The following is a 110,859-nucleotide window of genomic DNA, read 5'->3' on the forward strand; positions in this document are numbered from 1 at the left end:
ATTGAATAGCTTCTCTTGGTACCTTGTCATGCCTTTTCCAGATCGACAAAACTTAAATAGAGATCTTTGTTATATTCCCATGCTTTCAACTGTTTGTTGTAAAGTGAAGATCTGATCCTAACAACCTCTATTTGACCTGAATCCAGCATGTTCTTCACCAAGCTTTTCTTCTATACTTCAACTGTTTCTCAAGTCTACTTGACTAAATCTTGCCAGGAACACTCTGTAAAGAAATACCTCTAATTCTCAGATTCAGTTTTATTTCCTTTTTTATATATGGGTACTATGAGAGCTCTACTCCAATTATCAGAAATTAATCCTCTGTCCAGGCCTTTTGAACTATGCAGTGCAGCCACTGCAAGACTTATACCATACTTCAGCATTTCTCATCAAATATCATTTACTCCTGTTGCCTTTCCACATTTCAAGCATTTGATGGCTTTTTCTACTTTAAGTATGGATATGTATTCTTGACTATATGCCTGTTGAGTGTTTTTTTTTACTGCTGTGCTATCACTGCTTGTTTCATTTCATTTAGCAATTTTCCAAAGTAATTACTTTATACTTCCAGGATAAATCTTTTTCTCCCATTTTCATGTCTCTATCATCTCTAACTCCTTTTACAGCACTTTCCTCCATTTTTAAGCTTTAACAACCTCCAGAATATTTTCCCACCTTGCCAAAGTCCTCCCATGACTTTAGCTACTTTTCCATGGTGTTTAGCATTCTTCCATTTGTCTCTGTATTATCTAAGATCACAAGCTGACTTATTTGCCAGGAACTTTGGATATGCTTTTTCCTTAACTGCTGTTAACTTCCTGTGTCCAGCATGGAGTTCTGATTTTTCTATCCTTGCAGACAACCTTGCCACATTCCTCTCTGGCTGAATCAGGGTTTTCTTCAAGGCTTATGACTGAATTTCCAAGGTATGGTTCCTGTTCTCAAACTCATTTTTTCAATAATCTTTGTATTTTCGTCAACAGTTTATATCTGAGAGCTGCTCAACTTTTATTTGCTTTAAAAGTTTTTTTTTAAATGTTATTCTTTAATATGAAATTGAATTTTATTTTACTCAAGACTAAATAATGATCACTTGCAATTTCAAATCCTCTGTACACTCTGGTGTCCTGCACCAGGGTAAAAACATCACTATCAACAATAACATAGTTGAGACTTTTATTCCACACCTTCTCTCCATGTGAATTTGTGCACATTTTTATGTTGAAACATGGTTAGTAATAACCAGGTCTTGAGCAGAAATCCAAAAGGTATTTGCCATTATTAGAAATAAAAATATTTGTCTCACACAATCATTTCTTACTCTGCTATTTAGATCCCCAACAAGGGCCAACTTTTCCTTTTTTATTGTATCAGTTGCTTTTTCTAAAAAAGCAAAAAATTCCTCTTCTACCTTAGAACCTTCTGTGGGACCATAGGCAAATAAGTCTCATTGTCCAGTTCCCCATTCTAATATCTGCTTACCCTCTACTTGATATGGCCTGCTATTCAAGAAGATGAGCCTTGTTTTGAATATTATGGCTACTCCTTTTCCTTGATTATCATTTCCTGAATATAGCATTGTACTCATTGCTCAGAAAGATCTTGCCAGTTTGTCTTTTGTTTCAGTCATCCCTATTAGGTTGATCTGGTACTTATCTAATTCCTCCACTAGCTCCATTTCTTTGCCATTCAGGCTTATGTTGATAATGCCAATCTTTAACTCTGGTGATGTTGAGTTAGAGATATGCTTTCATATTTGTTCTAGTAGCCAAATTTTTGCTACTAGAACATGACAATGGAATTGTCATGTTATACTATCATTTTATATATTGGTTTAGGCTAATAATAAAATTTGATCAGCTAAATCCCAAATTGCCAGCCCATCCTTGTTCATTTAGTATCCAGGTTAGATACCCAACAGGGTGCACCATAAGGTGAGGATTGGACATTAGGTCAGAAGCCCTGGTTGGTTCTCTGCATTCCTTTGAAGGCTATGTGGAGGTCTCTTAGTTATATAGCTTTGACCCCTTAAGCAGCCCAGGATATAAGATTGATATAAAATAGAAGAGTAGAAAAAATGCATCACCCATGGTAGTTAAACAGTAAAGATGTATATACTTTGCAATGATTAGAATGGATTGCCAGAGGTAAATGGCAGTTTAAGGAGGTACAATAGGTATTTATGAATAAGTAATCTATAGTGTCTTGATTTTGACTATTCTCTAATGAGAATTTCACTGGAGATCTGACTTGTTTACAGCAGATCTTGATCCTTATGCTGTTGAGATACCTCTTTGTAGTCTTGTTTGGATCTAGTATGTCATTCTTTTAGTGTTTGGCTTAATCTTCAATTTTAAGAATGGTTGTTACATTCTAAGTTGTCTTAGCCAGTTGTTTAATTTTTCATTTATACAGCCTTGGTACATCTTTTGGAGAAGCAGGGTTTAGTTAAGGAACAGCAGTTGAGAGAAGTGGGGAATGTATGTTTCCATGCTAGTGGGGATTAATTTGGTGATAAAGCAATAGTCCAACCATGGGAATGAGGCATATGGAAGTCAAAGGCTATCCCACTTGGTACTGTTATAATGCCAAACTACTCTAGTAAGGCAGTGGCTGGGTAAGGAGATTAGCACTGATTGTGCTCAGAATCACCTAGAGAGCCTATTATATTCACTGTATTTGGAAGGGGTTATTTAGGAATGGTTCAGGTTATCTGGTTGGCATGTGAACAAGTATAATAAATTTAGTTTAGTCCTTTATCCAAGTGAGAGCAAATAAAGTTTGCACCTAAAAATCATCAGGACTGAGGTAAGGTAATGCAACTCTAAGCAAAGGTGGACCAAGCTAACATCCCTATCTCAGGATCTCTCATGAGAAATATCTCCTTGCAGATATATAATGTTATGCATTAAGGGAAGGGCCACTACCCAGACCAGTTTCAACCTATGAGGTCTTGTCAGTGGGAACTCTGGGCCTGGCTCCCACTGATGAGACCTCAATAATTACTCAAACCAGTCTGAGTAATGGTCCTTCCTTTAATGCATAACATACATATCTGCAAGGAGATGTATTGCATTATGGAGGATACTGAGATAGGAGGGATGTCAGCTTGGTCCACCTTTGCTTAGAGTTGTACTACCTCACCTCAGTCCTGAAGATTTTCAGGTGCAAGCTTTGTTTGCTCATACTTGGATAAAGGATTAAACTAAAATTATAGTCTAACCAAGTGAAAAATAAGTTTAAGTTGTATGAAGTTGTTTGTTGGTAATAAGCAAATGTTTCTCCATCTCTGCCTGCAAGATCTGTACAATTGGAGGAAGAAAGCCCTTTGGTATTGTGGACATTAAAATCTAGATTTTTATCTAGATCAATATTTTTGAAGTTTAAAAACAACCAACATCAGAAGATTAAAAATGTTTAATTTAAAGTTATAAGGTAAAATTTAGTACAGGATGTGAAAGTTAATATACATTAACTAAGTATTAAAAACTTCATATAGAACATTTAAATAGACTTGTACCAGAAGATTAAGTGAGCATTATTTTGTGGAAACAGGTCTTTAACATCTGGAAAAAAGAAATAAGATAAATGACTGAACTTCATATCAAAACAAATTTAACTAAATGAACTTAAGTTTTAAATCTTAACTCTAATGCAATTTTTATAGTTACTGGATCATTTGCAAGTACTGATGAGTTTTATTTTAGAAGAAAGCTAAGATAAAGACTACATCTTAGTTGTCAGTGTGACATGCTATTCAAACTAGCAATGGAGTTAAAGAAATTCCAAGTAGTATGATCTCAAATTCAATTCTGCCAACTTCATTCCTTGGTATTATGGAATTCATTTAAGCTGAATTAAATCTTTGGTAGAGAAGTGGTTTAATCAAGAATCTTAAGTCTCTACCAGGCTACTTTTAAGTTAGGATTAGATCAGACTGCAGAAGATTATCTATTGGACAATTTAGACACTCTGAAGCATTACTCTTCATTATAAACTTTAAATCTATAAAAATTAGATTACTAATCAAGTATCTAAGGCAAATAATGCCTACCTTATTTAAAATTTGAATAAATTAGACAATTGTTTAGATTAATTGAAAGTGTTCATATTAAAGTTTGTATTATCACTAATTAAAAAACAATTCTTGCAGTAATTTATATTTTAACCAAGTCTTTAAAAAAGACTTGTGGGCCTCATTAAACCATAATAGTTTAAAGCCCTTGAACAAAACTGAATATTTAAAAATACAGTTTAATGATTCATTTTATCATAATTATTAGCTTAGGAACAGTTATAAGGGCATACAAATATGCTGCATTCTTTGGTGAGACCAACACTCCTCATGGTACCATTTAAGAACCATGTGCATTGCCTCATATCAGCAACCTTTTCTTCTCTGCATCCATGGCAATACTACCCCTCTTTTGACATGGTTTGTTCCTTTATTTTTTTTGGTTCTTCCTGTTTTTTTTAGTGGCAGCCTTCTTTTATTATCCTCTTTTGAAAAGATCTTTGGTCACTTTCAAAAGTTGGCATTAACTTCTGAAAGTGACTTCAAAAGAGTTTAGATTTGCAAATGGAATCTGAGTTCTGAATCACAAGATTGAGGATTAAGACATGTTCTTATAGCTTGAGAAAGATTCAAAAATTGAGCTTTAAAGAGAAACCCAACAATTTCTAAGTGTAAAAATAACTTCAACCAATCTTTTCCTGCAAGGCCACTATTTTGTTTGCAAAAACAAAATTTGCTTACATATAGCTTTTGGAGTTAAAGGGATACCAATTGAAGCAAACTTGACTATTCTTTCTACTAAGTTCTTCTCTTGGTAGAAGAGAATTTCTTCCTAATCTTTGTTATCTTGTCTTTAAATGGTTCCTCAATGTTCATCTAGGTACTCTATAGCATTCTGATGCTGCCACGTTGTGATAGTTGTCCTCTTTGCACAGCTTTCATAGCTGCTTCGTCTTTCATCAGTCCAAAGACGATTTCTTCTTAACTTCTGACATTTTCAGAGGCCTTTAGCAATAAACTATTACAAGCAATCACCAAAAAATAAAATCTTAAATTATAGCAGTTTAAGTCCCATCAATAAATTTACTGGGCCTTATTAACTGCTGCGAACTAGATTAGTTCACATCTATTTTCATGTAAAATATGAAATCACTTAAACATTTATCATAAAACTGAATGTTGAAAGAATAATTTAAATATAAAAATGTGAAAAGAACAATTTTTAATTAAAACTTGTAAACTATTGCACTGCAATATTAAACAGGAAGACCAACCACCTCCCACAAAGGTCTAGGTCAAACTGACACAATAAAGTTTGTAGACAATATGACACCACTGATTTGCCATTGTATTGAGTCCTGTGTGCACAAGAAACCAAACTGGCCAACTTACTGTAAATGTGATTTTTTTTAAATGGGCCTTATTTACCTTAGGTACCTTTTTAGTATTATATAATACTGCCAGGGAGACCAATGACTCATTGAGGGAGGGCACCTACTCAAACTCACCTACACCAATCCAACCAGAACTACCTTCATCTACACCATCATTAGTATTTTCACTAAAAATATTAACATCCATGCTCATGGCAGGTTTCTAACCCTTAGCCTTTTTGGCTGCAGAGCAAATATACTAACCATTTGCCCAACCAGACTCAGTCTGGTTGATTGAGTGGTCATGTTGGAAGGTTTAATTTAAAATCTTTAAAATTTGATTTATTGTTTACAATTCAATTTGAATGAATGTCTAAACAAGGTTCTAAAATCAGGTTACTGATTAGCCATGAGGTTGAAGAGATTATCTTATCCACTATCATCAACAGCCAAGGATATTTATGAAAATATGGAGTATAAGCAAGTTGTCAGAAATCAGGCTTATCAAGACTAGAAATGTATATCATAATAGGAAGGTTGATAGATTTAATAATGAGCAAACAAATTCCTAACATATCCTATAAGGGTATATAGGATATGATAACACTAAATGAAAAATTAAGATCATTACTACTTCCTATCTACAATTTTCCTCCAAATCAATCTGTTAAGACTCCAACATTATCAGATCCTATATTTCTATCTAAAAAGGTACTTTTTACTATCACCCCATCTATATTTTGGTCTCCCTCAGTCTTTTTCCTGCCTGCCTGGCTGAGAACATTTGTTTTGCTAATCTTTCCTCTCCCATTCTATTTAAGTGACCATACCACCTGAGATTAGTTCTGTTAACACATTTCTGGATGCTAACAATATCAAGTTTTCCTAATATCCTCATTTAAGATGGTAGCAATGATGCCATCTGTTCATTCCCCTAATCTTTCTCAGGACTCATATCTGAAGGTTAGTCTTTGGAGAAGTGTTTTACTTCTAACCCAGCTCTCAGATCCATAAGTTGGAATTGGTTTGAACACCATCTTGTATACAGCTAATTTAGTGTTGACTCATTTCTCTTATTCCATATAAATTTATTTAGTTAACTTCCTACCATACCAGTTTGGTTGATTATTTCTATATTTAACTTACCATCTTCACTAAAAATCATGCATAAGTAGCCAAAATATTTCACTTGTTCTATAGGTTCTCCATTTATAGTGGAGTTGATATTTTCAATGCTTCTGCCTATTTTTTTTTATTGTCTTTGTCTTGTTGCTGATCTTCATACCATCAGTTATTCAATCTAGTTGAGGATTCTTGTAGCAGATTTATTTAGAAGTATAACATCTGCATAAAGCAAAGAGGCTCACATCAACAGCAAATTTGATATCAGGTTTAATACCACTTTCCTTTATAATGAAATCCATAAAAGAATAACAGGAGATAATGTACAGCTGTTTACTACACCAGATTTAACATTAAACCATCTTCATGTACTTCTTTCAATTTTAACTGCTGACTTAGAACTCAAAGATTAAGTATTGCTTGATATAATTCCCACTGACACCCTATAACAGCATTTTGAATAGAATCTCTTGGCACCATGTCATATGCCTTTTACAGATCTACAAAACTTAAATACAGATTTTTGTTAATAGCAAGCTATTTTAAACTTGGTTTTTTACTCCCTTTTCCAATTAAGCAAACAGACAAATAAGTCAAGTTTGCACCTGCACAATTTCTAGAATTCTTGAGGGACAAATGTCTTAGGCAACATGTAACAGAGGGAACAAGAGGTTCAAAAATTTTGGATTTGGTTATAGCATCAGAAGAGTTGATAATAACTGAGTTGACGTCTCTCCCACCAGTTGGAGAGAGTGACCATATGGTTTTGACTTGGAAAATGAATAGACATGCAGGAGTATCAAAGAGACGGGAACTTATGTGGAATTATAAGGCAGGTGATTATAATAGTCTTAGACGTCAACTTCGGGAAGTTTCATGGAGGGAGGAATTGGAAGGCCGGGATATCACCAGTGCGTGGGAAATTGTGAAAGAATATTTGTTATCAGCAATGGTAAGTTGTATACCACGAGCGAAGAAGAGGGAGCAATTTGGAGTAAAGTGGATGACAAACAATATTAAACAGGAATTGCATGCGAAAAAGAGGCTATGGAAGAGATATAAGGAGACAGGTGAAGAGATGCATGAGGAATATAAGACACAGGCCAGAAGAGTGACTCTTGTGGTAAGGAAAGCGAAACTGGAATATGAGAGGAGATTGGCCCTAAGATCCAAAGAAAATCCTAGGGAATTTTTTTAGCTATGTGGCCAGTAGGAGGAGAAATGACTGTGGAAGAATGATATTGTGGGATAAAAATGGGAATAGAGTGACTGATGCAGAGGACCTAGTGGAATTGTTCAATGAACACTTTATTGGAGTATTTCATCCTAGAGGAGTCAGTTTTAATGCTAGAGGGATAGGACTGGTACGAGGTCTGGAGGTACAGGAGGAGAGTGTGTTTCAGATACTGAGTACTCTGGATGTCAGTAAAGCTGTGGGACTGGATGGTATTTCGCCACGAGTTTTGAGAGAATGTGCTAGGGAATTGACAATACCTTTAACGTGGCTTTTCAATGAAAGTCTGGCTTTGGCAAAGGTGCCCAGGGAATGGAAGGAAGGTAAGATAGTGCCATTGCATAAGGGTGGTAACAGACTGGAAGTGTCTAATTATAGGCCAGTCTGTGTGTCATCAGTAGTTAAGATCTTGGAGAAAGTAGTGAGGGACCATGTACAGCATTGGGCAGATGAGGGTAATGTTATCTGTGAGAATCAACATGGATTTGTGAAAGGATGCTCTTGTTTTAGCAATATGCTAGCCTTTTATAATAAAGTTACAAGAGCATTAGATGAGGGAAAGGCATATACTGCAATTTTCTTAGACTTGGCGAAGGCATTTGACAGGGTGCCACATGATAAGCTGATATTTAAGTTGCAGCACATGGGTCTGGATGTCAGATTGGTCAACTGGATTCAGGATTGGCTGTCTGATAGGTTTCAGAGAGTTGTGTATGGTGGAGCAGTTTCCAGGAGGCAGAGGGTTACAAGTGGGGTCCCACAGGGCTCAGTACTAGGACCTATATTGTTTAACCTTTATATCAATGACATAGCCAGTGGATTGCAGGGGGATATTCAGTTGTTTGCAGATGATGCGAAGCTTGGAAGGATTATTAGTAATAGTGCAGATGTGGTAGCCCTGCAAGAGGATTTAAATAAGCTAGATAGATGGGCAAATGAATGGGTGTCAGTTTAATGCAGCAAAATGTAAGGTCTTGAGGTTTGGGAAACATTGATGGGATGCTGCATACTCTATGGGAGGAGTTATACTGGAGGAAGTAGGGGAGACAAGAGATCTGGGGTTGATGATTGATAGAAAACTGAAGTTTAGAGGACATATTGCAAAGGTGGTGAAGGTAACACAGAGGATTGCTGCTATTATGAGAAGGACACTGACCTGCAGAGATAAGAGGGTTATCATTCTGTTGTATAAGTCTCTGATCAGACCACACTTGGACTATTGTTCTTAGATTTGGTCCCCAGGATTTGAAGGGGATAAATTAACCGTGGAAAGGATACAAAGACGGATGACAAAGATGGTTTCAGGACTGTACAAGGATAGTTATGAGGATCGGCTGAGAGAATGTGGACTGCAGAGTTTGGTGGATAGAAGAAGGAGAGGTGATATGATTGAGACTTTTAAACTGTTGAGAGGTGGTTACAGGGTTGACACTGGGGAGTTCTTTCGCTTGGTTGATCAGCGGGAAGGAGTGATGACAAGAGGCCATCCCTGGAAGTTACGAAAGGAAACTGTGAGCAAGAGGGTAAGGAGTGGTTTCTTTGTGTGGAGGGTGGTTGAGCTGTGGAATGCATTGCCTGATGGAGTGGTGGGAGCGAGAACGGTCAGTGGGTTTAAGGAGTGGTATGATAAACTTTGTTTCTCAGGGGGGGGACTTCCCCTCGATGAGTCTTGACAGACTATGTCTTAGAAAGGACCTCCCTCGATGAGTCTTTTGACTCCTTGGAGGCCTGAATAATAATAATAATAATGCAAGTCAAAGTTACCTGTAAAGTAGTACAGGTCGAGGCAACTCTGGTAGTCAGAATAAGCTCTGATCACTATTCTTAATATTTACCCTTAATGCAAAGGGCATCTCCTTGAGATGGGTGATGCTATGCATTAAAGGCAAGGGGCCACTACCCAGACCAGTTTTGACCTTTGAGGTATCAGTGGGAGACTGGCTTAGAAATACCAAGATTAAATAATATAGAGCTTAAGTATTTTATCAAAATAAGTTACCAAAGGTGCTTTGACCTTATTAAATAAAAATTTCAGGATGAGAGAGATGTAGAAAGCCTTTAATGCATAGCATAAATCTCCTCAAGATGGGCTTGCATTAAGGGTAAATATTAAGAATAGTGAGCAGAGCTTATTCCAACTTTACCATGAGTTGCCTCAACTTTTACTTTATAGGTCACATTGCATTATGTGCATGCACAAACTACTTATTTGTCTGCTTACTTGGGAAATGGAGTAAAAACCAGGTTTAAAATAGCTTGGTATTGTTAACATATTATACCAAAGTTAAACTTTCTACAGCTCTATTATATTTATGATTTCTCAACTGTCAAAGTGAAAATCTGATCCTGATCTGTCTCAACCATTTCTTATGTAAAGGAGAAGCAAGATGCTTTAAATGTTTGATATTGATAGTTTGGTAACTAAATTTGGACTGAATCAAGGTATAGAATATTTCAGCAGGGCAAACAGGGTTGCAAAGCATTGCATAAGTGATAATTTTCAGGAGAATTTTGAAGTGGCATTAATGGTTTTAAACCAAAAGGATATTTAGTGAGATGCTATTAGGACAAACAGCATGAATAAGAAATGTTTAGGCAGATAAGCTTTGCAAGCAACATATGAAAGATTTTAACTTTAGCAGAGGACAATTTTTGGAATTGAGGGATAGGTCTGGTAATAGCATCAGAGCATCTTGCTAGTAACTGCACTCATCCTTGTCTTAGATGAGTGACAATGTATATATAGGCCTAAATGTCTTTAGGTCAAGACATGGAATTTCTGGCACTAGGCAAGTGACCAATCTTAAATTGGCTGAAGACAGTTTAATAGATAAGCTAAAAAGGTAAGATCAATGCATAGAAGCTAGTTAAGAAATTAGTTGCAATGGCAGCCCACAGTTAGCTGAGTGGCTGTTTGCAACCACATGCCTAGGAAAGGTGTCCTGGTTTGATTCCTGTCACTGATGTGAGGAGCTTAGGATCTCTCAGACATAGCCAAGTTAGCCTGTCTTGGGCATGGACTGCAGGTTTTTCTCCCCAGTTTATTTGGAGTTTTTCATCCTACAAGGAAGCAAACTGGCTTTGAGAATGAAACTTCTACAACAGGACTAACTACTTTATCCTTGTGTACAGATGCAGTTGATTGAATAGAAAACCCTCAACACTGCAAGGTAAAAGGAAGTTGCAATGCATAAGGAAAAAATACTAGACTTAAGTAGATTAATGATCAGATAATTGCAAAAAGTTTTGCAAGAGTGGGTGGAGAGCAGTTGGATAAATATCCAACTAGCTAAGAAAGTAACTAGTATAGAGAAATGGAATAAAATACTAGAAAACTGCAATCAGAAAATAAGGAATTTCTGTGGCCAGTAGGAGGAGAAAGTTTTAGATATTGAATAGTCTATAGGTGGTATGTATTTGAATGGGAATTGGAATGCATGGGAATATTATTATTATTATGGTAATGTGGATGGTGGTGATAGTGAAATGTATAGTCAAATAAGCCAAGCAAATAAGAAAAGGGTGATCATTATGGGTGATTTTAATTATGGCAATATAGACTGGAATGAAGAGATGGCAACTGGAAGTAAAGAAAATGAGTTTCTTGAGTTTTTGAGGGATAACTACCTCAGACAGTATGTAACAGAGGGCACAAGAGGATTAAGGGTCTTGGATTTGGTCATCTCATCAGAGGATGTAAATATCAATGAGGTATCAAATCATCCACCAATTGGTGAAAGTGACCATGAGGTGATTACTTGGGTGGTTGCTAGCAGTGCAAGGACCCCTGTGAAAAAAGGGTATATGTGGAACTACAAGGGGGTGATTATGAAGAGCTCAGGAGACAGCTTGCAGGTGTAGCATGGAATGAGGAGTTAGCTGGAAAAGAGGTCAATGCAGCTTGGGGGATTTTCAAAAAATATTTAGTGGATGCAATGTCTAAATGTATACCATGGGTGAGAAGGTTAAATAAGTTAGGTGTGAGATGGATGAATAAAGAGATTAAGCATGCAATACAGAGAAAAAGGGCATTGTGGAGGCAGCATAAGAGAAGTGGAAGTAACCAATTTCAAGAGTTCTACAAAGACCAGGCAAGGAGAGTGACTTGGTTGGTGAGAGTAGCTAAAGAGAGGTATGAACAGCAGTTAGCTAATGAAGCTAAAAAGAATCCTAGGGAGTTCTTTCGATATGTAGCCAGCAAAAGACAGAATGATTATGGAAGGTTGACATTGATTGGAGGAAATGGTATAAAGACAGCTGTTGCAGAATGTGTGGTGGAGATACTTAATGAGCAGTTCATAAAGATCTTTCAATCTTGTGAATGTGACTTCATGGAGAGATTAAGAGCAGTTGATGATGGGGAGGAGAGACTGACTGTAAGTGAGCAAGAGGTGTTTGGGGAGTTGAGTAAACTAGATGTAAATAAGGCTGTGGGACTTGATAATATATCACCGTGTATTCTGAAGGAATGTGCCAGAGAGTTGACACCTGCCTTGACATATTTTTTTAATACAAGTCTTGCACTTGGTCAAGTCCCTAAAGAGTGGAAGGAGGGCAAGATTGTGCCACTTCATAAAGGAGGTGATCGAACTCAAGCATCAAACTATAGGCCTATCTGTGTGTCGGGTGTTGTGGTTAAGTTGTTGGAGAAGCTTGTGAGAACTAGAATCCAGAGTTGGGTTGACAACAATGGTATAATCTTTGATGGACAGCATGGATTTGCTAAAGGGAGGTCGTGTTTTAGTAATCTACTTATTACAATAAAGTGACTGCTTCCTTGGACAGAGGAGAAGGATACATAGTAATATACTTGGATTTCACAAAAGCTTTTGATAGAGTGCCTCATGATAAGTTGACAGTCAAACTAGAGCAGATGGGGTTGGATATTAGATTAGTGCATTGGATTGGAGACTGGCTATCTGATAGGTATCAAGTTGTGTATGGGGGTGCAATATCCAGGAAAAGGAAAGTCACTAGTGGAGTGCCTCAGGGATCTGTTTTAGGGCCATTACTATTTAACTTGTATATTAATGATATTGGCGAAGATTTGGATGGAGATATTCAGTTGTTTGCAGATGATGCAAAGTTGGGACGAACCATAAAGAGTAGTGAAGATGTTGTGGCCTTGCAAGAAGACTTGAATAAATTGAGTGATTGGGCAAGCAAATGGGGATGTGAGTTCAATGTTGCAAAATGTAAGGTTTTAAAATTTGGAAAACAAAGATGGGATGCAGAATTTATGCTTGGTAAGAATATATTGTTGGAAGTAGAGGAAATAAGAGATCTGGGAGTGATAGTGGATAAGGATCTAAAATTTAGGGGTCACATCGCCAAAATTGTGAAGACAACACAAAGACTTCTGGGAATGATGAGGAGGACACTGACGTGTAGAAGTAGGGAGATTCTTGTTCCATTGTATAAGGCTTTGATTAGGCCACACATGGACTATTGTGCCCAGATTTGGTCACCTGGTTTTCAGAAGGATGAAGAGATGTTGGAAAGGGTCCAAAGGCGACTGACTAAGGTAGTTTCTGACCTTTGGAATGTGGAGTATGAGGAAAGATTGAAAAGATGTAATTTGCAGAGACTAGTGGAGAGAAGGAAGAGGGGAGATATGATAGAGACCTACAAGTTGGTAAGGGGTTGCTATAGGATCAATGGTGGAGAAGTTCTACAGCGAATAGTGGGAGATCAGGGGAGAACCAGAGGTCATCCCTGGAAACTGTATAAAGAGGGTGTGAGTAGGGGAGTGAGAGGCAGGTTTTTTTCGTTCAGAGTTGTGAATGATTGGAATGCCTTGCCTGAGAGTGTGGTGTCTGCAAGGAGTTTGAATGTGTTTAAGACCTGGTATGATGAGATGTGTGAGATAAAAGGACCTCCTAGATGAGTCTTTGACTCCATGAGGTCTTGTTTAATAATAATAATAATAATAATAATAATAATAATAATAATTTCATTAAGAAAGGGAGGATTTTATTCCTAGAGCTGAATTGTTAAAAATGCATAAATATTAGAATAGAAAGCACTAGAAGATAAGGTAGAGACTACACATGAGAACCATCTAGTAATGGTTCTATTCTACCAATCAGGTAAAGGCAGTAGTAAAATAGACAAATAAAATAGACCAGTTTTTTTTTTTTTTAAGAAACTAGAGATAAAACCAAGAAGGAAGATCTTTTAGTAATGTGTACCTTTACTAAAGGACATGGCATACTGTTCTTGGCAAAGTCACTTGATTGGATTGGAAACTTGCTGTGAGCTAGATATGGAGCTATTTGAGGAAGTAAGGCTATGAATGGTTTCATTGGGTTTAGTACCAGGACCATTACTGTTTATTTTATCAGTGTCACTGGATTATAGGAATTGTTTGCAGATGAAAGGATTATGGTGCTGAAGAAGCAACAGGGCTTCTAAAGTCCTGTTGCTTTGAGGATCTGGAAAGATGGGCATACATGCAGCTCAGTTTAATACAGCTAAAGCTGATGCTTTCAAGATCTAGGATCCATAGAAGGAAACATGAACACTTGAAGTTATTGGAAGTGGAGGTAGCATAAGGTTTTTGGGTGACTGGGGATTATAGTATGTCCTCTGAACTTGAGATTCTGATCAAAACAACCCAGGTTTGCTATAATTGAGTATTGACCAACAAGGCTGACAATTTTTCATATAAAGCCCTGATCAGACCATAACTGGATAGTGCTTTAATCTGTTCACCAGCATTGAAGGGAATGTAATAATCTTGAAAAGAGTATAGGCAGATAGCACTTACCAGGTTATGGTAGAAGACCTGAAGTAATGGAAGAGAAAGCAGAACAAGAGTAAGGAGTCAGTAACAAAATTGTTACTATTTCAAAGGTTGAAAGAAATTTCTTGGCAAGTTTAATTTGTAAAAAAGCTTGCACATGACATCTTCCCAACTAGGCATTTATATAAGGCCAACTTCACAATTACCTTAGTATCCTATAATGCAAATAACACTTGGATATGTATCATGGGAAAGGTTTAACAGATTGCTATGAGCAAGTTCTTAGGACATTTAAATGATTAAACAAGAATCATTTCTTGGAAGTTTAATGCAAAAAAGACATTCAAATGCAAAGAGGAAAATAATTTTTTTGCAAGTATAAATGATCTGACAGTAGTAATATTTGTGATGCCTCCAAGGAGTGAAGACTCATTGCAGGAGGACACCTATACAACTGTTTCCATTACTAACAGAACCTCTACTACCAATATGGTATGTAAGAAATTTGCACAAACTAAGATTTCTACCATAGCAGAGGTAATAAGGATTATGATTACAAGTTCAGAGGATGATAGAGAAGTTTGGATCAAAAGATTGTTTGCATTTTGTATTTGTAGCTAGATATCTTGAAGTGCAGTTTCTAGAGAAAGAAAATGTTGGCATGTTCAATATAGGCATTAAAGTAAAGGATGTAGGCTTAAAAGGGATTTTAAGCCCTTTGGTTTGTACTAATGCCAGAAACATTCAAAATAAAGAGTTTTGGCATTTGTTAGTTCAACTTAGCTGAAAGCATTATTGTTAAGTGACAAAGCAATAAGTATTAGCAAATACTTATCATTTTCTTTAATAATAAAACTGAAGCCAAAGAGTTCAGAGACAGCAGTATAAAGGATACTATTTCTATAAGGATTAGAAGGAAGAGTTAAAAGAAAAATCAAATATACAGCAGCTAAGAATTAGAAAATTCTAAATTAAGCTTGGCAATAGAAGCAATGTTATTACCATGAGTGGGATGCAGTCTTGACATGAGATCAACCTAGATCTTTAAATTAAGGTATGCAGAATTAAAACGAGTGATGATAGCAATTTGGAGCAAGGATAAAATCTGGAGAAGAGAATGTTAGTGCATGGGAAAAGTCAAGATGTGAGAAGAATATACCTGTTAGGATATCAGAAGTTGGATGAGTAGGATGAAGTGGCAATTATAGAAAATGCTGAGGGTATAAGGAGAAAGGTGATAAGTCAAACAAGGGTAGATAAAGATATAGCAAGAAAGGCAGAAGCAGATTAGGCTTTTAAGCTGCTAAAGAAGTGAAAGGAGGGCAATAGCTCTGGGAAAAACTTGTAGAAAATTAGGCTATCAATTTTAGAAATGGTTAAGGTACTAAGTTGATAAAATGCAGAATCATTCAGGATAGAACTCCTGAATGATTTCTATCCTGAATAGAAATACTTCATGGAAACATGGTTTATAGAATAGTAGGTACTGAGTCACATATCAAGCAGAAAAAGAAATTCCTACACAATACTGGACTTTACAAAGCTATTCAAAATAAGATAAGTTCTATGTTAACTAGAGCAAATGGAGATGCATGAAGCTAAGGTGTGACAAACAGTGATATACTAGTATATAGGAAATCAATTCTGGAGGAGAAGACAAGCAACTAATGTATTAACAAGTCTATTTTGCTGTATATAAAGTAGATCAAACGATATTTTAAGGAGTAATCCATTGAAGGAGAATAGTAGTGATGAACAAGATAAGGATCATTCAAATACTGGTAGAATGAGAAAAGAACAATTACTAGTTCATCAAATTCCTGCCATGCACCCTCAAGGGGTGTACAGGATATGACAGTACTACATGAAAAAATTACATCATTACTAACTTCCTATCTACAATTTTCCTCCAAATCAGTCTGTTACTTGTCAAGACTCCAACATTATCAGATCTTATATTTCTATCGTCTAAGGCACTTTGTACCGTATCAATCCACCTATATCTTGGTCTTCCTCTGGGTCGTTTTCCTGCCAACCTGGCAGAGAACACTTGTTTTACTAACCTTTCCTCTCCCATTCTATTTAAGTGACCATACCATCTGAGATTAGCTCTGCTAATGCATTCCTGGATGCTGACAATGTCAAGTTCTTTCCTAATATCCTCATTTTTAATATGATATTGCCATTGATGCCATCTGTTCACACCTCTAATCTTTCTCAGGACTCTCATATCTGCAGTCTCTAGTCTTTGGTCAAGTGTTTTACTTCTGACCCAGCTCTCAGATCCATAAGTTAAAATTTGTTTGAGCACAGTCTTGTATACAGCTAATTTAGTGTTCCGACTAATTTCTTTCTTATTCCATATGAATTTATTCAATTGACTTCCCACAATACCAGCTTTGCTGATTCTGTTGTCTATTTCTATATTTAGTTTACCATCTTCAGTAAAAATTGTGCCTAAGTAGCTGAAATGTTTTACTTGTTCCACAGGTTCTCCATTCACACAGTTGACATTTTCAATGATTCTGCCTATTTTCATTGTCTTTGTCTTTTTATTGCTGACCTTCATACCATATCTATTACAACAGCTATTCAATTTAGTCGGAGAATCTTGCAGACTTGTAGCGGATTTATTTAGAAGTATAACATCATCCGCATAAAGCAAAGAGCTGACATTAACATCTCCAATTTTGATATCAGGTTTAATACCACATTCCTTCATAATGTGATCCATATAGATAATGAATAACAGAGGGGATAATGTACATCCTTGTCTCACACCAGATTTAACATTAAACCATCTTCCTGCACTTCCTTCAATTCTAACTGCTGACTCAACTCAAATAAAGACTAAGTATTGCTTGATATAATGCCCATTGACACCATATAACTGCAGCATATTGAATAGCTTCTCTCTTGGCACTTTGTCATATGCCTTTTCCAAATCGACAAAACTTAAATACAGATCTTTGTTATATTCCCATGCTTTCTTGACTATGTCGTAAAGTGAAGATCTGATCCTGACAGCCTCTATTTGGCCTGAATCCAGCTTGTTCTTCACCAAGCTTTTCTTCCACAATTCTTCTCAACCGTTTCTCAAGTATACTTGCATAGATCTTGCCAGGAACACTCAGTAGGGAAATACCTCTGTAATTCTCACATTCAGTTTTATTTCCCTTTTTATATATGGGTACTATGAGAGCTCTACTCCAATCATCGGGAATTCGTCCCTCTGTCCAGGCTTTCTGAACTATGCAGTGCAGCCACTGTAAGACTTTATACCACCATACTTCAGCATTTCTGGTCGAATATCATCTACTCCTGATGCCTTTCCACATTTCAAGCCTTTGATGGCTTTTTCTACTTCAAGTATGGATATGTATTCCTGACTGCATGCCTGGTCAGTGTTTTTTTTTATCACTGTGCTGTCATCACTGCTTGTTTCATTTAGCAGTTTTTCAAAGTAATTACTCCATACTTCAAGGATATTTTTCTCCTGTTTTCATTTCACCTTTATCATCTCTAATTCCTTTTACAGCACTCTTTCCTCCATTCCTAAGCTTCTTCAACAATCTCCAGAATATTTTGCTACCTTCTTGATATTTATTTTCTATATTCTTGCCAAAGTCCTCCCATGACTTTTGTTTAGCTAGTTTTACACACTGTTTAGCTTTCTTACATTTGTCTCTATTCTGTAAGAGACAAAGCTGACTTATTTGCCAGGAACTTTTGATATGCTTTCTTTTCCTTCACTGCCTCTTTAACTTCCTGTGTCCACCAGGGAGTTCTGATTTTTTTTATCCTTGCACACAACCTCACCACATGCCTCTCTGGCAGAATCAATCAATGTTTCCTTCAGAGTTTGCCACTGAATCTCCAAGGTTTGATTCCTGTTCTCAAACTTTCATTTTCTTTTCAATAATATTTCTGTATTTTAGTCTACAGTTCACATCTGAGAGCTGCTCAACTTTTATTTGCTTTAAAACTTTCTTACATGTTATTCTTTTCATTATGAAATTCAATTTTATCCTGCTCAAGACTAAATAGTGATCACTTCCAATTTCAAATCCTCTGTACACTCTGGTGTCCTGCAACAGGGAGAAAACATCACTATCAACAATAACATTGTCAATGAGACTTTTCTTATTCCTAGCCTCTTCTCTCCATGTGAATTTGTGCACATTTTTATGTTGGAACATGGTGTTAGTAATAACCAGGTCCATGTCCTGAGCAGAAATCCAACAGATATTTGCCATTATTATTAGCTTTGCTCTTTTCTCCAAATTTTCCCAAAATATTTTTTTATGTCTCACAATCATTTCCTACTCTACTATTTACATCCCCAACAAGGACCAACTTTTCCTTTTTCATTGTGTCAGTTGCTTTTTCTAAAGCCTCAAAATATTCCTCCACTTCTACCTTAGTAGAACCTTCTGTGGGACAATAGGCACAAATAAGTCTCATTGTCCAGTTCCCCATTCTCATATTTGCCCACATTACTCTACTTGAGACTGACTGCCAGTCAAGATTAGCCTCTTATTTTGTGTTGAATACTATGGCTACTCCTTTTCCTTGTCATTGCCTGAATATAACATTTTGTATTTATTGCTCAGAAAGATCACCAGTTTTGGTCTTTTTTGTTTCAGTCACCCATATTATGTCGATCTGGTACTTATCTAATTCCTCAGCTAGCTCAATTTCTGCTCTTCACCCTCTATGCTGCCTGGCTTATAGCAACACCCATAGCATATCCTGTCTTGCCTACCACCTACTTCACCATATGCTTTCAAAAGCATTACTATTACTCTTAATCCTCTACTAACTAACCTCTATGAGAACTCAGATGTGGCCTTAAGAATTCAATTAATTTAGTGATTGGGCATAAGAATGCAAGTTCAATGTTACAAAATTTAAGGTTTTAAAATTTGGGAAACAAAGATGGGATGTAGAATTTATGCTCAGTGGGATATTGTCAGAGGTGGAGAAAAGATCATGTGGTGATAGTGGACAAGGGTCTGAAATTTAAGGTGCACTGCCAAAATTGAAGACAGACTATTTGGGAATGATGTGGAGGACACTGACTTATACAATAGAACAATCTAAGTTATATAAGGAATTGATTAGGGCCACATGGCCTACTGTGCCCCAGATTTGGTCACCTGATTTTCAGGAGGATGGAGATGGTAGATAGGGTCCAGAGGCAACTAAGTAGTTTCTAACTTCTGAAATGTTAGATATGAGCAAAGACTGAGAAGATGCAATTTAGAGTAATGGGTAGGAAGAAGAGGAGATATAGAGACCTACAAATAAGTAAGGGGTTGTTATAGGATAAATGTTAGAGGTTCTATAGAAAAGTGGGAGATCAAGGGAGAACCAGAGTTCATAATCCCTGGAAACTATAAAGAGAGTGAGAAGGTTTTTTGCATGCAGACAGTTGTGAATAATTAAAATGCCTTGTCTGAGAATGCATAGTATGATGAATTGTGTATGATAAAAGGAGCTAGATGAATCTGATTCCATGGGGTCTTGGGTAATAATTCTGGTAAGTATAAAACTGTTATGTCTCATTCTTTGGGCAGGCTAATGGTGCTATCAGTGCCACTATTCACCTTTTATTCTAGATACTCTTGGCAGAAAGAATAAAAGGGATTGTCTGTTTCTATGCTTAGCCCTTCCAGACTCAATTGGATTCATTACATTCTTTTCCTAAGGAAGTCCCACAAGTCCACTCTTGCTATCATCTTTCATATTTAAGTTTCCCCTGCATTGATATTGCTTGTTGAGAGAACAAGCTCTCTAGATACCTAGATCCTTTATTTAAAGGAAAGCCAACTCTTATACATAGTTTTGTCCTTACATGCCCTCTAAGCATTGACACATTCATTCTGGCTATGATATTATTCATTATAGATATCCTTCTCTTAAGCTTTTATACCTAGGGAACACCACTATTGACATTACTACCTACAACCCTCTCCTCTAACACTTTCCTTGTTTCTCCCACACTTATCTGCCATCCTATCCCATCCCTGCTTTCTCTTACTGGTTCTATTTTCTATAATTCTTAATCTAATCCTATTGGATTGTTTTTTTTATCCTTTGTTTCCAGTCCATTTAACTTGTTCCTGATACATTCCACTTTCAGTACATGCCTGAAAGCTATTTATGCTTGCTTGATATTCATCCTCCCAATCAAGTATGAAAACTAGTCTCGAACTTAATTTTTTACATTCTGCTCTTTATCATGCTATTTGTGTTCACCTGCTTGACACTTTTGTAACACTAAGCATTATATTTTTATTATGAATGTTTGTAGACAAGTATTTAGGCTGATTAGTTTTTTCTTAAGTCCAAAGTCATAACATTGGATCAAACTGGGAAAGCTGATTATCAAGTTAACAGATTTGAATGAGTTCAGAGGAAGGATTGTTGCAGCTTCCAATATTGTATAATTTTTAGACAAATAAAGAGAAAATCAAGTCTTACATGGCATGAAGTGAAGTATAACATTTAGAGATGCTCTGAATGTCTTCAGTTTGAGCTGTCATTTGTTTTAAGCTGGATGCATTTTTTTTTTAAAAACTTTAGTATACTTACCAGTATGTATTCTTCTCTGCTGATTTGTTCTGTCTACAAGATAAAGGAGCCAATAGTTCCTTGTTTCAGGATCATTTGCTTTATCCATTATGGAATAAATGAATTTTCCATTTTTTCCTTCTTTATACTGAAAGCTATAAAGATCAGCTTATTAAAATCACTCTGGAGTAACATTTTTATGAAAGATAGAAAAACTAACCCAATTTAGTATTAGGTTTAAATTGGTATAATTCAAGTTGTTCACACCTGACAGTTAAAGTAGGTTTCAAGCATCTTACCTATATCTAGAATCATGGCATTCTGCTATTTTCATGATCTCAAAGAAAGAGAGATTGGGTGGAACTCTTAGTGAGATTGCATAAGAAAGATCTTTTTTAACACCAAGCCATAATGAATATTGCAGGAACATTTTTTGTCCAGGTTTTGTTAGCAGTTGGTCAGTAGCTGCTTGGCAACCTGAAATAAAGTTAACATGTAATAGCCAAGTTTATCCAGGACTAAGTGAAAATTGTATTAACATTTAGCCATAAGTTAAAGCATTAGTATTTGGAAGTTGATTTCTGAATCAGTTTATAATAAAAGCTTGAGTGACTAAATAAATGAGTAATTTGTTGGTTCCTAGAAATATTTTAACTGAATTCAGTTTATATGAAGTATAAATTGAAAAGGCCAAATAAAACAAAGTGGAGTTAGGCTGAAACAAGTTGTGTAACAAGGAGCATTATTTTTTTTATAAGAGGATTCAATTAAAAGGACAATCAAGTTTGTAGGTTAGAAAGTAAATCATGCTTGGGTAAGATTATCTGCAACCTTAAGTATTTTCACAACCAGGCTAGACTATTTGGGTAGTAAACTTCAAGTTGTCTTAATATCCCATAATGACATCTGGTCATTTTAATATGGCAATACATGATCCTACTTTATAGATCAACTTTCTATTCAGTTCACATGCAGTTTAAAAGCATACTAAGATATAAACTTAGTAAACAAGTCTGAAAAGAAGTGAATTATATTGGGAGTTCAATTAAAAGGATTAAAAATGCTTAGTGAATTCCAATAGCATCAGGAAAATGGAGGTTTAGTATTAACTATTTAAAATAGCTAGGCCTCCATGCAGATAGGTAATATTAGGTCTAGACAATGCATAGCATATTGCATAAAAGGAAACTAACATGGATGTGATCTGAATTATTAACATTTGACCTCCATGGAGTCACTCATTGTGGGAGTGAGTCACTATTGCATACAATGCTTCTTGTGTAGAGGCTTAAGTGTTGTGAAGACATTATGTTGGAGGTTTAATGGATTTTTTACAACACTCAAAAAGAATTAAAATAGAATTTAATACTTCCTATATTTCGTCCTAGTCACTAGGACATCTACGGAGATTGCAAAGACAATTAATGTAACATGCACACAAAAACTTACAATACTAAGCCCAACCACGTGGGTGACACTAAAGTCCTATCTAGGTGGAGCACCCTCTAAGGGCAGTAGTAGGTGGCCTGGAATGTAAGGTGGGACCTCTGGTGATGACTGTTTCCCAAATCTTCAGAAGCTTAATGCAACCATATTTGTTAAGATTTGGTTGGTTTCTGAGAGCTGCTGCTGCTTCTAAGAAAAGTCTTTCTTGAATTTGCTGTGGTAGAGCATGGTGGTTTTCTTCATGATACTGTGGGTGGTGTCCAAAACATGGTTGGCCAAGCCTGAATGGCCATAGTTGTGTTTAACTATGTACGACTTGTGTTCCTCCAGGCAGATGGATGCTGATCTGCCTGTCTGTCCAAAAACACAAGTTAAGAAATTAAAAATCTTACTTAAAAAGTAACCTCCTGGCCCCCTGACGTCATGAAAAAACTTTAACCTTTCTGCTCCCATACCCCAAATATATGGTTTACCAAAAATCCATAAACCTAATTCCCCACTCAGGCCTATAGTAGATGCCACCAATGCACCTTGTTACAGACTGTCTAAACAGTTGGCTAACTGTCCCCCCCTCACTGGAAATTCAGCTTCCTATATAAAAAACTACCCACTTTAAAGCCCTCACAGAAAATTTAACCTTGAATAATACAGACATTAGTAAGCTTTGATATCTCCTCCTTGTTTACCAATATTCCCTTAACTGACACTATCTCTTAGAAAACGATTTTCCCTCTGACATCTTAGATCTCTTTTCCTTCGCCATTAACTCTGGATATTTCTCTTGGAATAACAAAATCTACAAGCAGATAGAGGGAACTGCCATGGTTTCCCCCTCCCCCCCCCCCTTGCCAATTTCTATATGGAAGATTTCAAAAAACGAGCCATAGAATCAGCCCCACTCAAACCTTCTATCTGGCTAAGATATGTAGATGTGTTCTCTATTTGGCCTCGTGGCCCAGACACGTTAGACTCCTTCCTCGGTCATCTCAATAGCCTACATCCAAGAATCCAGTTTACCATGGAAAAGGAAAAGAACAATTGTTTACCCTTTCTAGACACCTTAGTCATGCGCCTGCCTAATGATACACTTGCCTTCACTGTATACAGAAAACCCACACACAGGCAGATACATTTACAAACTCTCTCACCACCACCCCTCATAACAATATGGCATCATTAAAACCCTTACCAAGAGAGCTCACAATCTTTGTTCCAGTGGAACTGCCCTCACTACTGAGCTTAACCACATACACAGAACTTTCCTCTCCAATGGCTACAGTGAACACAGCATCAAAAAAATAATCAATTCCTCCATTCCCTGTCCCTCTCGTCAACAAGATTTTAAAAATGCCATCACCATACCCTACATCCGTGGCACTTTGGAAAAAATAGCCAAGATACTAAAAAAGTATAACCTACACACAGCATATAAGCCCTACTGCAAACTGGCTACCCTTATCTGTTCTACAAAAAATCAGCTCCCTCCTCTCTCTCTGCCTGGAGTTTACAAAGTACCCTGTTCCTGTAAGCTTGCATACTTTGGACAGACAGATCAGCATCCATCCGCCTGGAGGAACACAAGTTGTACATCGTTAAACAACTATGGCCATTCAGACTTGGCTGACCATGTTTTGGACACCACCCATAGTATCATGGAAGAAAACCACCATGCTCTACCAAAGCAAATTCAAGAAAGACTTTTCTTAGAAGCAGCAGCTCTCAGAAACCAACCAAATCTTAACAAATATGGTTGTATTAAGCTTCCAAAGATTTGGGAAACAGTCATCACCAGAGGTCCCACCTTACATTCCAGGCCACCTACTACTGCCCTTAGAGGGCGCTCCACCTAGATAGGACTTTTAGTGTCACCCATGTGGTTGGGCTTAGTATTGTAAGTTTTTGTGTGCATGTTATATTGTCTTTGTAATCCTATAGATTACAAAGGAATAGGAAGTATTAAATATAGGAAGTATTAAATTCTATTTTAATTCTTTTTGAGTGTTGTAAAAAATCCATTAAACCTCCAACATAATTGCATACAATGCTCATCCAACCAAGTCTTAAACTGATTCAATATATCAGTATCTCAGCCAATGTATTCCACTCACCAACCACCCTCCATGCAAAGAACCTGCTTCACTCCTTTGCTTATGCCCTCCTTACAGTTTCCAGCAATGGCTGCTTGTTCTTCTCCCTCTTCCATTCTATGAAAAATCTCTTTTATATCTACCTGATAACCCCTGACCACCTTATATCTCAATCTATCCTCTTACTCCATTCCAAAGACCACCGACTACTTTGTCAATCTTCTGTACCCTTTCCAACATATCCTCATCACCATGAAAACCTGGCAACCGAATCTGTGCAAGGCCTGATCAATGCCTTATACAATGGAATCATAAGGCCTATTTCTGCATGTCACTGTTCTCTGCATCATTGTTATTATTTGATGTGGTGTCTTCAGCTTGTGAAATGTGGCTCCCCTGAATTTCAGGTTGTTGTCCACCATCACCCCTAGATCTCATCTCGCATTAAAGTTTCCTCACTAAGTGGGTACTTTGTATCTACTCATTGCTTACAAAATTGCATACCTTGCACTTGGCAACATTGAACTGACAGTTCCACTTACTGCCCATTCATACAATCTTATTCAAGTCCTTTTATAAGGACTTGAAATCAGCCTGACTGCATTGCTCTCCCCAGTTTTGCATCTGCAAACAGCTGGATATTATTAGTTAAACCTGACCCAATATCATTAACATAAAGTGAACAACAATGGCCTCAAAACTGACCCCTGCAACATACCACTGCTGAGGTTTCTTTCAAAATACTGCACCTCTGATTAGAAAGCAATTACTACCCCAAGACCTCATGGAGTCACTCATCTAGAAGGTCCTTTTATCACACACAGCTCATCATACCATGTCTTAAACACTCCAACTCCTTATAGACACCACACTCAGGCAAGGCATTCCAATCATTTACAACTACACAAAAAACCTGCCTCACTCCCCTACTCACACCCTCTTTATAGTTTCCAGGGATGACACCTTTGGTTCTCCCTTGATCTCCAATTTTCTGCAGAATCTCTTTAGCATTGATCCTATAACAACCCCCTTACCAATTTGTAGGTCTATCATATCTCTTCTTCCTCCTGTCCAGATGCTGCAAATTACATCTTCTCAATCTTTTCTCATACTAGAGATTCCAAAGGTTAAACTACCTTAGTTACCTTTGGATCCTCTATATTTCTTCATCCTTCTGAAAACCAGGTGACCCAATCTGGGCACAATAGTCATGTGTAGCCTAATCAAAGCCTTATATAACAGAACAAGAACTCTACTTCTACATTTTAGTGTTCTCCCCTCATTCCCAGAAGCCTTTGTGTTGTCTTCACAATTCTATGGTTTATCCCAACTTTGAATCATCTGCAAACTGAATATCTCCATCAAATCTTCACCAATATCATTAATATACAAGTTAAACAGCAATGGCCCTAAAACAGACCCTTAAGGCACTCCATTAGTGCCTTTCCTTTTCCTGGATATTGCTCCCATATACAATTTGATACCTATCAGATTGTCTCCAATCCTATCACTAATGTAATAGGTAACCCCATTAGCTCTAATTTCACTGTCAACTTATAAGGTACTCTATCAAAAGCCCTTGTGAAATCCAAATATTACTCTATCTTTCTCTGTCCAAGGAAGCAGTCACTTTATTATAATAAGTAGATTACAAAAATCTACTCCCTCTAGCAAATCCATGATGTCCAAAGATACTATTGTTATCAACCCAACTCTGGATCCTAGTTCTCATAAGCTTCCCCAACAACTTAACCACAACCTGACAATATTGAGCACTGTTATAGATAGAACATTTGAAGAATGTTACTAGAGGTTAATTAGCATATAGAGAAGCCTTGGAAATAAAGTGTTCGCTTTACAGTATGCCTAGATATATTTCTTGCATTATTTTTGTGCTTAAGATGCCTTGGTGACTAAGGCAAAAAATGTGGAATTTAGCTAAATAAATTCAGCTAATGATTGTTCTAGGTATTTTCTTTAAACTTCAGCATGAGTGATAAACATTGTATCATTATCAGGAAAGTGATGAGATTGCAGTTTAATTCAACTAAATAGCAAGGTCTGGAAATTTGGGGTGAGACTTATTGAAATATATTTCAGTGGAAGAAAACTGAAATTGTGAACTGAAATTTTAAGTTCAAAAGGGACATCAAGGTGACCCCAGGATGTTTGTAATACAGAGGACTAAAAGCAGAATGGCAACTATTGCCAAAAATATCTGGTCTATGTTTAGATCTAGATGATATTTAGATCTAAGTCAACCTTGGAAGTGCAGAGACAAGTTTTGAAAATAGACTGAAGGTGTGGAACTGTGGTTTGGACAGATAAGTGATACTTTTGAATAGTTATAGGATTGACATGAAGATCATTCATATGGTAGAAATGAAAGGAGCAGAGATAAGTGCCATCCTTGGAAGTTGAATGGAAACAAAAAGGAGTGGCTTTTTGCATAAGTGGCTGGAACATGATGCATTACCCCAGAGGATGACAAGGGCTTGAACATTGAAGTTCACGTGAAATACTTCACTGCTGTAGACCAGACACATCCAAAATTTAATTTGAAGTAAATTAAATCAACAGTAAAGAGAATGAGGAAAAATCATTATGGAAGGATATTTAAAACACATGGTATGCCAACAGTATTATTCAGGTCTCCTGTCAAAAGACTCATCTTTGGTCCCTTTGTCATATACCATGCCCCAAACATTCAAATTCTCTGTAGACCACTCAGGCAAGTTATTACCATCATTTGCAACTCTGCAAACAAAAACCTGCCTCACTTCTTGCTCAAACTTTCTAGAGATGACCTTTTATTCTCCTAATTTTATTAAAAATTGTTTCAACATTGATCCTATAACAACCATTTACCACTTAAGTATCACATTATCCCTCCTTCCATCCACTAGACTAAACTGCATCTTCCCAATATTCAACTCTTGCTCAGAACTTCCTTTTCTAAGTTCAAGGAATGGCCCTTTGTTCTCACTCCTTTCCTCTATTCCAGTATCAACCATGTAAGTACTTCAACAATTAAAGTCTCAATCTCATTTCTATCTACCAAACATTGCAGTCTAAATTAAATTTAGAGTCTAGCTAATTTAAAGTATAGGTAGTTATTGATAATTTTTCTTATCTATCCCAATGGCTTTAACAGGCCTTTAAGGCCCACAACCTTCCAAGCATGCTTGGATTTCGTAACCAAAATACGAGGATAGAATGGTCACTCCTATGCCTCAAGGTATTCTTGGCTGTATCCCTGTGTGTTCACGGGGACGGTTTGCCTGCTTGCAGGATGAAAAACAGCCAGATAAACTGGCGGCAAAACCCTACTGCCCATGCCCAAGACCAGCTAACTTGGCTATGGCTGAGGAAGATCCTTCAGCTCCTCACGTCTCTGACGGGAATCGAACCTAGGACACTCCTTCCCCAGGCATATGGTTGCGAAGCACAAAGCCACTAGGCTAACTGCGCGGACTATAATTGATAATTTTTCTTAGCAGGAACTTTTAAAGTAGGAAGTAAGTTCTATAAATTTATTTAGAGAACTTTCATTCCAATAAAATTTGACCATGTCAATATAAAAATAATTTATTAAAATCCAACCTCCATGGAGTCACTCATGGGAAGCTGTATAATCATATCAGGCCTTATACAAGGGTATACTATTAGTACTAAAAAGGTAACTTTGCCCTGATTAGGGTGAAACAGAAGACAGTTATACTTAACTGTCTTCTGCAGAAGTTACCATCCTAATATTTTTATTTGTTATTTTGCCATAAATCATTCTTTTATTTTCTACATTTGAGAAATGTTTCTTGGCTTGATTTGCTAATTTCCATTCATACTGGAAGGAGAGTGTTTTTATCAAGAGTTTCCTTCCTGGCCTGCTTTTTATACTCATTCAACTGATTGCTATCATTAGTCACCTTATGCTGTCTGTAGCATCTTCCAAGTTGTTTAATCTCTTCATTTGAGTCTTTATTAGAAGACCTTCATGAAGTTTATTCATTGCAGGAAATTCTGTTTATACATAGCTCCTTATATTTTGATTTAAATGCATTCACTGCTTTTTTTAGGCAATGCATTCTAGTCAGCTACTTTCAATGCAAAAAAATTAGTCTTTGCTCAAATTGCCTTACATAGCTCCCAGGGATGGCCTTTTGTTCTTGTCTCTAGATATGAAATCATTCACATTAATCTGGTAATTACCCTTTCCAAAACATACAATCATCTCTTCGTTTTATCCACTAGGCCCTAGTTTGTATTCTCTTAATCTGTCTTTATATTCTAGACAGATGAGTTAGTCAGGTCTTTTACCTAACTCATAAGATTGACAACTCATCTTTTCAAGGAGCACCTGCTCCTTGAAAAGATGAGTTAGGTGAATCTCTGAATCTAATCTAAATCTAATTCTAATCTAAATCTAATCTGAATCTAATTCTGTACATAGTAATCCATATGCAACCTTATTCAGTTTTGACATTATATGCTCCTATATAATATAGTATATATCTAGCTTAAAGAGATTATCTGAGCAAATTAAACAGCCTTAAAAATTAAAGTTTGTCATACTTATGACAATATTCAAAACTCCTTTGTTTTTCACTGTTGAAGTGATCTGTAATATTGTGCTATAAAGATAAATGAAATAAGACAAGATAGCAAAAAGATGCACCTGGGGATTCAAATAGATTTATTGGTCTAGAAAAAAAGATACAAGATATAGAAACCAAATAAAAAATTGCAAAAGCTATCCAGGTGATGACAGTAGTGACTAACCTTGTCTTAATGAAAAGACAAGGGAAATGCAAAACATAGGAAACAAATCCAAAGATAAACCAATAAGATGGAACCTTGAAAAACTGAAGAGTAAAAAGATACCAAGAGGCAACTGATCATAATATTCCAGAAAACAGAATATTGAAAACCAATGGAATATGATTAAAGAGTTAATTACAAATTTAAATTATAAAAACTTGGATAACATGAAATACTTGGCCTTATGGATGAAAGAAGTATATAAAGATGGCATTAAAGAGGGGGAGTACTGTTGATGATAGCTGATGTGCTGCAGCCAAAGAAAGTATATCAAGATGATAGACATGTGAATGAGTTCATTGGAGGCAGTCTGATATGAAATAGTGACCAATGCAACCAAACAGTTGGATGCTGCTATAGGGCAGAGAGTAGTGTAGTGCAGGTTTAGTGATTATATTATGGGGATTTTAATTATGGTGATATCAATTGGAAGGAGGAAATATGTAGGAAAAAAGTAATTCATACATCTTCTACAAGATAATTACTTGAAACAGCACATAACTGAAGGGACATGTGGTGCAAGAATGTTGGACCTGTTTATTGGTTCAGAGGATATATGCATAAATAAGGTGTCCTTGTTACCTCCAATTGGTGGAAGCAATCATGTGGTATAGACTTGGGAGGTTGCAAAATCTATATTTTTTTCTTTTAAGGGGTATATACAGAACTATAGGTTAGGCAATTATAACAAACTTTGGAGTGAACTTATAGCCATCCCATGGCAGAACATATTGCACATGAAAGATGTTAGCAGGGCATGGGATAAAATCCGTGGGTATCTAAGGAAAGATATGTCAGATTGTGTCCCCATAGTCAGGAAGACAAATAAGGTAGGCATCAGATGGATGAGCAGTAGTATCAAGCTTGATCTGCAAAAAAAGAAAATGTACAAGGAGAAATGAGATCAGTATAAGGCTTAAGCTAGGAAGGTTACCAGCATAATAAAAACTAAAGCAGATTATGAGAAGACCTTAGCTAATGAGATCAAGGGTAATCCCAAAGAGTTCTATGTGGGAAGTAAAAGGAAGAACGACTTCAAAAGGATAACTTTAGTGGGTGCTAATGGTATTGAGGTGACAAAATCAGATGTAATAGTTACTGAGTGATCAGTTTTCAGAATTATCACCCAAGTGAGGATCTATACCTGTAGCAATAACTAATGTGAGAATTGAAGCTAAGAAATCAGAGGTATTTAATATATTGCAAAATTTAAATGCAAACACTGCTGTAGGCTTAGATGGAATCAGCTTGGGTGTTGTGTGAATGTGCAAATGAATTGTCAATCCCTCTTACTTGGATATTTAATTTATATTTGAATTCTGGTATGGTCCCTAGGGATTGGAAGTTAGGCAAAGTGGTTCCTTTGCATAAGAGTGGCTCTGAAACTGGTAGTTAATTTTACACCAATCACCATCTCAGGCATAGTGGTAAGAGTGTTGGAAAAGTTGGTTAAAGACAAAATTCAAGAATGGGTGGATCAGGATATGATACTCTATAGAGGCCAACATGGTTTTGTTAAAGGTAGATACTGCCTTAGCAATCTATCAACTTTTCATAATAGAATGAAATCTGAGTTGGACAAAGGAACTGGCTACACAGTGGTACTTCTGGATTTTGCTAAGACCTTTTGACAGGATACCCTATGGAATACTGTTATGCAAATTGGAACAGATGGAATGGATACTAAATGGGTGATATGGATAGGAGATTGGTCAGGGAGAGATACCAGAAGGTGGTGTATGGAGGAGCCAAGTCCAGGATGAGGCAGGTGACCACTGGTATGCCTTAGGGCAGTGCTTGGGCCATTGTTTAATTTGTATATAAATGATATAGGAAATGGCTTAAAGAGATTGTTTGCTGATGATACAAAGTTGAGTAGTGCAATAAAAAATCAAGCTGATGTTGAAAGTTTGCAGGATTTAAATAAGCTGGTAGAATAGGTAAAAAGGTAATGGATGTGTTTAATGTGGAAAAGTGTAAAATTATGCATTCTGGATTACAAGATTATCAGCTGTGTACTACATTGATGGAACATTACTCCAAGAAATTGATAAAGCTAGGGACTTAGAGGTGTTGGTAGATAGGGAGATAAAGTTCAGGGGACACATTGCTAAGTGCTAAGGTGTCCAAGATTGCATCTAGGATTACTTGGTTATTGAGGAACAGACATCCAGAGGTTATTTGCTTTATAAAGCATTGATACTTCCACATTTGGATTACTGTGCTCAGGTCTGGTCACCTGGATTCCTTGAAGAGGGTTCAGAGAAGAGTGACTAAGTTGGTGAGCAATGTAAAAATGCTCCCTACATTGATAGATTAAGAGCTTATGGATTATAGAGGTTGGTTGATAGGTGGAGAAGAGAGATATGATAGAAGCATTTAAATTACTGAAAGGTTTTTATAGGATTAATGCAGGAGAAATGTTTTAGCTATGTGATAAGATTGGAAGAACAAGAGGTTATCCCTGGAAATTAAAGAAGTGTGTTTAACAAGGGTGAGAATAAGGTTTTTGCCTGGAGAGTGATGAATGAGTGGAATTCACCTGACTTAGTTGCGAACTCTTTGTAAATGAATTCAAGAAGAGATGACATACTGTTTTACTAGTTCGGGTCTCTTGCAATGAGTGACTCCATGGAGATACCTGATAATGTGGCCAAATACCAATATCTTAAAAATCGAAAATGCAGACAAGCCAAAAAAAGAATACCTAAAAGAACAATGTAATAACAGATTATTTTGGGCTACTCTGGAGAGTCCTTACTCATTGAGGGAGGCCCAAATATCATGTCCACACAACTTCAATATTCTCACAGTATCTAAACCTAAAAGTAAAGAACCTAAAAGTAAAGAACCTAAAAGTAAAGAACCTAAAAGTAAAGAACCTAAAAGTAAAGAACCTAAAAGTAAAGAACCTAAAAGTAAAGAACCTAAAAGTAAAGAACCTAAAAGTAAAGAACCTAAAAGTAAAGAACCTAAAAGTAAAGAACCTAAAAGTAAAGAACCTAAAAGTAAAGAACCTAGCTCTAACACTCCTGCTAACCACTCTTGCCCAGCTTCTATTGGTGTCACGTAGTTCTCCCACCAGTCCTGATCTCAAAAATATCCTCTGAATTAATCCTATAGAATCCTTTCAGCAATTTGAATGTCTCAATCATATCTCCCCTTTTCTGCCTATCAACTAGTTTCTGCAACCCACAAATCTTCAACCTGTTCTCATATGGTTCATTCCATTGACCTACTATCATCTTAGTCACTTGCCTCTGGATCTTCTCCCATCAAGGAACTGAGGTGACCAAATCTGTGCACAGTAGTCAAGATAGTCTTATTAGGGCTCAGTACAGATACAATAACTTGCTTGTCTCTGCTCATCAAGGTATTTTTCAACAACCAAGTGAGTTGATGAGCTGATTTAGCTACTTTTGCTATGTGCCCCTAAACTTCATCTCCCTATCCACCAACACTCCCAAGTCATTGGCCTCAATCTCTTGGAGTACAGTTCCACTAATGTGGTATACTGCTGCTAATCTTTTCACCCCAAAATACATAGCCTTACATTTTGTCACATTAAATTTACTCCTTAGCCCAGAACTCCAATCTAAGTCATCCTTCAAGACTTAGACATCTTCTGCATTCACTATTGCCCTACCCAACTTTACATCATCAGCAAACAAATGAACTGTTCCACTTAGATCCTTCCCTATATTGTTAATGAACAGCTTAAACAGCAGTGGTCCAAGAACAGAACCCTATGGCACACTACTAGTCACAGGCCATCTTTTGGACTACTGCTGAATAAACTACTTCATATCTCTCCATCAACCACCCACCTATCCATCTCACCAAACCTATATCCATTCCCATGTTGTAGTTTATGGATTAGAATTACATGTGGTATCCTGTCAAAGACTTTTGCCAGGTCTAGCAGTATCACTGTAAACCCATTTCCTTTATCCAGTTCTGCCATCACCTTGTTATAAGAGGTAAGCAAGTTACTGAGGCATGATCTACCCTTCACAAAGCCATGCTGTCCCTATAGTCTCATTTTCATCTATCCATTCCTATATTTTTCCCTCTACTACTTTCTCCAAGACCTTAACAATTACTGATATGCTGATTGGTTGGCAATTCACCAGTCTTGAATTCTCCTTTATGCAGTGAAACTATTTTCCCTTCTTTCCATGCCTTCAGGACTAAACCAGACCCAAGACTCAGATTAAATAACATGGTCAAGGGCACTGATAATTCCTTAGCTGCTTCATGCAAGCATGCCAGTATACCATCCAATCTCAGATGTATTCACATTAAGGTTCTGTAATAGACTATTCACCTCCACTTCATCACAATTCCCATATAAATGGTTCCTTCATTTTTTCAATGTCACCACCTGGATGATATACTTTTGCAAAGTGCATGCTCTAACTCCATTATAGACTAGTTCAGCAACCTCCTTACCATTGTCATTCCTTAAAATCCTTTTGCCATAGTTTTTTCTTGCTTATAGCATATTGAAAGAGCTGTTTGGGATTCTCTTTAGCTTGCATAGCTAGTTTCCTTTTATAATTGGCTTTTGCTGTTTTTACCACTCTTTACCCTTCTGGCCTGCACTTTATACTGTTTGTGTGCTTGCAGGTCATCCCTTTCTTTAAATTCCCTCTATAGTTGTTTCTTTGTGGTTCAGGCTTAATGGTGTTATTCATCCATTTAACCCTTATTTGTTTTATTATTTAGACCTTGACCACTTCCCATGCTCTATTGATGTCCAGCCCTTGCAGTTGTATATGCAATGGCACTGATCCAAGCAATCTCCTAAGTTTGTCAAACTTGCCAGCATGGTAATTCCATATATACCTTGTCTTAATCAAAAATTCTACATTTTTAGCCACCTCCCATGTCAAGACCTTATGTTCACTCACCAATAGGTGGCAACATGGTCATTCATTAGTCAAATTCTCAGATGCTATTACCAGGTCAAGCACTCACCCCCTAGTATTTTCAATTACATGCTGTCTCAGATAGTTATCCCTTAATTGAATAAAATCCATTTCCTTCCTCACATGTGTCCTCTCCTCCTAATAAATGTTACCCTAGTTGAAATCCCCATAATAATTACCCTCCTTGCACTCATTTTATCAATTTGAGTATGTCTACTATCTTCATCTATTCAATCACCTGGTCTACAGCAGCACCCAACTGTAGATTTTATTCTGCCAGTCTCAATCTCACACCAAATAGCCTGAAATGAGCTTCTTTCACTATCCTGCAATACAACTTCAATTCTCCTTGGCTGTAGTTCATTAGCTATCATCAGTAACATCCCTCCCCAATTGTATTCTGTCCCTCCTAAACACTAACCTACACATTCTGTCTCACTAACTATATCATCTTCTGTCAGCCATGTTTCACCAATGCCAATAACTTGTGGCCAGGAAGAGCCAATCAAGGCCAAAAATTGTTCCTAATACTCCTGGCATTAGTATATATGAAATGCAGTGATCCTTTGTCCCACCCCTATCTTGATGTGTTATTCTAAACATCCCATTCCCATTTTTTGTTCTTAGTGCTGGCTCAGGTACATTATATACATTTTTACACTCAACTGTCTCACTGAAGTTTGCATATCCACTCCCTTTCATGGTAGTTCTAGTTTCCCTGGTTCTGCACATCCATTTTCACTTCATTCAGCAACACTTTCCAGTCTCCACACACCAAGACCATTCAAATGCAGGCAATCCATCTTGTATAGGTCCTTTTGCCCATTAAACTCATTCCACCTGTACATGAATTCCACACCACACCGTCTGTATAACCTGTGCATAATGTCATTTGCGATTATGGCCCTCCTAAACTCCTGTCATACTGTAGCAACAGACTTGCCATTTTAACTGTCACTCTTTTCTTTTGCTATCTTTAATAATACTTAAGTCCTCTCATGAATTATTTAAAAAGAAAAACAGCTTAAAGAAATTAACTTTCAAATTTAATAAGATCAAAAACAATGCCAAAGACAAGAATGGAAAGTTACTCAGAATCTGAGGATATTAATGGAATGGAAGAATTATCTTGATAATCTATAATGGTAATAAACTTTGTTGATATCAGCATAGAAAATCAAAATGAAGATAATCTAGGACCCAATAATGCAAGAATTTGATAAAGCACTATCCAAAATGATTAAGGGAAAAAGTATAGGTGTAGCTACTCTTATAGGAGTACTATAAAATCTAGGTGATGCAACAAAAATCTTACTATCAATTAATAGCCCAAATCTATGATGGAGAAATACCAAAGGTGTTTATGAAATCAACTATATCAAAATATGTGAATAAATGCAGCCAATATAGAATAGCTTTAATCCCATGTTACAAAAACATGGGAAAATTATTCAAAATAGAATTTATTCTAAAATAGATCTATTGGATGAAGATCCATTTGGATTCAGAAAGAATAAAGGAAAAGGCAATACTGTTTAAGAAAAATAGAAGATTAGACCTTAGTAAAAATACTTACATTTGCTTCCTTGATTTAGAGAAAATGTTTGATAGAGTAAACCAGCATATACTCCTAAATTGTCTAACTAATATCAGCATAGAATTGAGGGATAGATGAATAATTTAAAGTTTACAAAAATCAAAATGGACTGATTAAAATCTATAATAAGGAGAAAATAAATAAGGAGTGGAGTAAGATAAGGATGTATACTTTCACTTTATATATTGAAAAAGGCCATTCAAGAAACTAAAGGTAAAATAAATAGTGGCATAAGATGGTGAGCAAGTTGTATGAGATTTGCTAATGATAGCCCTTAATAGCAGAAACAGGACATTAAAAACAATGCTAGAAGCACTAAATAATCTTGAATATAGAATGAAAATCACAGATAAGATTAATCTTTGTTACAGGCAAAATCCTTATCAAAATAGGCATATAGACATCAGTAGGAAACAAATAAAACAAGTGAAAAGCTTTAAATATTTAGGAAGCCTACTAACAGTAGAGAAGACATGAGATCAAGAATAAACAATGCAAAAAGCCCAATTCTCTAAAATTTGAAGCATTTTTAACAGGAAACCTCAAATACAATTGAAAAAATAGTAAAGACATTGATATGGAGCCTTACACTGTATGGACATGAAACCTGGATTCTAGGCAGAGAAGATGCAAGATTGGAGGCTTTTGAAATTAGTGCTGGTGCTACATGAATGAAATAAAATGGATAGAAAAACCAAACGAGCAAGTCCTGAGATAATGAAAGAGCTAATTAAATTGATCAAAATTAGAAGGGATAGGTGGTATGGATATACTTCATGAACTTGTGAAATGAAAAAGAATAACTAAAGGCAAAATAGAGGGGGAAAGAGGTAGACTAAGGAAAAGCTTTCTTGACTAAGTCAAAGTCACAGGCTTAAGGAGTTATAAGGAGATTAAGAAGAAAGCCAATGACAGCAGAATAGAGGAAATTGCTACTGAGCTACCAATCCCAAGAGTGGTAAAACTGATGAGCAAATACTGTATTGTTAGCATGGAAACTGTTTTGTTATGTAAGTTAAATGTTATTTGCCTGAACATATTAGTACTGTATTATGTATCTATAATGAATGGCTTTAAATGCTGAATTTATTGCAATTGTTCATATTTCACTTTGAAACTTAAACCTAGGAACTGCTTTTATGTAAGTGGATAGTTGATAAGAATGTGGAAGAATTTCCTTTGCATTCAAGATGAAAAGAAATTCTTATTTTCCAAATTTAAAGGCAGGTTGTTATAAATGCTATAAAGTGGAAGCTATATTTAATCATCTCCAGATGAGAACTTAATAACTGAAATAAGGGCATGGGATGATCTTTTTAGGATGGATAGCTATCAGCTAGAGAACACTTGATATAGTATCTTGTCACCTTGAATCATTATTCATAACTGCTTTTGCAACCTATTCGCCTAAGTAATCTTTGCTAACCACTTAATTCTTTACCATTTATTATATTATCCCATAGACCTTATGGAGTCTAAGAATGATCTGGAAGGTCTTTTTATCACATCATACCATGTCTTAAACACTCAATCCTTGCAGACACCACACTCAGGAAAGGCATTGCAATCATTTAAAATTCTGGATGAAAAACCTACCTCAGTCCCTACTCACACCCTCTTTCTTTATACAGTTTTTAGGGATGACCTCTGATTCTATTTTCTGCAGAAAATCTTTAGCATTGATCCTATAACAACCCCTTGCCAACTTTTAGGTCTATCATATCTCCCCTCTTCCTGTCCAGACTGGAAATTACATCTTAATCTTTCCTTATACTCTACATTCCAGAGGTCAGACCTTAGTCACCTTTGGATCCTTCATAACATTTCATCCTTCTGAAAACCAGGTGAAGAAATCTGGGCATAATAGTCTATATGTGGCCTAATCAAAACCTTATACAACTGATGTATTTAAGTTATGACTGGTTTAGTCTTATTTTTCTATTTACCTTTGAAATAAACCTTTAAATCATAGAGTATTATATATTCCTCACCCTATACCAAGCTTCTAAAATCATTTCATACCCAAGGAGTCCAAGCAGTTTATAGTTGTGTAGCCTTATAAGAAATCAGGAATGACAAGGAAGCTGGTATATGTTAAGGGTTTGATATTGAATTTTTATTTTAGTCATCAAGGGCTAAAAATTCATAGGGCCTGAATCTCTGGGAGTAACCTCTGCTTATTAGAACTTAAGTTGGACATCCCTATTGTAGTCTAGCTCTATCAATAGATAAGATTGTGATCTAGGCATGAAATGTTCACATTAAACTGGTTGCTATTACCTATACTGCATTATTAACATTATTAAGTTAGCTGGCAGATCATTTACTTGCTCTTTATTTTCTCTCAAGTCTTTTCTTATACTGAAAAGTAAGACCAAATAGCCATGAAATGTAAATACTAGTTTTATGGCTTCCACCCACAAAGGTTGGTGTGAACTTAATACATTTATACCATTTGCAGGTTAAAGAATATATTTTGATGTTTTGCTACTGATCTAGGAACTATTTTAGAGATCAAACATGGAACTTAAGCAATTTGTCTTATAAACAAGATAATCATGTACCTGTCAGATGTACAAGTATGAAGTGCAGGCTAAGACAACAAGAATGATAAGGGGTATTGAGTGACATTAGGGTAAGGTAGTTCCTTTTAGTTGGTTTGCTATAGATTAGAAGCATAGTAGCAAGGCAACACTGGCTAGTCATGGTAGTAGACTGATCATTGCAGAGGATAGTGCAATTGTTGCATGAGCATTTCAGTGCATTATACTGGCATCAATGTTATGTAACATGTAGAAAGGATTCTAGTATTAGAATTAAAAGGTGAAAGAATGAAGTTAATTAGGTTAGATGTTAAGGTTATAGGAATGGACAATATTCTCAAGGAATGTACAGAATTGTTAGCTGTGCCCCTTGACCTGGTTATGTAAGTCCTGCAGCAGCCAAGGTTGAATATGAAAAAGACAATCTTATATCAAAAGCATGGTTCTAGGACAGATATTTTTCATTATAGAGCCATCTATATCTATAGTTTTAATCAAGGAGAGATTGGTTAGGAGTTGTTAGTCCTAACAAATCTGAGTTGGACATAGGACTATGAAAGCAAACATGGATTTGTAAGTCAAGTTTAAATTTATTTAGATAAATGTTAGATGAGAGAAATTACTAGGTACCTCCAGGGAGTCCAATGACTCATCAAGGGAGGGCACCTGTGCTACAACTGTCTCCACTCAATACACCAACTGACTGCAACTATACCACTGCCATCTACTGCTGACCACTACCATTTCTAAAGAATCATAAACATCCATACCCACAGTAGGATTCAAACCTGCAGCCTTTTGGCTACAGAGCAGATATGCCAACTACTTAGCCAGCAATATTTTTGGACTATGCCAAAGAATGAGGTTATATACTAGCCTATCATGAAGTAATCTGCAGGTGGGAATAGATAACATGCTAAGATAAATCTAAGGTTGACTAAATTCCAGCCAGAAAGTGAAAGATGGATCAGGCAACTCAAGAGGATAAACTATTGGTTTACTGTAGGGTTTTTTGGAACTCCTGTTTAATTTGTTCATGTGGATTGGAAAGGGATCTTTAATTTGATGTTAAAAAGTTAGAGAATTAAGGAGTAGAGTACTGCTGATAATTTTTTTTTAGCAAGATTTGAATACAGATTGAATAAATGAGTGGGGTTGTTTTACTATAAAGTAAAATGTTGCTGCATTTTGTAGTATAGAATAAGACTGTAAGTAGATGAGATTAAAGATCTGGGAGTGATAGACTAAAGAGAAACATGTTGCAAAGAAATAAACTGACATAAGGGATAAGGTGGCTGTGTCACTAAAGCTCTGGTGAGACCAAACTGTTCATATTTAGTTTTAGTGGGAGGTTAGAATATTTCTGATCTAAAACTACATTAACATTAGAATGTTAATGTAGGGAGTGTTAAGGATTATGGTTCAATAATAACTTTAAAGTTAATGAACTTCCCATGAGCAACTCATGGAGGATGTGATTAGGATCATCAAATGCTTAAGGGAGTTATGGAATTAGTGACAGTTGAATAATGGCTCAATCCAGAAGTTGTCCAAGAATATCATGTGTTAGCTTAGTGACAAAGCTATTGGACAAGACATCTGTGGTATGTTTTAAACATGGCCTTTAAGTCAAGCCATTTGAATTAGGACATTTGGTTAAATTAACAATTTAAAACAAGTTAAGGCATCTTAGAAAGAACTGATAAGGTGTTTTAGCTTTTATCATTCATTATGCTAATTGTATTAGCATAGCTTTAAATATTTATATATGTAAAGTTTATTCACTTCTGAGTGAAATTGGTAAAGCTTCAAAAGATTTGAATATATTAAACAATTGAGATGAGGTTACTAATTGCTATGAATTGTTAACATTCAGATTTGTAAGGCTAGGATTAGATGCATTTACATGCAAGTTAGAGATGAAGGATCTATCTAGTATGATGGATAATTGTGGCATAATTGCCACCTGTAAGGCATGACCTAGGTCATCAGGTTTGAAGTATTAGGCTGTAGATGGTATTTCCTTAATCAGCATAACTAATCAAATATTAGGGCTTGAAAGGTTTATATATATCTTATTAATGGGCAATGTCATCTTAATCAGATTATGGTGCACTATTTTGCACAAACTGCATTTGTCAACTATTGCTACTTCAATAGCAATAGTTGAGTTGAAATTTCTACAATGTGGAAATTCTAGCAAATGAACCCCACTTAAGATGTATTAAGTAGGGATGTTATTTGCCTATAGTGAGAAATAAAGTCAAGCCTGAGGGTGGTGAAAGTATGAAATGGATGAATTTGTGGTACTTATTCTAAAGACCACATGGAGTCTATTTAGGAAGTCTTTCATAACTCACTCATACTGCACCTTAAAAACATTCACATTTTATACAGATGCCCTGCTCTCAGGTAATGCATTTTAATCACTTGCAACTATTCAAAAAATCTGTACCACTCCTCATAAGGCCTTGTTTTTACCAATCAAAGATTTTATGAAAAACTTCTTCAATGTTAAATCCTATTACAACCCCTTACCTTGTAAGGGGTATCAATATTGCCTTTCTTCCTATCCATTAGACTGGAAGTTGCCTTATTCAAGATTCCAGAGAGACTATTTTCATCTTTTATCCTAACCTTCTAACATCTTTTCATCCTTTTGATAACCAGATGAGCAAATATGATATGTATAGTCCTTATGTGGCCTAATCAGAACCCTATATAATGCAACTGGAATTTCATGCATGTTCTATAAGATTGTAGAATTTGTGTTGTCCTCAATTTTGAACATGTCCTAAATTTCAGATCCTTCATCAACTCCTAATGTTATTTTGTACACCTCCAACAATCCCAGCAAGAGCAAGTTCTACATCCCATCTGTTTCCCAAATTTTAAACCTTGCATTTTGATATGAACTGGCATCCTACTCCCATGTCCATTCAAGTCTTGTAAAGATTTATGCCTACTCAGTTTGTCCCAACTTTGCATCTGCAAATCAATTGCAATGGAATCAGAAAAATGAATTCAGTTTAAGATTGATTTTTGAAAGTCAAGGTTACTTATAAGTTAATTGCTTTTCCCCAATTCAAAAGGTTTCATTATAACCTAACAGTAAATCAAATTTCAAAGTTTAGATAATACCATCTATAAATTTAATTCTTTCTTAGAATTAAAATTTTCACTAGGTGCTAGGTCAAATGTTAGGTTTCATGTACTTTATTTTAACCAAATTTTCCATAGCACTTTTGGAGAAGATTGATGAATTCACACAAAACTGAATAGCCTTTTCAGAGAATTGTTAAGTGAAATTTGCTGAGATTGTTATTGCTTATGGTAAGTGGACCAATTTAAAGGAATAGTAAGATAACTATTAATTTTCCCATGAAGCTTATTGAATAAGCACCTTTAATAGAAATAACTAAAATTTCTAGTGTTGAGGTAGGTCTTCATAGTTTTTATCAAGACTAAAACTAGATAGAGCTTTAGTTATAAGTTGAAATAATGGAATTACCAAGCAAGCACTTTGCTAGAGTATCATCCAGGTGGTGACATTGCAGGAATGGAAGAACCAATAGCTTATATTGGAATTGTGATGAATGAAGTAGAGGTAAATAGTCTATTACAAAACCTCAATGTCAATATATCTGTGGGATTGGATGGTATACCAGCTTGTGTCATACATGAAGCTAGCTAAAGAATTGTCAATACCCTTGACCATTGTTTAATTTGAGCCTCAGGTCTAGGTCAGTCCTGAGAGGGGTGGAAAGAGGGAAAAATAGTTCTGCATAAAGGTGGTTCCAATATTGGAAATTACTGGCCAATCAGCATAAGAGGAATCTTTAAAGGTCTTGGAGAAAATAGTCGAGGAAAATACAAGATTGGATAGATGAAAATGGGATACTGTAACAGGGATAGCATGGTTTTGTGAAGGGTAGGTCATGCCTCAGTAACTTGCTCATGTATTATAACACAGTGACAGCTGAACTGGATAAGGGTAATGGGTTTATAGTGATTCTACTGAACCTTGTTAAGGCCTTTGACAGGATACCACATGGATTTTTAATCATTAAAATGCAGCATATGGGGATATATAGGGTTGGTGAGATGGATAGGAGGGTGGTTGACAGATATTAGAGTAGTTTATTTAGGAGTAGAGTTGAAAAGATGGCCTGTGACTAGTGGTATGCCATAAGGATCTGTTCTTGGACAACTGCTGTTTAATTTGTTCATTAATGATACAGGAAAGGATCAGAGAGGAACAGTTCATTTGCTTGCAGATGATACAAAGTTGGGTAGGGCAATAATGAATGCAGATGACAAAATTTTGCAGGATGATTTGGACAGATTGGAGGTCTGGGCTAATGAGAATGTGGCACATTTTGCCATAATTTAAGGTGGCAAAATTGTAAGGTTATACATTTTGGGGTGAAAAGATTAGCAGCCGTTTACTACATTGGTGGAACTGTACTCCAGGAAATTGATGAGGCAAGAGATTTAGGAGTGTTGGTGGATAAGTTGAAGTTTAGAGAGCACATTGCAAAAGTGGCCAAATCAGCTCAAATCACTTGGTTGCTGAAGAATGTTGAGAAGCAGAGACAAGCATGTTATTGTTCCCCTGTATTAAGCCTTGATAAGACCCCATCAACTACTGTGCCTAGATTTGGTCACCTAGCTTTCTTGATGGGGAGGAGGTTGAGAGGATCCAGAGGTGAGTGACGAAGATGATAGGTCTGTGGAATGAACCTTATGAGAAGGGGTTGAGGATTTGGGTTGCAGAAATTGGTTGATAGGTGGAGGAGGGGAGATATGATTGAGACACTCAAATTACTGAAGGGTTTTTATAAAATTAAACCAGAAGATATTTTTGAGAACAGGGCTGGCTGTGGGAGGACTAGAGGATATTCATGGAAGCTAAGCAAGCGTGTGCTTAGTAAGGGTGTTAGAGCTGGGTTCTTTACTTTTAGAGTGGTGAATGAGTGGAATGGGCTACCAGAGTGATGGGTGCTGTGACAATGAATGAGTAAGGCAGGGCATGATACTGTGTGAATGTCAAATAGTTGTGATAAACATGATTTGGGGCCTCCCTTGATGAGTCCAAGGACTCCCTGGAGTTGCCTGTAATAATAATGAGAGCTTGAGTGAATAGATTGGAGTTGTGTTTTTAGGAAAGTTGAATTTCATTGTCTATTGGAAGACAAATAACAGCTTGAAAAGTTGCATCTGTTGTAGAGCAGGGTTTCTGGATTATATAAGATATAAATCTAGTGAAATAAGCAAGTTTTTATGACTCATTGGTAGTTTGCACATTGATTTATAAGATTTAACATCTAACCTCCATGGAATCAAAGGATGTACTGCAAGAGGACCATATTTATTACCCAAGACCCCTATGTAGTCAAATACTTATTTAGGAGATCCATTCATATATAGCACCTTAAACAAGTTCTCTATACTCAGGCAAGCTATTCTAATCATAATTCTGCATGCAAAAATCCTGCTTTTCACTCTTGTTTGTACTCCTTATATTGCTTCTAGGGAAGACCTTTTGTTCACTGTTTTACAGAGAAAACTGATATTGATCCTATAACAACCCTTTACCAACTTGTAAGTCATCACCCCCTCTTTCTCCTATCCAACTTTAAATTGGATCTTTAACTTTTATATTTAATATTCCAGAAATCACCTTAGTCACCTCTTGACCATTTTATTTTGAAAAATGAAGTGACCAAATCTGTGCATGGTAGTCCATGTGGCCTAATCAGAGCAGAGCTCTTATATAAGTCTGTCTTCTGTATCACTTAGATATTTGTGTTATCCTCACAATTTTGGCAATGTATCCTATACATTTCAGATCCTTATCAACCATTAGCTAGAGGTGGTATTTCTTCTACCTCAAATAATATCCAACAAGTGTAAATTCTACAATTTTTTCCCAAATTTTAAATCATAAATTTTGCAACATTGAACTGGTATCCCTACTCCTATGTCTCCATTCCATCTGTTCAAGTCTTGTAAAGACTCATCTGCTTTATTCTTGGATGAGAATATCCAATTTGCATCATCTGAAAACTGAATATTCTATTAAATATCTTTTGTAATATCATTAATATTACAAATAGCAATGGCTCTAAAACAGACCCCTGAAGCACATTCAGGGGTTTCTTCTTCTAGAGGATTTTGTTCTATATATACTTGTTTATATCAGACAGCCAATCTCTAGTCCCATCTGCTCTAGTTTGAACTATGTAATCTATCAAGTCTTTGCAAAAATCTAAGTAAACTACTGTATACTGAGCTCTTGTCCAATGAAGCCATCACTTGTAATAAATAGATTAAGGAGTAAACTTTGTAGCAAATCCATGCTGTCTAAAGATAGAATTGTCAACCCAATTCTGGGGGTTCTGGTTTCCAGCTTCTCTAATGCTAACCACAACTGACAGAGGCCTATAATTTGATGCTCAAGTTATGTGAATTCCCTTAAGTCAGATAATCTTTGCCTTCCTTCACTCCTTTGGAAGTTGACCTAGTGCAAAACTTATTAAACATGTCAAAGCAGATGCCAACTCCATGGCACATTCCTTTAAAACATGGTGATAAAGTCCCACAACCTTATCAAGTTTGCTCATTACCAATAAACCTTTTGCTCACTTAATCATTTAAATACTCTCAAACTATCATAATGAGAAAGATCTTTATGAACTGCTTGTTTTCTCCAATCAATATCCTTCAGAATTTTTTTGGTTGCTATATATTGAAAGAACTTCCTAGGATTCTTTTTGGCTTCATTAGCCAACTGCTGCTCATATTTCACTTTTACTGCCCTTACCAAGTCAATGCTCTGTATTGACTGCTTAATCTCTCCATCCATTTCATATCTACCTTATTCAGCCTTCTGATCCTTTGAATACATTCAGACATTGTTTCTATTAGATATTCAAAGGAGTATCACCCAAGCAGCATTGATCTCTTTTCAACCTAACTCATTCCATGCTACATCTACAAGCTGTCTAAGCTCTAAGCTCTCTCATAATCACCACCTAGAGCGATTTGAGACCTCATTTATAACATCCTTGATATGATCAAATCAAAGATGCTCAAATCTTCATGTGCCCCATTACATATTGCATGAGGTATGTTGTCCCTCAAAAATTCTTTTGGGGACTCTTAAGATTAAATATTACCCCAAGACCTCATGGAGTCTTAGACTTATCTGGGAGGTGCTTTTATCACATAGCTCATCATACCATGCCTTAAACACATTTGAACTCCTTGCAGACACCACTCAGGCAAGGCATTCCAATCATTTATAATTCTACACAAAAAACCTGCTTCACTCCCTACTCATCCTCTTTATACAGTTTCCAGCATACTACCTATAATGATCACCTTTATTTGCTTGGCTAATTTGAATAGCCATTTTATGGTCATTACTCTCCACATTACCAGGTGTAATGTAAGTTATTCATGTTCCTATCAACACCATACTGTCTCAAAACCATTAGCTCTATTTCCCTCTTACATGAGGATAATTCCAAGGGTGAGAAGGTTAAATAAGGTAGGTGTGAGATGGATGAATAAAGAGATTAAATATAATACAGAGAAAAAGGGCATTGTGGAGGCAGCATAAGTGGAAATAACCAATTTCATGAGGTCTACAAAGACCAGGCAAGGAGGGCAATGTGGTTGGTGAGAGTAGCTAAAGAGCTATGAACAGCAGTTAGCTAATGAAGCTAAAAAGAATCCTAGGGAGTTTGATATTTAGCCAGCAAAAGAATGATTATGGAAGAATAACAGCAATTGGAGAAAATGGTATAAAGATGGCTGTTGCAGAATGTGCAATGGAGATATTTAATGAGCAGTTCATAAAGATCATTCAATTTTGTGAATGTGACTTCATGGAGAGATTGAGAGCAGTTGATGAGGAGAGTGACTAAGTGAGCAAGGTGTTTGAGGAGTTGAGTCAACTAGATGTAAATAAGGCTGTGGGACCTAATATATCACTGCATATTCTGAAGGAATATGCCAGAGTTGACACCTTGCTTTGACTTTTTAATAAAAGTCTTGCACTTGGTCAAGTTCCTAATGAGTGAAAGGTGGCAAGATTGTGCCACTTTATAAAGGAGGTGATAGAACTCAAGCATCAAACTATAATCCTATCTGTGTGTCAGGTGTTGTGGTTAAGTTGGAGAAGCTTATGAGAACTAGGATCCAGAGTTGGGTTGACAACAATGGCATTATCTTTGGACAGCATGCATGGATTTGCTAAAGAGAGGTCATGTTTTAGTAATCTATTTATTACAATAAAGTGACTGCTTCCTTGGACAGCAGAAGGATACACAGTAATACTTGGATTTTGATAGAGTACTTGATAAGTTGACAGTCAAACTAGAGCAAATGATATTAGATTAGTACATTGGATTGGAGACTGGCTATCTGATAGATAGCCAAGTTGTGTATGGGGCATGTTATCCAGGAAAAGAAGTCACTAGTGGAGTGCCTCAGGGGTCTGTTTTTTAGGGCCATTACTGTTTAACTTATATTAATGATATTGGCAAAGATTTGGATGGAGATGTTCAGTTGTTTACAGATGCAAAGTTGGAACAAACCAGAAAGAGTAGTGAAAATGTGGCCTTACAAGACATGAATAAATTGAGTGATTGGGTACAGAAATAGGGATAGGAGTTCAATGTTATAAAATTGAAGAAAATTGAAGGTTTTAAAATTTGGAAAACAAAGATGGGATGCAGAATTTATGCTTGGTGAGAATATTGTTAGAGGTAGAGGAAATAAGATCTGGTGTAATAGTGGATAAGGATCCAAAATTTAGGGGACACATTGCCAAAATTGTGAAGACAACACAAAGGCTTCTGGGAATGGAGGACACTGATATGTAGAAGTAGAGATTCTTGTTCCATTGCATAAGGCCACACATTGTGCCCAGATTTGGTCACCAGGTTTTTGGAAGGATGAAGAGATGTTGGAAAGGGTCCAAAGGTGACTGAGTAAGGTAGTTTGACCTCTGGAATGTTGAGTATGAGGAAAGATTGAGATGTAATTTGCAGTCTGGTGGACAGGAGGAAGAGGGGAGATATGAGACCTACAAATTGGTAAGGGGTTGTTATAGGATCAATGAGTGGAGAAGTTCTACAGAGAATAGTGGGAGAACCAGAGTCATCCCTGGAAACTAAAGAGGGTGCAAGTAGGGGAGTGAGAGGCAGGTTTTTTGTGCAGAGTTGTGAATGATTGGAATGCCTTACCTGAGAGTGATGTCTACAAGTTTAAGACACTGTATGATGAGATGTGATAGGACCTCCAGATGACTCTTTGAGGTAATAAGAATTTGTTCCATCAATAGCACTTCCCTCCCTTTCATCTTCAAAGATGAACCTAACTATTCCTGTCAGGATATCATCCTATCATGTCTCATTTATTCTAATTAGGTGAATACTCAATACAACCATTTCATTTGTCTTGTTACACTAAGATTTATATATAAATCATTCCTGGATCTATAGCAAATTTCATTGATACTGTTCTCTTCATACTTGAAGTATTTCTTTCTCATCTTAAAACCATTCAAATGCATCAACTCTTATATAGCTCAATTCATCTTTCAAAAACTTATTCTATACATTAACTGCCTTCTCACATTTCCACTAACATTCAGTGTTGCCTACCTGGGCAACACTGACTACTTTTTATTTCATCCTTCAACCTCTTCATGTCCAAATCTTATGTTCCTTGTTGCCAGTCAAGTTATGTCCCCATTATTGCTACCAAGTTTTAGTTCTTACTCCTCATATCTAACACCTTAACTTTATTTTTTTCTCTACAAAAAATCTTGTGCAACTTGTTTACCACACCTAATTGAAACTCCATATAATACCACTTGCAGATCTTTTGTTACCTCTTTCAAAGAAAGAGGTATCAGCTATCTGATGATAGCTTGATGCTTCCACATCTAATTCTTAATTTTTACTCTGCATCTGTTGCTTTAGCTTTCAAAATCTCAAGTCATTTTTGCTTGCATTTGAATTTTTTAGCTATAAATGTTTGCTGTCAATGCTACACACCACCTTATCTTTAATTGCACTGTTTTTCAATTTCTGCATATTTACCATCAATTGTTAAGCTTATAACATCACTCATTCACTTTTTCCTGCTCTTTTACACTGTCCTTCATCAGAAAAAAGCCATACAATCATGGCATTGAACTACTAATACTGTTATCAATATTACCACTCATGTTCTCATTCAGATCACTTCTCAACATTCTTCCATCTGCCTTAAATATCCATGATTTACATATGGCACCTCATTTTATGAAATGAGATTTGGCATAGATAAAGCCACCTTTTTTTTGCCAGTTATAGTACCAAGCTTCAAGTTTAACGATTTTGTAAATTTAAACACCAACTTTCATAGCAATTCTTGTTTTACAATATACTGTTAAATGTTTTGCCTTTTTACTGTACTGACTTAAAGCATGAAGGATAAGTAAAGATTAAATTCAATATTTTGTTACTAAAAATACTGAATGCATGTTTAGAATGTAATTTTCTAATTTGAGTAGAATATAATAGTAAGAGCTAGAAGAGGCGATCCAAAATCTTAAGTTAGTGAAAGGATATAAACCAGTATAGAAAGACTTTAGATTGTGCTTGAAGTTATCTATGGCAGAGCAGCTCATTACAGCTTGTTCTACTGTATATTCCTAGTCTAAAAACAACATTTTAGATAGACAACTTAATCTTTAGTTAAGCATAAGATCTCTTATGTTTCATAACTGAAAAGTAAAGATTGGCTGTATGTTAAATTTTGGCTTGAATTCCTGAAATCATTTCTAGTTTCACTTTGAAACATTGAAAGTTTATGCCAATCTCCATTAGAGAAAAGGAAACACCTTGTGTAAGGATTTGATTAGTTCTGATACACTTGTAAAAATTTAGTTATGTAAGATAACTTGCAAAAAGACTTTCTTTAGAAAGTTTTTAGCAATCAATTATTTGCTAAGTTATACTAACTGGCTTAAATCTCTGAAGTGTTTAAGTGTTGTAGTTGAATATATGGACATAGAAGCTAAGAATATTCTTTGAGTAGTTTATTAGTTCAGATGGTTTTTTTTTAACAACCATCTACAATGTAGTTTGCACATCTGTTCTGGCAAGATTGTTTATTAATAGGCAAAATTAAAATTTAGAATTATGGGAAAGAAACAAGAATCAAATCTTTCCAAAATTAGGAACTGATAACTGAATTCCCATAATTACAAACTAAATTCTGCTAGAAAGAAACATTCTAGTTACTTACGGCTTTTGTTGTATGAACAAGGAATTTCATGTATATCTGCTAGAGACTTCCGTGTCAATACTGGCAAGATAAAGTATGTAGCTAGAATGTCAAATCCATTAAGCTTATGATTTTTCATCATGAAGTCAACTGCAGCTGATTCATTCCATTCTTCTATTCCTATTGCTCTTAATGCCTAAGAAAATGATAGATTTAACAGTATATTCACAATTCCAATTGTGAGACTTAAATATATAGCCAAGTAGTAAAAAACTTGCCTTTGAAGCATTATTATAAACTATGAAGTTATTGGTATATGGATAATTGTAGTTACTGAAGTTGAAGCTTAACTTTTAAATTAGTTCTTAAAAGGCAAAACATCTATAGTGGGAATATCATTCATTTACAATGATATTCCCATATAAAAGCAATTCATGAAAATCTGATTTGTATGTCAGTTTAAGGAAATGTATAAGCTTTGGGTGCCATATATTCAAATCCATAATGGATGAATTATGTTGAAATTTTATTACCTCGACTCATGAAAAGCTATACTAACCATTGCTCACATTTAGTTTTGTAATTATATATACTGGCATATAAGGTGCTTAGTCAGCCTGGTTGGCCAGCATATCTGCTCTCCAGCAGCAAGGCTGGAGGTTTGGATATCATTGTGGACATTGATGTTTGCAATTATCTGAAAATACTAGGTGGTAGATGGCATTTGTGTGTTGCTGGATTGAGTGGTGGAGACAACCAAGGAGTAGTGTAATTTGATATTTGCTCAAAATTTTAGAAGTATTTTATGCTATATAAGAACAATTTTATATACTACTGATAGTTTTGTTTGACATGTTAATATAAATATAACTGTAGTTGGTATATTGTCATTTATGAGTGATGTTATAATATAAGACAACTGGTAAAATTATGCTTATACTAATCTAGTTTTATGTATTGAAATTTGTGACAGTAAGGTTTCATTAGGATTAAATGAAAAATCCACATGCTATCCTACTGAACATCAATACAAATGTTTAAAATTACTTGGAGGCACTGTTACAAAACCATACTACGAACTATGTATTCACTCACTATCTGCTAATACATTTCATTTACTAACCACTTCATACTGCCTTAGTTTTCAGGAGGGCTATTAGTTCTATGCAGTAATAGGTTGTTCAAATTCTCAACTCATTACCTATTCATAAGGACTTGCAAACCATACTCCAATTTGTCTTTATATTCTACACTTAAATTTTCTGTATTTTCTAATGTATCTATTATTACTTAAGACCTCATGGAGTCAGACTCATCTAGGAGGTGCTTTTGTCATCATACACAGCTCATCATACTATGCTTTAAACACTCAAATTCTCTGCATACACCATACTCAGGCACATTCCAATCATTTACAACTTGGTATGAAAAACTTGCTTCACTCCCTTACCCTCTATAGTTTCTAGGGGTGACTTCTGGTTCTCTGCTGGTCTTACTATTTTCTGTAGAACCTCTCCATTGATCCTATAACAACCACTTAATAAGTTGTAGTGGTATCATATCTCCCTCCTGTCCACCAGACTAGAAGTTTCATCTTCTCAATCTTTTTATACTTGACATTCCAGAAGTTAGAAACTACTTTAGTTTCCTCTGGACCCTTTTCAATACATCATCCTTTTGAAAACCAGGTGACCAAATCTAGGCATAGTAGCCTATGCCTGGCCTAATTGCAGCCCTATATAATGGAACAAGAATCTTGCCACTTCTATAAGTCATTGTCCTCTGAATCATTCCTAGAAGCCTTTGTGTTGTCTTCACAATTTTGGCTATGTGTACCTTACATTTAAGATCCTTATCCACTATCACCAGAGATAGTATTTCCTCCATCTCTAACAATATATTCTTAAACAAATTCTGCATTCCATTTGTTTTCCAAATTTTAAAACCTTACATCCTGCAACATTGAACTCTCATCTCCATTCCTGTTCCCAATCACTCAATTTATTCAATTATTGAAAGTTCACAAGATCTCTACTCTTCATGGTTCATTCCAACTTTGCATCTGCAAAGAACTAAATATCTCCATCCAAATCTTCAATATCATTGATATAAGTTAAACAGCAATGGCCCTAAAACAGACTAAGGAACACCACTAGTAATTTTTCTTGGATATCACTCCTATACACAACTTGTTGATACCTATCAGATAGCCAGTCTCCAATCTAATATCCAACCCCATCCACTCTAGTTTGACTATCAACTTATCATGTCATCTATCAAAAGCTTTGCAAAATCTAAGTATATTACTGTGCATCCTTCTATCCATGGAAGCAGTCACCTTATTGTAATAAGGTGATTACAAAAACATGACTCCCTTTAGCAAATCCATGAAAGATACCATTGTTGTCAATCTGATTCTGAATCCTGGTTCAAGCTTCTCCAAACAACTTAACTACACCTGACAGATAGGTCTATAGTTTGATGTTTGAGTTCAATCACCTCCTTTATGAAATGGCACAATCTTACCCTCCTTAGGAACTTGACTGAGTGCAAGACTTATTAAAAAGAAGTCAAGGCTGGCATCAACTCCTTGGCACATTCCTTCAGAATATGTAGTGATATATTATGAAGTTCTACAGCCTTATATCTAGTTTGCTCAATTCCCTCTCCATGGAGAGATTAAGAGCAGTTGATGGGGAAGAGATACTGAGTGAGCAAGAGGTGTATAGGGAGTTGAGCAAACTAGATAAGGCTGCAGAACTTAATATCTGCCATATATTCTGAAAGAATGTGCCAAGGAGTTGATGCCAGCCTCTATTTTTTTTAATAGAGTGCTGCTGCATAGTTGCATTCACAAGATTAAAAGACCTTTATGAATTACTTATCAAGTATCTCTACCACACCTTCTGCAACAGCAGTCTTGCTACCATTTTCTCCAATGAATGTCATCCTTCACCATAAAATCTAAAGACCAAATCTATGAGGCCTAATCAAGGCTTCAATACAATGGAATCTATTTCTGCACATAGATAATCTGACTTGAATTTCAGATTCTTTTCCACTCAAGTGTCTAAACTTGATTTCCCTATTAAGTGGACCAAGTTTCAAAAGCTCACTTAAAGGAACATTGAAGTAACTGAGTTTCTATATCTACCCTTTCAATCTATTTAAGTCCTTCCTATAAAGACTTGACATTAATTTCTAATCCTTAGTTTAGAACTGTTTAGAGATGCAAAACTTGCTTATCCCAATCAGTGATAAGCAAGTTAATGTTCTCAACTCCTGTAGCACCTAATAGCAACTTCAAGGATACACCTAGACATTACTTAGACAGTTCTCTGTCCAACTCTAATTTAGTTAAATTTATGGTATGGAAATATTAAGCATTTGAAAAATCAAAGTATACATTAGGTATATATACACCTTGTTCAATATATAACTTTATAGTACATAAGCTGATGAAACAACCTTAAACCCATGTTAACAGAATGTGTTTAAACTCATTTCTGTATCCTAGCTCTCACCAACACCAGATATACAGATTAAGCCTATAAGTTTATAGGCTTATCACATTTAAGTATGACACTCCATTAGGATTGGATTTTTCTTGGCCTTATCTAATTTGTTTGTACTGCACTTCTGTAGTCTTTACAGAAAGAGCTTCCTTCTTGGCCTGCTCCATTTTGCAGCTGATTATCATCAACAGTCATGTGCTGCCTTCTTTCAGATTTCACTTAATCCCTTTATCCATTTGACAACTTTAGCATTTTTGACCTTGGAAATACATTTACAGTAATGCTATTAGGATATCTGTTAATTCCATTCAATGCTATTTTCTTGCTTAATTCCATTCAATGCTATAGCTCCAAAGCTTCTCTTAATCACTAGATTTTTAAGATATATTTTCTTCATGGAAATCTATTGCTAGCCACAACCTAGGTGATCTCTTGGTCACTCAACTAAGTGGAAACATCCACTCAATTGTATCTTAATTGAATGCAGGACTCTAAAACTAGATTCTCATGCCTCTTTACATACTGCTTAAGTTCTCAAAAATATTTTTCCCTTATTCATATAAGTCAATTGCTATAATATAGCAAATTAAATTAGTATCAGCTTCCAACTTATTCTCCTCTTACAAAGACCAAAAACTCCCATGATATCAGCAGGACTTTCTCTCCCTTGTTTCCCTTTTATAAATATGAAGGGCAATGTCAATTGTGAAAGCAAAAGCTTATTAGAATAGTACATGCCTCTAATTACTGCTATAGTATGAGATTTCTATTGCTAAATCAAGTTCATATTTTATACCTTGAGGATGACTATTTCAGTTACTTTTTTGATTTTATATGCTACATGTAGCATTTGTTAAATGTTTTCACACCTTAAAATCGATAACTAGTGGATGGTGAAGAAAGTTCTTAAACTTAAGTTTTAAAATAAAGCTTAAATCAACTCTTGCAACTATACTTTTAGATCACCTGGAATATTTCTGTATCCTAGGTAACTAATTTAGGTATGTCAAATTCAGAACAATCTTTAGGAGAGATGAATTAAGTAAACTAGAGAATTTGCTTGATTCATGTTAAAATTTCAGCAAGTTAGGCTAGTTATATATGGCAAAATATAAGGTTATGCATTTTGGGTTGAAGATTATTAACTATTATATTAAGAATAAAAGTAACTAAAGAAGTTTATTAGGCCAGAAGTCCAAAATAGTGGATAAGGAGCAAGTTAAGTGTATTTATAGTAGGCAATAAGGATACTAGAGCTGAAAGCTTTGATATGTGATCATTGATAGGATTACCTAAGTCAGTGGAATAGCCCTGACTGGGCTAATTCTTATCACTAAGCTAAGATAGTGATAAGAAATAAAAGTTAGATGAAATTTCAATAGATAAAGGATATGAGGGAAAATTCTCTTGAAGTTATAATTGTTAAAGGATAACATAATTTGCTTGGTGATGAATGGATTACTTTTACCTTAGTGAGATGAGGTTCTATAGGTTTATCAGGATCATAAAATCCTGCTTCACTAAGCATTTGAAGCAGGATTTTATGATCAAGTGAAATCAAAGGGAAGCAGAAGTGAATTTAAGTCTAGTTTTTTTGACCTAGCACCAACAACAAAGGTCGGATCTGTCATGTTTTTAACAAGAAAAAGCATGATTTAATCTAATGTAAATATTAGACAAGCTTATTTATTAGTATAAAGGCAAACTGTTCTTTAATGTATGAAAGAAATGTTAAAAGATTTCTAGTAGGGTTAAGTATTTTCATACTTAATGCTACACTAACTAGCAATTGAGACAAGTATATTTGAATTCTTTAGTGCTTTAAGAACTGCATCTGAAGTAGTTCAATTTTAGAACTATGGAAGCAATGTCACTTACTTGAATTACTAGTGCAGTAGTATGCAAAGTGCCAAAACTGCCATCAGGAAGTTGGTCAGCTACAAGAGCTTTTCCAGCATCTTTCAGTAGGTTCTCTGTGCCTTCTGTTTTATCACAAGAAATTGCCATCAGGGTCATAGAATATGCATCTGAAAATAAGTTCAGCTTGAGTAGAAGAAATTAGTCAGTTTATAGTATAAAAATGAATGAAAATAGTATTTCTAGTAGAAAGGCTTATATATTGGTCATATATAACTGGTAATTAATTTACAGAATTACCAAATTGGGGCTATAACCCTAAAAAATCCAAAAAATATTAAAACCAGTAAATCACACCCCTTCACAATAAAGATTACACCAAATCTATCACCATCCCCTATATCCAGGGCACCTCTGAGAAAATTATCAATATCCTCAAAAAATGACCTTACTTCTTGTTATAGACCATAACAAGAGTTGGCATCCTTTATCTGCTCTACCAAAGAGCAACCACTTCCCCTAGACCTACCTGGTGTATACCAGGTCCCTTGCAGCTGCAAATTGTCCTACTTTGGCCAAACAGGCAGAACAAATATCAGGATTTCAGAACAGACTATATCTGGTTTCACCAGGAAATGCTGCTCTGGACTGGCAGACCATGCCTTAGATACCCACCATAGAATTTGTTGGAAGAAAACAAAAATACTGTAGCAAGTTTAAATACAAGAGATTATTCAAGGAATCATCAGCAGCTCTAAAAATGTTCCTAACCTCAGCAAATTTGGGTGCATGAAACTACCCAAAATTTGGGACTTATATTATGAGAACTTCAGCCCAACTGCCAAGACAACCAAATTAGCCTGTCAGAGAGCACCATTAGGAACAATAGTTTCTTGCTTTCTTCCTCATTTGCTTTTGTTAGTGCCTGCATGCACATAACATATCTTTATGTTCTTGAAGATGGCAACATGATGTTGCTGAAATATAGAAGTTATTCATTAAAAGTTACTTTTAGCTGAAAATAGTATGAAACTGAAAATGGGATTAGTATATTTTGATTGACCAGGAAAGCTACAAGAAAGATGGCATGTTGCTCTAGTATTATTATACTGAGCAGAGAAGAGCAGTAATGAGATGATAGTGAGAATGTATAGGAAGTCTGGAATATGTAGATGTATATAACTATCCTTAAACATGTTCCATTCAAGAAATGGATTATTTGAATTCAGAAGGGTGCAAGCATTTGCAGGCTTTCGAGGCAAGTTAGTGTATCAGTAGAGAAAGAATTAACATGTAGAATCTCATGAGATGAGTGGCTTAAAAAATGAGGGTACATTATGTTAGAGGCAGGTGAAGTAATGACTAATACTGGCTTCTATATTGAAGATGCTAGGAGGAATATAAAATGGAGAATGACTGTAGCATCAACTCTGCTTCTCTAGCAGTTATTGGTATCATTGAAACTTGGTTAACTGAAGAGGGGTTCTAACAAAGAACAAAATTGAGGCATGCATATTTTGGCAGGATAAATGGAGTGTAACATGAAATGAGTTGTGCCCTGTTAGGGTGGAGAAAGCACTAAAGGCTTTGAGTATTTAGTGCAAGAGATGTTTATGACAAGATATTTGATAGGATGCTGCTATAGACCAGCAAATGTTGCTTAGCTTGACAAATGCAAAGCAAGTGATTACGGGGAGACCAGCTATAGCAACATAAATTAAGCAAAGATAGCATGTGACAATAAAGGAAGTGAATTTTTGGATTTGAGGGAAAACTTCTAGCAGCATATGCTAGAAGGAACATTAAAATCAAGGGTTTTGGATTTGATCAGAGGATCAAGTTGTGAGTGAGAATGTTCTAGGATTAGAAAAGAGAGATGGATTGAGGAAAATAGAGAAATCTTATCTAAGTGATAAGCAAAAGTTGATACAGATCTAGGAATGAGTTTATATATGAATGCTATAAATATCAAACAAGGGGAGAGAAAATGGTTGCATTGATAGTTTGTTCACCCAAAAATCAATTGGATATATGGCATGGTTGGATGATGACATCCAGACAGGAATAGAGATGGAAGGGTATGAATTATTATTTATGACATCTCCATGGAGTCTGAACTCTCTGGACACCTACTATACAACTGTCTCCACACTACACCAAACCTCTACTACCAATCATCTCCAACCACAACTAGTATTGTCTGTAAATTTCATGTGTTCTGAAAGGCCAATTTGTATGTTGGATGAAAATCTGAGTTTCTGGGAGAAAAACTCAGCTACCTCTGTATGAGGTCAGCTAACTTGCCTTCAATTGAAAAGTCCATAAAGATTCCTCCTGTCCTGACAAGAATCCAATTTGGGCCTATTCTAATATAAGGGTGAAATGTACTGTTCTTCCAGTTGTGCTACAGAGGCACTTGCATTGGTCTCCTCGCATTGTTTGAAAATGTAACTTTTGACTGAACTTAATAGCCTATTTATTTCATAAATAAAATGGGTAAGAGATGGAAATGCTATTGATAGCAAGTTGTCTATATAAGGGAAAAAAGTGGTAGTGGCTTTAAGATAGTATGGTGTGAGGTGAATAGAATGAAGTAGTTAGATGTTGCTATAGGCCTGGTAATGAGGGTGGTAACAATTAAATGTTAAAGCAAATAGAAAAGGGCAATGTGATTTTAATTATAATATAGATAGCCAGATTAAGAAAATGAGCAAGGGACAACTACCTCACTAGGATTAAGGGTCTTTGATTTGATCAGAGGATGTTATGAGATGTCAAATCTAGTTGGCAAGATTGACCATAAAGTGATTACTCTGGGTGGTTGCCAGCCATGTGATAAGTAGAATTAGAAGGCTGGTGATTGAGAAGTTCAGGAAGCTTGAGGCTATAGCATGGAATGAGGAGTTAAGTGAAAAGGAGATCAATGCTACTTGGATGATATTCAAGAATTCTGGTATGAGCAATATCAATTTATTCGAAGGAATCAGAAGGTTAAAAGAGGTAGATATAAAATGGATGAAGAGATTTAGCATATAATACAGAAAGGCATTACAGAGGCATGGAGGATGTTAATTCCATTGATAGTACAAACAGGCAAGGAGGGAGACTTGGTAAGGGTAGCAAAAGTATAAGCAGCAGTTAGGTAGTGGATCTAAATAAATCCTGGGAGTTTGATATAAAGCCAGCAAAAAAGATTGGTAGGATGATTGGAGAAAATGGTGTAAAGACAACTACTATGGATGATATAGCCAAGATATTTAATGAGTAGTTTATAAAGGTCTTTCATCCTTGAATGAAAGGTGGAGTTTGAGAGCAATGGACAAGACTGAACAAACAAGGAGATATGGGGAAATGAAGCAAACTTTAATAAGGCTATTTGACTTTATATCAAATTTTGGATGTGTACCAAGGAGTTGACTTCTGCCTTGAGATTTAATGGGTTGCATTGGATCAAGTTCCAAATGAGTAGAAAGGCAAGATTGTACATTAGGTGATAGAACAAGCATCAAATTATAGATGAATCTATATCAGGTGTAGTGGTTAGTGTTGAAGTTGGTGAACCAGGATCCAGAAATGAGTTGATAGTGGCATTTTGATGGACAGCATGGATTTGTTAAAAATAGGTCATGTTTTAACATTTATAAAAGATGACACTACACTGGGATAAGAGGTGGACATAGTATAGTTAACCCTTGAAAAATGCTGGGATCAGAGTCCCCAATCTTCTCATTGTTTGAAAATGAGAAACTCAAGAACTTAATAGCTATTGTTGGCCAGAAGCTTTACCAATAAAAGTTAAACACTGTTATGTATGCCATTTTTTAGAATGAAATAAGCTAGAAAAATGTTAAAGTAACAAGTGATTTATAGTATGGTACTATATTTAATAGTATGCAGGCCTCCATGGGGTCTAGACTCATTGCAGGAGGTCCCTCCTAGGAAACAGTATCATACCACTCCTTAAACTGACTGTTTTTATTACTTTATAAGAGAATGCATTCTCTGATTCAACCATTCCTCACCCTCTTGCAACTTCCAGGAATGGCCCCTTATCACTCCTTCCTTCTGTTCAACCAAGGAGAACTCTTTAGTGTCAACCCTGTAACCACCTCAGCAGTTGAAGTCAATCATATCACTTCTCCTATTCAAACTCTGCAGTCAACATTCCCTCAGTTGATCCTCATAACTAACATTGCACAGTTCTAAAACTTGTCTGCCTTTGTACCCTTCCCACAGTTAATTTCTCTTTAAATCCTAAGGACCAAATTTGAGAATAGTCCAAGTGTAGTCTGATCAGGGTCTTATACAACAGAATGACAACTGTTTTATCTTTGCAGGTCAGTGTCCTTTTTATTATTGCAGCAATCCTATGTTAACTTCACCACCTTTATAATGTCCCCTAAATTTCAGGTTTCTATCAATCATCAACCCCAGATCTCATCTCCCTAGACTTGAATGGGATATTCAGTTTGCAGATGCAAAGTTGGGATAATTTGAGTAGAGCAGATGTGGCCTTACAAGATGACTCAAATTTGTATGAGAATAGGGATGCTAGTTTGATGTTGCAAGATTGAAAATTTTTTTGCAATTTGGTAAAACTGATGGAATATAGAATTTTACTCTTGGTGGAAATATTGAATGTGAAATGGAGGAAATAAGATCTTGGAGCAATGGTAGACAAGAATCCAAAATTTAGATCATTGCTAAAATTGTAAGATTAATTCTGGCAATGAGGCAGACACTTAGATTCTGGTTCTATGTATAAAGCTGATGATATACCTGGTGGTAAGGCTATTGACTGAGCAGATGTAGTCACCTGGTATTCAGGAGGATTAAATGTTAGAGGGTCCAGAGGTGACAGTTTGATCTCTGGAATGTTGAATATGAAGGTTGAGATTTATAGTCTAGTAGATAGGAGGAAAATGGACAATAGAGATGTACAAGTTGGTAAAAGGTTATAGGAAAATATTGAGGTTTCAAAAAATGGGAGAACAAGGTCATTCTATAAGCAGGTTTTTGGCATGGATGGAGTTGAATAATTTGAGCACTGCTGGAGAATGCTATTTAGAGAATTGGGATGTGTTGAAGGTATAGTATGATCTGTGACAAGATCTAGAGAAGTCCTTGACTCCATGAGGAGTTAATCATTTGTCCTAAGTTGGGAAGCAGGACTATATTCCTTTACAATTCCAAGTTTCTAGAATTAAAGCAGGCAACTATCATACTTAGGAAGTAGCTTGAAACAGTACAATATACCATTGCTGTTGACTTAAGTCAACAGCAAATTATATACTTCAAGTGAAGATAAAGCAATTTAGAATCAAATTGCTGACAAGAAAAATAAAAGGGGAATTGCAGAATAGATTGAGAAAACAAAAAGGTAGAGTACAGTTGCATGAAGAATATAAAGCTCAAGCTAGGAAACTGACTAGTATTATAAAGAAAAATTATGAGAAGATGGCACTATAATCTAAGGAATTCTTGCTATATAAGTAGGAGGAAAAATTATAGTGGACAGAGTAGGAATTTGACAACCCAAGCAGATGACAGTTGAACTATTTAATAGTTTTAATTAGCATTTCATCCTGGTATAGCAGGCTATATTCCTAGAAAGAATAAGTGAAGTATTAGAAGAATTCCAAATGCTAAGCATGCTGGATGTTAAGGCAGGGAGCCTAGATAGAATTTCATAGAAATATCATTAGCTTGGCTGTTTGAGTAGAAGAGCACTATTGAAGGGTGGCAGTAGAATAGAGATAACTAGGAATACAAACAGGTCTAAAATTTCAGAAAAACTGGCAAGAGATATAGAATTAGGGCAAATTTCATTTATGCAGCATAGTATGGATTTGAATGGATCTTGTTTTAGAAATTAATTGCTAAACACTGCTTGTTTTAGCCATTGCTCTTACAAGAGAAGAATGGATGAGGAGGATAAGGCACATTCACTTTTGGATTTTTCAGAAAAGGTATTGACAGGATACCACAAGTTAATTTTAACAGGAAAATTTTAGTACTGAGATCATTGCTGTTCATTTTTGTCAGTTATTGAACTATATAGGGAGATGTTCAGTTGCAGGATTTGAATAGCTGGAAATGAATGGGATGTCAGTTTAATAAAACTGAACTAAAGGTTTAAAAATTTGGGATCTATAGATGGGATATCCAATATTCACCTGGGGTTATACTGGAAGTGAAAGAAGGATCTTGGGGTGATTATGGGTACAGATTTAAAATTCTGTAGAGCATTATAGGCAGCATAAGAGAAATGGAAATAATTCCATGACCACAAAGACCAGGCAAGGCAGGCAACTTGGTTGGTGAGGGTAGCTAAAGAAATATGAATAGCAATTAGCTAATTAAGCCAAAGAGAATTCTAAAGGAGTTTAATATGTAGCTAACAAAAGAATGACATTAAAGAAAACTGTATAAAGACAACTGTTGTAGAAGGTGTGATGGAGATATTTAATGAGCAGTTTATAAAGGTCTCAATCTTTTGAATGCAACTTCATGGAGAAGAGAGACTATGTGAGCAAGGTGTACAGGGAGGTGAGCAAACTAGAGGTAAGGCTGTGGGGATTTGATAATATATCACCACATTCCTTCAGAATGTGCCAGGGAGTTGTCAGCCTTAATATTTTTAATAAAAGTCTTGCACTTGGTCAAGTTCTTAAGGAGGGCAAGATTTATTTTGCCACTTCATAAAGGAGGTGATAGAACTCAAGCATCAAACTATAGACATGTGTTGTAGTTGACTACAACACCTGAGATGTAGTTAAGTTGTTGGAGAAGCTTGAGAACTAGGATCCAGAATTGGGTATGAAAACATGACCTCTCTAGCATAGATTTGCTAGAGGTAATGTTTTAGTAATCTTATATTAAGTAGACTGCTTTCATGGATAAAGGAGGATAAACAGTAATATACTTGCATTTTGCAAAGGCTTTTGATAGATTATCAAATAGGTTGACAGTCAAAAATATCTGATAGGTATCAATTCAGGAAAAGGAAAGTTATTAGTGGTGTGCTCTGGGGGTCTGTTTTAGGGATATTGCTGTTTAACTTTTATATTAATGATATTTGTGAAGATATTCAGTTGTTTGCAGATGATGCAAAATTGGGATGAATGAAGAGCAGGGAGGATGTGGCCTTATAAGACTTGAATAAGTTGAGTGATTAGCATGGGAATGCAAGTTCAATGTTGAAAAATGTAAGGTTTTAAAATTTGGAAAACAAAAATGGGATGCAGAATTTATGCTTGTCAGAGGTAGAGGAAATAAGATCTGGGGTGATAGTGGATAAGGATCTGAAATGTAGGGGACACATAGCCAAAATTGCAAAGACAGCACAAAGGTTTCTACGAATGATGTAGAGGACACTGACTTGTAGAAGTAGGAAGATTCTTGTTCTATTGTATATGGCTTTGATTATGCCACACATGGCATATTGTGCTCAGATTTGGTCACCTGATTTTTAGAAGAGATGTTGGAGAGGGTCTAGAAGTGACTAAAGGTAGTTTTGACCTCTGGAATGTCAGTATGAGGAAAGATTAAGATGCAATTTGTAGAGTAAACAGGACAAGGGGAGATATGATAGACCTATAAGTTATAAAGGGTTGTTATAGAAAATATGCTGAGAGGTTCTATAGAAAATAGTGGGAGATCAAGGGAGAACCAGGTCATTCCTGGAAGCTGTATAAGGAGGGTATGAGTAGCAGTTTTTTCATGTAGTTATGAATGACTGAGTGGTGTCTAGAGAATTTGAGTTTTTGAAGCAAGGTATGAGCTACATGTTTGATAAAAGGGCCTTCTAGATAAGTCTGACTTTATGAGGTCTTAGGTAATATTGCAAACATTGAGGATCTTGGATATCTTATGATTAAGATCTGACCTCAGATGCTCATCTTAGAATTACTACAATGTTGATGACAAATCAAGTGTGGTGGTCCCATTGAATAAAGCTTTAATCTGGCCACATCCAGATTTCTGTGCTAAGATCTAGCAATTGGGATTTTAAGTAACCTTGGAGAAGGTGCTGAGATTGATGATGAAAGTGATCAGGACTGTATAATGTTGATTATGAGGATAGACTAAGGGCATTTAGAGTGCATATTCTGGTGGATAGAAGATAAAGGTGAAAGGGATATGATCCTGACATTCAGCTATTGAAGCATTAGTGTTAACAGGACATTTTTCATATGGTGGAACCAGAGGGAGAAAGACGAGAGTTCTCCCTGGAAGTTGCAAGAGTGATGAGTAAAAGGGACAAGAAATCTTTTACATGGAGTGATAAGAGCATACAATGCATTGCCTAAGAGGATGAACATGTGGATAAGGATTGGTATGATACTTAACCTCTTATGAGTTGTGACTCCATGAAGGTCAGGAAGTTACATTTTCTATATTTAATTTCTTTGATTTTGCTCACTAAATCTGCTTCTGCATCAGTTAATCTTTTACTCTCATCTACTAAGATCTTATAATTTTTTCTTTATTTCAAAGAACTTTAGGGTTTTTGGCCTGATTTGCTAGTTTTTATTCATATTGCACTTTGTCCTTGTCAACTGCATCTGCTCTAACTATGCAACTGCTTATTCATCTTGTGCTATCCCAAAATTTCTATTTTATGCTTAATCCTCTCATCTAAGCATTTTACACCTAGCCTTGACCTTTGGAATACATTCATTAAATGTTATTTATTTCAGTGTGCAAGGAGCATTTATTTCCTTACTGCTCACCTCTTCATCCCATGCTATAACTCCAAAGTACATGGGTGATTTTGCATAAATCACCACCTATCAAAAAAAAAAAATCAGCTAACGCCTTTTTATTCCCGTATATACGGGAGTAGGCGAGGCCATTTAGCCCTATCTAACTTTTGGAGACTGAGTGGGCAGTTCAATCTCCACTGGTACCCAATCAGAGACAGATGGCCCAAGCCTATCACTAATTAAGCGGTAGGCAGTGAAGAGAGACGGCTCAAATGTGCCGCCATCTCGTGGTGACTAACCCTAACACAATATATTTAATGTCTGAAATAATGTGGGTTCTACGGTCGATTTTCTTGAGTTTACAGGACGAAAAACCCGAGTTTCCGGGAGGAAAAACCTGCTTTGCCCGTGCCAGAGATCGACTAACTCGGGAACCGGTCGAAAAAAGGCTTAGAAAAATTTCCTCTAGTCGCCGACTAGACTCGAAACCAAGACTTCCTTCGTGCGGCCTAGCGCGATGGTGTGCAAACGCCACATCCACTGAGCTACACAGGCTCTAAAAATTTCTTGTCACCACCTATGTATTTCTATATATCCTTTCCTCACAGAAGTCTTTATATGGCTAGCTACAACCTAGGTGATCATTTCATTATCATTCAACTAGAAATTGAAAGCTTCCTTTATAATTAAATCCTCTGATGCAATTAATCAGATCTAAGCTTAACTTCTAATACCTTAGCTTAATTTTGCATATGGATCAAAGGATTCTTGAATTTTTAGACTAAGATCAAGTCTGGTCTAGTTTAAAGCTATATTTAAAATAAAAAAAATTTACATTTTTGACCAGTATTGAAAATTCTTTGGATCTTACTACTTGATGTTATTCAATGCTTAAACTGGGAAGCAGTTAGTCAACATCTTTAGATTTTAAATATTAAAGTCAAGTCAAGATTAGCTACTTACCAATCCAAAATGAATTTGCATGTCTAGGGTATTCATGCAATAGTCTGACATTATTTGCATCCTTATGTCCTGCATTACAGGCAGCAAGTGCTGTTAATGGAGTCCTGCCATATTGAAGAAGTTTGGTTACTAGATCTATTCCATGGAAGTCTCTTGGATTATGACATATAGCAACCAATGCATTGATATAGAGAGCTAGCTGACTGGATGGCATTGTGTTAGTGTTATTCCTGTAGAATTAGAATAACTTAGGATTAAGAAAGATAAATAAATTTAGGATTTAATATAAATAGTTCTGGTTAATCAGAAGGCATGGTTAGAGAATATTCTTTTAAAATGAAAGGAAATACTGATCTTAATAGAAAGATCATGGTAAGCACTGATTTTATTACACCTGAAGATGCTTATCTAATTGAAAGATTTGTTTTTATAGCAATACTTAGATGGTTATAAACCAGGCTGAGAAACAGTATTACTTCCAACATCCAGTTTGAAGACAGTTTCTTAACTAGGTTAAGTCAGATAACCTTTAATATATTCAAGGTTAAATCATTTAACATGTATTCCACTCAATCACCTGCCAGACTAGCCTTTTTACATGAAGTTTCTAATGATAGCCTTTTAAAAGGATGTAGATAGATGCAAGTCCAAATTACAAAGACATTTATATGCCACAGCAAGATAAATGGAATTGGATGGAAAGATTTGTTTAAGATGGGTTTAAGTTGTAATAAGATAACAAACCACTGCTGCTTTTTCTATTTATATACTTCATCCTCACATGAACCAGATGTGACTGAAAGTAGATTTTGATGGAGTCTGAAGACACCACAGAAGGCAAACTTGCCTAGCCCATCAAATTTATTTTAATTCTGTCTGCATTCCCCACAATATCAGACAAAGCATCCAACCAACCATTATACAAAAGAACCTACTCTTTATAGTCTTGTTCACACCCTTTATACAACTTCTAGTTATGTCCACTTGTTCTCCATTCTATCAAATGTTTCTACATTGAAGACTATTTGATAAGTCTATGCAAAGTTTAAACAATGGTGCCACCAGTACATGGAGGATCACACTAAGTTTGTCAGATAACTCTATTACTGTTTGGTGTTTTTGAAATAAAGTACCATGATTTGTGAAAAATAGATTAGAAAGAGTTGTGTAGTGATTAAACATTACTTTTTGAAAGGCAAAACAGCTCAGGAAACTGAAGCTAAGCTTGATAAACATTATGATAAGGTCAGTCTGCACCTTTGATTAGAAGTGGTTTAGTAACTTTTGAAGCAGCCATGAGCACAAGTGACAATGTTCTGACACCCTGTTGAGGTCACTACTCCAGAAATGATTGGGAAAAAATCCCAAGATATGGTGATAGATAATAGAAGAGTGAAAGTGCATGAAATTGCTAAGGGCATCTCAGATGACCACAGCCTTAGCAACTAACTTGGTGCTGTGTTTGCTCACACTGGATCAACATGATCTGCTGCAAGGATGCTTACAGCAGATCACATCTTGAAGCGGTTTCAACAAAATCCAGGAATTTTTGCATGGATTCATCATTACCAGCCTGAGACCAAAAGGAATAGTCAAAACAATGGGTTGCAAGCAGGGAATCTGCAAAGAAATTGAAAACTGTTCCTTCAGTAGGTAAGGTAATGGCCACCTAGAATGCTCTTAGCATAATCTTTATAACTTCTTGGAAAAAGGCAAAATAATTACCAGATTGTTTAAATATTGAAATAAAGGAAAAATGACCACACTTAGCAAGAGATTTTCACCATGAAACTCACCTGCTCACTCTTCAATTGTGACTGCAAAATTGTTCAATTTACATTATGAAGTCTTTGCATCTCTCCTACTCTCCAGATTAGGGTCCCTCTGACTGTTTCCAAACATGAAAATGGCTGGCAGGAAAGATTTTCAGATGAGAATTTGAACTGCCTATTTTGAAGAGTTGGACAAATACTATATGGATGGGATCAAAAAACCAGCATTGTTGGATTAAGTGTATACACCTCAAAGGAGACCATGTTGAATAATAAAAAACTTCAAAAATGTTTTCTTTTTTGTACAGACTTATTGAACAACCCTTATATCATGGTAACAACCCTTTACCAACTTGAAAGGGTAAATTATTTCCTTTCTTCCTCCTATTTCATGGCTTTGCAAACTACCTTCTATACTGTCATGAAAAGGCAGGACCAAATCTGTGAATAAGCCATACAAGGCCTAGAAATGTTCTGGTTCTATATAGAACCAGAACATTTCTAGCAGTGGATGACCTTAACTAAGGTTTTCAATTTCTTCCAAGATTTTCCTGTCAAGTGTACTTTGACTCCCATTGTTGCCTACAAAATTTTAACTTTACATTTGGCAAAATTGAATTGAGTTTTATACTGTTGCCTACTTAAACTATGCCAGTCCTGTAAGGCCATAATGTTGATTCCTTACTTCAGTTATGGATCATCTGTAAACAGTTGTATATTACCATATCCAAATATACACTGTTATTTAATCAGTTTATATCATTAATATACTGATTAAATAACAATGGTCCCACAACTGATCCCTGGCAGCACACTGCAAGGTCTCTTGATAAGCCAAGAATTACAAAAATTAAGGATAGTACAGGAAGACACAGGTATACATGATTGCTTATCTCCAAATTGAAGCTACTTTAAGATGCAGAAATGGTCATAAAACAGGACTTATGTCAAGTCATTTGATTTAGTAGTGTAGTTAACAGATGAATAAATTAAGGTTATTTCAATGATTTGATGATCACTTACCTAAGGAGAGCAAGTAATAATTCAATTTCTAATTGTTTTGCCATAAGTTCAGCTTCTTTATCTTGGAATTTGTGATCAGCAAGTGAAAGTGCTATTAAGGCCCTTGCTGTATCATCTCCCCAACTCCAGTCTGCCTGGCGTTTACTTAGAAGCCAATCTATAAGTGCTGTTGGATCTGTTTTGTCAGTTTTCTTGAATGCTAATTAAAAGAAACAGAAAACAATTTAAATGTCTAAAGTTAAATTAAACTTTAAGTAGTCTGAACTGAAACACTCAATCCAAGATGAGAAATATTGGCTTCAGGCACAAGCTTCATTAAACATGACATGCAATTTTGGTTTAAAGATTCAAGTTTACTTTAAATTAGATTAGTCTTAATTTATGATAAATTTTATTCCATTAGTTAAATTTAGCAATCAAGAATAGTTAATAAATTGAAAAGAAAAACTGCCATCAAGTGGCTAATCTATTTTCCCCTATACTATAAGCATAGTACTGAAGTGGAATCTTGTCATGGATGTTTATAGCTGTCTAGGTGGGAGAGATCAGAATATTGCTAGTTTGGGATATATTGATAGGAGGCTGTATACTTTGGAAGTAGAGGAGTCAAGAGATCTGGAGTGATAATTGATAAAAATCTGATTTTTCAGATTTTTATTGGTTAATATATTGCAAAAGGTGGTGAAGGAGGTAAGTAAGAGGATTGCTGCAATATTGAGGAGGATGCTGACCTGTAGAGAAGAGTTGCCATTCCATTTTATAAAGCCCTGATCAGATCATACTTTGACTATAATTGAAATCTGGTCCTTAGGATCTATCTGAAGAGGATAAATTGTGGAAAGGGTATAGAGATGGATAAAGATGGTTTTAGGACTACAATGTTATGAGGACAGGCTGAGGGAATGCAGATTGCAGTTTGGTAGAGAAGTGATATGATTGAGACTAACTGTTGAGAGGTAGTTATAGGATTGATGCTGGGAAGTTCTTTTGCTTAGAAGAGGGGAAGGAGTGAGGATAATAGGCCAATCCCTGAAAGTTGCCAAAAGGAAGCAGTGCATAGGAGAGTGAGGAGTGGTTTCTTTGCATGAAGGATTGTTGAAGCATGGAATGTACTGCCTAATAGTTATGAGTATGAATGGTCAGTGATTGGTATGATACCATTTTCTAGGAGGGATCCTCCCATGATGAATCTCAACTCCATGGAGTCTTGGATCATAGCTCCAAGCTATCTCTTAAGCTTGTTAGTCACTAGCCTTAATTCCATATATCCTTTCCTCACAAAAGGTCTGTATATGGCTAGCCACAACCCAGGTGATAACCTTCACTAATTGGAGGGAAGTGAAACCCTCCAATAATTAGATCCCATGATGAAATGGTCAGATCTAGAACTCAATCCTCCTATACTGCCTGAGATGGTTTAATTCAAAATTCATTTATTCCAAAAGGCTACTTTTCATTCTAATCTATGCCACCATAATTAAAATTATCCGTAATAGTTCTTTCCTTTGTTCACTAATTGTTTATATATTTCTTCACCACCCTCTTTATTCCTGGGCCTATAGCACCATCCAACTAAATATCTTCCTGTCAGCCTCTAACCTTATACCACATTGCCACTATTTCCCTCTTTCATGTCTACCTTATGTGGACATAAGGTAGATGTATAGAAAGGTATTTCAAGGTGGAAAGAAGGCCAAGCTAGTAAGAGACCAGAAAAATGAAGTCAGGATTAACAAGCCTAGAAGAAATAGTTCCAAGTGGATTCCAAGTTGGAGTAAAAAATTGAGCTGGGATAAGTAATGAAAACAGAATAGTAACTGGCAATAGATGTACTGTGTTAATAGAAATTCTGTTCTGAGACAGTACATTACTTGTTTAACCACAAATGTCAAAAACAATTTTTAAAGTGATGTTAAAATTTGCACAAGATTGATTTCATTGTCCATGTGTTAATGCATCAAATTACATATTTCAATAAGTAGTTGCATTAAAGCAACTACTTATGTAAATCATTATCAATTTAGTGCTACAGAATTAATTCTAAAAAGCTATTCAAGCTTTAAACTCAGTTCATTGCCCAAGTTCAATCAGAACTAATTTCTTACTGAGGCCTATTGTTAACTAAACTAAGAATATGCTCTAGCAATGCTAGTACAGCTGTAAAGTACATCCTAAAATTTAGTCTCATTTCTCTGCTTAAATAAGCAATCCTTTTATTACAAATAAGAGATTTCTTTTAAACTCCACTTACTGTGAGAAAGCAAGTCTTCCACCTAAACAATGGGTCCCAACAATGTGTTAATACATGTGGGTGTTTGGCAATCTGATGCTCAAATTAAGTTTAATTTTATTTCCTGTCCTCTGCAAATATTTCATTATAGAAGATTAAATATTTACCAATGACAACTAAGGGCCACACCCCCAAGAAGAATATACTGACTAAATTGTTGCTTAATGGTAAGTAAGCAGAATGGACTGCCAGGAGATAATCACAAATGCCTTAGCAGTGGAGCTCTAAGGAGAAATGCAAGGTATTGCATATAGGTTAGCATGATATGGGTCTAATGAGCAATTTCATACAGTTAACTATGATTCAAAAACAAGTTGCTAATGCCTTCTAGGCAAGTTGAACCAATGATGCCAAAAACCTCATTCTGAATATTTAAGTCAGAAACATAGTATTACTATCTTTCCTCCTTTACCTTTATGTTGATTATTCAAAAAGAACCCAAAGGAGTTCTATTTATCATTATGTAGTCTCATCTAAAGATGAAGGCATACTCAATTATCTTTATTCCCCTAAAGTTTCCTGAATCTGCATAATATCTTCAACTTTGAATCTAAATAAAGACTTTCCAGCCAAGTCCTTCCATCCAAACTCATTCCTCTTGAGTAATAAACTCCCTTGGGTTAAATTTATTCAACAGACTGATTTTGATGCCATTACCTTTCTTCTCATTGGTGCCATGTGCTATACTACATATGTATCTTATCAAAATACTAATTTAACTTTTATTCTAAACAGATTATTATTATTATTACGGGTATCTCCATGGAGTCAGTAGACTCATCGCGGGAGACCCAAGCTAGCAAAACAATATCTGTCATATCTCTTCTTGAATTCATTTACAGATGAAGAGCTCACAACAAAGTCAGGCAATGAATTCCACTCATTCACCACCCTCCAGGCAAAAAACCTTGTTCTGACACCTTTGTTAACCACACTCTTCTTTAATTTCCAGAGATGACCTCTTGTTCTTCCATCACTATCACACAGCTGAAACATTTCCCCTGCATCAATCCTATAAAAACCTTTTAGTAATTTGAATGTTTCTATCATATCCCCTCTTCTTCGCCTATCAACCAATCTCTGCAATCCACAAGCTCTCAATCTATCAATGTAGGGAGCATTTTTTATATCACTCACCAACTTGGTCACTCTTCTCTGAACCCTCTCCACAGCCTCCTCATCTCCAAGGAATCCAGGTGACCAGACCTGAGCACAGTAATCCAAATGTGGAAGTATCGATGCTTTATAAAGGGGAATAATAACCTCTTTATCTCTGGATGTCAGTGTGTTCCTCAACAACCAAGTAATCCTATGTGCAATCTTGGACACCTTAGCAATGTGTCCTCTGAACTTCATCTCCTTATCTACCAATACCCCTAAGTCCCTAGCCTCATCAATCTCTTGGAGTACCTTTCCATCGATGTAGTACACAGCTGGTAATCTTTTAATCCCAAAATGCAAGACTTTACACTTTTCAACATTGAACTGACATCCATTTTCTTTTGCCCATTTTACCAGCTTATTTAAATCCTCCTGCAAACTTTCAACATCAGCTTGATTTTTTATTGCACTACACAACTTTGCATCATCAGCAAACAACTGAATATCTCCCTTTAAGCCATTTCCTATATCATTTATATACAAATTAAACAACATTGGCCCAAGCACAGAGCCCTGAGGCACACCACTGGTCACCTGCCTCATTCTGGACTCTGCTCCTCCATACACCACCTTATGGTATCTCTCCCTGAGCCATTCTCCTATCCATATCACCAATTTAATATCCATTCCCATCTGCTCCAATTTGCAGAACAGTGTTCTATGGGGTATCCTGTCAAAAGCCTTAGCAAAATCCAGAAGTACCACTGTGTAGCCAGTTCCTTTGTCCAACTCTGATGTTATTCTATTATGGATAGTTAATAGATTGCTTAGGCAGGATCTACCTTTAACAAAACCATGTTGGCCTCTATAGAGTATCATATCCTGATCCACCCATTCTTGAATTTGGTCTTTAACCAACTTTTCCAATACTTTTACCACTACTCCTGAGATGGTGATTGGTCTGTAATTCAATACTGCAGTTTTAGAGCCACCCTTATGCAAAGGAACCACTTTGCCTAACTTCCACTCCCTAGGGACCATACCAGAGTTCAAGCTTAAATTAAATATCCAGGTAAGAGGGGTTGACAATTCATTTGCACATTCACGCAACACCCGAGCTGATATTCCATCTAAGCCTACCACAGTGTTTGCATTTAAGTTTCGCAATATATTTAATACCTCTGATTCTTTAGCTTCAATTCTCACATTAGGTATTGCTATAGGTATAGAGATATCCTCACTTGGGTGATAGACTTTTGAGAAGTGATCACTCAGTAACTCTACTATTACATCTGATTTTGTCACCTCAATACCATCAGCACCCGCTAAGGTTATCCTTCCGAAGTCATTCTTCCTCTTACTTGCCACATAGCGGAAGAACTCTTTGGGATTACCCTTGATCTCTTTGGCTAAGGTCTTCTCATAATCTGATTTAGCTTTTCTTACTATGCTGGTAACCTTCCTATCTTGAGCCTTGTACTGCTCATGGGTGTCCTGATCACCCTTCTCCTTGTAAATTCTCCATAACATTTTCTTTTTTTGTAGTTCAAGCTTGATACTACTGCTCATCCATCTAATGCCTGCCTTGTTTGACCTCCTGACCATGGGGACACAATCTGATATTGCTTTCCTCAGATACCTGCTGATTTTATCCCAAGCACTGCTAACATCTTTCCCTTGCAATATGTTCTGCCATGGGATGGCTGCAAACTCACTCCGAAGCTTGTTATAATTGCCTAACCTGTAGTTTCGTACATACCCCTTAATAGAAAAATCCACAGATTTTGCAACCTCCCAAGTCAATACCACATGATCGCTTTCACCAACTGGAGGTAACGAGGTCACCTTACTTATGCATATAACCTCTGAACCAATAACCAGGTCCAACACTCTCACACCACGTGTCCCTTCAGTTACGTGCTGTTTCAAGTAATTATCTCGTAGCAGATGTATGAACTCCATTTCCTTTTTGCTACGTGATATTTCCTCCTTCCAATTGATATCACCATAATTAAAATCCCCATAATAATCACTAAGCCTTCACTCATTGCACTAAGTTGCTGATGCATGAATTCAATATCTCCCCCTGTACTCCCTGGCCTATAGCAGCATCCAACTGTATATTTGGTTGCGTTGGTCACTATTTTGCACCAGACTGCCTCAAATGAACTCTCATTCACATGTCTATCATCATGATATACTACTTTCTTTGGCTGCAACACATCAGCTATCATCAACAGTACTCCTCCTCCTGTTCTATCTTCTCTATCCTCCCTGAAAATACTGTACCCATCACATTCAATTCCAGTGACCACATCTTCTGCTGACAGCCAAGTTTCACTAATGCCTACAACTTTTGGTGAGATTTCACTGACTAATGCCAAAAATTCTTCTCTTATTTCTAATGCTTCTAGCATTAGTATACAAAAATTGCAGATTCCCTCTAGATCTTGTACTGGCTTTAGAACTGATATATAAGTCACTAACTACCGTAGTCCTATGCCGATTTTTTCCCCTCTTCTGCAATTTATTCTGCCTATAAGGATCAATAAATACACAATCAGTGCTAAAGTTTCTCTCTCTTACACTCAACCTTTTCAATATTAGTTTCCCTGCCCAATAACTTCAACCTGTTCAGAAAACAATAACTTCTTCAATCTCTTATGTCCTTCCATGTTAAGATGCAGTCCATCTCTAGCATACAACTGCCTTTTTCCTTCAAACACACTCCAAACATCAACAAACTCCAGACCTCTTTTTCTGCACATTCTTGCAATCATATCATTCATTATCATTGCTCGTCTACTTAAACTCCATAATGAGTTAATTCTAGCATAATTAACTATATTTTTAACTAAATCACTTGTTTTGCAGCTCTTCAAACATAGTCCTACTATCAATGTGCCTCTAATAACTTATGTTGTTACTTATTGAGTGATTAGTCTCCACCTGGGAGGTGGCTAAATATATGGGATTTCAATTGTGATGGGGATAATAAGCAACTAAAAGGCTGATAAGAATGACAAAGCAGCTCTGAGTACTTGATTACTGAAGAATACTTTGACAAGCATGTTATTGTTCCTCTTAAGCCTTTACTACTGCATATAATAGTAAATATAGACTTATTTATTCTGTATGGGTACCCTTGCATAAAAATGTTCAGAACTAAACAAAAATGGCTGGAATAGCCTTGTAAGTATTATAGGAGAGTGGAGATTATCTTTGTCCAAGGAAGGTGTAATGATATTGTGAAGAGGCAGGAGAGCAAAATGTTGGCAGGTGCTAACTCTAGCAGATAAGTTCAGTGCAATGGCTACAGTATATATGCTTTTTGAAAAGCAGCTGGAGTTTGGTTTGATAATGATAGTGGTGGGAAAGTGCTGAAAGTGTCAGGAATGCAAGGATTTAAAGTGTCTCAGGTTGCAAGATTGATATAATAGATGAAAGCCATGCGATTGAAAATAGTGATATGAATTTGCAATGTAGTGCCAGATAGCATTAAGAGCAGTGTTGAGGGCTAAAGTACAGAGCATGAGAATGGTTTGAATGATAAAAAAATAGATTTAGTGTTGCAATGAGAAAGATCACATTTGTATGGAGTGATACATAAGGCAAAGCAGCAGCTGGAGCAATTACGAATTTGTTTACCAAATGCATCAGCTAACAGAAAGCGAATGTGTGATAAAAATGAGAGCATGATCAGGAGTGAAAGGAAAATGAAGCAAGTGTTATATAGCAATTCACTAGTAAAAGTGAATGGATGAGAGTTCAATAAAATTGTACTTACTAGGTGCAAAAATTGAGTATGTAAATAAGGCTATTAGAATACAAAAGCAGAGGGTGAAAGAAATGATAGTGGCAGGAATAAATGATTTAAAAAGGTGATAAATTTGCTATGAGAGGACCTGAAGGAATTAGAGATAGCAAAAGAAAAGTTAAGATAGTGAGTGTTGCCACAGTATGACAAGAGTTGAGGAGGGCCATAATAGCATATTACCTTATGCAGAAGGAATGGTATGGAGCAAGTTTGATGGACAAAAAGTCCTTATTATTCAGGCCTCCAAGGAGTCAAAAGACTCATCGAGGGAGGTCCTTTCTAAGACAAAGTCTTAGAAGACTTATCGAGGGGAGGTCCCCTTGAGAAACACAAAGTTTATCATACCACTCCTTAAACCCACTGACCGTTCTCGCTCCCACCACTCCATCAGGCAATGCATTCCATGGCTCAACCACCCTCCACACAAAGAAACCACTCCTTACCCTCTTGCTCACAGTTTCCTTTCGTAACTTCCAGGGATGGCCTCTTGTCATCACTCCTTCCCGCTGATCAACCAAGCGAAAGAACTCCCCAGTGTCAACCCTGTAACCACCTCTCAACAGTTTAAGTCTCAATCATATCACCTCTCCTATCCACCAAACTCTGCAGTCCACATTCTCTCAGCCGATCCTCATAATTATCCTTGTACAGTCCTGAAACCGTCTTTGTATCCTTTCCACAGTTAATTTATCCCCTTCAAAATAATCCTGGGGACTTATACATGTATGGGTGGCATCTGAATGGATTTGGTGTGCAGAGACTGGAAAAAGTATTGCTGAATGAAGTGAAGCAGATGTGCAGAATCAGGGAAACTAGAGCTATTAGGAAGAGGAAGTGGATATGCAGATATCAATAAGGCAGTTGAGTGTAAGAAAGTATAATATGCCTGAGGTAGTACAAAGGACAATAAATCAGAATGGGATAGTATAAGGCATCAAGATAGGGGTGGGGTAGAACTAACAGGCATCTGCATTTCATGTATACTAATGCCAGGAGTATTAGGAATAAGGAAGAAATTTTAGCTGTGGCTCTTCTTGGCCACAGGTTATTAGCAATAGTGAGATGGCTGATAGATGATATAGCTAGTGGGATACAATGAGAAGGGTACAGTGTGTTTAGGAGGGACAGAAAAGACTAGGGAAGGAGTGTTATTGATAGCTGATAGACTGCAGCCAAGAAGAATTGAAGTTGAACTGTAGGATAGTGAAGAGAGTACATTTGAGGTTATTTGGTGTGAGATTGAGACTAGTGGAACAAGATATATAGTTGTGCTACTATAGACCAGGTGATGGAATAGATAGTATGCATAAACAAATTGATGAAATGAGTGGAAGGAAGGTAATTATCATGGGTGATTTCAACTATGAAAACATTGATTGGAAGGAGGAGAGGACACATGGAAGGAATTAGATTTTATGCAGTTAAGGCAGCAATTTTCAACTTGTGTTCTATGGGATTTATGAAAATAAAATTAATTGAAAGAAATTTTATAATTTGTGCATTTATTTATTATGTATCTTGTGTGTAAAATCAAAAATTAAAATATTTTAGTGTTGCAGAATTTTAATAATTACTCTAGATGTGCCATGTTATGAAACAGATTGAAAATCACTGTATTAAGGGATAATAACTACCTAAGGCAGCATGTATATACTAGGGGTTTGAGAGTGCTTGACCTAGTAATTGCATCTGAGAATTTGACTAATGAATGACCACATTATCACTAATTGGTAAGATCTTAACCTGAGAGGTGGCTAAATGTATGGAATTTTCAATTAAGAAAGGGTTCATGTGGAATTATCAGGCTGGTAAGTATGGCAAGCTTAGTAGATTGCTTGGTATATTAGTATAGTGCTATGGCATGGGAAACTGCAAGGGCTGGCTAGCTGGAGGTTGATGGTGCATGGGAAGCAGTAAAGGAGTGTTTGAAGGAGGTAATAAATCTAGTAGAAGTTAAATGGATGAATAACATCATTAAGCTTGAGCTGCAAAAAAGAAACTAGAAGGAATTTTAGGAGAAAGGCAACCTGCAGGTCCATGAACAGTATAAAGCACAGGCCAGAAGGGTAACAGTGTGGTAAAAATACAAAAGCTGATTATGAAAGAAAATTAGCCATGCAAGATATGCGAGAGTGAAAGTGAGAAGAATGACAGTGAAAGTTGGACGTATGTTGGACCGAAAGTACGGAAACAAAGAAGGATGAATGAGAGGGAAAGTGAGAAGAGAGGGTCGAGAGTTAGAAAGTTAGAAAGATTTAATGATAGAGTGAATGTGTCGCGAGGTTCAGAAGGTGAATTGGATTGGATGAAGCAAGAAATGAAATGGATGCGGAATGAAATTAAGAGAATGCAGGTCAAAACTATTAAAATAAATCATGATGGCATGAAAGAGTTAACAAAAGATGAGCGAGTGGCATTGTATGGTGACTCCATTATTAAAGGTGTGCTAGAGGATAAAATGCACAAGGTATGTTTTCCAGGCGGTAAAATGAGTAGTGATTGAGGCATTGAATATGAGGCGGGAACGAGCAAAAGAGTTAATTGTATTAATTGGTACGAATGATTTGAGAGAGAACAAGGAGCATGTCAGAATGAATGTCAGGAGACTGCTTGGAAAGATAAAGGAGAATAGTGTGACAGGAAGGGTGGTCAGTGTGTTGCCTAGGTATGATTGTGGTGAAATGAGGCGGAGAGCAAGGATTATGAATGATATTCTGGCTGAAATGTGTGAGGAGATGGGAGTACAGTTTGTTAATGTGTGGAATGAGTTTGAGGGACGAAGTGAGCTGTATGGGAGCGATGGACTGCATTTGAGTGGTTATGGTGTGAGTCGCTTGGAGAGACTGCTGCTGGAAGGTAGAGAAGTGAATAGAGAGAATGAATCAGATCGAGAGGGGAGTGATGTGGAAGAGCAGGAGAGTAAGACAGGAGAGATTGAAGGAGTGGAAATGAATGTGGAAGTGAGTGGTATGAGTATAGATAATGAGAGAATGGGTGTGCAAGAGGAACAGGGAAACGGGGAGGCTCAGGGTGGACAGGGATACACAGCGTGAGAAAGGTGGATGCTCCAAGAGGAGGTGAGAGAATGTGTAGGCAGGAAAGTAATGGGATGATCAGGGATCAAAAGGAAACAGATGGAATTGCAAAGGGTTCTAAAATGAAGAAGCAGAAAGGGAAATGGCCCCAGTCCAGCATGGAGAGATCACATCGAGTGAGTGGTATCAGTGGAACTAGCTGTAGATCCAGAAATGAGTTGTTGTGTTTGTATACCAATGCTAGAAGTATAAGAAACAAGGCGGATGAAATGGTTGCACTAATTGCGTCTGTGCACCCAGAGATTGTTGGAATAAGTGAGACATGGTTAGATGAGGATGACATCCTGACAGGAATAGAGATGGAAAGGTATGATGTGTTTCGTGAGGATAGAAGGGGTAAAAAGGGAGGGGGAGTGCTATTGATGATAGAGAAAGAGTTATGTCCATACAAGGTAGAGATGCAAGGGGGAAATGAGGCCAGTGGTTTTGAGGCAGTATGGTGCGAGATAGAGGTGAATAGATTCAAATACTTGGTGGGATGTTGTTATAGACCTGGTAATGTGGATGGTGGTGATAGTGAAATGTATAGTCAAATAAGCCAAGCAAATAAGAAAAGGATGATCATTATGGGTGATTTTAATTATGGCAATATAGATTGGAATGAAGAGATAGCAACTGGAAGTAAAGAAAATGAGTTTCTTGAGTTTTTGAGGGATAACTACCTCAGACAGTATGTAACAGAGGGCACAAGAGGATTAAGGGTCTTGGATTTGGTCATCTCATCGGAGGATGTAATTATCAATGAGGTATCAAATCATCCACCAATTGGCGAAAGTGACCATGAGGTGATTACTTGGGTGGTTGCCAGCAGTGCAAGGACCCCTGTGAAAAAAGGGTATATGTGGAACTACAAGGGGGGTGATTATGAAGAGCTCAGGAGACAGCTTGCAGGTGTAGCATGGAATGAGGAGTTAGCTGGAAAAGAGATCAATGCAGCTTGGGGGATTTTCAAAAAATATTTAGTGGATGCAATGTCTAAATGTATACCACGGGTGAGAAGGTTAAATAAGTTAGGTGTGAGATGGATGGATAAAGAGATTAAGCATGCAATACAGAGAAAAAGGGCATTGTGGAGGCAGCATAAGAGAAGTGGAAGTAACCAATTTCATGAGTTCTACAAAGACCAGGCAAGGAGAGTGACTTGGTTGGTGAGAGTAGCTAAAGAGAGGTATGAACAGCAGTTAGCTAATGAAGCTAAAAAGAATCCTAGGGAGTTCTTTCGATATGTAGCCAGCAAAAGAAAGAATGATTATGGAAGGATGACATTGATTGGAGGAAATGGTATAAAGACAGCTGTTGCAGAATGTGTGGTGGAGATACTTAATGAGCAGTTCATAAAGATCTTTCAATCTTGTGAATGTGACTTCATGGAGAGATTAAGAGCAGTTGATGATGGGGAGGAGAGACTGACTGTAAGTGAGCAAGAGGTGTTTGGGGAGTTGAGTAAACTAGATGTAAATAAGGCTGTGGGACTTGATAATATATCACCGCGTATTCTGAAGGAATGTGCCAGAGAGTTGACACCTGCCTTGACATATTTTTTTAATACGAGTCTTGCACTTGGTCAAGTCCCTAAAGAGTGGAAGGAGGGCAAGATTGTGCCACTTCATAAAGGAGGTGATCGAACTCAAGCATCAAACTATAGGCCTATCTGTGTGTCAGGTGTTGTGGTTAAGTTGTTGGAGAAGCTTGTGAGAACTAGGATCCAGAGTTGGGTTGACAACAATGGTATAATCTTTGATGGACAGCATGGATTTGCTAAAGGGAGGTCGTGTTTTAGTAATCTACTTACTACAATAAAGTGACTGCTTCCTTGGACAGAGGAGAAGGATACACAGTAATATACTTGGATTTCGCAAAAGCTTTTGATAGAGTGCCTCATGATAAGTTGACAGTCAAACTAGAGCAGATGGGGTTGGATATTAGATTAGTGCATTGGATTGGAGACTGGCTATCTGATAGGTATCAACAAGTTGTGTATGGGGGTGCAATATCCAGGAAAAGGAAAGTCACTAGTGGAGTGCCTCAGGGATCTGTTTTAGGGCCATTACTATTTAACTTGTATATTAATGATATTGGCGAAGATTTGGATGGAGATATTCAGTTGTTTGCAGATGATGCAAAGTTGGGACGAACCATAAAGAGTAGTGAAGATGTTGTGGCCTTGCAAGAAGACTTGAATAAATTGAGTGATTGGGCAAGCAAATGGGGATGTGAGTTCAATGTTGCAAAATGTAAGGTTTTAAAATTTGGAAAACAAAGATGGGATGCAGAATTTATGCTTGGTGAAAATATATTGTTGGAAGTAGAGGAAATAAGAGATCTGGGAGTGATAGTGGATAAGGATCTAAAATTTAGGGGTCACATCGCCAAAATTGTGAAGACAACACAAAGACTTCTGGGAATGATGAGGAGGACACTGACATGTAGAAGTAGGGAGATTCTTGTTCCATTGTATAAGGCTTTGATTAGGCCACACATGGACTATTGTGCCCAGATTTGGTCACCTGGTTTTCAGAAGGATGAAGAGATGTTGGAAAGGGTCCAAAGGCGACTGACTAAGGTAGTTTCTGACCTCTGGAATGTCGAGTATGAGGAAAGATTGAAAAGATGTAATTTGCAGAGACTAGTGGAGAGAAGGAAGAGGGGAGATATGATAGAGACCTACAAGTTGGTAAGGGGTTGCTATAGGATCAATGGTGGAGAAGTTCTACAGCGAATAGTGGGAGATCAGGGGAGAACCAGAGGTCATCCCTGGAAACTGTATAAAGAGGGTGTGAGTAGGGGAGTGAGAGGCAGGTTTTTTTCGTGCAGAGTTGTGAATGATTGGAATGCCTTGCCTGAGAGTGTGGTGTCTGCAGGGAGTTTGAATGTGTTTAAGACCCGGTATGATGAGATGTGTGTGAGATAAAAGGACCTCCTAGATGAGTCTTTGACTCCATGAGGTCTTGTTTAATAATAATAAATAATAATAATAATAATAATAAAGAATCCTAATCAGTTTTGACATGCTGCAAGTCAAAGAAAAGCGTATATGGCAGAATGAGTTTAAGAAATGCTCATAGTAGAGAGGTAACTGAATCAGCTGATAGTGGAATTACTACTGAGCAAGCATTTTGCTAGAATATATCATCCAGGTGGTGATATTGCAGGAGTGAAGTAACCAATAGCTTATATGGGAATTGAGATTAATGAAATGGAGGTGGATAGTATATTACAAATATATCTGTGGGATTGGATGGTATAACAGCTAAGGTCTCACATGAAGTGGCTAAAGAATTCAGTGCCCTTGACCACTGTTTAATTCTAGTCTTTGGTCTAGATTGGAAAGGGGAAAATAGTTCCACTGTATAAAGGAGGTTCCAAGATTGCTGTTGCAAATTGCTGACCAATCAGCATATTGGGAGTTGTTAAGGTTTTAAGAAAGTAGTTGAGAAAAATACAGGAATGTATAGATGAAAATGGGATACTGTATGGGAAAAAGCATGGTTTTGTGAAGGTAGATCATGCCTCACTAACATGCTCATGTTTTATAATAAAAGTTATAGCAGAACTGGATAAGGGTAATGGGTATAGTGATACTGCTGGACCTTTCTAAGACCTTTGATAGGACACCACATGAAATTCTGATCACTAAACTACAGCATGTGGGGATAGATATAGGGTTGGTGAGATGGATAGAAGGGTGGTTGCTGGAGATAGAGTAGTGTATTCAGGGGTAGAGTCTGAAAGACTACCTGTGACTAGTGGTGTGCAGCAGGGCTCTGTTCTTTAACCACTACTATTTAATTTGTTCATTGATATAGGAAAGGATCTGAGAACTGTTCATTTCTTTGCTGATGCAAAGTTAGAGCAATAGTAAATGGGCATGTCAAGATTTTGCAGGATGATATGGATAGATTGACTGGGCTAAGGAGAATGGATGTCAATTTAATGTGGAAAAGTGCATGGTTATGCATTTTGAGATGAAAAGATTAGCAGTAGTATACCACATTGGTAGAACTGTACCCCAAGAGATTGATGAAGCCAGGGATTTGGGAGTGTTGGCGGATAAGGAGTTTAAGTTTAGGGGCACATTGCAAAAGTAGCTAAATCAGCTTATCAAATCATGTGGTTACTGAAGAATACTTTGATAAGAAGAGACAAGTTATTGTTCCTTTATATTGAGCCTTGATAAGACCCATCTTCATTACTCTGTGCCCAGATCTGGGCAGCAGGGTTTCTTGATGGGAGGAGGTGGAGAGGATGCAGAGGCAAGTGACCAAGATGATAGCAGGTCTATAGAATGAACCTTATGAGAACAGGTTGAAGATTTGTGGATTGCAGAAATTGGTCGATAGGCAGTAAAGGGGCAATATGATCAAGACATTCAAATTACTGAAGGGTTTCTATAAGATTAATTCAGAGGATAGTTTTTCAGAACAGGTGCTAGGAGGACTAAGGGCCATCCATGAAACTGGGCAAGAGTGGTTAACAAGGGTGTAGAACTAGGTTTTTTACTTGGAGTGGTGAATGAGTGGAATAAGTTTCTAGTCTATTGTGGGTGCCATGACTGATTCAAGGAAAGTATGATGGATACTATATGGATGTTGAATAGTTGACATGTTTAGGGCCTCCTCAATCAGTTTAAGGACTACTTGGAGTTGCCCTTAATAATATGGTCATTGTTAAGGATCAATTCTTAGATGCAATTACTAGATTGAGCATTCTTGAATCTTACTATATTCAACCACATGCTGTCTTGGGTAATTTTCCCTTAGCAACTGTATAAATTCCATTTCCTTCCTCCTGTCCTCTTCTATTTTGTTTCCATTTAAAATTGCTCTTATAAGATTCTATAGTCTGCTTATTCTGTTTGAGGATTAAAAAAGGTACTAATCTGTTTAGTACATTATTAAAACAGACATTCAATGACAAGGCAAGCATTACCCTCCAAGCATTTGTTAACCAGTCATTGAGTAAAATGGTTCCATGCATGGAATCTGATGAGATTGGGGTATATTATTCAGGCCTCCAAGGAGTCAAAACTCTCGAGGGAGGTCCTTCCTAAGACAGTGTCAAGACTCATTGAGGGGAGGTCCCCTGAGAAACAAAGTCTATCATACCACTCTTTAAACTCACTGACCATTCTCGCTCCCACCACTCCATCAGGCAATGCATTCCATGGCTCAACCACCCTCCACAAAGAAACCACTCCTTACCCTCTTGCTCAGTTTCCTTTTGTAACTTCCAGGGATGGCCTCTTGTCATCACTTCTTCCTGCTGTTCAACCAAGCGAAAGAACTCCCTAGTGTCAATCCTGTAACCACCTCAGTTTAAAAGTCTCAATCATATCACCTATCCAAACTCTGCAGTCTACATTCTCTCAGCCGATCCTCATAACTATCCTTGTACAGTCCTGAAACTGTCTTTGTATCCTTTCCACAGGAAATTTATCCCCTTCAAATCCTGGGGACCAAATCTGAGAATAGTCCAAGTGTGGTCTGATCAGAAACTTGTACAACAGAATGATAACCCTCTTATCTCTGCAGGTCAGTCTTTCTCATAATATTTAACAAGTAAAGGCAATAAATAAACTAATCATAAGCACTGAAGTTTTTGCAGGTACTAAAAACAGCCCATAGCTTAGTCTAGTGCACTTACTGGCAGCCCACAAGCAAAGTGAAAACTGATTTCATGTCAGAAAATGTGGGTTTTTAGAACTGACCACATCCTTTGACAATGAGAAAAAAAGTTGGAAACAGGTAATCTTGAACAACAGTAAGGTCATGTTAAAAATTGTCCAAGTTTATGTAGCATTTGTTTACATCTCAGAAACTGAGTAGTACTGTCTTCAAGTTACTTTATACAAATTAAAAATACTGCTAATGCTTTTTATACAAGGCCCACACCCCAATTCTTCTGTGTTTCTGTAAATTAGTTGAGCCTTCCCAATTGCTAAACAAGTTACAACTAGACATCAGGATCACTAGTATCCACTAGCAAGTTGCTTTCAGGACTGTTCCTCCTACAATTAGCTTATCTGATGTAGTTACTTATCTTACCAAGTTAGCCAAGTCCATTAGGATTTAGATTTGCGACTATTCCTTTAAGCTGCACACGAAACTCTCGCACAAAGATGATGCATTGACGAAGTGTCATGGTAGTATTAACATAGCAGATTTGCAATTCAAGTTACTTTTGATTCTTCTAAAGATGGTTGCAAGATGACATTAAAAACCTAAAGATGTAGGTAATTTTTGGCAAAATGAATTAGTTGAAAATTATGGTATGTTGAAGTTATTTACAATCAAATGAAATTTATATATTCAAAGTATATGAAATATAGCAAATTTTAAAACTGCCATTTTTTTGGCAATAAGAAATTCCAAGTACTGTGAGAATCCTTTAAAGAAAAGATGCTCACTGCTGAATCAAACGGCAAGTATGTGACTGCATATGTGTTGATGGAGGTAATGTATTCTTTCACTAAAGATTTAGTAGCTGCTAAATTATTTAACGAAGATAAATTAGCTAATTTTAAGAATAAAGTGGCCTACAGAAGAAATAAAATTGACCACTGAGGCATATCCTGTGATCAAAAAACTTGAAACTGAACTTTTGCATGATTATTGTAAATCAATCGACTTGTTAAAATTTATAACAAAATAATTTAGATTGTGTTCTTGGCGAAATTACTGTATTCAGTGCCGTCGACAGGGTGTAGTATAGACGCAGCCTATTTCACTGCGCGATTTAACAAGGGTGCTCGTTCAGCCATATTGTGTAGGCGCCGTCGCTACGCTAACGGGAAATGCGGAAAGAAGTTTTTCCAAGCTTAAACTACTTAAAAATTATTTGCGAACAGCAATGACAAGAAAGATTGGTTGGTCTAGCAACTATATCGATAGAGGCGGACATGCCTTATAATTTAAATTTAGAAGAGCTTAAATAGTTTTATTGTGCAATATTCCCATAGAGCAAACATTTAATTAATTTAAATTAATGTTTCTCTTGTAATAAAAAGAAAATATCAATTGGAGATTTTTAGTTGTCTTATAATCCATCAGGGGCGATATTTGTTTGCCTCATGGCGCGATCTAATCTGGCGATGACTGATAAAACTTGACAATTCTTATGACTACAGAGCCTGGACGCTATTTTTCAACATTAAAGAAAATAAAAACATTTCTGAGGAGCACTGAATCAGGATAGGTTAAATGCACTTGCGATGATTTTCAACGGAGAAAATTCTTTGTTCACTTTGTTTCGCTTGAAACAAAAACAATGGATTTCAAGTAATATTGAATTATACTTAACTAATTTTATCGATACGCGTGGATAGGCGTTTAAAAAAATAATTTTATCGATAATAAACAATATTTTTTCATGTTTAATTGATATTTTTCAAGAACGTATATACTGTACTTAGTATGTATATTATGAAAGTTATAGCACCCCACGATTTCAAGACACAAGCCGCCACAGAACGCGAAGTACTATTTTCGTATTTCTCAACTGTCCCATCGTTTTAATAAAAACTAAAAATACTTTAATATTGATTAATCAAATTATTCATAACCTATAATCTTATATTATTGAGACTAGCAATTTATAATGCTATAGAAGCATTTTTCGATACTAAATATCGAAATCTGCAGACTGCACCGATTCATTCAGAGAAAAATACATTTAAATATAAAGAGCTAATAAGCTTCATTTCGGCATACAGAGATAATGAAAAAGCGGAAGCTTTCGTTGATGCCCTCCAGCTTCAGTGCCGTCCTAATTATACGCATGCTGATCTGACCTTCATAGAGAGGATACACCGTCGTGTACGCTCTGCGCTTCGGAAACCTTGTAGCTGTGAAAATATCTGTCCTGCCTCACCTAAAGAGGTCTATTCAATCATTAGGAAGCTTAAAAACAAAAAAGTCCCTGGTCCAGATGAAATTACCAACAAAACAATTAAAGCCCTCCCACACAAAGCTGTCATGCATCTAGTAGCCATTATTAATGCAATTCTGAGATTAAATTATTTCCCCTCAAGATGGAAACAAGCTGATATATTCCTTATTCTCAAGCCTGGTAAGGCACCTCAAATGACAGAGCTATAGACCTATCAGTCTTTTATCATGCTTAGGAAAAATCGCAGAAAGAGTCACTCAACCGACTTAATGAGGAGGTGAATAAAAATAACAATTCCGAAAGAACAATTTGGTTTCCGTACCGGCCATAGCACTACACAGCAAATTCACAGACTGACTGAATTCATCACTACAGGCTTTAACTGTAAACAGCATACAGGAGCTATCTTTTTAGATGTTGCTAAAGCATTTGATAAGGTGTGGCACAAAGGTCTCATCTATAAATTAATTAAAGCCAACATTCCTCTTTACCTTACTAAAATTATTAACTCCTTTCTACAGGACCATAAAATCCAGGTCAAGTTGTGCGGAATTCGATCCTCACTGAAAAAAATCACTGCTGGTGTCCCTCAAGGCTCGCTGCTCTCACCGCTGCTTTTTAACATCTTTGTTTCTGATGTTCCTAGCACATCACTAACCACTATAGCTAGTTATGCGGATGATATGGCAATTCTTAGCAGATCTCTCAGGCCTAATATAGCTACTCAGCGATTACAAACTGCAGCAAGAAAATTGGAGGACTGGTTCAGAAAATGGAGAATCTCTAAATGCCGATAAAAGCACTGCCATTCTCTTTACAAGACGACAAGCATCTCACTCTGGAGAAGTTAAACTTTTTAACACAGCCATCCCATGGAGATCTAGTACCAAATATCTAGCTTGATAACCATTTAAACTTTAACTCCCACATAGTTTATGCATGCAAAAAAGCAAACTCTGCAATTGTACAACTCTATTCTCTCAATAGAAGAAGTCAAGTTAGCACTGAAAACAAACTACAGATCTATAAAACAATTATCAGACCATCGTTAACTTACGGATCTCCAGCCTGGGGTCACACTTCCTCCACCAACATCAAAAAGCTACAAGTTATTCAAAACAAGTGCCTCCGTATGATTTTTAACGCTCCGTGGTTTGTCAGAAATGCTCTCTTGCACCGTGATGCCGATATTCCAGATATTCCCACGTTCCTCCATAACAGTGCTGCTGCTTATTTTGCCAAAGCAGCTGTTCATCCAAATCAACTCATTCGAGAGTCTTCTAACTATGACGAACACGACAGGTGGAAACATAAGCGCCCGAAAACAGCTCTGCTTATCGGTTCAGGTGCCTCCATACAGCTCTAAATAGAGTGAGCCAAGTGCTCGCTAATCTTTAATGCAAGACTATTTCATAGAGACAAAGGGATTGGAGTCCTTGGGACTGATATCCATCATGCCACAGTTATCAGTCTTCATTTCGGCAATGAAAACATTACTTAAAATAAGGGGATATTAAATCCCACAGAATAATGCAGGACAGCGACTTCCCAGAATGGAAGTCGGGGTGGTATACGTCTCCATGGAGATGAAAACACCAGTTCCTAACTTCGTCTTTATCGGTTCAGCCAGGGTAATGATCAATTACCCTGGTGTCAAGAAGCAGTGCTTCAGATGTGGATCCTTCGAACATATGGGGGCAGACTGCCCCAAAGGCAAATGCCAAAACTGCTTGAGAGCAGGTTATGGCCTGGATAAATGCGATCAAGCATGTTTAAAATGCGGGGACGCAAAACACAAAGTAAATGCATTCCCACGTAGAACAGCTGCGGAAATCACAGGAGGCAATATAACCCCCGACTCTGCAGTACCTACAGAAAACCCTGCGATTGCAGAGCAAGAAGCAGCTCCATCCGTACAGCCAACACCTGACACAATGTTGATAGCAGATCCTAAAGTGTTGAAACAAACTACACCAAGAAAACCAGAAAAGAAGCAGCGCTCCTCAAAGGTAGAAACCCCTACTAGCAAAACAGAAACAAGAAAAAATGGAAGCGAACAGTGCCGCAAAACGCACGAGAGACTCGGACACGGAAGAAAATAAAAGGACAAAAGCCAGCAGCCCAAATCCAACAGAAAATAATAGTGAAACCCCAACACCAGCAAACGAAAATCTAACAATGGGGAACTGGAATCCCAGATCTCCGATAAAGACGACTCTGACGACGATATGAAATTCTAAGACAGCAACATGGAGGATAACAATACAACAGCCCCCTCCCCCCCAGAAATCCAGGAAGTTCGTAAACGAAGTAACACCTCCCCCAACCTCTAAAATGAACCGAAGTTTAAAAATCGCAACATTAAATTTAAGCGGTCTGCGCAATCCTCAGGCGCAAAGCGCTGTCTGGAGACTGATGCTAATGCATAATATCAACATTTTATTCTTACAAGAAACCCACTTTTACAAACACTGGGACGTGGAGAACTTTTCGAGAAGCTACCCGGTTACCAGCTACTGGTGCTTCGGGGAAGCTCACTCGCGAGGGGTGGGGATACTAATTCGCCCCCCAATCGCGGGGGGTTCTTCAATGTCCAGAAAGACGCTGCGGGACGTTTTTTGTCCGTGGACTGGAAGTACGGTGGCCGTAACACCCGGTTTGTGGCTGTCTACGCCCCGAATAACCCCCACCAACGAGACGGTTTCTTTGCCACACTGGAAAACTATTTTCTTGGTGCGCAACACCTAATCGTGGCGGGCGACTGGAACTGTATAGAAGATGCACAATGACAAAATAGGCAGGAATGCTAACAGCGGAACTGGCGGTTTTGCAGCACTGAAACGTTGCTGCGAAAACGTCGACCTTGTCGATATCTGGAGACGGCAGAATCCACTGAAAGTCGGAACAACGTGGTGCCGTGGTCAGATATCAACAAGGCTCGACAGGTTCTATGTATCCCAGTTTTTAGAACCACATGTTCTTGGGGTACGTCATATCGCTGCGAGAGGTCTGCTAACAGACCACAAAATGGTACTATTAAAAATAAGGATACCAGAAATAATAGAAACAGCCAGAGGTCCTTGGAGGCTCACTCCCAATTTCCCCAGTCTTTTTAGCGATAAGCTACAGAACCTCTGTAACGAATGGAGAGACACTAACTGGGACTGGGAAACCTGGCTACAGTTCAAGTCGCAGGCAAGGGAATTCTTTCAGCGGTGTGGGCGTGAACGGGCACACCAACAGAGACAACGTATGAGGGATCTCTATAGGGAGCTCGGTTGGTACCGCACCAACGAGCGGAGAGGAATTCCCTGTAGCGATCTTATCAGACAGGTAGAAATCGAGCTACATCAAGAGCGGCAGAGTAGAGTCGAGGACCTCGATTTTCGAGCGAGACTATCTCAGATATTTGGAAACACTTTCCGCCGCTTTCTACAATCAACAACGGGTGGCGGCAAATGACGAGCGAACGGTTTACCAGATCCAAGAGAATGGCAAACTGATAAAATCAACCCCTGAAATACTTCGCATCTTCCATCAGCAGTACCTCGGAGCCTTTTCTGATCAGCAGAGCGCAGATGTTTTCAATGAGTGGGACATCACACGTCTTCCCGAGCATCTTACCGCTCTGCATGACAGGCCGATAACTGCTGAGGAAATAAAAACAGCTTGCAAAACAATGAAGGCAAGAAAAACCCCAGGGTTAGATGGGTTAGGGATAGAATTCTACCGATCTATCTGGGACTACGCACTACCAGTTTTAGTAAAAATATTTAACGAATTCTTCACTTCGGGAAATATCCCCGACGAATTCGTTAAAAGCTACACAATTTTTATCCCAAAGAAAGATCGAGATCGCACCTTGGCAGATAGCTGGCGACCGATCTCCCTAACAAATTCGGATTACAAAATATTTGCAAAAATTATCTGCAGCCGCATCAAATGCGGTATAGAAAAAATCATAAGCATCCAGGTTTACGGAATACCGAGTAGATCGATGGAATTAAATCTATTTTTCTTACGAGATCTAATCCGTCTGGCCAAAAATAAAAATTACCCTTTGGCACTTCTCTCTACGGATCTGGAAAAGGCGTTCGACAGCGTCAGACACACGTACTTGCAGGACATCCTTCAGAAAATAGGTGTGGGCTGGAGGCTTAGGCAAAACAATCAAAAACATCTACGCAAAGGCCTCTACCCAAATAGCTATCAACGGGTTCCTCTCGGAACCAGTTCCTATTAAAAAGGGGGTAAGACAGGGCTGCCCAATAAGCCCTCTCCTCTTCTCACTCGCGTTAGAACCCCTCATAAGAAGAATAGATAACTCCCCTGCAGTCAGAGGAATACCGTTACCCCTAGTCTCCAGACAGAGCAAAATTGTAGCATATGCTGATGATGTAGTTGCGACGCTCAGAGATTCTGAGTCCATCTACATTTATTTCGGCATTTTGCAAAAATTCAGCATGGCCAGTGGTCTTCGCGTTAACACTTCGAAGACTAAAATTAAAATTTTTGGAAATTTCCATAGAAATAATCTTCCTTGTGGTTAAATCCCGCAAACTCAGCCCCTAACAGTACTAGGCGTCCCATTCACGGCAAGCCCGGTACTGCCTGTTAAGAAATTGCGGGAAGAGTGCGAAAATAAAATAAAACGTTTTAAACCCAATGATTTCTCCTACGGAAGAACAATAATAAAAACAGTAATAATCCCCATGCTAATGCATACAATAAATATTACTAATATAAAAAAACCCAAGAAGGTCAACTTTACAAAATACTAATAGATTTTTTTTTGGAACGGAAGAAAACATGAAGTTAAAAAAGAATATTTAAAACTCAAAATCAATCAAGGGGGTTTCTCACTTCCGAAATTAAACTGCCTATTCTATGCAAACACTCTCAAAACCATAGGGAAAGCCTTAAAATCTAATCATATTTCAGGATCCCTAATTAAATATTTTCTAGGGCATTTTCTCCCCTACTTCGGGACCACGGGACATGCTGACCCCAGCGCAGAGGTTGTGCCAGAATGGTATTATCCATTATGCCAACAACTTAAAAAATTTAAAACCGAAGGAATGGAAATTCTAAAATTAGCCACAAGCAAGATATTGGGAGCTCTTTCGACTTTCTGGATGTGATACGCCAAATATAGAAACTAACATAGAAACGCTATTTCAAAATATCAGAAATAGCTGGGGACAGCCATTTCACCGGGATCTGGCATGGCGAATAGCCTATGGTCAGCTACCGGTGAAACTGGTTATGTCCCAATACACTTCAAGACCGTGCGACCCCTTCTGCGACGTCTGCCAGAGCATTGAAACGGTGGGACATTTCTTTTACTCGTGCCCCCCGCCCGATATGTCTGGCAAAGACTAAGCACAGCACTGGGAATCAAGCCGCTTACCCTACAGGAGGTCTTGTACCTGCAATTTCCCCCACCAGTCAAGAAAAATAAGAAATTTACAATTTTTCTCAATGTAATCAAGTATCACATCTGGAAAGTGCGGAAAAAGTCCCAAATCAGCGATGAAAACATTATACAAGCCAAAATACTCAGTGGGATCTATTTCTACCTACCTAGGTTCTTCGCACAAGAAAGACATACTAGGGGATGGGAGGTTTGTACATAAATGGTGCAAACCTCCTATCCTCTGTGTCCTGAGACAGGGCTTAATCATACCATGTCTCTTCCTTTAAAAAGAAATTTGTTTTTCCTTCTCTTTCTCTCTTCATGAGTTCTTACAATTCATATAGGAGGGGGCAGATCTGAGAACCCGGGCTGCGAAGGCTTACAGCGAGGCGGTGCTGCTCCTTGTGAGCGGCATCTCTTGGGCCAGATTCTTCCCCCAAATCTTGCTCTTCTCGTTGTGTAAGGTTGGCCAGTTCTCTTACTGTCTATATATATATATTAAAATAAAATAATTTAAAAAAATAATAATAAAAAAAATAAAAATAAAAAATAAAAATAAAAAAATCCGATTTAAGTTTTATACTAAAACAGGTGTTAGAAGATGACCTCCAAAGACACCTGATCAGTTAAATTGTTAATTTAAAAGTATTTTACGAGCGCATATAAGAAAAGTTTATTTCAAAGATTTTTTTTAGAACAGGTGTAAGGAGATGTTTTACAGACCTTTTAGCCACAACCTCTGGGTTATACAGCTAAACGGTTTGACTGAGGCCTCTTTTTACCTACTACTATCCTACTCTACCTTTCTTTAACTTCCCCTATTACTACCTGCTGACCCTCAGCAATCTTTATACTCCAAAGGCCGATGATGAAAGACATGAACTCCCATTCTACTCACTGATGAAGCCTCAAAAAAGGCTGAAACCGGTCTGGGTAGTGACCTCCCTCCATAATGTAATAACAGCATACATTTCCTAGGAAATGTTTTTACATTATGGAAAATACTTAAGAATAGCGATCTGAACTTCTCCACCTTTGCAACGAGCTGCCCAGTATTGTACTACGATCACTTGCATTTGCTAACTAGTGTCGCCGATACTTTATAGTTTATATTCGGCAAGAAACTGATTCCAATCTTTGAGTTTCTTATTCGGTTTTAAAACTAGGATTTAATATCCCCTTATTATACAAAATTTAATATTTAAAAATATTAAATTTTGTATTTTTAAAAATAAAGCTTTAAGTCTATCCTTGCAAAGTCGAGGAGGCAAAACTGCATTATTAATGACGATCTCCAGAAAGAATTCACATTTATTAAACTGAACGAGCTGTGTAGTGATGGAACAAAAGTGGTATGCCAACATTACCATGTCCATTCCGTTGCTCATGGAAGTAGAAGCGACATCAACATTTACATAGCCAGAAACATGATACTGAAAAGACTGGCTTCAGTTAAAAACATTAGCTCGTTTGTGCAGAGACGTGATTGTGATAGTGAAAACTATCAAATTGTATCAAGTAAAGATCATGTTGCTTATACTGTGCGTCACGGCCAGTTTTCGCGCAAATGACTGCTAGTCATTGATGAGCAGTGATAAAATTTATCACTGCTTATTTGATAAATTTTATTTATCAACCAAATTTTTCTTCAGTACGTACTGAATCAGAAGCAATAATTATGAACGTTTTATCACCATACATATTGGGCAAAGTAATACAGTACTTTTTATCGTACTACGTTTTCAGGGGTTACATAATTTTGTGTATTCATCCCAATGTCCCGTTTGTCTCAAGGAAATATGATCAGCCTATTTCGAAGACAACTTGACATCTGCTCCTGGTCTTGCACCTATCAGGCCTTTGCAAAATCCGAATAGATCACTGGGTACAGTAGGCCCACAGATACGAAACCCTTCGACACTTCTGCGCATGTCAACAGAAGGACAATCTATTCCGATAATAGGGTAATCAGACCTTGTGTTCTGCATTTATTACACGTTGGAAAATTAACTTTATGATTGTAGTTTTTAAAGTGGTATCTATTTTGCTCGTATAATAGTTGGAAAAATTTACCTATAAAGCATGTGATTTCGCGTATTGGCAACCAATTTTGTACATCATTTCTCCCCTTCAGCATGAACTATTCTTGGCACAAAGCCAAGCTAAGCAAGTGTAGACATATCCCTTTGACTAATAAATTATCTACTTTAACACTAAAAGTCAAACTTACTTCAAAATACGCATGTTAACCATTGAGAATACTTCAATATCAACCCACTTCTGGCTCCCAGTTCCATTTCCAACACTAACCACAACTCCAGACATGCTGGACTGAAATTCGTGGTCTCAGTTTTATCTTTTATGATAAATCTTGATCCTTGATCACCCTGTTGCATGAGTAAAAAATGCAAAGCTGCTCTTAATTCCTGAAGACATGACTGATTAAAGTTAGTCCTTCCTACTTCTCTTATGTTAATGTAGTTAGGATGAAATACTGCAGGTGAATGCTTATTGCAACAGTAAAAAGCCATTTGCTAAAGTTCTCCCTTGATTTCCGTTTACTACAGAAATGTTCTTCGGCTAAAATATGTTCTTAGTCTTTGCCATGGAGCATTACCCTTTATCTTGTGCTGCCTCCATGTTTAATCTCGATTTGTCAATTTTATGCAGTATATTCATGATTCAGTATCTACTTAGAGGTTCACATAATCACCATTTCTGCATGGTGGAATCTGCCATTGTCACCATTCCATGACGAAGTGCATATCTAGACTAAGACTAGTCTAAGTTAGTAGTAGATTGCAATTTAATTACTAGATAATTAAATCAATACTTTCTCAAAATAGTTCTGTGACTTAGGCGAAATCTTTAGTTAAGTTGTATTCGAGTTTGTACTTATCGAGAAACAGCGCTTAAAGTACACTTGGTACACGACTTCCATTCTGCTGGCAGGTCGGAAGTCGATCTGGTCGTTATGTCAGCCATATATTTATTGACAGTATTCTTTAACCTTTTTACCATCTTTATAATTTATTTTTATCTTTTAAATTTAAAATTATGTATATAATGTGAAAAATACTGTACTGTAAACAAAAATACAATCTAAAATTAATACAAATGAAATTTACAAAATCAATGTTGAATCTTTGCATGTGCTGGGTTGTGGATCGTCAGGTTCATGTTCTCTTGATGAGGTTCAAACAAAGATTTGACAGTTTGTTTCTTTTTTTTTATATCACGATAACGCACACCATCTTGAATACGTTCAACCTTGGTGAATCGTTCGACATTAGGGTCCATTGCTTCGAAACTGGCAAGAGCTTTCAGTTGCGAAAAAGAATCTGATAAACTCTTTGCAGTGAATTTTCTGGCTCTTCCTCTCGCTTTTTCTTCTGACACTGCTTCCAATTCAATCAACTCTTCATCCGAAAATTTTTATTTCACAATCTGGCAACTCCTCTACGTCTTTCATTTCACATTCTAGTTTGTGATTTTTTGCAAGTTTAACTATTTTTCCGTAATCACTTCCAGTTCCTCTCCTTTTTCAAATCGTCAGATGTATTAGCATAACATTTTACACTTTCCAAATTCCCGACATAATTCTTTGTTACACATTCCCATGCGGTCGAAATATTCTTGATACACTGAAGTATGTTGTACTGCTTCCAAAAGTCTCGAAAAGATAAATCAGCATCAGAATATCGCTTCGATGGCTTGTGCGAATGTCGTTCTGAGGCAGTGAGCCTTGAATGCTGAAATAGTACCCTGATCAATGGGTTGAATGAGCGGTTGTGTTAGGTGGCATAAAAACACCTCTAACATCATATTGAAGGTCGTCCAGATGAGGGTGGCCAGGGGCATTGTCCATAATCAAAATCTTGAAAGGGATACCTCTCTGCACAATATTCACGAGCCTGGGGAATAAAGCAGTTCATGAACCGGTCTTCGAACAGTGCTCGAGTCATCCAAGCTTTACTGTTTGAACAGCAGTGTGCTTGTTGATGTGCTTAAATGCACGAGGGTTTTCTGAACGATAAATGAGAAAAGGCTTCAGCTTAAAACCCACAGTATTCCCACCAAGCAACAGTCAACCGATCCTTAAGCTTTGAATCCTGGCATCCTTTTTGCTTCTTGATGGATGTACGATTAGGCATGCGTTTCCATTGCAAGCCAGTTTCATCTACGTTAACTATTTGTTCCAGTAGATAACCTTTTGATTAAAGAGTCGAAACTATCAACGAATTTTTGGGCTTCATCCGCTTCTCCTGTAACACGCACATTATGAAAAGCAAATCTTTAAAATGCTTAAATCATCCAGTACTAGCCTGAAAGTCTTCTGCGTAATTGTCTCCAGAGTGTGATTTTAAACTCTGAAACAGACTGACTTCTAGCCTTCACTTGCACTGCAAAGGGTCATGGGCGAATTTTTCTGTATTAAATCTTCTATCAAACAATTTTTCCATTTCATGGATGGGTCCCCGTCGTTTGGTTAAAATTTTAGAATTCATAGGTGTGGAACCCTTCAGATTCCCGAATTAAGGACAAAGAACGAATTCGTTCGTCCTTAAGTATCGTCGATACCGTGGAATGTGATAACTTTCATTTGTGCTATTGTATTCGCTTCCTTTCCACCTTCATACCTCTGGATAACTTTCATTTGTGCTATCGTATTCGCTTCCTTTCCACTGTTGGATTCTGATTATGTAGAGATTAGAGTAATTATTATTTGTTTCAGAATCCAACATGATCTTCCATCACATAGGCAAAACTTGTAAATATTATTTAAAGTAAATCACTTATTTTACAATTAAATATTCATATAACTACCTTAATTTTGTCTAATATTAAATTAATTAATCAAAGATATATGTATTAATAATGAAAATACTGTATTAAATATTATTAAGTTATTTTATTTATTACTATGTTAATATTATAGAATTTGTACTTGATAATTTTAACTGCGTATTAATTGAAATGTAAATAGTCTATTTCTGTTATTGAAGTTTAGAGTTATGCAATAGCTCAAATTTATTATATTTTATTTGTCATGGAGACGCACGAAGAAGCGAGCGCGAGTGGAACAGAGCATGAGCTAGAACAAGGATAATAAAAAAATTATAGAGGTAACAAGAGAGAGTGGGAACGGAAATTTTGAAGTGAAAGGAAGCAAGGGTATAAACTAGAGAGGTGGAAGTAAATAAAAAGTTCAAGGGCGGGATAATAATTATAAGCGAAAAAAGACGAAGTGAATTTTATAGTTAGCTGAAAGTAAAGTCAGCAGTGATAATTAAAGGAATTTAATGCCGCAATCAGATAATATGAAGAAACTGGACGTTCAGTGAAGAATTCTGATTAAACCCAGTTAATCTAGAATTGCGACTTAATTCTAAATCGCCCTAAGCAGAACTGCACAGTGTTTAATTATTTAATGAGTGGTAACAAGGATAATCAAAGTACCCTACAGTTGATATCCATAGTCGTGAAGCGTGATTAATAGTGTTTTAGTCATAACTGCGGAGAAGTCATAAATGTGTTCTTAAGTGCAACAAATATATTTTGAAAGTTATTCGCAACGTAATTGATGTACTAGGAACTGTTTCTGGTAAGCACTGACATTGATCATTTTCAATGTATGAAGAATTGAATGTTAGTTACGCTACGTTTAACCTAACTTTAACTGTGGAAATTCTTTACGAATGAGAATTTGAAAATAAAAATTGTTGAGAGATATTTACAGCAATTAGTGCTTGCGGTGTTCTTTAAGTGTATAACATAGCTGAGAACTGTGTGGAAACCACTCAGATGGGAAGTTCTATTGTGTTTAATTAAGTGTAAGAATTTTGTGACTCAGAAACTGAGAAAGTGTATGTAATGTTTGGAAGATTGAACTAATGTGATTGACTTGACCTAATATTTAACTTTATTGTATTGTTTAAAATTAGAGGTAGAATTTATGTATGTCATATAGCTTATATACAATGTTTTATTTTGTTAATCTAATTATTGTGTTTGCCTGAATTCCTTTTTATTGCACCGTTCATAAAAATTCGAATCTTGCGGGTGCCCCAAGTAGAATAATAATAAATGATTCGGCCTAATGAGAAGACTGCTAACTTAATTAAGAATTGATCCTACTATTTTATATAGACTAATCTGAAAATAGGGTGGCGCAGTATAATTATAAATTTCTCTACTTTTGGATCGGTGATCAATTTGCGATTAAGTGTTATATTGATAACAGTGACTTGAACCAAGATGGCGGACTTAGAACATAACATGAAAATAGAACGTCACGACACCACCTTCATAACCTATGGATAACTTTCATTTTACACTCTAAATCAGTAGCTTTCCTTGACTTCTTAGCTGGCGTATCTGTAGATAGTCTTTCCTTTTACTAAAAAATTTTATGGGTAGTATTTCAGTAGAATTTTACTTAATACACCACACGCAACAGATGCGTGAAAGCGACTGAGTGTATGTAAGAGAGTTATCGTACGGCAACTATCGTATCCCATAGTTATCGTACGCGCAGCTGCCCGATTTAATTTTTGTGGTCGGAAGTCGACAACCAGGTGTACTAGCATACTTAGTCTACCCATAAATACTGTTACAACTTGTAAAGTGTGCAAGTCTTTAATCGATCATTTACAGCTTTCAGCACCCAAACCACATGTATAACGTGCATATACTAGCACTCAATGTTCGAAGTTTACCCTTGCCTTTATGCATGCCCAGGGCAGTCGCTAGATTAGATCGCGCCCTGAGAAAAATTGAATATGTCCACTGATGGATTATAAGACAAATGACAAAATTCAGTTGCCATTGTTTTTATTACAAGAGATTAATGCAAAACGATTACATATTAGATGTATGTTCTACGGGCATATTCCACAGTATAACTGTTATAACTTCTAAGTTTAAATTAGAAAATACGTCCGCCTCTATCGATATAGTTGCTAGAGCAACCAATCTTTCGTGGGTCATTGCTGTTTGCAAATAATTTTTAATTAGTTTAAGCTTGGAAAAACTTTCTACACTTGTTAGCAATTGTTAGCATAGCGACGGCGCATACCGCAATATGGCTGAACGAGCACCCTTAAGCAGTGCTGTGAGGCAGGCTACCTCTATGCTAGATCCTGTAGACGGTACCACGCATGCCCGAAGTCTGTTTGCTCCAAATCCACCTTTAAGTTGGGGATCGTTTCTTTAAGTCTATTCTCTCAAGTTCTGACTACAATTTTAAGTCCAGATTCAGATCAGGACTTCCAGACAGCCAGTCTGGATTGTGATGTGGTTGGGAATATTCGCTTCCACTTGTGTGGGTCGTCGCTTTGGGTGCATGGGCGAGTCTCTGCTTACTTTTTTGTTCAGTGGCTGTACCACAGGTTCCAGCACAGCTTCTTGATATATTTGAGATGGATCCCTTTCTTGCAAAAAAAAGGAAATCCCAACCATCACTGATGTGCTGATGACCTGAATCCTGGATACTATGCGACCATTTGGTTATATGACTCTTCAATGATGAAAATCTCATCTGAAGAGACTTGTCTGTTCGCATACCGCCAAAAGTGCCTTTGATTTTACACCCTCTGCCTCAACAGACGTAGTGTTCTGCAGGAACACTATAGGCTGTGTGCCTATGCAGGTTATTAGTAGGCTGACTATATTTCCTTTAGACAAAAAGGGGAAATCAGGATGGCAAAAACTAGACGGGAGTTATGTAATATTCTGTATTAATGAAGTAGTAAGACGATAAAAAAGTTATTACATAAACATACTGAACTTACCATTATTCTTCAGTGACAGAACCATACAAAAATTTAGGTATACGGAGAGGGGGACTATTTTCGGTAAGGAAACAAGGTCAATAATTGTTTTGAACACCAGAATTTGGCAAAAAGTACCGCACCACGACTGGAAGTTTGATGCATCTAAACTGATTAATGCTTTGTTTTATTCAAATACTATTACTTCATCCAATATGAATGGTGATAAAACTTCGGTAATTGTTTCTAATTAGTTACGTGCTGATGAAAATTTCGGTTCATAAATTTTATTTATCAATGTTGATAAGCAGTCATTTGAGTGAACACTTTGGCCGTGATGCAGTATGATAAGCAAGAAGAGCTCCACTTGCTACAGTTTTACTTTCACCATCAACGAGCTGATGTTTTTAACCAAATCCAGAGTCTTCAGCATCGTTGTGTTTCTGGCTACGTAGATGTCGCTTCTGCCTCCATGAGCAACTGAAAAATGGACAATACAATGTTGGCATACCACTTGTTCCATTCCTACAAGTTGTCCAGTAGAATACATTTGAAATCATTCTGGAGAGTCATTGAAACTGCAGTTTGGCCTCTGACTTAAAAAGACTTGAGTTTAAAAATATGAAATTTAAGCCACCGAGATTGGATAATAAAGCCACAGGTTAGCATACACGCAAAACAAACTAGAGCAAAACAGAAGCCGTGTCTGAAACGCGCAAGTGTTACCAACATGCATTTAGTTTCTTTGAAAAAAGATCACTGCAAATATCGATATACGATTATTGGTTATGAATAATAATCTATAATTGACCAATATTAAAGTATATAGTTTTTATTAAAACGGGACAAAATTGACTGACATTAAAACAGGACGGCCAGTAAATACGAAAAAACGATATTGTCCCGTTCAAAACTGCACGTATGGTCAGCCTAGTTACTAGGAAATTAAGTATTATTGCACGTTATTTTTGGTTGCTCGAGTTATCAAGGCAACAGAAAGCAACGGTAGTTGAATACTATATTTAAGTTTAGTTTTGTAGTTTACCTTAAACCTACTGATTAAAGACGTACTTCAGTTTAAGTCTAATTGGTATTTAGAGGGTGGAATGATATTCTGTTTGAATATTGCATGTTACTTTGATGCGATCTTCATTTTAAAATTGAAGGGTTCTATTAATATTCTTACTTCATTTGAATTAATTCACAGCATGTGCTTTTTCTGGAGTACAAGAATTACCTTCATGGAGTTGAACCCTAAATAGTATGTTAATGGAACATACTTTGAAAGACTTCCCGGAGGAAGAACCAGTTCCTAGGTGGAAACCTGGCCAAATCTATACTAGACCACTTAACTCACTGATTAACAGCGACCATAAGGATTATCATGACAGGAATAATCGAACAACCTAGATTCATTGTACTAGGGATGCAAGTCCCTGCAGATCACTGCCTATATTCTAGGTCTTCATTGAGCAGTAAAGGTAACAGGGTTACCACACTAGTGGTTCAACTTTTTTGGCTTATCACGTTGCATTTCAAGGCTTAAGTTATTTACTGTTTCAAAGCTACTATGTAGCATGCTTTAGGCATGGAGTTTGTTTTCCAGTTTGCTCTTTTAAATTAAATTTTGTCGTGCTGGAAGTCTTAACACACTGCATAGTTCTCATTCCACTCAACAAGGCAATATAAAATTTGACTGCGAACTTTCAGGAGTAATCTTGTGAAATCTCTTCCAAACCAACTTATGAAGTTCATAAACAATCTAGATTTCCGATATTGCTTTACTTATGCAACTTTGGACGAATTTACAGACCATGAAACCAAGTCTGTTGGTAAGACTGTGGTCAAACCATTCATTTTGCTTTAACACGTCTCTGGTGTAATCCCAAAATTGAATCAGTTGCTTTCTGCAGTGTACTACATGCTATTCATATTAAAACGATTCTGCTCATTCATCTAAACAGAATGAATCTTGCAATCTACCATACAGGATATGGCAAGTTGAATAGTAAAAATTCGAGAATCCTGGGCTTTCCACTGATTAACTTGTTATACTGTCAAACAACCTCCTCTCCAGGAGACCCATTTTTTTCCTGCTTGCTATGCTGTAATCAAGTTCCGGTAGACTTAGCAATTACAAGTATTTCTTCATGAAATAAAAATATTTCACCCTCTAATGGAGATGAGGCATCAACGTCTATGCAGTACTTGCAATATTGCTATTCCATTTTAAAGCTTAAAATTATTTGTTATTTAGCAACACTTATCCATGATTAAACATCTGAGCCTTTGTTTTGCATGTTGAACTAGAATTTCTAGTAGTTCATGTTGTGATCAGGAATACCAATAAGTTATAAAGTATACTCAAACAAAGATCATTTCTGGATTAGTCAGAATAGAATGTTTCTAAAGAGAATGTTTAGTGAACTTGTTCAGAAATGCAACCATTTGCCTGCCATCCTAGATCAGTGGCAGGATAGAAAAATTATAAATTACAGCAGCGATATTGCTAATTTGCTTATGCCGAACAAGGTAAGCAATTATTGAGGGAAAACTAAGTTTAACACTACGAGTTAGTGACATTATGGAAGGAGTTTCGACTGGGACCAGGATAGTTGCTCTGAGTGAGTGCAAGTCCAATAATCTCAATTTCGACAGTAAGTTCTGAGAACGTTCAGGTTCCTTAATCAGCTTTTGAGTCTTAATTTCAATTACTTTAACGTAATTAAGTTGAGGCGTACGTCATTTCTAGATTGTATGCATGATTGAATGCAAGATTTGTAGTCCGAGTCGTTTGCAAAACTTGCAATTGGGAAGCAACATTAATAGCAGGGCTTGCATATTGCACTCTAGAGAACTTACACCCATATTTATTCAGGACAAGTAATGTTTCCAGTGACCAGCGATGTACTGATGCGGTAAAAGATTTACTGAGTTGAGAGGAAAATACTTCAAGTACAGTCGGGTAGTGGCTGTAGCAAGATTGTTCATACCAGAACGCGCGAGTTAACTCAAAAGGAGTCAGGTTTATGAGATCATCGAACTATCTAGTTTTTGAAGGAAGAATTCGCGTCATGGATTTCGAATCTTAACTGAAGGATTAGGCTGTTATATAGATCCTATTTAAAGCACACTCCGGCTATTTTAATATTTCTGTTTAAATCAGGATTCGCATATTGCAAATCTCATTGCAGTTACCGATTTATTAACAATTTCTTATAAAGAGTTGTAGGTTCTATTATGAACTAACAACCAAATCATTCAATGAAAGTATTTACTAAGCCTCTTCAGTTTCTACAAAAACTAGGCCTTCCTCCAGGCGTTTACTAAATGAAGATCCTTACATGGCATTGGTAATGAGTTCCTGGTAGAGGCCACTACTCTGAAAGTATACAGCTCATTTAGACTTCATCCAAGTCTAGTTATTACTGAAGAATATCATGGTTACTTGTATAACACTTATTAGAAGGCTATACCTGTTTCTTGGTATTATTAGCCTCTATTCTAGTGTTATCGATCTTAGGAATGAGATCGAAGATTTGTTCGCCATCAATGCAGTTCATCTGAGGTATTAGATCTAGTCATTTTTGTTAGTGGTTCTTGTTGTATAACCTGGTTAACTTTTCAAGCAATAAGCGACGTTTCAGAAATTGAGTACACTGAATTAAGTTATGCAACTTTTGCAGATGAAGTTTCTTTTGCCAAGTGGAAATCTCATCCACGCTTCTACGCAGTCTCAATACGTAATGCATGCCACCATTTCACGTATCTTTTCTAAAAGATACGATATCTACTTACCCAAGTTCATCTTTCACCAAAACGTCCCTCACGTTCTCCACGCGATACAGCAGAGTTTAAACTTTCAGCATCCTTATGAACAAGGTATTATGCTACCCACATCCTGATACTTGACATCATCCGATTAAGCCCAATAATCAAGTGTGCCAGTATAAGATAAGTTCTTCATCTAGTTAGGAATAATCGCAATCTCTTTTCAATTTTTGGAAGATGTTTCCATCGATCATGTACTCCCTGCAATAATCTATTCCTGGAAAGAAATAAGTTCTTCGGACTGGTGGTGCCAGTAAAAGGTTACTAGCACTATGCAATTAACTCCATGAAAACAATTCCTCTACTACTCATTCAAGCAAGAATAAGAGCGATACTTGGATGTTATCCGTTCAGAGGAGATTAGAATTTACTGGCACAGCACACCACCGTTAATTATTGTTAGGTCACATTAAGTAGAATTACAAGTGTAGTTTAAGGTGTCTATTTATGCTTCAAAAAAATAGTCGCCATTTATTAGGAATGGCTTATGAACATTAACCCGACTAATGCATTTCGAGTATTTGAACTTGTTGCCACTGCTCTTTTAGGAAGTGGTCAAGATGGTTTAGATGATTCGACTAGGTTATGGAACGAGTGAAATTTAGACTGCGCACCGAGGTAGTTTGGCGTTTCCTATAGACCAACCAGGTAGGATCCGTCGGTGGAGCAATTTCCACACTGCTTAACATCCTTAAAGCAGAATGGAAGGATGATGTGCCATCTTGCTGATGGTCTGCCGTATTCGTAGAATGACATGTAAGAGGGGACTAATCAGAAGGCAGGTCACCAGTTTGGTAAACTGTCATTTGCAGTAATATATTTTAAGTATTTACTATAATGTGGATGGCTCGCAAGCATTGACGTTGATTTATCGCAGTTCGTTGGTAACATACCAAAGTAGGAAGATGCAAGCGATAAATTTGTGCCGTTAAAAACGGCCGTATCGGTAACAAATACGATATTTCACGATTCGTATTAGAATCAAAATTTATATCTTGAAAGTTCAACAGTTTCTTCTTTAGTCTTATGCGAAAATCCTAGTTTTATTACTTAACGCTTCTATGTATTAACTAGATAACTTTTATAGTGAATGGGATTTGTTCGTTAACAAATATTCTCTAGAGAATGTTTTTTTGCTAAAAAATTTTTTTCGCGTTAGAAACCTTTCGCCTCTAAGAATACCGTTAGAGAATATAGAGGCTTTTCTAGAGAAAAACGATGCCTGTCGTACTGTTGTATGGAATGCATTGTAAGAAATACAAATTACTGGAATAATTCGTGCCGCATTTCTCACCGTTTAGTGACTTCCTATTTTTTTTCTTACCAGTATTTGTAAGAGGATTTAGCAGGTATCTCGCCTATGCAACACAGTTCCAAAGGAAACTCATTGCAATTAGTATAAAGGTGATTTGAAGAATGCTCAATGTTTTACAGGTGTGTGAGTGGGGGGAAAGAATATCAGAATTTAAAAAACAGGAAGAATAGGGTTGAGCTTACCCCTCCCCCCACACAAAAGTTCAGCATACAAATAAGCGAAGTTTCACTTCACTAATCTCGTAGGGGTGGTTTGTGCAGCACAACGTTCTGATCATCTAGAAGACTTGGGTTAAAGGGGAAAAAAGTTTATTATTATTTATGAATAGCTCAACGATTTCTCTAATAAGACTATTAAACTCATAACATACTTAAGGTGTAGGACCATCATGTCTCTACTGATATATTTAATTCGGATGTCTTACAGCTACACCTCTAAGAAAAGCTATATATCATTTATAATTTTAAAGCAAATTTATTGCATACTCACCATATCCACTGCTTCCTGTTACAAACAGGACTACGATAACAAAACACGCTGTATACATCCCGAACCAAAACAGCAAAAAACTGACAAATTTTTAACGTTGGTGTTTCATTTTATACATCACACATGTAGTCCCGTACACATGCCACATAAGATGTAAATCAAGTACAATACAGCGCCACCAACAGTACGAATCTAAACAAACACGTCATAATCACAGTAATAAGTTTTAATAAGTAAATATTTCATCCTAAGTATCTTAGGGCATCGTCAGTACAGTTAATTCAAACAATACTTGGAGTAACATACAGTTAGGGCGATTGATTACAATGGAATTCCAATATATACGTTAATGTTTATATAAAGATCTATGTAGAAGTTTAATTTTTTTCCAATGGATCTTATGGTTTATATATATATATATATTGATTATATCTCTGATTATATATATTGTATATATTGATTATATCTCTGATTATATATATATATAATCAGAGGCGTAGCTAGGGAGATGGCGGAGGGGGCGGTACTTTGAACCTTTATGAACTTTTTCAATTAATTATAAAATACAGTCTCGAGAACTCATTTCCAAAGATTGTAATACTACTACGAATTTTCCTCACAATTGTTGTAAGTGTGTTGCTAGTTGTGAGAGAAAGTTTTCTAAATATTATTATGGAATAGACTTCGCCAACGTCATCGACAATTTTGCTAACAGAAAAGCAGGAAAAATAACATTTCAGAATGTCGAAATTAAAGTTTTACTTCAAAAATAAACATAGTGTTTTAATTTATTTCCCTATACGTCGTTTTGACCTTTTGTAGTATTTTTGGTGTGTATTGAGAGGGACGGCAAACTCAGGGACCGCTCCGAGCGGCAAAGCTCTAGCTACACCACTCTATAACATACAAATAAATCAGCTCAGGAGCGCACCAAGGGTATTTGCCACCCAGGTGAAAACTTTTATTGGCCACCTGCCTAAAATCTAAAAGTAAGGGTTATTAATATTATATTAGTTAATGTCGTGTTATAGTCAATGTTCCCACCCAGGTGCGGTGCATCCTTTTCACCCTCGGATTGTCGCGGCCCTCAATCAGATAATGCCTTTTATTTCCTTATAGAGAGCAGACGAGGCCTTTATACCCTATCTAGCTTTTGGAGCCTGAGAGGGCAATTCAATCTCCACCGGTAGCCAATCAGAAATAGCGTCCCCATGTCTATCACTAATTATAGCAGCCCCGATGAAGAGGCTGGCTAACAAGTGCTGCCATATCTTGGTACTTAACCCTAACAAGATATGTTACTGTCTGAAGTAATGTGGGTACTACGGTCGATTTTCTTGAGTTTATGGGATAAAAAAAAAACCCGCTTGTCTGTGCCAGAGATCGGCTAACTCGGGAATCGGTCGAAAATATTCATGCAGATATGCAAAACAAAATACCGTTTTTAAAAAAGTATGCAGGTGAACAGTGATTTGAAATTACGATGACATGAGAACAGGAATTCCCAAGTCCATTAATGTAGAACACTTATCTTACATAACTTATCTTAGAAGTTATTAAATTCTTATTGATTAAATAATTGGCTGAATTCTTATTATTAGTTATTTGAGCTATTAACATTTTTATATGCAAACATTTTTAATTTTTAACCGCTGGCGGACTTATCATTTCTTGAGAGAAAGCTATTGCAATTGGGTCCAATTTCATTATTTTATCAAAAACATCACAAAGCCTCATTTGGAATTTAAAGAAATACTAACAAATAGTTATTAGGAAGTTACCATCTCTCTCTGTAAGTTTGGTTGGCTGGGTTTAGTGGGGATGAGGAAGTTTTGAAGACTATTTAGAGGCAGGCACCCAAGGATAAATTGAAGGTGGAGTTGCAAAATATGTTTTACAACCAGAAAAGAGATATGATAGAAACATATAAATGACTAACAGGATTTTATATGATAGATGCAGAGAATTTTTTCAATGAATTAAGAGTGTGGTATGCAAAGGAATGTGGGGACCACATTTTTTGATCAGAAAGTGGGAGGAAAGAGGCGAGATCCTTAGACAGAAGAGGTTAGATAAGGATAACTACATAAAGATAATTATACCGGCTTCTCCACAGAGTGGAGAAGCTGGTATAATTATAATAATTAGTAATAAGATTATTCGAAAATTATAGATGAGTTTCTGAAGAAAAAAGTGAGCTGTTATGTAAGAGAGCCGGGACACTGTTGTTGCATTACACGAACAGTTATAATGAGCAGCCTATTATTCTGTACCATTGCTCGCAAATACTGGAATTCAAAGATTTCCAAAACGTTTCCTATGAGATCGATATTTTAGTGAGGACAGACATTGCTGTCACTTTTGAAGTGCTCGTTTTCTAGGACTGGATAGGTAAATATGAAATCATTTCATATTTGTCTTAAAATCGAAACCAGAATTTTTTAATATCTGATATTGACATTATATATATATATATATATATATATATATATATGAGAGAGAGAGAGAGAGAGAGAGAGAGAGAGAGAGAGAGAGAGAGAGAGAGAGTGTGTGTGCGCGTGCGTGTTTTGCGTTTTCCTCCCAATAGTAATCCTACCAGGAGGTAAGATTTCCTACATGCTCCATTGCATTACAATGCTTATATTACATGTAGCTTATAAGTACTGATTAACATTTCTATTTATAATTTATATCAATTTTCATCTTTACATTTAGATTTTTATATATATATATATTTATTAACATTATGCAGTATAATTGACATAATAACAGTAATTATGTTAGATAACAGGGACTGGAAATTGATTTTATTAGCAAATTTAATTAATTCTATGTAATAGTTTTCGATAAGTCTCTGTCTTGACACTGGCCACTTGTCTCCGGAAGCGATGACGTGTTGTATTAGGGGCATCCGGATGGAGTCCAATAGCTGACAGTCGTAAAGTATGTGGTCAGCAGTCTGTTGACGGTGTGGATTCCACAGTGATACATCACTGTATCACTGTGGAATACAGTGATACAGTGATGGTGATTCCAGGATATGGGATCTGTGAAGGTAGTGTCTTAGTTTTCCGTGTCCCGTTAGTAGCGTGGTTAAACATGGAGAAATGGCGTCTTTTCAGCCGGAGTCTGTTTCTGATGCTAGGAAAGAATTCTTTTCTTGTTGATCCGTTTTTTGATGTTTTTCCATTCTTATTCCCACATGACTAGGTTTTTCTCTTCTGCAAGTTTTTTTATTGCAGATTTCCAGAATTTCTGGTAACTTGTTTCTAGCCGTTCGTTTCTAGCTGCATTTTTAGCCAACTGATCTGCTCTCTTGTTTCCTGCTATGCCAGTATTCGCTTTCACCCATCAGAAATTGATTTCCCATTCCTCTAGAGTGCGATTGTGTGTGTGTGTGTGTGTGTGTGTGTGTGTGTGTGTGTGTGTGTGTGTGTGTGTGTGTGTGTGTGTGTGTGTGTGTGTGTGTGTGTGTGTGTGTGTGTGTGTGTGTGTGTGTGTGTGTGTGTGTGTGTGTGTGTGTGTGTGTGTTTTGCATTTTCCTCCCAATAGTAACCCTACTAGAATTTATTGATTGATTTATTCCTACATGCTCCATTGCATTACAATGCTTACATGTAGCTTACAAGTACTGAATAACATTTCTATTTATATTTTTGTATCCATTTTCATATTTACATTTATATTTTTATATACATATATTAACACTATATAGTTTAATTCACATAATATCAGTGTTTATGTTAGATCACAAGGACTGGAAATTTATTTTATTAGCAAATTTAGTTAATTCTATATAATACTGTTCGAATCGTCACTGGCCACTTGTCTCCGGAAGTGATATCCATGATTAAACATTTGAGCCTTTGTTTTGCATGTTGAACTAGAATTTCTATTACTCCATGATGTAATCAGGAATACCAATAAGTTATAAAGTATACTCAAACACTAATTAATATCAGTTCTGGATTAGTCAGAATAGAATGTTTCGAAAGACCAGAATGTTTAGTGAACTTGTTCAGAAATTCAGGAATGCAATCATTTGCCTGCCATCCTAGATCAGTGACACGATAGAAAAATGCTAAGTTCCTGGTTGAAACCTGCCAAATCTGTACTATTAATAGACCACTTAACTCGCTGATTAACATAGGCCATAAGGATTATCATAACAAGAATAATCGACCTAGTTCACTGTTAGGGATGCAAGTCCCTGCAGATCACTGCCTATATCCTATGTAGAGTCTTCATTGAGCAGTAGAGGTAATAGGGTTACCACACTAGTGGTTCAAATTTTCTGGCTTATCACATTGCATTTCAAGGTTTAAGTTATTTACTGTTTCAAAGCTACTATGTAGCATGCTTTAGGCATGGAGTTTGTTTTCCTCTTTGCTCTTAAATTAAATTTAGTCGTGCTGCAAGTCTTATTTAACATACACAGAATAGTTCCCATTCCACTCACCAAAGCAATATAAAATTTAACTGCGATCTTTCAGGAGTAGTCTTGTGAAGTCTCTTCCAAACCAACTTATTTATGAAGTTCATAAACATTCTAGATTTCCTGAATTGCTTTACTTATACAGCTTTAAACGAATTTACAGACCATTAAACCAAGTCTGTTGGTAGGCATGTGGTCAAACCATTCATTTTGCTTTAATACGTCTCCGGTGTAATCCCAAAATCGAATCATTTGCTTTCTGCGGTGTACTACATGCTATTCATATTAAAACGATTCTGCTCATTCATCTAAGCAGAATGAATCTCGCAATATGCCATACAGGATATGGCGAGATGATGGATCAAATTCGAATATGAGGATGATAGTTGACAAAGATCTGAAATTTCAAGACCACATTTCAAGTGTCAGAAATACTCCACATGCTATTTTTGCTATGAAAAGAAGGCACTGATAAGTACATTTAATGTGGCTGTACTACTACGAAAGGCCTTCATTAGACCATACATGGACTATTGTACACACATTTGGTTATTTGACTCCTCGTCAAAACGGACTCCAAAGGAAGTGATGAAGACACCGGTATGTTGGTTATGGAGAGAGGTTAAAAATGGTGGGTTAGCTATTAGAATACATTGTCGTGAGATTTTAAATGAATTTATGGTTCAGTATGTATGATATATTAACATGGACTCACAGAGAAGATGGACAGCCTTCTGAAGGGATGGTGCAGAACATCAATAGAGTGAAAGTGACGGAGGCCATGAAGAGGATGAGGAATGGAAAATCGGTGGGCCCGATAGGATTCCAGTGGGGGCATAGAAGGCACTGGGAGAAGAGGGAATTGACCTGCTGTAGGACTTGTTCATTAAAGTTTGCCAACAGGAAAATATACCCAAGGAATGGATGGAGAGTACTCTTGTCCCTATCTACAAGGGTAAAGGGGATGCACAAGACTGTAAGAATAACAGAGGAATAAAGTTGATGTTCGACACAATGAAAATCCTAGAAAGGGTTCTTGATGGAAGATTAAGAAAGGAGGTGGAGATTGCAAAGGAACAATTTGGCTTCATGCCTGGTAGATCAACAACAGATGCTATTTTTGGGTTTACGGCAGATGATGGAAAAGTTTTGAGAGAAACAATGGGAGCTACATCTGGCATTTATTGATCTGGAGAAAGCATATGATAGAGTGCTAAGGCAAGAAGTTTGGAGGTGTATGAGGGAGAAGAAGATACCAGAGAAATTTGTCAGGTTGGTGCTGGAGATGTGCAGATGTGTGAAGACAAGCGTTCGAATCTGTCTGGGACAGACAGAAAGTTTTCAAGTAACAGTTGGCTTGCATCAAGGGTCAGCATTAAGCCTGTTTCTGTTTAATATTTTGATGGAGGTGGTGATGGAGGAGGTGAGAGAAGATATGCCTTGGACAATGTTGTATGCAGATGTTGTAGGCGATGTAAACATTATATAATGTTTACATCGCCGAAATGAAGCCTATTGGCTCTTTATTTTAAACAATTTATAGTTGCACCTTTTTGACAACTCTTATAGCGGAGTATATAAGTTCTTTTCGCTGTACCCTTAGTAGTATTTGGTCTAGCTTCTCACTGATGAGATCTCAATAAAGATCGAAACCGGTTTGGTAGTGACCTCCCACCATGATGTATAGCATGATACATCTCCTAGGAAATGGGTTTTACATTATGGAAAATACTAAGAATAGGGATCAGCACTGTCTCCACCTTTGCTACCAGTTGCCCTAGTTTGGATTACGTGCTT

General features: G+C 36.7%; 1 protein-coding gene across 1 annotated transcript; it reads right to left on the reverse strand.

The window, feature by feature from the left end:
- Window positions 1–3,441: 3,441 nt before the first annotated feature.
- On the reverse strand, window positions 3,442–104,685 carry LOC150107661 (uncharacterized protein CG3556-like). The gene is made up of 8 exons (XM_090391446.1): window positions 104,628–104,685; window positions 67,615–67,813; window positions 64,820–65,049; window positions 55,170–55,318; window positions 49,798–49,972; window positions 21,365–21,542; window positions 21,087–21,220; window positions 3,442–3,566 (listed from the first exon to the last, which is right to left on the reverse strand). Exons 1-8 carry the CDS (start codon window positions 104,683–104,685, stop codon window positions 3,505–3,507), a joined length of 1,185 nt encoding a protein of 394 aa, XP_090247572.1. The 3' UTR covers window positions 3,442–3,504.
- Window positions 104,686–110,859: the final 6,174 nt, after the last annotated feature.

The sequence above is a fragment of the Typopeltis vanoorti genome, chromosome 4, assembly GCF_054136105.1.
Source record: "Typopeltis vanoorti isolate ZY-2024b chromosome 4, IOZ_Tvanoo_1.0, whole genome shotgun sequence".
NCBI classification, from domain to species: domain Eukaryota; kingdom Metazoa; phylum Arthropoda; class Arachnida; order Uropygi; family Thelyphonidae; genus Typopeltis; species Typopeltis vanoorti.

Excerpts from the sequence above, each read along its gene's own strand:
- LOC150107661 (XM_090391446.1), bottom strand. The coding sequence starts at position 104,685 with ATGTATACAGCGTGTTTTGTTATCGTAGTCCTGTTTGTAACAGGAAGC. Across the intron at positions 67,814-104,627 it reads AACAGGAAGCAGTGGATATG|CATTCAAGAAAACTGACAAA; the intron begins GTGAGTATGCAA and ends TCTTTTAATTAG. Across the intron at positions 55,319-64,819 it reads TGCAAATTCATTTTGGATTG|ATGCATATTCTATGACCCTG; the intron begins GTAAGTAGCTAA and ends ACTTATTTTCAG.